This window comes from Berghia stephanieae, chromosome 1 (assembly GCF_034508935.2).
Source record: "Berghia stephanieae isolate SIO BIC M18660-M18661 chromosome 1, UCSD_Bste_1.3, whole genome shotgun sequence".
NCBI classification, from domain to species: domain Eukaryota; kingdom Metazoa; phylum Mollusca; class Gastropoda; order Nudibranchia; family Aeolidiidae; genus Berghia; species Berghia stephanieae.
The window spans coordinates 113,682,663-113,790,162 of NC_088360.1; the positions used below are offsets into that span (position 1 = coordinate 113,682,663).

The window sequence follows — 107,500 nt, forward strand, 5'->3', positions numbered from 1 at the left end:
TTGTTATTTTTCTTCCCCAAGGTGATACGCATGCCTCTAAAAGACGGTCTCATCCAGGAGAAAGAAATCATCGAAGAGTTCTATGACCAGGGTGACCTCGTGTCCGGGTCTTCAGTCGCTGGTGCCTACAAAAACAAACTTCTAATTGGGTCAGTGGTGGACACTCTCGTGATGTGTCATCTGCCAGATCAATCCTAGACAAACCGGCACTGCCAATGCATTTTCGTTATCAGTTGCTTGATTTGTTTGAAGTGGAAAATGTTAACCCTTCACAAATTGTGTGTATGGGTTAAGGCGGTGGCATATGGATTATTTTTTAAAGCATTTTTCCCGCTTTCAAAATATTAATTAAAGATTAACGGCGGTGCTGGTAAGGTCTCCTATCCCCATAATATATGTAATTATGCTACACATATATTATGTCAATTTCTCGTCTTGAATGAGATGGCTTGAGTTTTCTCGAAACTGCCTATTGGCCTTTTCAATGAGGGAGCACTTACTTTTGTTGAGAAGGAAATAGTTTTTCATGGGCTATTTTTGTAGTTGGAATGTGTGTAATGATGATGTTTCTGAAAGACTTTGGGTGATCTCAGACCAGGCACATTGAATATTACTACAGGGATGTATTTGTGGAAACTTACTTTTTCTTACTTTCTAACGCGAATGCGTAATAGCCTACTGATTTATCTCATTTTCTTAAGTTTGTTTATCCATTTTCTCTTCTCTTGGACGATAATATTTCTCACAAAGTATCATAACCACTGGTAAACCTCAACTTTGAATTAACCTTATATAAGCGTAAATTACTTATAATTCTCTTCTTCTTTGCGGATAAGTTGGAAGTAGTTTGTAGTTTCTCATAGTCTTTGATTGTCTCTTCTATACCCCATAGAACGACATGTCTCATTTCATGCAGTATTCTTTTCTAGTGCCAGAATGAGTCGATTTGGTTATAATCGATGACATCCGGATTCATCCCCTGATTGGAGAACAGCTACTAATAAATATTTTTGCTATATCATTTCCATTTTTGTATTAAGCTTCCCTCTGTTTTGTGTCACCCTGTTATTAAGGCATTAACAATGTCTCCGCTTGATTTTTATTTCTAACTGTTCATGTAAAATGAGCTATAAAGCTAGAGCTAAACTTTATGGGAAAAATTAAAAAAAATTGTTGCATTTTAAATTCCGTCACCATGTCTTAGTTTTATTTCACATGTCATATCACACATTTGTATTATTGTATTATCATATTTTATTGTATTATCTATGCTATGTTATATTATGTTATGTTATATCATACTATATTATATCATATAATATTATATTATAACATATTATAATTGATCGTATCATATTACACTATATCAAACATATAACCAAGTCATAGTCATATCATATTAAATTACACGTAAAAGACAAATATTACTACTTTATCATAACACATCATATCATATATATATTTGTGGCAGCTGACCTTTGATAAGCATATGTATTAAGATTTAATCATAACTATAATATTGGAACTTGACTACGTTATCAAGCAGTGTTTTGAATCTGTCAACAGAAGTCGCATTTTTGTTTTATAATCCAAAATGTTCCAAAGTTTTATAATTCAGTGAATAAAAACATTCCCCTTTTGCTTGTTTTGTATTTGTCAATCAATATATTATACCAGGCTCCTCTGGTAATTTTTCTGGGTGGGGTTCCTGATCTCCCATAGTGGGAAGAGAGGTACTTGCCATGTCTTCTATCCCCCTGTCTGTTTTCCAATTGCTTTCTGTCTTTGTCTTGGAATGAGATTACTTGGTTTTGTCCTGGCCCTGGTCGGATACCCTAGCTGGGAGGGGAACAGTCAAATGTACAGCTAGTTTTGGGAGATGATATTTTTTCCTTGTAAATCATCTCTCTGTTATGCACTGTATTATGTTTCTTTATATTATATATGATCTGTTAAACATTTGAGTGTATTCCTCTTAGTGGAAACCGGTACTTGTGACTGGGTGAGACTTTTAGGTGATCTCAAATTTAGTACATTGATAGTGTGCTCTTGGAATCTACTCTGTTCCCTATTTGAACCATTCACCTTTATCTGACTTTTTCCTACAGTCCTTTTAATTGTACATCTAGAACTTTTTACTTTTCAATTTTTATTCTTTTTTTACTGGCGCGGATATGATCTAAATGTGTTGCAAGCGCCGTAAAACCCTTAAAAACAAAACAAAACACCTCTGGTAATTTTTGTACTCAAAACTGAAAAAAAACTCAATCTGAAGTATTCAAATAAATCTCATGGGGGACCAGATTATACAACCAAATGAGGTCTTCCCGAATCTTCCTATATTTAAGACCAAGTAAATACAAATACTTTAACCTATCTCAATATGAAAGGCCTTTCAATCGCAATTAACATTTTCGTCGCCCTTCTTTGGACATTTTCATTGCTAATGGATTGCCTTTTATATATTGGACTCCTAATGCAAAACAGAAAATATTTGGATTTCTCTCCTATCCTGTTCAAGAACACCGAGGAAAGACCACACTATTGGCCTAGTTTAGCTCGGTACCGTCAAATGGGGTGACTTTGCCTCAAGGGTGACCTTACCTCTATAGATTTGGACAAATTAGATTATATTTAGTATTGAGACAGTTATTTCTTTTGATATAAAAGCAAGTCTTCTCACATGGGAAATAACTGCAACAAGCCTGAGAATACTCAAAATGTTCCAAATCGGCACTGGCAAAGTCACCCCTTGAGGCAAAGTAACCCCATCTGACGGTATTGTGTTGTATCGTATTCAACATCGTTTTGATAACTGTTTCGACTATCCAGCAAAGGATGATAATACATAATATGCTGCAATGTTCAAAATTATAATTTTTAACATCTTCTGTTGGCTTTTGAAAGCTAATAGTTTGTAACATGACATCCTCTTTTCGAGTCCGATTATGGACAAAAAAGTTGATTCTTTGTAAAATGGTATTTGCTCACATTTTTTATTGTTGCAATACTCGGGTGTAAAATGGTGACCACTAACAGCGTTTGTGATGTCAAAAACACTGCAGCAGCGGTTATTGACCCCTTTTCCCGACCTATATATCAAGTTTTGGGCCTGTTGTGAAGTGTTTTAGCAAATTGAGTGGATATTGCTCAATATAAAAGCTCATATTTTCTTTCTTTTTCGGATATGAGAGTGAGTGGAATTTACTTGAGAGAGGGGGACATCGACCGCACCCAGGACTTGTGTAATCTTCAATTGTCCACAACCTTGCTATCTAAATACATTACATACATACATTCCCTTTATTCATCCCCAAGGGGAAATTTGTCTTTAGGGTCTATTCCAAGGGAAGACTGGAATAACCCAAGCGTCAGCCGCTGAGCAGCGCCGCAAAGTGAGCTAGGGCGAGGTGACTTGCTCAAGGCCACACAGCGCAGCGGCCGGTGATTGAACTCGGTACCTTTCGGGTACGAAGCAAAGACCGTACCACTGAGCCACGCTGTCCCTTAATCTCTCAATATCATTTATAAATCTAAATGTTTTGAATGTTCTATTATCTCCTTTTCTACTGGCGTTGAATTGAGCAAAAAGTGTCGCAATCGCCTTAAAACCATTAACACAAACAAGCGAGACGAAGCAAACAATTTCATGACCATTTGTCTATAGGAAATCATTGAATATAACCAGGGACGGCTGGTAATAATGGGCAGGGTGGGCAAATACCAGCCTGTTTTTTTTCAAGTTATATGCTGTATTACCAGGTCAGAAATAATCAAATTTAAATTAGATAATTTCAAAAGTTACTACTTAAACTTTATACTTCGTACTGAAATCAATTTGTGTGTATTTTTGATAGATTGAAAATCACCATGCATCCCGTAATGCATAAACCAGGATACGCTCCTGTTCTTTTTTTATCACCCCCCCCCCCCAACCACTCCACTCCGCCCACATCGTCATCTCATCGTCACGTCGCCTGACGGTGAACTAACTCCGATTTTTGCTGTCTGGCCTCTCCAGTACTAGGTCGGGCTAATTCAAATGAGCCCACCTTATTAACCAGTGAAAACTAAATAGAGATTTTGGCAAACGAACTTTTTCTTATTTATTGCCTTACTTGTGCTGGTACCATTGATGTAATGACTTTGGGAATGTTCCAGTATTGAATTAAATTTATTAATTTACTAATTTTATATCAATTTAGTATTAATTTGTGTTGTTTTTATATATTTGTTTATCCATTTAAACTTTTCTTTTTTTCTCGTTTTCTTTAGTGCTTCTCAAAACTCATTTATTTAAACTGTTTTCTTATTTGTTTTTTTGTTGTTGTTGTTGTTTTGGGGTTTTTTTGTTTTGTTTTTTAACAAATTAATTTGTTAGTTCTTTTTTTTTAAATTCTTAAATTAATTACCGCTGTATTTTATTGCCAGACAAAATAATTTTGCAAAACAATGTAATTTTCTATTGTATTCCGTCTAATAAAACAAAACACTTTTATTCAAAAGTCACGACTAAATAAATATATAAAATACAACCACCATTTTGGTTTTCTCAACAATTGAATTAGTATACGAGAAATACTCTTCTGAGAAAGGAGAGAGTTGAATTCTAACTAAGTTATAGAGGAAATACGGAAGGGTGGGCAGATTCCGTACTTGCCCGTCCTGAAGCTACTACATTAGCCACTCCCACGCCTCGTTCTGAAAAAAGTCCGCGAAATTAAAGGGGAGGCAAGAGAAAATCAGCTGATCGTTAAAATAGTAACAGAAAAGTGGAGGTGCTCGGCAATGAATGCAAGAAAGACATTTAAAACGCCGTAAAAATGTTTAAAAATCACTTAATGTTATAATTACCATCCATAACAACCTGTCAAATTCACATATGTAAGATGTCAAGCCAAAATTAATAATAAAATAATAAAGAACACGATTGACCGGTGGTCCGTTGACTACACATGCATACGAGTACCAGAAATATTTTGTAAACAATGTAACACAATATAATGTGTAAGTTTCAAAGCAAATGCAACCACAAATAACATCAAAGAACAATGTGGGACTACTGTTTTAATTTCATAAAACCAAACGTATATTTTCTGCCCCCGATATTGAACGTGTAGTTAGTATGTATCGTACAAACAACATTCGTTTAGACAGGTAGTCGGGATTCTAGCGCCAGTTTTATTTGGGCAACCATGATTGGGATTTCACTCAATGCACTTATTATTATTAATTATTATTATTATTATTATTATTATTATTATTATTATTATTATTATTATTATTATTATTATTATTATATTATTATTCATATAATATATAATAATAATAATAATAATAATAAAATAATAATAATAATAATAATAATAATAATAATAAATAACAATAATAATAATAATAATAAGCAGTTGAAAGGATATAGTCTTTGGTGTATAAGTGCATATGTACAATATTTCTTATAATAAATGCTTCAAAACAAAACAAAACTAAAAAAAATAAATAAAGAATAAATGAATAAAAATATCTATTTGGGCATTTACTTACATTAATAGTCTTGAAAATCACAATCACAATCCATGAAAATTAAATATCCCAAAATCCGAAGAAGACATGAATTTAATCCAAAATCCAACACAGGAATGTATTTTAATAGGAGACAGATATCCTATAAAACCATAGCATTACTTGCAAACAACAATACCCCACTCTGTGTTTAACGGGCTTGTGGCCGTCACATTGTAAATTGTGGCCGCATTAGGGTAATCGGTGTCCTAAAGACTGACATACTGACATACAATCAATGAGAACTATAAAGAATCCATTCTAGAATTCAACTACAAACTGAAAAGCATGATAAATATCACTCTCTCAAATAATTTCCTTTGCTCAGGTTCACTCACACTCTCCTTTATTGCAAAACATTGATAAGTGAGATAAAGTTTGTATTTCAATTATAAACTTAATCACATAACCTAAATGATGGAGAATAAAAACAGCTAATTATAAAAATAATTCACAGATCAAATTATCTATTTGAACTCCGCATATTTAGCTTAATTACTCATTGACCATATATTTTTTTAAATGGCATTGTTTCATTTAAACAAGACCATGACGCTTATGCCTGGACCGGGTATTCACAAATTCTGCTTTTGTGTTCCACTTTTCGAATCGAATATATCTCTATCTTATCCGTTTATTTGCAAATTTTCTGCACTTTATAAATAAGACCATAACGCTTATGTCTGGACCGGTTGTTCGCAAATTCTGCCTTTGTGTTCCACTGTTCGATTAGAATTAATCTCTATTTTTTCCGTTTATTTGCAAAGTTTCTGCACTTTATAAATAAGACCATAGCGCTTATGTCTGGACCGGGCATTCGCAAATTCTGCTTTTGTGTTCCACTTTTCGAATCGAATTAATATCTAGTCTATCCGTTTATTTGCAAAGTTTCTGCATTTTATTAATAAGACCATAACGCTTATGTCTGGACCGGGCATTCGCAAATTCTGCTTTTGTGTTCCACTTTTCGAATCGAATTAATCTCTATTTTATCCGTTTATTTGCAAAGTTTCTAGATTTTATAAATAAGACCATAACGCTTATGTCTGGACCGGTTGTTCGCAGATTCTGCTTTGTGTTCCACTGTTCGATTAGAATTAATCTGTTTTTTCCGTTTATTTGCAAAGTTTCTGCACTTTATAAATAAGACCATAGCGCTTATGTCTGGACCGGGCATTCGCAAATTCTGCTTTTGTGTTCCACTTTTCGAATCGAATTAATCTCTATTTTATCCGTCTATTTGCAAAGATTCTGTACTTTATAAATAGGACTATGACGCTTATGTCTGGACTGGGTATTCGCAAATTTTCCTTTTGTGTTCCACTTTTCGAATCGAAATAACATCTAGTCTATCCGTTTATTTGCAAAGTTTCTGCACTTTATAAATAAGACCATAACGCTTATGTCTGGACGGGCATTCGCAGATTCTGCTTTTGTGTTCCACTTTTCGAATCGAATGAATCTCTATCTTATCCGTTTATTTGCAAAGTTTCTGCACTTTATAAATAAGACCATAGCGCTTATGTCTGGACCGGGCATTCGCAAATTCTGCTTTTGTGTTCCACTTTTCGAATCGAATTAATCTCTATTTTATCCGTCTATTTGCAAAGATTCTGTACTTTATAAATAGGACTATGACGCTTATGTCTGGACTGGGTATTCGCAAATTTTCCTTTTGTGTTCCACTTTTCGAATCGAAATAACATGTAGTCTATCCGTTTATTTGCAAAGTTTCTGCACTTTATAAATAAGACCATAACGCTTATGTCTGGACCGGGCATTCGCAGATTCTGCTTTTGTGTTCCACTTTTCGAATCGAATGAATCTCTATCTTATCCGTTTATTTGCAAAGTTTCTGCACTTTATAAATAAGACCATAGCGCTTATGTCTGGACCGGGCATTCGCAAATTCTGCTTTTGTGTTCCACTTTTCGAATCGAATTAATCTCTATTTTATCCGTCTATTTGCAAAGATTCTGTACTTTATAAATAGGACTATGACGCTTATGTCTGGACTGGGTATTCGCAAATTTTCCTTTTGTGTTCCACTTTTCGAATCGAAATAACATCTATCTATCCGTTTATTTGCAAAGTTTCTGCACTTTATAAATAAGACCATAACGCTTATGTCTGGACCGGGCATTCGCAGATTCTGCTTTTGTGTTCCACTTTTCGAATCGAATGAATCTCTATCTTATCCGTTTATTTGCAAAGTTTCTGCACTTTATAAATAAGACCATAGCGCTTATGTCTGGACCGGGCATTCGCAAATTCTGCTTTTGTGTTCCACTTTTCGAATCGAATGAATCTCTATCTTATCCGTTTATTTGCAAAGTTTCTGCACTTTATAAATAAGACCATAGCGCTTATGTCTGGACCGGGCATTCGCAAATTCTGCTTTTGTGTTCCACTTTTCGAATCGAATGAATCTCTATCTTATCCGTTTATTTGCAAAGTTTCTGCATTTTATAAATAAGACCATAACGCTTATGTCTGGACCGGGCATTCGCAAATTCTGCTTTTGTGTTCCACTTTTCGAATCGAATGAATCTCTATCTTATCCGTTTATTTGCAAAGTTTCTGCACTTTATAAATAAGACCATAACGCTTATGTCTGGACCGGGCATTCGCAAATTCTGCTTTTGTGTTCCACTTTTCGAATCGAATGAATCTCTATCTTGTCCGTTTATTTTCAAAGTTTCTAGATTTTATAAATAAGACCATAACACTTATGTCTGGACCGGGCATTCGCAAATTCTGCTTTTGTGTTCCACTTTTCGAATCGAATTAATCTCTCTTTTATCCGTTTATTTGCAAAGATTCTGCACTTTATAAATAAGACCATGACGCTTATGTCTGGACCGGGTATTCGCAAATTCTCCTTTTGTGTTTCACTTTCGAATCGAATTAATATCTAGTCTATCGGTTTATTTGCAAAGTTTCTGCATTTTATAAATAATAATAATTGTTCAAAATTTTACCTTACACCCGATATTACAAGTACAAGTGAGCCAGGTGAAGAAGATTGTCAAACAGTGTGACAGATGAAATAGGAAGAGAGAGAGAGAGGGAGAGAGAGAGAGAGAGAGAGAGAGAGAGAGAGAGAGAGAGAGAGAGAGAGAGAGGGTGAGAGAGAGAGAGAGAGAGAGAGCAAAGAGAGAGAGAGAGGGTAAGAGAGAGAGAGAGATATTCGTTTTTTGTTCAAAATCTCTCTCTCTCTCTCTATCTCTCATTGCACAAGGTTGTGCTATTTACTACTATTTATCAAGAACAGCCAAGCTGGCAACCCAGTCTCTGTATAAACTAAGCAAGATGGCAACAGGGACCTCGCTCCTTATCCAATGCCGAAGCTTTAGTTTGAGTCAAACGGTTTTGTTAAAAAAACCCACCCAAAATAAGTTCGTGTCGTAAGTGATGGAAGTTGAAGTCGGCTTATTATAAAATCGTTTTTATGGTCTGTTTGGATTACCCTTTTTAAATAGAAAAAGTGAATATATCATAAACTTGAAGAATAGGCAAGCTAAATGAAATTTAAATTGACTGATTAAATGAGTACGCGAGGCTGAGTTGCGAACGACTACTGTGTTCCGACATTCCGATCCCAGTGTCATTCATGTTCACCGTACCGTGTTACTGTCTACACACTACACTGCATTGTTAGTGACTGGTCATGTCTTTTTTGTTTGTATGTTTTACGCAAGCTTAATAAAAATTAAATTGACTGATTAAATGAATACGTGAGGCAGAGTTGCGAACGACTCATGGGTTCCGACATTCCGATCCCAGTGTCAGTCATGTTCACCGTACTGTGTTACTGTCTACACACTACACGGCATTGTTAGTGACTGGTCATGCCTGTTTTGTTTGTATGTTTCTTTTAATATGGGTCAATTTACAAAGAATAATAATAGAAATGTTCAAAACAAAAACTAGATTCACTATTACGTGCCTGTAATGAAGTGCTTTCCACAAACCGTGAGCGAGAATGATGGTGGAGGTAATGGCAACCATGTGGGTTTGTTATTGTTTCCTACCTCCGTCAACCCGCGCATCCGGTTGCGCACCCACGCTGATTCTGACCAATACATAAGAAGTTGTTCGCGATGAAGAGGCGGGAAGCTCGGGGTTGGTTGGGTAAAGAGTAAAGATAACACGGTCGTTATTGTTATAGTCTAACGAATGCATGAGGAGAAATTGGTAACATTATTTTGTCTTAATTGTATTGTATGAAGTATTGGCGAAAGCCTAAGATTAAATAAACTTTGTTTTTGTTTGTCTTATTATGACTATGGAACTGATACTGATACTTGTCATATCAGACCTGCCTACTTGAAATAGGAAAATAAAAATCGTAGTTTTCAGGGCTAATAAAATCGTAGATATTTTAACTACCCTTTAAAAAAATGACCGGAATTTCGTCTGTTTTGATAGATATCAAATTTTTAAAAACGAGAAAAAATGATTGGAAACGTAATAATGATGGTGATGGTGGTAGTGATAGTGGTAGCGGTGGTGGTAGTAGTAATGATGGTGGTGGTAGTAATGATGATGGTAATATTATTATTGTTATTATTATTATTATCATCATATTATTATTATTATTATTATTATTATTATTATTATTATTATTATTATTATATTATTATTATTATTATTATTATTATTATATTATTATTATTATTATTATTATTATTATTATTATTATTATTATTATTATTATTATTATTTTATTATTATTATTATTGTACGTATTGGTGGTATTACTATTGTTGTATTTTTTTGTGGTTATTAATGGTATCAGTTTATTGTTTGGTTCCATTTACCATTTTTTTTCCACTTTCATGTATGTGGTCATCAAATTGTATGATTTATTGTCGAAAGCCTAAGATTGAATAAACTTTGTAATATCGTATGGTAACCATCATTGTCGACGACATCGTCGTTGTCATCATAATCATCATTATCATCATCATCATCATCATCATCATCATCATCTTCTTCTTCATTAACAACAACAACAACAACAACAATATTAACAACAAGTACTACAATAGCAATAAAAACAATATCAACATCATCATAAAATTTCCGTCATCGTCTCCACAACTATCATTCTAACCAACAGCATCACCAAAACCACTACCATAATTACATCCTCCTCCACCACCACCACCACCGCTACCACTATTCCAACCACTACCACCACCGCACAGTCATTCTAATCATCAAGACAGCAGTGAAATGCAATTTGAGCTCTGAATGAAACTCGAGTCATATCGCTGTTGTTGCTTCTCGATTAAAACTTTAAGGTTACTACATACTACTGAAAACCAGTAATGTAACAGAAATATTTATCTCGCCGTTGAGGGATTAAAGCAAATCTTTAATTTTTCGAGTGAACGAAATGGACTTGTATTGTCAAGGTGTTGTCGCATTATGTCTCGTCGCTTTATTTTTTAGTTGTATTCTCTTTCGTGATTCATTTTTGATTACGTTTGGAATAATTAAAATCTACTGGTATTGTCATTTCATTGTAAATGTGATATTTGTGGTTGAAATATTATTTTTTAAAGGTGAAAAAAATAATAATTTAAAAAAAATAATTAAAAAAAAATAAATAAATAAATAACTTTAAAAAATGAAAAGATAAATCAAAAAATAAATAAATAAATAAATAAATAAATAAAAAAAAAAAAAAAATAAAAAAAAATAAAAATATATATAATATATATATATATATATATATATATATATATATATATATATATATATATATATATATATATATATATATATATATATAACCGAAGCATCTTTGCCCCACCAATGTAAATAGGCTAGAACCGCCACTGAATATAACAGTATAAACCATCTTACCAATGTTCTTCGTACACATCTTTTGGCCGCCATGGAAAAGTTTATCCTATTTTAATTTCTCGGCACTTGGTGTTACAAACATGCCCCAAAATAATCTCTAACAACACAGCAAAACAAGATAAAGTCATCAACTGTTACAATCAGTCTCTTTGTCATTCTGTATTCCTACGATATGTCGGGCATCCTCTAAACCATTTCAATAACCCACTCCATTTCCATAGAATGGGCGATCTATTTGTAAATGATATTGGAGTGGCACTAAGCAAATAATATTTCGGCGCTCCTGTATTCTGACAAAACACATATTTTTCATTTTTGAAAAAAAAAGATAGAAATCAAATCCCAAGAACTATTATTTCAAATATCGGCCGATTACAATGGTACTCAACTTTTTTTTAAAATGTTAAGAGAGTCATTTTTATTAATCATCATAATCTGACGTCAAAGTTTTCTGATCAAAGTGAAAAAAGTGTGAGTACTGCAGTTTAACAGATCGCACACGGATTGTTTACCGTGTGCTCATAGCATGCATTGCCTAATACAATAACACCACAGAATCCAGCGACAATCACCAAAAGAAATGTGAAGTGAGTTGTTGGATTCAATATTGCAATCAACAGAAACAAGCATTGCCTTGAACACGGCTAGGAACAACTAACATTTCACTTTCTATTGGTGATCGTCCCCTTTGTTTTTTGACGTAATTTTAAGGGACGTGTCAACCTGTAAGTTAATTTTAACTTGGCTACAAATGACCCAAAGGCCAACGAATAAAAATAACATTAAAAAAAACAACAAAAAACAAAAAACAAATGCCTTATAAGAATATTGATACAATGCTGCTTGAAGTTGTGGACCGTAATTAGAAAAAGAAAAAAAATACCAAACACTCACGTTTCGGGGTCAAAACTCTTCTTCCGTCAATAAAGAGAATCATAAAAACATTAACACACCACTTAAAATCTAGACCGATGGCAGGGAAATATTTTGCACGGCTGTACGGAAGTAAAAGGATCTTGGTTTTAATGTTTTTATTGCTTATGTATGGCCGAAGAGGGGATTTGAGCCGGAAACGTTCCTTGTTTGATATTTTGTTAATAATAATAATAATAATAATAATAATAATAATAATAATAATAATAATAATAATAATAATAATAATAATAATAATAATAATAATAAGAAGAAGAAGAAGAAGAAGAAGAAGAATGCTGGAAACGTATATAGCGCTAACACTCTGAGACATCAGGCTCTAAGCGCTTAAATTTCAAATTGCTTTGGCTGAAACACTCACACACTCACAAACACATAAGCACACACAACACAACACAAACTAGACGCCTATCTTGCTTCTCATATCATTTACTAAAATCGAAAAAAAAGATAAGTTTTAAGCGAACGTTTAAAAATAGACAAAGATTCTTTTTCACGAATGCTCCGTGTTGAGGTGTTCCAAACAGAACGCTCAAAATGAGAACATGTTTTGAATATCTTTCAATTAGTTCCCAGAGGTAGCAAGAGGCAGTACTTTCAAGACAACGAGACACTAAAACGCAAGCTTTGGATTTAATCCTTTTCTCAACAGGCAACTAATGCAGGTCAAGAAGCGGAGGTCTATGGGTGGGGTTCCTGATCTCCCATAGTGAGCAGGGGGGGGGGGGGGGTACATACTGCGTCTTCTATCCCCTTTAATCTGTTTTCCAACATGCTTTCTGACTTTGTCTTGGAATGAGATTACTTGGTTTTGTCCTGGCCCTGGCCGGAGTCCTAGCTGGGAGAGAAACAGTCAAATGCATAATTATTGTTTTGGGAGATGATATCTCTTTCCTTGTAAATCATCTCTCTGTTATGTATTATTATATTTGTTATTTTGAATTTATAATGTAAGCATTTGAGTGTATTCCTCTTTGTCGGATTTTGTGCTTGTGTCCGGATGAGACTTATAGATGGTCTCAAACTAATACTGTGATAGTGTGCCCTTGGAATCTATATCTGATCCCTAATTGTTCCCAGTTCCTTACTTTTTCTTGGATGCTTTATTTGTAATTCTATATATTTTTACTATCCCATTTTCTTCCTTTTTACTGGCGCTGATATAACCTAAATGTGTTGCAAGTGCCGTAAGACCCATAAAAACAAAAACAACGAAGCGGAGGTCTAGCGGAATCACATCTTCGCTTCATGAATACTAGTCTGGCAGCGTGATTCTGGCCACGTCTCAGATTATGTTGCGAAACGCCAAACGACAGAGCATTACAATAATCCAATTTCGATAGCACGAGGGACACAGTGTTTGATCACATCCTCAGATATGAACCGTCATATTAATTATTATTATTATTATTATTATTATTTATATTATTATTATTATATTATTATTATTATTATTATTTTTTATTATTATTATTATTTTATTATATTATTATTATTATTATTATTATTATATTATTATTATTATTATATTATTATTATTAATTATTATTATTATCATTTGGCTTTGCCTTCCTTTTTGAAAAGACTCATATACTACCAAAATGCCTATCTAGATTCAAATTTTCCTGATGACTTTTATTTTTATCAATCGATAAAATGACACACAGCTTGTAAAAATGTCTCAGGCTAATAACTTTGGCAAACTCTGTGTATCTTAGTTTAATCGACGACGCTTCAAGTTAGCGTCTTCTTGCCAATCAAAGAGGACAAACGGAGCTCTTAGAAAAGACATTGGCACGAATTGTAAGAACACATACGATATACTTTGTACTTTTTTTTTTTCTTAAATTCCTTTCATGATAATATTATTAAATTCAGGCATAAAAAGACTATTCGATTTTCATGCCTCAGCACTTATGTGAAGAACCGTCTCTGACTAGAACCATAAATCTCTTTATAATGGGGACAGCATTTTAGTGTAATTTACTATTCTGCCGTAGAGCGATAAAACCCCGTATAATGGCAAAACCCGATTTTACAGGAGAGCCGAAAAACTGTTCATATTTTACTTCAACTTTTTACAATAACTGTGCAGAGAATTGATGCAAATTTGGTATCAATGGAAAGGTCTTTTTTTTTATTTTATCACTTTTGATGTATAAAAAAATAAATATTGACCTGGACTATTCGGAAATATGAATTTACTGTTGTACGGGGTTTTGTCGCTGTACGGCAGTATTAACCAGTTAACTGCCGTTAATATATATATATATATATAATATATATATATATATATATATATATATATATATATAATATATATATATATATATGCTTATTATTTACTGAGTACAGCGTTTACCTTGTTAAATCAATAAAGCTACCTGCAAACTCTAAGAGCATTGAATTTTTAAAAATGTTACAGCAGTTTTATAAAAAGATAAACTGTGACTAACTGCTTCAATCTGGTAATGTGTCGGAATAAACTAGATGAATGAAATTCTGGCATACTCCGATACTCTGAAGCCCCCCCCCCCCCCCACGTAATTTTAATCTTGGTTAGAAAACTTTTTCTTCAATAGATATTGATCGATTAAAATGACTATCATTTTGGCAAAAAGCTCTCAAAATCTGGGACTTACTTGTACAAGTCCCAGGTTTGAGACTCTTTTTTGTTGTTCCCAAAATAAGGGTCATTTTAATCGATTAATATTTGAAGAACGAATTCTCTGGCCAGAATTTTTAAAGTATGCCAGAATAGGCTTCAATAGTCATGATGTCACTTCCCTCGTAATGACGCATAGTAGTGCCGCGCTGAGACCCACGGTCTTTTAGCTGTGAACCGGGGATCGGTCCCATAGTGGAAGACCGGCGGCGGTCCTCACTTCTTATCACCTTTCAACGGTCTCGCGCCATACTACTTAACCAGCGATTCGTTGCCTCGGTTCTTTGCCTATCTTCCACCAATCACCACCCATCCCACTTAATTAATCGCACCCACCCCACTTTGCCATACACTAAACGACACAGACGACCATAGAGGCAGACGACCACGTCCCTCCACTCCGCAAACCGCCCTTTCGTGTGTGAGATGGGGGGAACAGGAGGCGCACGCCTTGGACGATTCCATTATACGGGGTAAATTTCAAAATTTACTACACCATAATGATCGCAATGACAATGATCTATGATGAAGGCATGACCCCTCTTCTCTAATGGGTTATTGTTTGAAATGCATGTGACTACTAAAGATGTGTGTGTTTGTGTTTGTGTGTGTGTGTGTGTGTGTGTCTCGAACCTAGCAAGTAGCAAGTCACCACTCCTTTCTATCGCATTGTTGTCATTTAAAATAATACAATAATATTAAAATTTCGTTTGGTGTTTTAACTAATCAAATAATACGAGTTTCATTAGTTTCTTCCTTCCAAAAAACCCAGTTATAACGTCTGTATTTTTAAAAAGTCCAATAGAATATTTGGGGACCCCGATAGCTCAGTTGATAGAGCACTCTCTTTATACGCAAAGGGCCAGAGATTGATCCCGGGTGCAGTCGAGTTTTTTCTGAATCCCTGTCTACTCAGCAGTGAATGGGTTGCTGGGTTTGTTAGATCTGGCGAAAAGTCACCATCGACCCCACTTATTACTTATTACCGCATCCACCCCCTCTTATTATAACTTCACACGTCTCTCTCTTACTCTTCAATGCTCGCTGCCCTCTAATGTGTGTGTGTGTGGGGGGGGGGGGGGTGGGGAGGGGTGGGGGTAGGAGTTGCGTGTGTGTATCAACGCCACGAACAACTCGATCAACGCTTTGGGCGATTCCATTATCTCCGTTAATGGGGATAAATTTCAAATTTTATTCACGCTAAATTATCGAAGTAACAATGAAGTACGGTGAGCAAATAAAGAAGGCATCACCCCTCTTCTCTAATTAGGTTACAATTTGAAATGAGTGTGACTACTCCGTGTGTTTTACTCCTGTAGACCACGGTTTTCATTAGTGCGGGGCGGTCCCACGGTCCCAAAGGTCAAAACAGTTCGAACTTCCAACAGTCTCTCAGGAATGTTCAATGTCGAAAAGGACCGGACCGGTCCTTGCGGTTTTCATTTCCCAGGGACCGTAGGACCGTGGTCCTTAAGCTTGCCAAGGACCGCCCCGCACTAACGCATAGTAAATAAGTAACTGGTTCTAAACTTTCGGAACAATGGCGGATGCCCTTATGAAATACTTCTCCAGCGAGCATAAAAGTGTATCCAGAGGAGAAAAACATAAACCTGATCATGTTTTGACTTTTATACATTCTGATCACATGATATGTGAAAAAGCATGAAGAATAAAAAGTACCGACTTTCTTTGTTTAGAACCAAGCTGCTCGTTACCTAGCGGACGTGACATCAGACTATTGAATCCAATTAAGGCTAATGTCAAAAGGACAACGATTAGGACATTCATATTTTAGAAAAAAAGGTGTTGAAGCAAATTTTATTCTCCTCGGTGAAGGCATCAAATCATATTTCTATTTAATTTCGTATGCTTTTTATTGGGTTTTAAGCACCAGTACATGAACGCCTTGATATATTACTCTTTTGAGACAATGGGTCACACATGTTTTGAAATATTCTCACCGTAGGAATGGAACAAAATTGACATCACTCAGCTCTTAGTTTTTGAATTTTAGGCAGCGATTAAAAAAAATTCTCACTAAACACCATCAATCAGACTATAAACGTTTGAGGTTACACATAGTTTGGCAGGTATATCTGGCTGACGGATGTGGTGAGTATTTTAGCCAAACGCATAGCACCGATAGGTTATTGTCTTCTGTAAATTGTTTTGTCTATGTTTTTTTCATGAATATCACTCTACTCGAGTGTAAAAGTAACCCGGTAATTTCGCTTTTGATGTCGTTTCTCATCGTCGGCTCTTTGTCATGTTTGGGTCTTTTCTAAAAAAAAATTAATTACCAATATTGGGCGGTTTTAGTCATTCTGTATCGTCATTATAGGTTAAAAAACAACATTTATGGTGAAAATTTTTAATTATCTGTGTTGATACCCATTTTGCGACCTTATGTTGGGGTCTGACATAAAAAATATAACTATCTTGTGGCAAACGTTCCACAAAAACTAATGAAGGAATGACCTCCATATTCTTCCCTCTTGTCAACATTGTACCATAGTGTGTCACCATAGAGATAATTTACGGCTTTAGCTTATGGAATTTTCATTTGAACATTACAAAGTTGAGAATCAAATTGTTATGACAAAATTGATGTTAAAAATTCAGAATTAGGATTATAATTCAAGATTCATATATCTTATCAAAAAAATTTCTCTATGGTGACATAACACATTATCTCTGTGATAACTGTGGAAATTTTCCGACAATTTCATTGAATAAATTCGGAGAAACGTTTGACAAGGTATCCCATACCCTTATAAAAATGACATATTGAGAAAATAGAAAAATAGATTCCCGTTTTTCACACTTTTCTTACTACCTGTACCATTTTCGATTGTGTTTGTCGTGCCTTTATAGTCTACTTTAAGAATTTGGACTTTAATTATATTAATAATTATTATTATTATTATTATTATTTATTATATATTTCTAAGATAATAAAATATCATTTTCCACCGAAATCTCAAAATCAATTTTTCGAAGGATTTTCCTAATAATTAGACCCAAACCAACCCTTGATTTGTTTTGTCTTTAGCACAAAAATTGTGAATGCGCATTTGGGGGCAATCAAAGTCGCAAAGTCCCAGGTTTGAGAGTTTTTGTCAATATGAGGGTCATTTAAATCGATCGATATATTTAAGGACGAGTTTTCTGGCCAAAATTTGAAATACGCGTCTTTCCAGAGTACGTCAGTTACATCGATACACCTTTGTCTAACCTTTCTTGGACGTCTCTAATCAGAAAAAAAATATAGGTCTCTGTTTTGATTTCATTCCGGTAATTGATTTGGTATATACGTTTTCAAGTAAAATTATTCTTCTAAAATCAACATGGTCGATTTTATCTAAATCACATTTAAACGATCTTTTCTTATGACAACTGCAGGGCAAAATAAACTCAAAATCTAAAATAATATATGAATGTCTTTATCCTTTTCTTGTTGTGTATATCTTTGCAAGTGTAGTCACACCTAGGCGTATCTTTGTTAGACCTTTAAATCTCATACACTTTTGTTAGCTTATCATTTTATTTGCTTTATGCATTTGAATGAGAAGTTGTCTACTCTAAAAACGTCAGTATTATGTGTGATCATTCATAGATGGGAATGTCTCAGCAAATTGATTTTATTTGCAAAGCTTTTATCATAACATTTTCAGACAGTAAATTAAACACATGTTGAAGGTCAAAATATAATTACATTCTTATCGTATAGTTGACGAATATAGAACACAGAAGTTGAATCTCTTTTAACGTACAAGAGATAATGCCATCTATAAGCAATATAGCCAAAAAATGGTAAACGAAAGAAATAGTATAGATAGTGTTTTAAAAAAAAATATATTGACACATTTAAGATTTGAATGACTCCAAAGCTTATATAAGATTTCATCAAACTTTTTTTTTGCCATTGGTGCAGAATTTATTTAAGTTTTTATTGATATAAGTTCTAACACTGTGCGCTCTTTTGTAGCTAAGTTATGATGCAATGAGTAGAAAAGGGTACTTTTTAAAAAATAAATCGTAATTTATAGTGTGTTTGTTTTTAATCTTTGACACATTTCAGGATTGAATACCTCAAGGTCAGATGCAACGACATCAATTTGGTTTTCAACATATTAATTCAAATATATAAAAGTTTTATTCTGATATCTTACTTGTGATCGTGTGTTTGCGTAATTGTGTGATCTAAAGCTCCACGTTACCACCACCAAAAAGCAAGCGTCTCTCCAGTTCGTCCCACGTCTTTTGCTGCTCGAGTAATACCGAGTTGGTTACGTTCGTCGAGATGGCCGGACTTAAATTTTAGATCAAGTGATCGGAATCTTGTTTCCATTCTCTCGTCACGATCTAATTCAGAACGAAAATTGAGCCTGCCCTTCACTTTGGAAGATGAAAACGGTTAGGACTTATTGTGACATCCGAGAAGCTGTCGTCGGCTGATGTGTACGCCAGACAAGAAGGAATCGGCGGAGCTTTCATGATGTAACACTTTATAGAGACTCCATACCATAATAAAAATTCTATCCCATGACCGATGGGTGGATATCGTCTTTCCAAAACATACCCTATCCCTCTAGTGTTCAAATTATTTTTGGTGGAGTAGATAATGAGTTCTCTATATGGCCATGTCAATCATAATAATAATAATAATAATAATAATAATAATAATAATAATAATAATAATAATAATAATAATAATAATAATAAATGGCATTTATATAGCGCTTTACCCCGTTGTCACAGGCGCTAAGCGCTTTACAGTGATATAAAACAAAACATATTACAGTGAGACAAGTGTGAAGGAAACGTGATACGAATTCAATTTAACAACAACAAAATATGAAAATAATATTGCAACATTATGACGTAAAAAGATAAAACTTTAAGCGAGATTTGAACGTTGTCAACGAATCCGAGCATCTCACGTGTGATGGGAGAGAGTTCCAAAAATGGGGGGCCGAAAATTGAAAAGATTGTTCACCTATTTTACGCAATGGCTTAGGTTTGACAAGGATTGATTGGTCATTGCTTGACCTCAAGTTTCTATTGGGGACATATATGTTTAGAAGGTCTTTAATATAGGAGGGACTGTTCGTACTCAGGGATTTGTAGACAACAGTACAAATCTTATAGGCAACTCTTTTTTCCACAGGAAGCCAATGTAACTCACGGAGAAGAAGAGTTGCTGACGGGTATTTTTTGTTATTGCGTACAATGAGCCTGGCTGCCTTATTTTGAGCAACCTGAAGTTTGCTAATTTTGTCTTTAGCTAAATTCTCCCAAAGGGAGTTACAATAGTCCAATTTAGATAAAACAAGGGAATTAATTAAAAGTTCTGCTATATGCTTCGGTATTAAATTACGAATTTTGCTTATTTTTTTTCATTTCTATGTACATAGATTGTATGGTGTTATTCACGTGGCTTGTCATGGAAAGATCTTTATCAATGATGACGCCAAGGTTTTTTGCATTATTTGAAAATTCTATTGTACTATTTCCGAGAGTAATAGGTGATTTATTTGCCTGTTTAAGGATACTCGGTCTTCCACACATTAAAATCTCAGTTTTACTATCATTTAATTTTAACTTATTGTGGTACATCCAAGATTTAATCTCATTAAAACAGCTCGTAATTCGTTGTATTAAGAACTGTAAATTACTAAGGGGTGCGTATATATTTGCGTATCATCTGCATAAAGATGATAACAGATTGAATCTGGATATCACACTAGAAAGTGGCTGCATATATACGGTAAAAAGGACAGGGCCAAGAACAGAGCCTTGTGGCACTCCAAAATTTAGTAAAACTTGTTCTGGCTGAACACCATTCACCACGACAGTCTGCCATCGATCCTGTCAATATGGTGTAAACCATTTAAGGGCAATTCCTTTTATGCCGAACGTATTTTCTAGTCTTCTTAACAAAATGTCATGGTCAATGGTGTCAAATGCAGCTGAAAGATCTAAAAGACATAATACATTGATATTGTTAGCATCAGCATTACATAACAAGTCATTAAAGATTTTAAGAAGCGCCGTTTCAGTACTGTGTTGATGTTTGTAGGCTGACTGAAAGGGTTGTTCCAAACTGTTGTTCTTAAGATGAGATGTTAATTGTGTAAGAACTACCTTCTCCAAAAGTTTTGACAAAAAAGGTAAATTTGATACAGGACGGTAATTGTTTAATATATTGTGGTCCAGTGATGGTTTCCTCAGAAGTGGTTTGACGAGGGCACTTTTAAAGCACGATGGAACTTCGCCCGTCAGTATGGATGTATTTATGATTGATGTAATGGATGGTAATAATGTATCGATGGAGCTGGCCAAAAGCTGTGCTGGTAGGGGATCAAGGTCGCAGGATTTAATGGGGGGCTTTTTTACCAACTCGTTTATGAAACTAGGTGAAACTGGTTGGAACTTGTCTAAAGGGGTACCACAGAATGTATTTGTATCTATAAATGGTTCATGCCGATCTAGTTCTGAACGAATGTTATGGATTTTGTCTTTAAAAAAGTTGACAAATGTGTTTGGCAAGTCTCTTTGATTGGTTGTAGATGGTAATGAAGTGCATCTTTCACGTCCAAGTAGATCATTGCAGATGTTAAATAATTGTTTGCAAGATTTAGAAGTTTTGAATTTTGAAAGAAAATACGTGGTCTTTGCCTTTTTTATTGTTGTCTTCCGGGCACGAAATGTGTTCTTGAATAATTCACGATGAATCGTAAGGCCTGATGTTTTCAGCAGTCTTTCTGCTCTCCGACACTTCGTTTTAGCTTCTTTAACGTCCGACGTATACCACGGAGCATACTTGCGGTTAGTGACGGTCCTTGTTTGGAATGGCGCATGTTTGTCAAACGTTTCGATGAGACAACTATTCCACTGGTCTGGAGAAATCATTGAATTTTTAGTAAGTTTTGTTTCTAAATCGCTTCTAAAATTGTCCAAATTAATGCCTTTAATGTTTCTGGTTGATGTGGTGGTGGTTTCTTGGCATGGTTTTGAAACGTCAAGATTGAAAGAAATGAGGGAGTGGTCCTAAAAGGGGAGATAATCGACGATGACGTTGGTTTTTTGGGACTCTGAATTTTCTACAATTACCCAATCTAAAATATGACCAGCAGAGTGGGTTGGCGCTGTTACAATCTGGCACATTTTGTTTTCCGATAAGGACTCGTGTAATTTAGCGGTGTCTGTGACGTTGTCGAAGTGAAAATTAAAGTCGCCGAGTATAATTGAATGGCCAGGACGCGTGTGTTGCAAAGTTAGCATCTCGTTGATTTCCTTCTTAACATCAGGGAATTTTATTTTGTTTTTCTTGTTTGCTGGCGGTCGGTAAATGCAGTTGAAGTTGTATCTTGTATTCTGGAGGGATAATCTAAGATCAATGGCCTCCATTGTTTTGCAGCGCATTTCGAGGATTTCCACATGTTTAGAAAATTTTGTTTTATAAAATACGCCAATGCCATCCCCTCGCTGATCTTTCCTTGGATACAATCTAAATTGGTACCCAGGGGGTGTCATTGCCTTTTCAACTGGGTCGTCTCCAGACTGTGAGAGCCATAATAATAATAATAATAATAATAATAATAATAATAATAATAATAATAATATAATAATAATAATAATAATAATAATAATAATAATAATAATAATAATAATAATAATAATAATACTTTATTGCATCCCAAAAAGGAAATTTTTTTTACAGACGTGTTATAATTTACACAATAAGATAAAAATACAATGGAAATAGGATGTATATATAAAAAAAAGGAGCAGCTCTATAACCAGAGCTGCGCTTTATAATATGAATAATATCAACACTGTAAAATAGTTAAAACTGTCACTATAAATTGAAAATTGAAAAGATTGCAAAACAAATAAATAAATTAATATTTATATTTTTCAAAAGTAAAAATGAGAAATAATTATATAAAATGATTATTGCTTGTTGTTATAAAGCCTAATACTGGACGGCAGAAAAGATTTTCGGTGTCTCTCTGTTTTCGTTGAAATAGAGAAAGGGCGACCACTTCTTTCTGACATAATAATTGATGGTCTTAGTGGATGATACTGGTCATTTAATATTTTAGTTATTTTATTTATACAAAATTTCTCGTATAAAAGATCTACATTGTCAACATCATTTATATAGCGTTTAATGGATTTTTTAATATTTGAATTTATTTTGTTCCTTTCCACTGCTAAGCAATTGCCTCCCCAAGCTGTTATACAAAATGACAAAACACTTTCGATTACTGCTCTATAAAATAATGTGCAGAGGGTTTTATCTATTCTAAACTGAGAGAGTTTTGATAAAAAAATATGTACGTCTGCACATCTTATGCCTAATTAATTTCAAGTGTTCATCCCACTTGAGCCTGTCATCAATCGTTACACCAAGGTATTTGTAGTGAGGAACTCGCTGGACAAATTGGTCCTTTAATTTTAACGGTTCTATCGGTTCCTTCACTCTCCTAAAGTCAATCACTAGCTCCTTTGTCTTGCTTATGTTAAGCTCTAGGTGGTGGGCATCACACCAAGACACAAATCTATCAATTTCTTGCCTATAAGCCACTTCGTTGCCATTTGTTATGAGGCCTTGAAGAGCGGTGTCATCTGCAAACTTTATTAAAGGTACACTCAGGTTTTGACTTCTACAGTCATTCGTGTATATTGTGAATAATACAGGGGACAATACACAACCTTGAGGAGCACCAGTATTTGTAGTTATACAGGAAGATTTGTTTTGTCCTAATTGAACATATTGTGCTCTCTCCGTAAGAAATTCGAGTACCCAAGCAATTATATACTTGTTTAAATTCAGACTAGTCAATTTTTGAACAACCAACTGAGGTTGCATTGTATTGAACGCTGAAGAAAAATCTGCAAAAAGCAATCTGCAATAGCTCCTAGCGTGATCTAGATGCCTGTAGATGTTGTTTGTAAACAGCAAAATGGCATCCTCTACGCCACGTCCTGGTTTGTAAGCAAATTGATGACTATCACTCAATGGCATAAACTGATTCCTAATTTTAACAAGAACAAGTTTTTCTAAAGATTTCATGACTATTGAAGTCAGCGCAACAGGTCTGAGATCGTTCATAGTTTCAAGTTTTTCTTTTTTTGGAACAGGAATAATTTTTGAAGTTTTCCAAATTTCAGGGATCGAAACGCATTGGAGTGACCAGTTAAAAATATGTGTATAAATGGGGGAAAGCTGATGGGCACATTCTTTTAATAGTTTTCCTTTCAATCCATCCGGCCCAGCAGCTTTCCTCTCGTTCAGTTTCGAAAATACCTCAATAGTCATTTCATCTTCCAAAGCCCTGTCTAATTTATGTTTTTCATTTTCAATATCAAATTTGTTTGCTGTGTCGAAACGTGAATAAAATTTATTTAAAGTTTCAATTTCGATATCTTCTGATATAATCGTGGGCTTTGGATTATAGTTAACAGCAGTTTTAAGCCCCCGCCACGTGTCCCGTATATCCCCAGAAGAAAAGCATTTTTCAATTTTATTTTTGTACTTGTCTCTACAACTAGATATTACCCTCTTTATCTCTTTTTGTTTTGTTTTCAGATCTTTTTTGTTTCCACTAGTATAGAGAGTTTTCTTTTGGTTCAATAAAAGTTTTAGATCTTTTGTTATCCAAGGCTTGTTGTTAGGATAATATTTTATTTCTTTTTTACAAGACACTAGCTGTTCACAGAATTTTAAATACTCACTCACACAGTCATTCAGGTCATCCACACTATCACATGATTCGATAAAAACATTCCAGTCAGTGCATTCAAAACAACCACGCAAATCTTCACACACACTTCCGTTCCAGATCTGTACACTTTTCTTTACTGGTTTTACACGTTTAAAAACAGGGCGGTAGGTGGGGAGTAGCAAGAGCATGCAGTGGTCAGATAAACCTAATGGGGCACGGGGTAAACATTTATAACTATTTTTAATATTACACAGGAATAAATCTAATGTTTTTTTGTCCCTTGTCTCGCAGTCCACGTATTGATGAAGTCCCGGGAGAGTAAAATCGTTACATTGGTTAAAATCGACAGTGACGATCAATACGGCATCGGGTGACTTAATTTGAATGTCCTGTATTTCTTTCCTCAAAATATTTTTCGCTGTGGTGTTGTCTGATGATGGTGAAATGTAGACGTTGATGATGATGACATGTGTATATTCCCGGGGTAGATAATATGGTCGTGACGAAACAGTAATAAATTCAATATAGTCGTCACAATACATTTTCTTTATATGACAGTTATTGGGGTGGCACCATTTGTTGTTAATATATGTGCACACCCCACCCCAGTTCGTTTATTTACATTAGTCCGATCTCCTCGAAATAGTGAATATTGTTCAATATTAAAACATGATGATGGTATGTGAGGAGAAAGCCAAGTCTCTGTTAACGATATTATGGAGGCTTGACGATAGTCACTATTAAAACGACACAGTGAAAACAGTTCATCAATTTTATTTTTCAGTGATCTTACCCTCCTTCCGCACTAGGACAAAACTGTCCCGGGACAAATTTGTCCTGTCCCACTGGAGAAAACTTCTATTCAAAAGGGGTTCCGCACTAGGACAGGACTGTCCCAGGACACACCTGCGCGAATGCATTATTTTTTTTTTTACAAGATTCAAAAGTTTATTTGTAGGCAATTGCAACTCTAATAATTCACATTTTATGAATCAACATAAGATACGACATGGCGATAATGATTTTTTACACTGTACAATGGCATTTGTTTACATAAGATTTATATAATCATGAAATATTCTTATAGCAAGAGTAATATTATTGCTACTACTACTACTACTACTACTACTACTACTACTACTACTACTACTACTACTACTACTACTACTACTACTACTACTACTACACTACCACTACCACTAACTACTACTACTACTACTACTACTACTACTACTACTACTACTACTACTACTACTACCACCACTACTACTACTACTACTACTACTACTACTACTACTACTACTACTACTACTACTACTACTACTACTACTACTACTACTACTAGTAATGGATGAAATAGAGGTTGCATATTTCTGTGCTTTACTACGTGGAAAAAAAGACAAATTGAAAGAGAAAACAATATTGGGTGCATCCTTTGATGACCCAAAGATTGCTCAAGGGTCAATTCCGTAGACTCTATGGTGATCTCCGATCTTATCTTATCTTAAAATGACTTTCTTGGAATCACCTCATTTTACCCAGGTGCAAATGAGTACCAGTTCGCTGATGAAAGTAATCTTGACGGACTAGCATCATTCAAGAGGATAATAGAAAGTCAGCATGCTTCGTACCCGAAAGGCATCAGTTGAGTAAGTCACCTCGCCTAGCTCAATTTGCGGCGTTGCACTGCGGTTGACGCCTGGGTTATACCTCGTCCTAGCTAAATTTTCGGCGCTGCATTGCGGCTGACGCCTGGGTTATTCCAGTCTTCCCTTGGAATAGACCCTCGAGAAAAATTTCCCCTATGGGATGAAAAAGGGAATTTTATTTTTTTAAAGTTTAAACTGTTATCTGTCTGCTCAACGCTACAGATACATGGATAAATTCCGGATTTATAAGCTTAGGAGGTAAGATGGCCCATGGTTAGCGCGTTGTACTCTGGACTCAGAGGTTCTGTGTTCGATTCCGACCGAAGCCAATTTGTACTTTCTAGAGCAAGAAAATTTACTCCAATCACTCACTCCATTCAGGTGTAAAAGGGTACCTGTCAAGCTGGGATAGTAATCTGCGATAGACTACAGACTAGCGTCCTGTTCAAAGGTTTTCAAACAAATACGTTAATTGTCCGCTTCACGCTATTGAAACCGGAATAACTCCTGCACCATTGGCTACAAGGCTCTAAAGGACTTAATTTATTTTGCAATGAGTCCAAGTGGCTCAGAAGGACTTACTTAAAAATATTTTCATTGAGAATTCCCGAAATAAATAACGATAAAGATAATTGATCCCACAAGTTACCGAATAGATGTGCGACCGGTTTTAGACACGTTACTGCTGTGTCACAAAGTGTGACACTTCTTAAATTATATTTATAAACATACGTTTTTAAATTGCCGAAAATGTTTATGTTGTTATGCCTTCTGTACGTGGTTTCATCACATAGAATTATTTTTTGAATTGTTCTTGCTTTTTTATTTTCAGAATTGAAATAAATAAATAAATTATAACTGTGAAATTGAATGTAAGCTTCAGTTTAATATACGAAAACAGATAAAATGGACGTTTCGGGTTTCCCCTTCATCAACAACACATGATAAATTAAAAACTACAGACGAATGAGATAATGTGGTAGTGGCGTTGTTAAGATGCATAAACAAAAACATTGATGGGCAGGAAATTGTATGCTACTTTGTGAGGAAGCGCGAATTAAAACAGAGCAATATAAATTTATAAAAGGTGCGTACTTAATTATGTCAAAAGAGGGGAGGCGGGAAGAAACTGTGTAATGCAGTATAGAAAGTGAACTAAAATAAAGTGTGGACTATTGTTGGAAAATAAATACAATGGAATTGGAAAAAATACAAAATATAAGGGATGTAGGTAATAATATATTAGTGGCATTAGCCGCAGCAGAAGCAACAGTAGTAGTAGTAGTGTAGTAGTAGTAGTAGTAGTAGTATAGTAGTAGTATGTAGTAGTAGTAGTAGTAGTAGTAGTAGTAGTAGTAGTAGTAGTAGTAGGGATGCAGAAAATAAAGACAGGCATTTCAATTTTGACACGGCGCCGCCAAGTCTGGGACTTTTTTGTCCTAGTGCGGAAGTCTGCTATATGTTTCTACTATCACAAACGATATGAACACGGGACTGGGACAGTCCTGTCCCGTTGATTTTGTAGCATTTCACAACGGCTTGGGACACAACGGGACGGTTTTGTCCCGTCCCAATAGGTGCGGTAGATTTCTCTAAATTCTATATGTTACAGATTTGGGACAGGACTGTCCCAGGACAGTCCTGTCCTAGTGCGGAAGAGGGTTAAACCCTCTTCCGCACTAGGACAGGACTGTTACATTACCTGTCACTACACAGGGTAAAAATGGACGAAAAGGCCGTCTGTTAAATGTTGTTTTTATTCCTCCTTTTCTCCCCCTCTTTCTTACTTTAATAAACGATGTGTCAATAATGGGTGGTGGGGGTGACACGGGTTGGAGGGATCGGAGAGTCTCTGGAGTATAAGTTATCGATAGGCTTTTGGCAGCAAAATTACAGGCTAAAACACCATTTATGCTTATAAATATACTAATAAATATAAAAATCAGGAACAATATATACTTCACATCCATTTTGAATAAAAATTAGGCGTAAATTCCGACGATTGAATGATAAATGAATAAAAATATGTGTAGAAAATAGGTAAACATTCACAACACGTCTGTTGTCGCCGGAAGCCAGCGCCATGTCTCTACTATAAATAATATGTCGAAGTTCTTCTCCGTTAATAAATCGTTTAATTCTTCGGTTTTGTTACGGCAGGACTGTGCATTTAGAAGACCAATAACAATGTTATTGTTGTCGCTTGTGAAACTGTTTGTGGTCGGTACTGTTACAAGTGTTGGTGGTGGACGGGGGTTTGTGTGGGGGCGGGGTGGACGACGAGTTGTTACCATTGAGATGTTGTGTTGTTTCCGTTTGCCTCCCCGAGGCCTGTTCTTATTAATATTATTGTAAAAAATCGGATCACTAGAGTTAAAAATCACAGCTGGAATGTGACGTGGTTTACGTTTACCGCCTCGAGGCCTGTTGTAAAAATCAGATGTTGAATAAAAGTGTTCACAATTATTAAAATAATGGTGGTGGTAAATCACGGCTAAAAATAAGGTGAACAATGTTTGTATGAGAGCGGCGGCCATTAAGTGACTGTGTAAAAATCTTTTAAAACTTACAGTTTCCATGATAAAATAATGAATTATACAGCAGTCCTTTCTTAGGAATTGATAAATACTATACAATATGAAACATTATGTTTTAACGAGTACAGCGGTAAAAATGTCCAGGTATCAATATGTAGAAATCACAAAACAATTAAAATACACCAGAGCACACAACGACACGTCTTGCCTGTTAGGCGTGTTTACAATATTTAATTAATTAGTTATTAATATTTTCATTATCTTTCAATAATCGGTCAATTAAAGATATACCATTATTTAGGTATCGAAAAATATATGGGGGTCAAAAATCAAAATGAATCGTAACTTCATGTAGACATCCTTTGATGATATAAGTCTACCCTTTGGTGTCTGCAGTAGCGTGTTCGTTTTCTACGGTCACTCATGGCTAAACTCCATCCAGAAATAATTTCATAGGTCCGTTCATCACCATATTTCAAACTTTTGTCTCGTGAGTTCTTAAGTTTTTTGATCCAAGAACGATTGGCTATTGAGAATCTTGACCCTTCAACGATTGGTCGTTCTGACAGCTCAAGTGCCAACTATGCACTGAGTTATCGCTGAAGCTTTAGAAGACGGTCATCGGATTGTTTCGTCACAATCACTACCTTGATGAATATATTAACCAGTCATGGCTGATAGGTAAAAAAGCCTCCTTGAGATCTAAGCAATGATAATCAAGAAAATCAGCCGATAAATAAAAACGTTGCTTAAAAAAAGCTAAAATAAACAAAAGCAATTTTAAAAATCAAATTTATTCGTAAAACAGTTGGTTTTCAACCGATTTTTCTGAAATAAAGACCAATGTTCTTTTTTTCAAGCTGATTTCAGCAATGCGACTTTCAAATTCCTCACAATTATATTTTTTCTTTTAGATTTTAGCTATTAGACTTTGCATAAAGTCACGGAATCCCTTGACGGCTCGTCGCGTCCAACAGTTTGACCGGCCAGGTTAGAATAGACGGTGGACATCTTTTATGAGGTTTATGAGGTATTTAATACACCATTATGCCTAAAATAACGGAGTGGGAGTTTTAATCGACAACACAAGATTATTTTCATGACACTATTATTGTTTCTATGATAAACTATTTTGTTTTGGTCTACCCAATATGGCGGGGAGCTCCACCCACTGGCATCAACTTTGCGACTGAGCGAGCGAAGCAGATTACCTTCCATACATACATTGTTATTCTAAATGTATCGACCCGGCTTTTAAGAATGTAAACAGGCTGATACGTATCGCCGACTTTTAGGGGCAATAAACATTATATTCTATTTTTACTTTTTTTCTTTCCTCGCCAGTATAAAATGGCGTTGCATGCCTGATGGCCCCCAATTATTCGCATTGGTGTTCAGTGTCGCTAAGGTATGTGCAATTATTTACATTTACTGTCCAGAAATATTTGTGAATAGATACATCCTTATCACAGTCTCCGTTTATACAAAGTAAGCGAACAAGTTTAATGATAAATAAATGCATCATCTTGGCAAAAAGTTTCATTCCTCGGACTTTGCAAAGAGGTCATTTATATCGATCGATATTTTGAAGGACAATTTTTCAGGCCAAAATTTTAAACGGACGTGTTTTTTTTCAGAGTACAACTGAACACGTTAACACGTACACAATTTTGACAAGTGAATTCTGCCAGATTTAATGTTGAACCAGCTATCCAATAACTTCATTGTGGACATGGACATTCAATTTAATAGAGGTCTTTTTTGGTTGGGCCTGGCATTCTGTGAATTAAATGGTGATTAAATAGATAGCTTTATAATGCTATATGCGCCGTAGCTAAGTTGTATCCTGTTATCTTCCCCGAGACAATGTTTAAATTGCCCACTTTGTGGCGCTGCACTATCACGGCAGACTCCTGGGTTATCAGTGCATTAACAAAATTGAAATAATTCCTCAACACTAATTTGTTCATTTGGAGTAATAGACGAGTTTTTCTTTATCTGTAAACTTTTGACATATATGCAACTTATATGCATCTTACGCCTAACATCTTTGCAGTCCTTTCTATTAAAATACCGATTTTCTCCCCTCAATTTCCACACGACTTTAAAAGCACACAAGACGATAGAGAATAAAAATTTCGCGTCGGCGATGGGGGCTCGAACCCGCGACCTTACTGGTACGACAACTGGAGGGTTCGAGCCTGGGAGTTGTCGTATCAGTAATGTCAAACGACATTGCATTTTATTGACCTCATACTGGGACAAAGTATTCTGCTGCAAAGTAAAAATGTTTTAAATGTTTTAAATCCGAAGAATGGAATTTTTGACATGTTTGAAAAGTTGAATTAATCGATATATAATATGAAGTTGAAGTTTTTCTGCTCAAATTATGAGAAAGATGTTTTGTCAATGTACTGCAGATCTTTTGATCTTAAGCAGATTTGAAGATTTGGTAGAATTATATTGTAATATTATGTTGCGTAAAAAACAGCGTTAGATCTATACTCGTAGATAAATAGACATATGGATGTTTATATGGATATGGATCGATGGATAGATATATAGGTGGATAGATAGATAGATAGATAGATAGATGGATGCAAAGATTGGTAGATAGATAAAATAAAGATGGGCAGAGAGAGCGTATGCACGTAAATGGATGAGATATATATTAGGTTAATGGTTAGATAACTAGGCGGAGAAAGAGAGAGAGAGAGAGAGAGAGAGAGAGAGAGAGAGAGAGAGAGAGAGAGAGAGAGAGAGAGAGAGAGAGAGAGAGAGGGAACGCTAGATAAAAAAAAGACTGTCGTGTTTTTGCATGGCTTGTCAGGCATAATATTTTTCCTCATGATTAAGAGTCTCGCTCCAACGTTGTGGACTTTTCACATTCCATTTATAAAAGGGGGGAGTTACCAGCATTGCGCCCATCGCCCTTAAGTGAGATGGCTGAATGATAACAGCATTGCATTTACAATTTACTGGACGATCCAGTTTTGGGCCCCGCTGTTGGCTTCTTGATTTTTGCAATCGTTCAATAACATTTTTATTCAACGCGTTCAAAGCATTATTCAACGATTACGTATTTACTAAGAAATGATAAGATTTTTCAATGAGAGGGATGGAAAAATATTAATATTTTCACTATCTTTCAATAATCGGTCAATTAAAGATATACCATTATTTAGGTATCGAAAAATATATGGGGGTCAAAAATCAAAAGGAATCGTAACTTCTAAACAATTCCATATATTGTGAAAAGCCCAGATATTGACCTGCTTTATATGTTAATGAAAAAGAGATCAAAATTTGTTGAATAGTTTTTACATAAGAGCATTTTATCTCCACATGTCTTGCAAAAACCCAATTATGAGAAAATTACAAAAAAAATAAATATAATAATAAAATTTGAAACAGAGAAAATAAGTGAAATTAGGCAGATACTGCGTTAACTTTACAACCTCCCTTCTCCTCTTAACATTTTCTTGCGCAGCATGCTCAGCCCTATCCAACCTCTTTTAAACCCTCCCCCCTAAAACTTCTGAAATGTATGACTGTGCACCCAATCCCATCTAAAATATCCTATTTCCTAACAATCTAATATTACACCCCTCCACACCTAACAAACAAGCTATGGCATATACTTTTTTTTAACCTGACCACAGATGCTTAGGGCACTCGAGCCAAATCATGCTGTGGAGTTACTAATTTGCGTTGACTCACACAAACCAAGAAGGATCTCTCTAACAAGACTTCGAAGCTCTATACAAATGTACAAATGTTGATGAAGAGAGCACTGTTGTTAATGTCGTCGCACGTGAGAGAACGAAGACGCTACCTTCGCAATAATAGCATTGAACCGTTGAAGACTTGCTGATTTTAACCATACCAAATAATATGCCTTGATTTAATAATAATATGATTGAGAACAAGGACGTTGTCAATGCAATTTTCCATCTTTGTTTACGGATCTTTTGATTTGTCTTCTACCCCTGTCCTCATCATCATTTTATCTAGGCATTTTTGAGGCTACAAAGATCAATATCAAGACGGTACATATTAAATCAAATTCATAACTCGAAAAAAAATTGGATGGAAAAATTAATTTTGACCTCATATTTCACTTATTTTTGCCATATCTTTCCCCTAAATGAGCCTCATCTTTGCAAAAACACCCTCAAACCTGGGACTGATATTTGACTCGGGTTTCATTGGACGTCGATTCAATGCTTCTCCTTTTCTATGAATCAGTCAAGTCTTTAAAATGATATAAAGATGACAAGGGATTGAATGATCGACAAATCTTTTGTGTATTTCAGGTCAAGGATTTGAGCTGGGGTTTCTGACATCAGGAAAACATGGATTTTAAATCGTAAGTTGAGACAAATCTGAACATTCTAATCATCATCATCATCATCATCATCATCATCATCATCATCATCATCATCATCATCATCATCATCGTCGTCGTCGTCGTCATCATCATCATCATCATCATCATCAACATCAACATCATCATCATCATCATCATCATCATCATCATCATCATCATCAGCAGCAGCAGCAGCAGCAGCAGTATCATCATCATCATCATCATCGTCATTATCATCATCGTCACCATCATCATCGTCATCATCATCATCATCATCATCATCATCATCATCATCATCATCAGTAGTATCATCATTATCATCATTTTGTATCTGATTTTTTTACGCATCAGATCTCTGAAAATTGTGCTTTACATTAAACAATTCCATTCCACATTCTAGACGCTCCCAAAGAGCCATCGTGATCTCCATCATCCTGGGATGTTTGTTGGTCAGCGTTGCTATCATCTTTGCTGTAGTCTGGATTACCAACGACGACGACGACGACTGTAAATCTCCAAGTAAAGTAATTCATTATAAATCAGGAACAGGCTCGTATAAATATGCAACCGTGGCTTCAGAGGACAAAGTTTGTTCTGATATAGGAAAGTAAGTAAAACTGGCCTCTTTCCCTTTTAATAATACATAAAAGCGAAATATTATTACTTTTAAATGGACTGGTAGTTCAATTGATTATCTGTCTATCTTTCTATTTATATATCAAGCCATTCACATATAGTTCACATCTCTATTTATTTGTCTATCAATTCATTAATAATTATCTATTTTTTATTCTAGTTGATTTATCAACAAATCAAGTATCCACCATATTCATGTTTAAGAAGAAAAGTCATGACATTACACCTTCTACTCTTCCGGTTCCAAAATCATTGGAAGTGTGTATTTAAACCAGTCTTCTGAAGGAGCACTAATAATGAATAGGCTGCATATTGAATCATAATAAGGTGACATAACTCTTTTAGTAGCAGGATGTATAGGCAAAATCTAAGGGTAACGGAACGTAAAAGAGCGAGGATGGATGATCTTAATTGATGACCAGCATATATCTATTTAGACTAGAAAATATGACGCCAACACTTTGAAACCAGAAAATCATTTGCACCAGGTATGTATTCAGTCCTCCTGAAGAGTTCTTTTACATTTCCAATGAGATAGGAACCGGTTTTTTGATACGGCACTTTCGTGTCCTATTTCTACAAATATTACATCATAATACAGCTAAGAAAATCAAACAGAGTTGCACGGAAAACAAGAATCGAGTATCCGTTGTGGTCAGATAAAATGCAATATCTTTTTTTCTATCAATTATCCAAACTCGAAAACAAATTAGAAAAGAAAATATGACTCATGACTAATACACGTATATGCTTTTCAAATTAACTCAATTTTCAAGAAAATGCGACTTATCACGCCCATTCATGGAGCCACAGATATATTTATTTAAACACAAACTATTTTTCAACATTATAATTTCAGTGAGATACTTGCCAGAATGCGTGGAAATGCAGTTGACGCTACAGTGGCAACACTGCTTTGTAATGGTCTCCTACATTCACAGAGCTCTGGTATCGGTGGGGGAGCTTTCTTTGTCATCTATGACAAGTAAGTAAGGAATTTCTAGAGACTTGGTAAAGTGGTGTATAAGACTAAATGTGCGGTCTAGTGGTATGATACTCGCTATCGGATCGGAAGGTCTTGGTTTCGAGCCTCGCTCGGCGCATAGTTGAGTCCATGGAAAAGGCTCTTTACTCACATTCTCTCACCGTACTCAGGTGTAAAATGAGTACCTGGCCGTTAACAGCGTTGTCTCTGTCCGAAAAAATTGTACTTTAGCCTAACAGGCGTCATATCCCGTCCTAAATGTTAAATGTTGTTGTTGGCCAGGGACCTGTAGGAAAGCGCTTTGAGCACGTTTAGTGGATATTGCACTATATAAAAGCTCAATCTTTAATTTTAAAATGGATTAGGGAAGTAGGGTGGGGAGGGGCGGGCTCAACGTTTCCTTTGTACTCAAAAGTTGTGGCATTGAGCAAGTCATCTCCCTTGGCTCACTTTGCATTAGATACTTCAGGTAATCTCAAACTTCCATAATCATTTGTCAGATGAGGATTCAGCAAAAATAATGGAATGTGTATTTTATAAAGATATAAGTACCTTTTTCCATTTAAAAAATGGTATGAATATCGTAATGCCAGACATATTTGAAAATACTTTATTTATAAACAACTCATTTAAAATATCTCTTTTTCAAACCATTCTGACACTCCATCGTACTTTCAGTAAGGTGTGTAAAAAGGCGGGGGTCCCGGTAGCTCAGTTGGTAGAGCACTCGCTTCACACGCAAAGGGACCGAGATCGATCCCGGGTGCAGTCGAGATATTTTTCTGACCCCCTGTCTACATAGCAGTGAATGGGAAGCTGGGTCTGTTTGACCTGGCGGGAAGTACTTGCAATAGCTAGCGTCCTATCAAAAGGATATCAAGCAATTGCTAGTGTACGCTTCACTCTATAGAGTTCGGGATAAACTCCCGCTTCATGGGCCCAATGGCTCTTAAGGACTGAAGGACTACACAAGAAGGCCGTGCAAGTATGGTATGAATTCTAACCGATCTAACAATCTTTTACAGTATAAATACCAATGGTATTTCTTGTTACATTAAATGTAACCGGTGCATGAGTATGACCTTGTGAGATGTAATCGAAGCGACCGCTGCAAAATAAGAAGGAAGAAGAAAACCCAAGCGGAATGAAGATATTATATGGTATTGTTCGGACAAACTATAGGAAAACCTACATATCGGATTATCTCTTTCTCACGATAGAAAGCTCAACTTTGTGCGAGGTATAAATTAGGTTAGGATACTCTTGTTCTCAATCACAATATTGAACATTCTCTTCGAGGTCCTTATGGACGGTAGGATTTCCACAGGCATTGTCGAAACTTAATTTATATGAATGGTAATACTTCTTAAAGTAGTCATTCGGAGGCTCATGAGGCAAACGTTCAACCCGGTTTTCGTAGCGCTAAAGGAATAACAGCATTTGTTAGCTATCCTCTGGACATGCCGCTAGTCTAGTAGGTCGGAGAAAAAAATAAATCCCTACTGTACTTTTGCGTGTGAGGCGAAAGGTCTACCAACTGAGCAATCTGGATCTCCCTCTCTATAATGAATTGAATGAAAACAATTATCTGTATTGTATTTCCAGGAAACAGGGCTGGTTTGCAATAAATGCCAGAGAGACAGCTCCAGCCGGTGCCACCAAAAACATGTTTGCCAAAGAGGAAGACAGAATCAAATCTCAACTAGGTTGGTTAAAAATGTATCATGCATTGATCTCTGACCCATACCTGTTTCTATTGCTCATGTGGTCGTTAACTCGATTTATTCACATGAAAAAGCAATTGTTTCGATCGCTGGTCGATTCAAGAGTTTTCTTGACCCCTTTGTCCACACAGCAGAGAACGTTTAATTCAATGGTTGTCAAACTGGGGCCCGCATGTCGTTTGGGGGGATTGGTCAATGTTACTTCAAAGTTTCAAAGTTTATTCAATCTTAGGCTTTCGCAAATAAATCACACAATTTGATGACAACATACATGAAAGTGGAAAAAAATGGTAAATGGAATCAAAAAATAAACTGATACCATTAATAACCACACAAAAAATACAACAATCGTAATACCACCAATACGTACAATAGTAATAATAATAATAATAATAATAATAATAATAATAATAATAATAATAATAATAATAATAATAATAATTTAAAAAACTAATAACAATAATAACAATAATAATAACAATAATAATAATGATAATAATAATGATAATAATAATAATAATAATAATAAATAATAATAATAATAATAATAATAATAATAATAATAATAATAATAGTAATAATGATAATAATAATAATTAAATAAATAATAATAACAATAACAACAATAATAATATTACCAGCATTATTACTACCACCACCACCACCATTACCATTATCACTACCACCATCACCATCATAATAACGTTTACTATCTGCTTACTACCCGTCTCCAACCCTCCAGTTCCTTTTCCGCCCCAGCTTTTGAAACCATTCAAAAGTACTACGTCATCCTCATACCTCATGTTCTATGGTGCCTCTCGCCGACTATAGATATTCGCCATACCCTGCAATTTCTAAGCTGGCTCTCAGAGTATTAGTAATTTGTTGATTCCGGGATCGTGGATAGCTCTTAGGGTAGAGTCACGCTCTCCCCGGCCAGGCGGAGTTGTCGTACCAGTAGGGTCGCGGGTTCGAGCCCCCATCACCGCCGCGAAATTTTTATTCTCTATTGTCTTCTGGCACTTTCCTACTCACTTCATTTCTTGTTGTTATCAACAATAGTGTCTGCTCCATTCACTTTTCTGAAGTAAAAGAACCGGTCTCATTACCGGATCGAGCTCATGCTTTTTTTTTTACTAACCCGTATCAATCAATTCAGTATGGTTGCTATAGGGAACACTTTTGGAAGATGTTTTAAAGTGCAGGAAGCTGCATTCATGGTATATTTTTTTAAAAATCAGTTATTACATACCGCAATGTTCAATTACTTTTGCATAAATGGCTTTACAAGGGACATCAACACTTAACATGAAGAATAAGATGTAGCACCAGTAAGGCTCTATGAGACAGATTACACCTGAATGCGGCGGAGAATGTGATTAAAGAGCATTCCCAAGGATTCAAAGAAATAATTTATCTTTCTTTACTTTAAGAATCGAATACATAGAGAGGATGTTCACTTTGATGAAGTTCCGCATTCGTATCAGATGAACCACGATAAGACCCATAAAATGTTTCTTTATTTTAATAATAAATCATATTATGGTTTTTGATTGTGATTTAATTATTCTGCCATACCCTGAAAATGTTTGTTTGTTGTTGGTTTTTAAGGGTTTTATTGCGCTTGCAACACATTAAGGTTATATCTGTGCCAGCAAAAAGGAAGAAAGTTTGATAGTAAAAAGTTCTAGAATTACAATTAAAGCACCAAAGAAAAGGAAGATGAAGGGGAATTGATTTAAATAGGGAACAGATGGAGATTCCAAGCGCACATTATCAATGTATTTAGTTTCAGATCACCTAAAAGTCTCGTCCAGACACAAGCATAGGTCCGCACTAATAGGAACACACTCAAATGTTTACAAATCACATATAATATGTAAACAATACATGATAAAGTGCATAACAGAGAGATGATGTACAAGACAAAAAAAAATAATCTCCCAAAACTCTAACTGTACATTCGACTGTTTCCCTCCCAGCTAGGGCATCCGACCAGGGCCAGGACAAAACCAAGTAATCTCATCCCAAGACAAAGACAGAGGGCAATGTTGGAAAATTAATAGGGGGATAAAAGGCACAGTAAGTGCCTCCCTGTCCACTATGGGAGGTCAGGAATTCCACCCAGGACCGTAACATTAATACAAATGAACTGGAACCAAGGAAATGGTTGGCCTGGTATAACTAGCTTGTTTTAATAACGTGAATATTCTATCTAGCTTATTTTACATATTATCTTACTTTTCAAGGTGGTTTGGCCGTAGGAATACCTGGGGAAGTGAAAGGCTTGTATGAAGTCCACAAGAAGTTTGGATCTGTGGATTGGAAGACATTAGTTCAACCGACATATGAGCTTGCCAAAGACGGCTTTCGCCAAAATTACTTCGTTCATGAACAAGTGGTCTTACTGAAAAATAGAACAGGATTTGAGTAAGCTTCTTCTTCTTCTTCTTCTTCTTCTTCTTCTTCTTCTTCTTCTTCTTCTTCTTCTTCTTCTTCTTCTTCTTCTTCTTCTACAACAACAACAACAACAACAACAACAAGAACAACAGCAGCAACGCCTCCTCCGCCTCCCCCTCCTCCTCCTCCTACTACTACTACTACAACTACTACTACTACTATTACTACTACTACTACTACTACTACTACTACTACTACTACTACTACTACTAGTACTACTACTACTACTATTATTATTATTATATAACTACTACTACTTCTTTTCGCTCCTTTTCCTCTACCTCCTCCTCCTTCTCCTCTTCCTCTTTCTCCTCCTCCTGCTCCTCCTCCGCCACCTCCTCTACTCCTTCTCCACCACCTACTCTTCCTCTATTGTACTGAGATCAGTTCATGAAGCATTTTCTCACTGAGCTCCTAACAACCAAATTAATCTCTCATTTCTCCATTTGTGCTTTTGGTTTTTACGTACATCAACCTGGGTTCATATCTTACCAAACTATTTATATCATATTACCGATTTTTTTCTTCATTGTTGTGTTTTGGACAAGTTTGAGCCTTTTACGTGTTTGTTCGTTTTGAAGCAGTCATAATTTTAATACTCACCATTCAATGCTTTTATTGTAAAAATACCAATTAGAATGGAACGGTAATAATCAGAATAGTCAGCAAACACAAAGCAACATGATAGAGGGAGAATCAAGAGAAAACAAAAGCATTTTTGTGTAATTGCTGGTAGATTCAGCAAATCAGAGATCCGGGAAAATAATATAAATGTAATAGCACGATGGACAGATAACAAGGAAAAACAACACGAGCCTGAAAGTAAATATAAGATTAAACAGACTCATCATTCAATCAATATGGTTGTGAGTCATGAACAATTCATGACAGGAAAAGAATCGCCACAGAAGAATAATGCAAATCTCCCACACTTGGCACAGAACAATAGTGAAAACAAGAACTATTTTTTATGCATTTACTGCCTATAATAAACTCTTTTATCAAACGTAGAGAAAAAATTCCCATGGTGTGAGCTTGTTATCCGATATGATGGGTTATAGGACAATAATCCCAAAACATGAACTGCTAAAGAAAGGTGCTAAAGAATGAACAAGCAGCATTTAAAAGAATAATTGTGTCTTGCCTCTCCCGCAAGTCCCTACAACGACAACATAATCACGAGTCTGATTGATTAAATGATTCAATTACTGATTGATGAATTTTGGATATCAATAATATAATACAAGGAAATATATTTGGCTACTGCTCACCGGGACTGAGATCCTGTCTATGCATATCAAATGTGTATTAAAATTTTACACGTTGCTTAAAGTTCAGCCTGCAGTTTACTTTTAGCAACACGAAATGGTAAAAGTTGCATTTAGCAGTGCTGAATATGGCGGTGGCGTAATATTAAAAAGAAACCACTCCTTAAAGTACATCAAAGCTTACGTACTTGAAACATTTCAGATTCTTTCTTGATGACAAAGGCGAACCTCTGCCAGTGGGGAGCCTAATCAAAATCCCCAAACTTGCTAAAACGTTTGAGATTCTCCGAGACGACCCCATGTCTTTTTACACCGGTGATTTGGCTAAGGATATTGCACAGGATATCCAGGATGCAGGTAAGAAATTCGGATTTTGACATTTATGACTCACATTCGTATAACGGTGTAATATCGGGCGAATTTGGATGTTCAAAATTGAATGTTTAGCCAGAGATCGATACGAGATTATGACGAAATCTATCGTGTTATGTAAGAAGAATATACCCATGTTCTTTAAGTGACGGCTATTATTTCTGATGATTTTAACCTTAACCAGTTAACTGCCGTACTCTGGAAAAAACTCGTATTTAAAAATTTGGCCATAAAACTCGGCCTTCAAATATCAGTCGATCTAAATGACTCTCATCTTAGGAAAATCTATAAATCTGGGACTTCGACGAATTTTCTGGCCAAATTTTTAAATACGTGTATTTCTAGAGCACGGTAGTTAACTGGTTAAATTCTGTTTTGGGTATCTGCTGTAACCCGACACGCTCTATGTATTATCATCATCCATAGTGGCTTGTGCTCTTGAGCATGTTGCGGGTCAGCTGTCTCCACCTATCACGATCCTCTGTGGTCTCGTGAAGTCTGCGTTGTTTTTAAAATCACTTTTGGCCATTTTAGGTTATTCAACTATGTCATTCTCTGTCTTCCTCTAGCTCTCTTTCCTTCGATCATCCCAGATGTTACCAACTTTTCTATTCCATCTCTTCTCCACAGTTGTCCCAGCAATTGAAAATGCCTCTTTCTGATGGTCTATCAGTAATCTTCCTTTTCTCACCTTTGCCAGCACTTCCTCGTTCGTATACTTATCTGTCGATGATACCCTCTACTATACATCCATATCTAGGGCATTTTATGTTAAGCGTCCAAGTTTTACAGCCTTATAAAAGGGAACTTATAAAATATGTTTCCATTACTTTCAATCTGGTCTTCAACTTTAGGCGTTGTTTGACACAACTGGACGCAAATACATCTTTTACTGTTGCTATTCTTTGTTTTATATCCTCTATGTCTCGCGTCATGAGTAATGATAGTACCTAAAGATTTAAATTTCTTTACTTGTTTGATGGACTCTCCTTTACTTGACAAGCCAAAGGCCACGTTGTTGTCATTATTTGAGACTACAATGCAGTGGGTTTTCTTAACATTTAGTTTCACGCCCATCTCTTCACTTTTGCTAACCAGTATATCTAAAATTTTCTGCACTTTTTCTGGAGAGTAGGCCATCAGAGTGCCATCGTTTGCGTATCTTATGTTATTCATATTCTGCCCGCCAACGACGGCGCCTTTCATATTGCAGTGGGTGTCTTGATGTAGACAGAAATGGATTCAAGAGATGAATCTTATTCATATTCAGAAGGTGATGAAGCAATAATATGTTTATATGGGTATACAGAAACTATGGATCTTTATATTGGCTCTCTATCGTTGAATTGGCACTCAATTTCACAAAGGCCTCCACACCTCACCTCATTCTCCTGACAGAGGAGGTCGTAGACGAGACAAAAGAGATAATTTTCCAGTAAGAGCCCTTCATCCAGATCTGTATTCAGCTTTCCTCATTAGTGAGCTATCATGGCTACTTATGGTAACATTTTAAACTCAAGTAAAGTGTATTATATGGTATTGTTCCGTCAACATTATTTAACTTTATAGCAGGATGTGCTGACAAGTGAGATGCTACAATTACTGATTATGTCAGTGTTACTAACGACACAGAGACAAACATATTTTCATTATGCCAAGAAATAATTTCCTTAGCATCCAATGGTGAAAAACACGTCCAAATGTGTCCCCTAATCTAGCCGTTTTCTACGTTACTGGCTCAAGCGAATTGTTCGGTCTTCCCATTCGTTTAAGATCAAACTACCAAGCAAGAATTTGGTGAATTAGTCTTCACAAAAATTTGAAGCCTTTCTCCTGATCGCAGATAGGAGTAGTTTACAGAAACTCGGGCTGCTGGGATAAGTGTGTCATATTTAAATATTTTTGCTCCATACAATTCATGAGCGCTATAGCACCATCCCACTTGAGGAGAGAGGATGCAACACAGAAATGGATATCCAGAGCTGAAGAAGATAGTGGAACTCCTCTGCAAACCATATATACAAAATTGCGCCCCCAACATCAAGACTAAAATCTCGTTCACCTTTCTACCTATCAAAGAAAGAAAACTACAACACACAAGAAGCCTGGTGCGAGGAATGGAAAAGGAATAAACCAACAGGAGGGGAACTAATTGAAGATCCCTGTAAAAGTCTCCCAGGTCTACAGGATCAACCAAGAAAATACTGGGTAGCTGCAAATAGACTACGGTCAAAACATACAAGAACAGCTGCCAACATGCACAAATGGGGGCTCCAAGAATCACCAACATGCCCAAAGTGCAACCAAGCACCACAAGATGCAAACCACCTCGTACTAGATTGCCCAGAGACAAAACTTGAAGGGGGATTTGAAACCATCAACAAATGTGATGATGACTTCCGAACCTGGATTGATACTTTGAAGATAGAAGTGTAGCCGAACGATACTACTGCTACTTAAAAATAACATTCAGAAATATTATTACTCCCAAAAGATTCGACCTACTCTTTGGTGTATTCTTACATTCCAATTCTTTCTTTTTAGATAACTTAACTAGGCTATGTAATATTTCACCAATTGCAAAGTTCTTACTTTTTATATCACTATAAACTTCTATTGATTGATTTTTTACATGACTCTAACATTGTTTTCAAGAAGATGAGAGCATGTCCCAAAACTCATAATTCTTAAAATAGCACCACTGAGACCACCACTCTGTGTTTCATATACCTTTACCAATTACTGTTTCCTTGAGTTAAATATTTATATCTCTTTTATGAGTTGAATTTCCGAAAGACAGTTCAAAGGTATTTTTCTCAAAGCACGCATTTTGGACATTGTCGCTTCTCGCACTCAGGCAATTTTTCTTGGAAAATGCGATTCAGTCAACTACGAGCTTACAAAAAAAAGAAACATTTATTCATTTGATATAATATTATTACACTTATAACAGTGATGTAAAATACATTCATTGCTTCTTTGATTTTGAAATGCATCTTTAGGAGGGATCATTACCTTTGATGATCTGAAGAACTACAACCTCACTTGGAAGGAAACCACAAAGATGACACTGCCGGGAGGCTTTACTTTGTATTCCATGCCTCCCCCTGGAAGTGGTGCTATCATCAACTACATACTGTCTATATTATCCGGTAAGATACCATTTGTGAAAATAGAAAGATTTAACCTATTATTAAACACTCTTTCCATATTTCAGGATGTTAAAAAGGCGTCACCTCTGCTTGAAAGCCTGATGTCTAGAAGATTAAATGAGTAAGAGCTTTAAGCCTCCGGGAAATCATGAGAATAAAAGTACCTTTGCGTCTCTACTGTCTTTCATAGTCAAAGAGGCCCACGGAGCAGACGCAATTTCTCTTACAGTAATTGTTTGATACATCTTTGAAAACAAGTTCAGTCTAGAATTATTTGCCAGACTCAACAACTCAATCATTTGTGGTGGACAATTTGGTCAGAAGAAATCTAGACTGATCCTGGAACTGATATCAACCCTTTTGCTTGATAAGCTTGGGCTCTATCATTTGAGCTGATAGTGACGTTCGTCCTTAGCCCCCTGGGTTATGTTTTCAACAGCTAGGTGAAGGATTTGCTAGTAAGAGGCAGAGTCTTATCATCAGTGTCATTATTCATATCCTGATCTTGGCCTAATTATTTATTGTAATACTATCAGGTTACAATTTCAACGCTGACAGTATGAGCACAGATGAGAACAAGATTCTTACGCACCACCGTATCGTGGAGGCAATGAAATTTGCTTATGGAAAAAGATCAGCCCTCGGCGATGAAGACTTTGTCGATGTTGCTGAAGTAAGTTAATTCTTTCCAGTCGCGTGATTATGAGAAAAAAGGAAATCAACTTTTCAATTGCACTATCATTTCATCTGCAAACACATTTTGAGTTTTTGAATTTGATTATGAATATAAATAATTGGTGAAAATATGCATTCAAATCAACTTGACAACTCTGTATGTTTTATTTCTCCTTCACTAATAGTGTCTTCGTCGTTGTCGTCATCATTATCATAAGAAACCATCATCACCACTACCACCACCAGCAACAATGACATGTTCTTTTTTCTCTCAACCTTCTTCCTCCTCCCCTTACACTAATTTTGCCACTATAGAATAACGGGAATTTGATTATTTTTATCTTTATTATTTTTACTACGCTGCTGTCTATTACTGCTACATACTACTACAACTACTATTACAACTACCACCACCACCACCACCACCACTACTACTACTACTACTACTACTACTACTACTACTACTACTACTACTACTACTACTACTACTACTACTACTGCTACTAATATACTACTACTACTACTACTACTACTACTACTACTACTACTACTACTACTACTACTACTACTACTACATACTACTACTACTACTACTACTACTACTACTACTACTAATACTACTACTACTACATACTACTACAACTACTACTGCCACTACTACGACTACTACTACTAATACTACTATCAATATTATTTATGTTACCCCATTTTCTTCACGTTGTTTTTCTTTTCGTCATCACCATCATCGTCATCATCATCATCATCATCATCATCATCATCATCATCATCATCATCATCATCATCATCATCATCATTATCATCATCATCATCACCATCTTCTTCTTCTTCTTCTTCTTCTTCTTCTTCTTCTTCTTCTTCTACTGTTTTATTTTTACTTAAACGTATCAAATTCCTCAGGCCGCTATACATTTTGTCCTAGACAGAACACCTCACCATCTTCCATTTAAAGACAAATGAAATACCACAATCTTTCCGGGGTCGGTAATCGTGTTTTCATCTAATTCCCTCAGCTGGTTGCTAATCTGTCATCAAGGAGTTTCGGCGAGGAGACCAGACAACGCATTACCGATGATAAGACTCAGCCTCTTGACTACTATGACTCATACTTCTACAACCAACAAGACCATGGGACTAATCACCTGTCTGTCATAGATGGAGAGGGAAACGCCGTGGCTGTGACCACCACCATCAATCTTTTGTAAGTTTTCTATTGTCTAATTAATATGATAGAATAAAGATAAAGAAGGCACCTAACGGGATAGCGTGGCACAACGGTATAATATTTGTTCAATAAACCCAAAGGTATCGAGTTCGAATCGTCTCCATGCTGCGTGGCCGTTAGTAAGTAACCGTGCCCTAGCTCGTTTTGTGGCGCTGTTAAGCAGCTGATACCTGAGTTATTCCAGTCTTCTCGCCCAAAACGCTTACTAAAATGCTCCCCTAGGGATAAATGAGTAGAATATCTAACGACTTTTATTATTGAAACAATATGGGTGATTCCTGTAAAATCAGACATCCTGTTTGATGGATTATTTATAATCCTTCATGGTATGCTAAGGCAACGGTTTCTAACGGTGCATTTGCGAAAGGGCGTTTAAAAGAATTATTATTGAAAGAAAAGTAGACTGATTTACATGTAGCCTAATGCAAAGTAACTTAAAGAGAGGTGCGTGAACCTCATTGAGCATGATTTCGTCGAATCGCAAAAAATGTGCTTCTTATGTTAGTATTCCTTAACGAATCAATTTTATTAATAACTAATGCTACAGCGAAAATGATCTGAAGTTCTATTTGCTCAGATAATACTAAATGTTTGTAACAAAATTAGCACATGTATACGTCACATTTACCGCTTATCGTCAGTAGAAAATTATCAGTTTACTGGCTTCTCGAAAAGATCAACAAACATTTCAGTGACATTTCGCTGATTGACTATGCTGGCTGATTTTAACAGCTTATCGAGACACCTTTCACATATAATATAACGTGACCCCAGCCCCGCAAACATATAAAATTTTGTAAGGAATATTTACAACTTGGGCTCAAACTTACATTTGTTGGGACGATGACATAATGGGAGAAATAGACATAGAGTCGACACCTTGTTTTCGCCTGACCGCGTCAAATAAACCAATTTAAGATAATAAAAGACCATCCTGAACGCTAAATGGTATTATTTATGTCTTCTTTCAAAAGATCACAAAGAATTCGTTGACTTGACGAGTTCTGACAAGTGAACATTCTCTGAGATATACAATTAAAATAGAAAGTTTCTTTTATTAAAATGCCACCCCCTCCCCCAAATAAATAGGCCAAATGAAATGACATCTGTCACCAAATTTTGTCACATAACCTGCTAAAACGTAAAGAGCACCACCAACGCTCATTTCCTAATAACGTATTCATATAATTAATTATTTCACAGCTTCGGAAGCACCGTGGTTGGAAAACGTACTGGCATTGTATTCAACAACGAAATGGACGATTTTTCTACTCCTAACCTGACCAACGCCTTCGGATTCCTTCCATCTGCATCCAATTTCATCGTGCCTGGCAAACGACCTCAGTCTTCTATGAGCCCAACAATCGTATGGGACAACAACAAGCAAAAAGTGCGAATGGCAGTTGGAGCAGCAGGCGGATCAGTAATCACTTCTACAACTGCCAAGGTTGGTACATTTTATTAGAGCTTTGATATCGTACAATATCCGAACACATCTTCTCATTTTGGCATAAACTTACATACTTCTCCGACCCCGCGGCTATCTGAATTCTAGCTCTTTTGGTCTTGTGCCAAGTTGAATGTTTTTGTAGTTGTTCAATGTGCTAACTAAACGCATACTACTAATACTTGAAATTGGCTGGATGAATGTGCGTCTGAGATTTTTGCCTAAAAACGCTCACTTTATCAATGCAGCTTCATAAATTTGGTTTTCAACATACTATTAATCGAAATTTATTAAAGCTTTTTTTCTACTTGCAATATCTTACTTGTGATCGTGTGTTTGGGCAATCGCCCGATTTAAAGCTTTACGTGACCACCACGATTTTGAATGAAAAGCCGCAAGCGTCTCTTCAGTTTGCTCCACGTCTTTTGCAGCATAAGTAGACAGGGCGTCAAACTTCAAAATGATATCGTAATCATCAGTACAATCAATGATGACGTCATACACAAAAGAATTTTACAGTGTCAAGGCAATATTTCAAAATGAAATCAATTTTCGAGAATCATGTCGGACAAAACCAAAATAAATTACGATTTGTGTCAAAATTAACTTCTAATAGCTCAGCTACCAAAGGGTGCACAATGCTAAAACTTGCATCAATCAAAAACTTGATTAAATTTTGTACAAATAGCAAAAACCGTTTGATGAAATCTTACATAGCTCTCGAGTTATTTACACCTACAATATGTCAACAAAAAACACACACTGTATATTGAAGATCTTATAAAGTGGGCTAGTAGGGGGAATTAGGTCCAAAAAACCCTTGATTGTGCAAACAAGGTTGAAAGCATGAAAATTACATATGTTGTAGAATATGAAAAACCCTATAATTTATGATATAGAACCACTCTGAGAGATCAGTATTAGTTGAGATACAAGGTTTTTAAGATTAGAAAATTTTGAAATGGACGACAATAATTTCTTTCATTTTTATTGTGTAAACTTTCGAGGCAAGCCGACAAAAGATTGTTTTACGTCATCCTTTGGATTCCCATTGGTGACTATTTTTAGCGTCGAAGCGGATGTTTTCCTTTCCCTTTACTTTCGATTCACGAACCATACAAATTATTTAATCGTAAATATTATTCAATTTCACTTGTTTTAAAGGACGTCTAGCGAGCAATATTCTATAATAATATGGGATTTTTTCTGCATCTGATTTAATAAGTATAATCAATTGCTCTAAAACGGACGGGCAGACGGAAGACGAGCAGAGGGGTAGACATAACAGACTAGCAGAACACAGCTCAATAAATGCCGATAACCGGTGTTGACAAAGGACAGTGCTCCTTCTCCCCTCCTCTTGTTTTCTTTTCTTTCCAAATATACTCTGCTATAATCATTTTACGTGAGTTAAAACCTATTTCAGTCAAACTTGATGACAGTAAAGAGTCAGCATACCACTTACATTGCTATAATTATCATCATTATCATCATCAACCACTATGACGCTGTATTGTGGCAAGTTATTTACTTTACGTTATTTACCTCAAAGGGACAATGGGAGAATGTTCTATTTGTACTGTTGTGTCCTTATGTAAGGCGCTGCACACATTTTGCCTGCTGATGATGTGTCTTTAACAGAAAGAACAAAAGAAAGAGAGAGAGAGAGAGAGAGAGAGAGAGAGAGAAAGAGAGAGAGAGAGAGAGAGAGAGAGAGAGAGAGAGAGGATTATGAAAGAATATTGCATATGCCTAATAAAGGAATGCGTTTGCATGATTTCAGATACACATACAATAGCAAAAAGAACTGCTCCCAGAGACTGGGACAAGTGTTTGATATGCCAACAAGATAACACAGACCGTTTATAATGTCCCTCTAAATGAGATTATTGAAAGTTTAAAACAAAATTATACTAAGTTGCATAAGTATTGTCGTGTAAAATTTAATGCCAACAAAATTAGGCGATTAGAATTAAAGAAATCTAAAAGAATTGCTTTACAAGATTTCCAAACTTCGTCATTTGACTTGGAGGAGTCACCGAATGAATATATTTCGCAACCCACGAGAACAATGAGACAACGTTCAACATTAGAGATTGGCTATAATAAACAAACGTGCTTTTTAAAAAAAAACATGGAATCGGGAGTACTCCATTCTGTAATGACAACAGATATGGAAGAAATTATTCGTGAAATAGCGTTATCTATAAAAGATTCTGATATGTTGTCATTTATTGCCGGAGGAGATTTAGTCGCTCAGGAGGCACACTACCGCCCTATACCATAAAATTTGTTATGCACGATACTTAAAAAAACAAGCTTTAAAAGATGTCACTGCTGATGATAATCATGATGTCACAGTTCTTGAAAGAAGTCGAGCTTTTGCTAACATTATATCTTTTATAGAAGAGAACCCTGCAACAAATGTATCGATCGACATGAACCACTGTGGAGCTTATTTCCAGAATTGTCAAAAGTGTCCCAAAAACTCATCAAGTGTTCATGTAAGAGAGAATTTATCGGCACCCGATGGAAGTGTTTAAGGTCCGGTTTGCCTTGCACAGACTTATGTATATGCGGGGTGTGTGTGTGTGTGTGTGTGTGTGTGAGGGGGGGGGGGTGTTAGGTCAGTACAGTAATGAGTAAAATTCTCTCTCACTCTCTCTCTCTCTCTCTCTCTCTCTCTCTCTCTCTCTCTCTCTCTCTCTCTCTCTCTCCATCGCTCCCACTCACTCCTCTCCCCCTATCCCGATTTTATCTACTGGTTACAACACGAAATAACCATCAGTTAGCTACCGTAAATAGTTACCGGTGTATTTAAAGTTTTAGAACGCACATTGTATTGTCGTGGTTATTTCCTCGGATAAGTAATGCTATATAGGAAAAAATAAAAGTGCGAAACACGCACTGTTAAGATAAATTGCCAGAGTGGTTCTATATCAGGTGTTATTTATACGGGTCATAGCTACCTATATGCCAATTTTCAGGATTAAAACCCCAATGTGCACGGTTTTAGCCGGATTTTCCCTAATACAATGAATATGAAGAAAATATATATTTTTACGCAGTTATTTCCCTTGTTTAATATAGCTGTAATAGGTAAAATCTAAGGCCTTAAACCGATACGTTATGATTGATTGCCAGAGTGGTTCTATATCAGATATTTTTTCTATGGGTCTTAGCAACCTGTATGCAAATTTTCATGCTTTCAACCCGAATTTGCACGGTTTTAGCCTAATTCCCCCTACTAGGCAAAGACGTGCCAAAACAATATATTGAAGATCTTATAAAGTGGGCAAAGACGTGCCAAAACAATATATTGAAGATCTTATAAAGTGGGCAAAGACGTGCCAAAACAATATATTGAAGATCTTATAAAGTGGACAAAGACGTGCCAAAACAATATATTGAAGATCTTATAAAGTGGGCAAAGACGTGCCAAAACAATATATTGAAGATCTTATAAAGTGGGCAAAGACGTGCCAAAACAATATATTGAAGATCTTATAAAGTGGGCAAAGACGTGCCAAAACAATATATTGAAGATCTTATAAAGTGGGCAAAGACGTGCCAAAACAATATATTGAAGATCTTATAAAGTGGGCAAAGACGTGCCAAAACAAGAGAGAAAATTCTGGTCATTAGACCGGGTAGTCAACAGGTCTGAGGTTCGATCTTCAGTCGAGACCGTCTGATTATTTGGGTTAGTTTTGTTCTTATATTTTTCTTTCTGCTTTGTCTGGCAGTGTTTTACACATTTTTAAAGATCTAAATCTTGATTATAATATTATGTGTGTTATTGAGGAGAATGAAGACTTGTTTCTTAAAGTTACAAATATCAAAATTTCAAAATTCTGCTCATTTTAACTTTAAATTTCTTTTTGGTATCTTGCTCACGCTGACAAAATACCATTTTGATTTTAAAATAATTGTATCTAAATAATTTCAGCTAATAATGGATGTGTTATGGTTCAAGATGTCCATGGGAGCGTCTATGGATCTGCCAAGGATTCACCACCAGCTTATGCCTAACAATATCTTTGTGGAACCTGGTTTTCCAGAGGTAAGTCATTATCTCTTATGTGTTCCAAAACGACTTTGAGTACGGGCTTTGTTTAACTTCCTATGTGATTTTCTATAGAATGTGAGTGTGTATATTTGCGTTTGTGTTTTCCAGTAATATATCTCATAATATGATCATAAGCCTAATTATCATTTCAAATCATAAATATTTGCATTAACTCTGCTTCAAGAATTGGACCTTTACACAATGTTAAAAGACCTAATTATCATTTCAAATCATAAATGTTTACTTTAACTTTGTTTCTTGGTCCTTTACACAATGCTAACATCACTTCATTAAAGTCTATAGTTAGATTAATAATGATAATGATGATGATGATGATGATGATGATGATGGTAATAATAATAATAATAATAATAATAAATAATAATAATAATAATATAATAATAAATAATAATAATAATAATAATAATAAATAATAATAATAATTAATATAATAATAATAATAATAATAATAATATATAATAATAATAATAATAATGATAATAATAATAATAATAATAATAATAATAAAATAATAATAATAATAATAATAATAATAATAATAATAATAATAATAATAATAATAATAATAATAATAATAATAACAATAATATATTTACAGGCGATACGAAACGGTTTGGAAGCAAAAGGTCACATGATCAAAGAGCAAGAGAACTTGTCACAGGCTCATGGAATCGACAACAATGACAAGTCTATGGATGCAGCCAGTGACTACAGAAAGGGAGGCAAGCCAGCAGGATACTGATTCCCGATTTCATTTCTATTTTATGTAATACATTCCAATTATAATTTTGTCTCAGCTGCGATCAATATCCACTATGATTATTTCAGTTCAAGAGAATATAACCAAAAGCTTTGCTGACCTCCAAAAAGGTGTATAGATGACCCACTACCTTAAATTGTGCTTCATTTCGGAGTAAAATATATGTCAAATGTCATTTTAAAGTCAATTTAACCAGAAATTTATGGTGAATGTTAGCTTTTTCTTCTTTAAATATTGTCTAAAATAAAACAAAAATTTAACAGAATTCACTGTTTAGCATCTAAGTCACAAAATTCCGTTTAGAAGCGATAGGTCATACAATTTCAACGATTGAAAGTAGATAGTATGTGTATAAAATTATATGATTTTGGTATCAATATGAAAACTTTAAAGTGAAAAGCAGAGAGTTAATAATTGAAATCAATGAACAACGAAAGAAAAAGAGAACCGTGTATTAATTAATAATCACTTCTATTTGATGAGACTGATTTCTATTTGCTTTCAACCATGTATAGCAGGAATGACTCTTCATTTGTCTCGCTACGTAGTCTTGTGTTGTGCCACTCGCCTTCGGATCGGAAGGTCCTGTGTACCGCTCTAAGCGGCGCATAGTTGAGTCCTTAGAACAAGACTATTTGCTCACATTCTCTCACGGTACTTAAGTGTAAAATGAGTTAGCAGTGTTGTCTCTGGTGGGAAAGAATTGTAATAACGCCCAAAATGCTTTCCCGACCTACATTTTAAGTGCTGCTTTCGGCTAGGGAGCCATTGTCAAAGCTCTTTGAGCACGCTTAGATATTGCCCTACATAAATGCTCAAGTTTAATTTTTGCTTATCTATAAATCACTTAATCATACAAAAGCTAACTCTGCAATCCTTATCTTATTTTCTTTGATCCACCCCACCACCATGGCTTTTACAATAGAAATGATATCTACTCATAGTTTGTCATAATTAATCACGAATAGTTTTGTATAGTGACATAAGGGTACTTCAAATCTGTCTCTGTAGATGATAAATTGTTGTGATATATATTTTCATATTATCCACCGTAACCTGATGTTTACAGTTATAGAATTGTGTTAGGAGTAAACTCCACTAGCTGGATTGGTTAACCCTCTTCAACAGTTCAACAGTTGTGACGTCACTTCCCTTGTAATGACGTATAGTAACTTAGTAACTGATTCTAAACTATCGAAACAATGGCAAACACCCTTATGAAATACGAGCATAGAAGTGTATCTGGAGGAGAAAAACATTATAAATTTGATCATGTTTTGACTTTTATACATTCTGATCACATGACGTGTGAAAAAAATTCTAGCCAGCATGAAGAATAACAAGTACCGATTTTCTTTGTTTAGAACCAAGATGCTGGTTGCTGCGCGGACGTGACATCAGACTATTGAAACATATTAGAAACACGTCACAAAACTGATCCATGTGTGAGATTACACTTTAAAATTCACATTTATTCGGGTTTCCCCTTTATCGACAAAACACGATGAATTAACAATTTTAATATACATCTTTCATTCGTCTTTAGTGTTTCATCCATCGTGTTTTGTCGATAAAGGGGAAGCCCGAAACGTCCACAGTATCTGTCTTCGTTTAATAAATTGAAGCTTACTTTTCAATGCTCATCGTTATTTATTTTCCTTCGAGCTTCAAGCAGCAAGATTTTCACATCTATTCACATAAAGTTCCATTTATTTATCCCTGTGAGATTATTTGTCTTGAGATATACTTCAATGGAGGACTGACTTGTCCGAGGCGTCAGCCGCAGTGCAGCTCTGAAATTAACCAGGGGGCGGGGGGTTAGACTAGCTCAAGACCACAAAGTTTAGTGGGTAAGACTCGAACTTATTACCTTTAGTATGTAAAGTGTAGACTATTTCGCTGTCACTGGCTGTGGCACCATACATTTTAAACTCACTTGTGTTGAAATAAATGTGAAGAGTGTTAATCGGAAGGGCGATATTCCGGTCTGGCAGGTATGATTTTAAGGACATTTATGGCAAGGAGATAAGATAAGTGTACAATAACCAAATTCGAAATTAGGAGGTTATTAATCTGATAATATTGCTTTAGGACTATTGGATCCGCCTTAAGAGGTAGTGACAATTTTCTACTTTCTAAATTATCTTAACGTTGATACCAAGTATTCTTACAGTTATTTAAACGTCTATATTTAAAGCTATTCTTTATATTATCTATTACCATTTAAGTTGTAGTTTGCCTGACTCTGATTTTACTCCCCCCCCCCCCCACAGCAAACAATGGTGCCAAGAAGCATATGGTAGTTTTATATATATATATATTGGTTTCGCTGTTAATGTATAGAATATGATACGAGATACTACAATGTATAGATCTGAATTCAACTCCCTTGTCCTTATACACAATATTATGAAAATAAAGTTTCTACCCTAATAAACATCAAAGGCCTCTTTCGTCTTTAAAATTGAGGAAAACCATATTATGTGACTTGGTCATAACCACCCTTAGTGACAAGCTTTCCATCCGCATCGAGTGGCATTCCAGTTTCTGAGTACCAATCAAAATGTTTTGACTCAACAATGCGATGAATTGCACTGTAATGATGAGAAACGTAAAATAATATGTAGAAGTGCCAGATGAAAAGAGAATAAAAATATCGCGGTGTCAGAGCCAAACTGAGATCCAACAGATATGGCACCCTCCGCCTGGTTGGGAGAAAAGAAATCAGCGAGCGGTCGCACTAGCCATTGAGCCAACCAACCACACAAAATGTTGGCTTTCGAATTTTGTTCCAATCTTCTCTAGCAACTACATAAGGGATCAAATCGAGGCTAGCTCACTGACCCCGCGACCTTTCAATAGCGAGCATAATTAATGCTATGTGCTCTTCTTCTCTGAAGGAACAAGATAAAAGTGTAAACAAATAAGACGCACACATCATAGCTCCGATATTGGGTTGAATAATATTCAGAAAAAGTATGGAGCGGACACACCGCAATATTTTTGGTCTCTGTTTTCATCTGGAACATTATTGATACACTTGCCCGCTCCACACTGTTTCTTAATGTCATTCAGAATGATTGTTTTGTCAGTTAACTGCGTTATAGATAGATCGAAGTTGACGTCAATTGGGTCTTTGTTATTGATTTTTTGCCATCCGCGTTTATGAGTAATTCTCACTAAACTGTATTAACCAGACTATAAACGTTTAAGGTTACACATAGTTTTGTGTGTTGGTCCATTATACTTCCGGATGGCAATGTTTTGAGCTTCTTAGCCAAGCGCATACTATCTATAGGGGCCCCAGTAACTCAGTTGGTAGAGCGTTCGCTTCATACGCAAGGGGACCAGATCGATCTCGAGTGAAGTTGACATTATTTTCTGATCCGCTCCCCCCCCCCCCTCCCTCCCCGTCGACCTAGCATCAACTAGGTAGCTGGGTCTGTTAGATCTGACGGAAAGTACTTTGCGATTGACTACCATTATACAGAAGCTCAAATAACAAAGATGGCATCTGATTACAACAGACGGAGATCCATTTTATAAGCCTTATGTGTTGCTTAAGCCCCAAGAGGATAGATAAGTAAAAATTGTCAGAGCTGATTAGCTAAAAGCTCTTGTTTCGTATGAATTGTTTTTCACTGCTTATAACCATGACAGAGGTAGATGTTGACTCATTAAATTTGAGAAACAAACAACATATTGATCATAGAATCGTGCATAATAAAATGTATTCGGGAATTTCTTTGTTATTTGACTATCAATCTGTATTAGAATCGTCAATGACCAATTCAAATTTTCTGTATTTTCTCAGAGAGGGGGGCAGGGTGGAGAATCAGCTTTTTCATTGAAGAAAACTTATGATTTTTCATAACCTGTCAAATATTCTAATAATATATTTTTCCGTTCCTCTTAAAATATTAGTTAACATTAATTATGAAAAAAAACCCCAACAAAACAAACAATTTCTCAGGTGGGGAACTTGTGTGCCATTAGGGTCTGGAGGGCTGAGCCTGCTTAGTTGACTTATGTCCAGGCAGGAAGATCCATGCCGGACAGTTCAAAGATGGAGGAGACCACTAGAAGATGCTGGCTTTAGCCTTCAACGCGGGTGGGGTTGATAAGACTATAATGTGGTCTAGTGGTATGACACTCGCTTTCGGATCGGGAGGTCCTGGGTTCGAGCCTCGTTCAACGCAGAGTTGAGTCCTTGGAGAAGGCTCTTAACTCACATTCTCTCACCGTACTCAGGTGTAAAATGAGTACCTGGCCGTTAACAGCGTTGTCTCTGTCCGAAAGAACTGTAATATCGCCTAACAGGCGCCATGTCCCCAACCCAACCTATCCTTTCTTCGCGTGACTGGAGCTCGTCACCATTGGACTAGGGAGAAGGGCACTGAAAAAAAATACGGTTGGTTGGCAATAGGTCTAGGAGATGGACGCTATGAAATAAAACTACCGCTGCCTTGTTGACAAATCTTGGATGACTAAAGACTAAGGAAGCACATCCTAACAGATAAGCAAGCTGAACTAAAAGGCGCAAATAGTCCGGAAAGGTGTAACTTCTGAACCCGAAATATGCAGCGACATGCACCTACCCTCCTTCAATCACAAAAAATGACTATGTCCTCAAGTCTCCAAAGAAATAATGAAATTGAATGTAAGCCTCAATTTTATTAAAAGAACAGATCAAATAAATGTTTCGGTTTTCCCCTTTATAAAAAAAAAACAGGATGAATGAAACACTACAGATGAATGAGATGTGGTAGTGGCGTTGTTACGATGAATATACAAAACTGCTTCGAGCAGCAACATTTACATTATCAAGTCTCAAAGAAAATCAACGACCCTTTTGACACAGTCCTAATTTGCAAAACATAGAAAAATAAACATCTTAATCGGCGTCCTTATCTAAAGTACCTTGTTTTTCCTCCTTTAATTAACATTGTTTAAACCAGCAGCTAGAGCATGTGACAATATTTTTATTTCATTATCTGTGACGGGCATAATATACCTTCCAAATTATGTAGCTAGAGCTACAGATGTGACCCGAGACGAAATAAACAAATTCAAATTAGAACAACCAGATACAGGACAACATTCGTCCCACAATCTATAATTATAATAAATAAGTCAATGTTATTATAACCATAATGATGATGGTAATAATGGTGATGGTGATGGCGGTGGCTGTGGTGGTGGTTGTGGTGGTGGTTGTGGTGGTGGTGATGGTAATGATGATTGTGGTACCTAATGGTAATTGTTTTTATTGTTGTCGATGTATTGTTATTAGCATTAGTATTGCTACTATTATTATCATTATTATTATTATTATTATTATTATTATTATTATTATTATTATTATTATTATTATTATTATTATTATTATTATTAGTATGGTGATGATGATAATGATGACGATGATGATGATGATGACGATGATGATGATAATTCTGATGATGATTAAAACGTTATAGTAGGGTCTCCGAGACCATTGTTTTTTCGGATTCGTGTAAAAGTTTAACTTTCTTTATAAGCCGAATAAGCAGACAAAAAATAAAATTTTTGTCCGATTGGAACTTGGATCTGACCTTTCGGGGGGTCACATTGAGGTCAAACACGGTGGCATTATGGTTAAATTCAGAACTCCCATAATATCAAGAATTTGATACCTTGCAAACAACCAAAAATCTTTAATAGGATCTAAATATATCACCTAAGAAAAAATAGTTAAATCATTCATCATTTCAAGGAGTTATTGCCCTTTATTTACGTGTCCTTTGCCTTTCTAAAAAGAGCACGATTTTCCAGAGCATCACTTAAACTGTTAAGCAAATTATAATTTGTAAAGAGAACAAAAAATACCACATACAGAGAATAACATTATTCCCAACTCGCAAATAAATCAGATCATGGTTAATGAAGTTATCGCCCATTGAATTATGTGACTAAAAATAGAACTCAAAAGGTAATAGGACATCTATAGCAATCTAAGAACAAAAAAACTTTGATTGTGTCCTTAGGCTCTATACAAAAAATCTTAGCTCTATATCAAAATTCAAATGAGCTATCGTCCTTTTTCACATTGAAAAAACAAAACAAAAACCAAGTGTTTATTTGTGAAACATCTAGAAAATTTTTGTAGCTCCATTGAACTTGAGTGATCTCTGGATGACCTTCAAGTGGTCGAATTGAGATTCCAATCGGCCAACTTATTTTCAAGGATATCAATCTTACCAACTTTGAAGAAAAACATACTTCCACACGAATATGAAACAATTTGAGTTTTTGCACTTTTTAGTGACTCTACCATAATGGGCGATAACTCAATCAAATATTATGCATTTTTCTTTATTTGCTTGTTACTTATATCCATAACAGTTAACTTTATTTAAGTAGTAGAAGATAAAGTATGATTTGCTAGTTATTTTATAAAGAGGAATATCTAAAAATCAAATCAAGGGCAATGAATCGTACAAATCGAAGGGAGTATTAATAAAAGTGTAGGCCTACATATAATTTGTTTAACATATAATAAAGTGTGTATGTTCTTAAAGATGTTGGAAAATATCGATAATTTGCAAGTTATTAAATGTTTATTATAGCTGGCCTTGAACTTGATTAACCTCTGGAAGACCTTCAAGAAGTCGAATTGAAATTTCAATCGGACAAATTTTTTTAGAAGATATCAATCTTACCAAATTTGAAGTAAACTAACACACGTAGCTGAAACAACTCGAGTCTATGCACGATGCAGTGACTCTACTATCATGGGCCATAACTCAATAAAATATTGTTTGCTTTGCTTGTAACTTTATACCCTTGTTGCTGACAGCCAAAAGAGTAAACTTTATGATTTGAGTAGTATAAAGTAAAGTGCGGTTCGCATGTTATTTTAAAAAGAGGAATATTTTTATTAATCTAAAAAATCAAATCAAGGGAAATAACTAGTACATATCGAAGGGAATATTAACAAAAGTGTACATGTGATTTGTTTAACATATAATAAAGTTTTTATATTCTTAAACATATTATAAAATATCGAAAATTTACGAGTAAATAATTGACAAATGTAGTTGACCTCATCTGAACTTTAGTGACCTCTGGTTCATCTTCAAGTGGTCGATTTGGAATTCCAATCAACCAAATATTTTTCACAGGTATCGATTTTACCAACTGTGAAGAAAAATAAACTTTTACACGAATGGGAAACGCCACGAGTTTTTTTTTCACGAGGCGGTTACTCAACTATTATGTTCCCTGTTGTATTAATTTGTAAAGATAGTGACGAAACGATACAAGGTCCAAGCCACATTACACAACCATCCGTCGCTTTCGGTCAATCGTGGTCTTTGAAGTTACACAACATGTACCGCCTGTGATGCCTGAACATAAATCAAGGGATGAGCTGAGACATGTTGACAAGCGAGCTATCAAAAGAGCAATCGTTGATTGGTAAAAAATCTCAGGATCTCATATAAGAACATCAAATCTGGAAAGCGATATCCACCCACCTGTCAGTGGACAGAACTTTAATGATGAAATTAGGGTTCTGTAAAATGATATAACCTGGTAGGCTCCACCCTCTCTTTCTATTCTGGCATAGATGTGGACGGCGATAACATTTCGGATGTCATAATGACAAGTGGGAAGAGTTAAAGCTTCCAAACAATCCCAAACGTCGGCTATCTCTAATCGGCCCGTTCGCGCCCCGTCGCGCAAACTCAGTAATAGCAAGGCATAGCGCAGGATACTGTGTTATGTGAATCAGTTGTTCGAACGAGTGACCACCAAATCATAGTATAGAAAATGCCGATCTGTACTATGTGTAAGTCGCAAACAGGTGACCAAAAGAATAATCATAGCATAGAGAAGGCCGATCTATGAAATGTCAGTTCGATCAAAAAGTGACCATTAAAATCATGGAACAGAAAATGTCGATCTGTCCCATGTGTACGAGTCCCAATCAAGTATGCAAAATTGTGTTATAAAATACTCAATGCAGGCCGGTTGTATTGCCCTCTTGGTGACAAATAAAAAGAGACGAATGTCATAATATCACATCTCCATAAAGGACTGTGATAATAATATTCGGTGCCTTGAAACTTGTTTGGTCAAATCACTATTCAGACACAAAAGGATAGTGATAAGTCGTGTGGGAGAAGAACGTTTGAGAAGCATGATTGTTCCCAATATATTATGCTTTATCTGGGTCGCTGTTCGGTCAATAGTGTAGAAGTACCTATTCTATTGTCTTTACGTGTTACCAGATAGGTACGTTTTATTGTCAAACCTTTTTATTTTATTTTTTGACATTTTCTTATTTTGAAATAAAGTTATAAGATAATTAACCCTCTCCTTAGGAAAATGGTAACATTCATTACGATACAGCGAACAATTTGCTTATTCTGATTTCATTTTGTTATAATTATAGCTATAAAAACTCGACACTGTGTTGCAGTGCTAATTTTTCGAACAAAATATAGAATATTCTCGTTACTATACTGCTTGAAAAAATCTATTTTTGTGTTGGGTGAGTATAAAGTTTCAGGTGAAATTCTGAAAATATCTGGTAAGGAGAGAGTTAAATTAGCAGACTCGTTTAGTAATATAAAGCTATAGATAGAATGCGCTTGGCCAAGGAGTTCACAACATTGCCATCCGGAAGTATAACGGACCAACACACAAACTCTGTGTAACCATGAACTTTTATAGTCTGGTTAATACAGTTTAGTGAGAACAACTCACAAACGCGGATGGCAAAAACAATAACAAAGGCCTGAGTGACGTCATCTGCATACTATCTATACTTTTGTGGGGACCTTTTGTAATATTATTAGTCCGATTGTGGTTGGAAATATATCTTTCTATCTTAATGTCATAAAACTAGTGACAAGGACCAGTAAAGTATATCTTATCTTTTATTATCTTTTTATCATATAGATGGTCTGCGCTTGGCTAATAAACTCACAACATTGCTATCTGGAAATATAACGGACCAACACATGTGTAATCTTGGCTGTTTATAATCTGGTTAATACAGTTTAGTGAGAATTACTTAAAATTAAAAGTCGATGACCAAATACAATAACAAAGACCTGACTGACGTCATCTTCATTCCATCTATAACTTTCAACAAATTTGTAATCTTGACCTAACATTACAAGGTAAATATTTTTTTTATTCAAATGTCGAAAAATAACAAGCCTATAAATTCTTTTAGTCTTGTCAAGAGTTGTCTATCGCTCAGAGACTAAATCATTGTATGTCGAATCAATTCGATTTGCGATTTTGACTTTCAAGCCTCAAGAATAAGACCAATCTTGTTTTTACTAATTGACATCAGTACTCTTTTCAACGCTGTGACCTGAATTGAGAAAAATACGTTTTTAATATAGCCTATTTATAATCGGTCGTTGTCGTAGTGCTCCGACAAAAACAAATGTTAATTGGGAGGAGAAGACGGATGAATATTATCATTTTGGCTTTGCACCAGGTGTTTATAAGATATCTACCTCAACATTGAAGGCAAGCTACTTTTCGATATTTTAACATGTTTAAACTGAAGTCAAGCAATTCTTAGAGCGTAGTTTATCAGATTTTGACTTTTTATAACTTTGGAATATGTCTAGATGTGGTTATGCGGTCTAGAGCTATGACACTCGCCTTCGGATCGGAAGGTCCAGGGCTCGAGTCTCTTTAAAGTTTTTAAAACTTATTTTGTCAAAAGTATTGATTATGCAACAACTGAAAATCTCTCTTTTTCATCAAATTTTATCTCATTGTTAAGAGGGATACCTTGAAACGTGAAATCAGTCGTCTCTGTAATAGATTGCCATTCACCTCCATAAATGTCCTAACAAATGAACTTTAGACTCTTGGCAATTGACCTCGAGGTAGAACTGTAGAATCTTGGCAAATGAGTAGAGGTAGTAGGGCAGTTGTATTGACTTTGCTTTGTATCCAAAAAGTACCGAGTTCCATCCTCTTGTCGTAAGAGCAGTCTACAAAATTATTATTTCTTTTTTCTTTTTGTCTTTCTCGACTGGGGATTAAACCTTAGACCGTATATCAGAAGGTCTGAGGTTCGATTCCTAGTCGAAGAAGACTGATTTTTTTGGGATGATTTATTTTCTTGTAGTTTTCTTTCTTGCTTTGTTTAATACTGTTTCATACACAATCATTCAGATCTTTATCTTTCACAAATTCCTGCTCCCTGAGCTCCCAAAGTCGCATGTTATTAAAATTGATATTCAGCACCTAATCCACATCAACACAATACCGTATCGATATAGCTTGTCACAAATAAATCTGCCGTACTCTGTAAAACATGTTTTTAAAGCTTTAGGTCAGAAAATTTGTTCTTCAAACATCAATCGATTAAAATGACCTTTATCTTTTTAAAAACTCTCCAACCTGTGACTATCTTTAAAATGACCCTCATATTGTCAACGCCCACCCCCTCCAAAAAACAAAAAACAAAACAAAAAACAAACAAAAAACAAAAACAAAGTTTCCAATCTGTGACGTCCATTGAAACAACAGAGTTTTTGACAAGATGAGGGTCATTTTAATCGATTGATATTTGAAGGAGTAGTTTTCTGCTCCCAGTTTTAAAAATATGTACGGCAGAAATGATGTTCTAAGGGAATAGGAATGCACATTTACTCTATATCTCGATATCTAATACGGTTAGTAGAATATCAATTTTGATTTCAATTCAAAGGTTTAATTCTAGGCAATTGCCAATATAACACATGGAAGAATATACTATTTCCAATCAATAAATCAAGTAATTAACATACTATCATTACCACGTGTATCATCATTATTGTAATCTTTAATCAATAGATTTATGGCATTACTATTAATATTAAGGGCATTCAAAGCATCTTATCCTATTTTGCCCTATACCATATGTTATGTTATGTTATGTTATGTTATGTTATGTTATAACATAACATAACATAACATAACATATGGTATAGGGCAAAATAGGATAAGATGCTTTGAATGCCCTTAATATTAATAGTAATGCCATAAATCTATTGATTAAAGATTACAATAATGATGATACACGTGGTAATGATAGTATTTCAACTTAAATGTACTCATGTATATGTGGTGTACAAACATATATCTTTAACCGTGACATGCAAAGCACACACACACACACACACACACACACACACACATACACACGCATATAGAAGATAACCATAATAATATAATAATGCATAATATATACATACACGATTGAAAGCCATGTCAACAGCAGTGGAAACAAGTATTATTCGTCATATATAAATCTCCCATCATATAATTCCCTGTCTACTAACACCTTGAAATAATCCATGGATTTTGCATTCTTTGTTTCAAATTTCAAACTGTTCCATTTCTGAACTATACGAATAGCGAACCAGTTTTGTCTTATGCATCTAGAGACAAAAATCTTAAACTTGTCCCCTCTAGTAAAAGTAATATTAGAATATGATAAAAAATCAAAAAAGTCTATCCTATCCATAGCATGCAATCTATAAACCTGAATTAAATCCCCACGAATTCTTCTATATTTTAAACTGGGTAAGTCAAGAAATTCTAACCTTTCCTTATAAGATAGATACTGTATTGTATAAATCTTTTTGGTAGCTCTCCTCTGTACACTTTCAATACTAATAGATTGTCTTGTATATAATGGGCTCCAGATGCAATTTCCGTATTCTAGAATTGGTCGAACGAGCGATTTATACAAATATAAAAATATGGTTTTATCAAGACTTCTATATATTATTCCCATCATTCTGTTTGCACGGCTTACACAATTATCAATATGTACATCAAAATTCAAAAGTGAATCAAAAGTAACTCCCACATCCTTTTCATAAGGCACAACGGAAAGTAGATTTGACATAGAAGTATCGCTAAAATAATTATGACATGGATTATTTTTTCCTATATGTAATACTTTACATTTCCAAACATTAAAATCCAAATGCCATGTTGTAGACCATTTGAAAAGTGAAAATATATCATTTTGTAGAATGTTATGATGTTCAGTTGTACTATAGATCTTTGTATCGTCTGTAAACAGTTTGCAGGCGGAATTTATGCCACATGGTAAATCATTTATATATAAAAGAAATAAAAGTAAATAAAAATAAAATAAAATAAATATCAATAATGAAGCAAAGCAAACAATAATGATGATGATAATAATAATAATAATGATAATAATAATAATAATAATAATAATAATAATAATAATAATAATAATAATAATAAGTAGTAATAATAATAATAATAATAATAATAATAATAATAATGAATAATAATAATAATAATAATAATAATAATAATAATAATAATAATAATAATAATAATAATAATAATAATAATAATAATAATAATGATGACAATAATAAAAATGATAATAATAATGTAAAATTATCTAAAGATTTAATTAATAGATTTATTGTTAAACTATAGTTATTTTAAACGGATTTTTCAATCCGCATTGATCAATACTGGGCATCAAAGCTGAGTTGAGGTTCAATTTCAGTCAAACCTGGATCAACTAAATGTAAAATAAGATTAAAAAAATCATAATTTAAATAGATCTAGTACAATTTATCCAAAATTCCCAAAGTACTGTTTTCTCAATAATGTGTTCTCAAATTGGAACGTTGGTTTGAATCTCTCTTGCTCGTCAGTAAGGGAAGCGAGCTGCGCCGAGACTTAAAATGACAGTTAACAAATACTCTGGAAAAAAGAAAACAACAACACTTATTTAATAATTTGGCCAGAAAACTCGTCCTTCAATTATCTATCGATTTAAATGATCCCCATCTTTGCAAAACTCTCAAACCTGGGCCCACGAAAAGTTCCAGATTTGTGAGTTTGTATTTTTTTTTCCAAGATGAGAGTCATAAAAATCGAACAAATTTGAAGGATGCGTTTTCTGGCAAAAATTTAAATTCCGTCTCTTTACAGAGTACGGCAGTAAACTGGCCAACTTTTCGCTGAAAATTGCACGGTTGGGTTTTCTTTAAGTTTCATTATGGTTTTATATTCTCTATACATTTATAATATTTCCCCTGAGTGAATTAGTGCGTGAAAGACTGTAACCGTGGATATGCGACTGACCGGTACTGTATCTAATCGTTAAGTTCTTTGAGGTCTACACATATATGGTATATACTCGTATGTTCTATTATTATTATCATTATTATTATTATTATTATTATTATTATTATTATTATTATTATTATTATTATTATTATTATTATTATTATTATTATCATTATTATTATTATTAAACTTACATTTTTGATAGAATATGCTGATACATGTTTTTTTTCGGTCAACAGATATTAATATAGTGTTAACTGGCCTGCTGTTAAATATTTTTTGACCGTGAAAACTGTTGAGTGTAGCCTGAAATTTTACACCCCTTTTCCTGTTTGACTGGTTCCTCATTCCAATGGTTCTCGCGATATTGCTTTGTGTACTACTAAGTAAACTAAATGTGTTTTCCGTATTGTAAAATTATTGTGCGCTGATAATGTTCTCACAATATATTTATATCGGGACATGTTTAACAAACGATTTTTGAGTGCATAACTGTAGGTCATGAATTCTTCTTTGAGTTAAGATAGTCCTAGGGCTAAAGTTGTGGGAATTCAGTAAGTCGTGGCAAACTATGTAGTAGTACTTGTAATAGTAGTAGTAGTAGTAGTAGTAGTAGTAGTAGTAGTAGTAGTAGTAGTAGTAGTAGTAGTAGTAGTAGTCGTCGTCGGAGTAGTAGCAGTAGTCGTCGTCGTCGTAGTAGTAGTAGTAGTAGTAGTAGTAGTAGTAGTAGTAGTAGTTGTAGTAGTAATAGTAATAGTAGTAGTAGTAGTAGTAGTAGTAGTAGTAGTAGTAGTAGTAGTAGTAGTAGTAGTAGTGGTAGTAGTAGTAATAATAATAGCAGTAGTAGTACTTGTAATAGTAGTAGTAGTAGTAGTAGTAGTAGTAGTAGTAGTAGTAGTAGTAGTAGTAGTCGTCGGAGTAGTAGCAGTAGTCGTCGTCGTCGTAGTAGTAGTAGTAGTAGTAGTTGTAGTAGTAATAGTAATAGTAGTAGTAGTAGTAGTAGTAGTAGTAGTAGTAGTAGTTGTAGTAGTAGTAGTAGTGGTAATAGTAGTAATAATAATAGCAGCAAGTAGTAGTAGTTGTAGTAGTAGTAGTAGTAGTAGTAGTAGTAGTAGTAGTAGTAGTAGTAGTAGTAATAGTACTAGTAGTAACAGTAGTAGTAGTAGTGGTAGTAGTAGTAGTAGTAGTAGTAGTAGTAGTAGTAGTAGTAGTAGTAGTAATAGTAGTAGTAGTAGTAGTAGTAGTAGTAGTAGTAGTAGTAGTAGTAGTAGTAGTAGTAATGGTAGTTGCATTAGTAATAAGATTAATAAGTGTTGTAGTAGTAGCAATAGCGGTTTAAAAATGAAATTAATTATATCATAGATTACGGATTTGTTGTCATCCATATTTAAATATTCGTGTGTGTGTGTGTGTGCATGATAATTTTGTAACAAAAAAGTCCGATCAATCACTGTGTAATGACAAAACTCCTCATTTCAAAGTTTAGCAGGAAATTGTTTACTTCATATGTCGAGGATTTTGTATTAACTCCAACTTGTCAAAGAGTCTTACGCCTGAGGAATCAGTGGCATCTTAACTGTAAAACCCGAGTCTGTTTGACAGGGGGGCCAACTAGTCTGAAACTTTCTATAGCTAGAACGAAATTGACATCACTCAGCTCTTAGTTACTGTTTTTAACCAGCCATTTTTACGAGTAGGTCTCACCAAGATGTATTAATCATAAACGTTTAAAGTTACAAATTGTTTTGTGTGATGGTACGTGAAATCCGGTTGGTGGATGTTGTGAGTTTTCTAACTAAATGCATTGCATCACTTTTAGTAAAATTAAAATTTTCAGTCATCCATGGACTTGCGAGTTGAGATGTAAACACCTGTACTTTTATGTTTTAATTTTTAATAGCGACTCACAGTGTTATAGCTCCGCCTAAAGATTAGTGTCGCCCGTGGCTTGGGTCCTCAGGCAAAACGCTTTGAGTACGTTTCGTGGCTATTGCACTTTATAAAAGATCAAGTTTAAAAAAAATTACATTCTGTTTATCAGTCGTGGATGGCTTTAAAAAAGTTAAGTGATACTGCAACAACCTGTAGTTTATTATTTAGAATAGGGTAAATAATGCTTGACTCTCTGGCTGGCAAAAATATCAGCAATCAGTAATGAGACGTCATAGGAGGCAATCTGAATGAATTATCTCCCCCTACCAAAAGTCTTTACCGTTCAAAGCAGAGGCTTTGTGACTCGATACTAAAATAATACCCAATTCAATAAATGTTTTTTTCATGAAATGGTTATACTAAATATCTTAAATTGCATTCATGGCGTATAAAACCTGAGAAGTACACAGGTAAGTTGGATATGCCTCATAATAATGTCGGGTTGAAGCAATTGTTTATTTTCATTTACTTGCTTTGTTGTTCTTTCATGAAATTGTGGAGATTACTGTCACGTTTCTGTAGAACGAGCTTAAGTCTCAGTGGGAAATTAGCTTAAGGCGACCATGCATTGTTATTTTTCAAACCTGTTGTTAGGCTATCTTGTGTTGACAACGCCTCTCAGTCGTCTTATGAATACTACTCACCATGGTTATATAAACCCACGGCAGGCCTCATCCGGCCGGGGCAGGAAAAGAACAAGGCGTAGTGAAGGTTACTGTATTGTGTAAGTCAGTAAACGGGTGACCAAAATCAATACATAGAGAAGGCAAATTTATGCAGTGTCAGTAAGATAAAAAGAGTTACATAAAAATCATAGAATAAAGTATAACACAAAGAAGGCCGAAACTGTGTTATACTGGTCGGTTCGGTAACAAACTAAATATAACACAGAGAAAGGCAAGACTGTGTTATACAAATATTAAATGCTAGTCGGTTCGGTGACAAATAAAAAAAAAAAAAACGACGTATGTCGTAATATCACATCTCCTTCGAAGAGTATGATAATATAAGGTGCCCGCTAAGAACTTGTTCGGTCAAATATCTAGCCAGATATAAAAGGATAGTGCAAAGCTTTGTTGTTGTTCTCAATATTTGTTTGGACTGTGTTCGGTACAGAGTGAAGAAGTATCCACACTGCACATCTTCTTCACAAAAAGTCAGAGCAACGCTGCTGATCCAAGAAAACAGAAGAGTAAACTTGAGACAACACAAGACAAAATTTGATTGTGCGTATCTAATTGTATTGTCTTTACGTGTTACTGAATAGGTACGTTTTGATTGTCAAAATCTTTTCATTTTACTTTTAACATTTTCTTATCTTTAAAAAAAGTTAGAATTTAATTAAATCAGCAGACTTGTTTAATAATTTAAAGCTATACTTTTGTGGGGACCTTTTGTAATATCACTAGTTGGAAATATCATTATATTTTAATGTCATACACTTCTAAGATTTTTGAAAAAGTTCTGTGGCTTTTTCCCTTAGCATTTTCTCACTTTTTCTATTCTTATACCAAGTATTTAGAAATTCTCAAACCTGGGACTTCATGGAAGTTTTTTGCAAGGTGAGGGTCATTTTAATCGACCGATATTCGAAGGACGAATTTTCTAGCTAAAGTTTTCGATACGTGTTTATTCAAAGTACAGCAGAGCTGTCATCCAGCCATAGGGCGGCAGTGCTTTGATCAATAGCAATTTAACCCAAGTTAAGATCCAGTCGCTTACGTACTTAGATTTCTAGATAAACAAGGGGCAGATTTTAGTGCTCTACCTGGAACTTCACATGGAACTCTCCAAGTAGGTTCTTTATTATTCATTGTGTATATAAGCATTGCAACAAGGAAGTCCCATTCCTCATTGAATCTGATTAGTCATAGTTATCCTCGGTTTTGATTTTGGAACCCTGAATACTTAGATTAGATCTCTTTTCGTGGTGTAGATACGCATTCATCTTCAATAAACATTTATGATTTGATTAAATGTTGTCCTTTAGAATCAATTTTATCAATCTCGTGTCATTCAAAGATAATATGCCTTGGACGGAATAGTTTAAAGTATTTATTTTCAAATGCATACAAATAAATTTTTATCAATTCCGAAAAAGACTTCTCTCTTATGTTATATCAAATTCTATTATGCTTAAGGGTGAGTTCAAATTACTGTGGTAACGTTTAATAATGAAGATGTTAGTGTGTAAATGAAAGAAAATTTTTAAAAATTACTCCTTTCCGCGAGGCATTGTTAGATACGTGCTCAGGCTTTTCATGAAGAATATAGAGAATCCATGAAACAAACGTCTGAGGTCAACTGAATCACCAGTGTTGTCCAATGTGAGAAAATTGAGGAATAATAATCCGATGAGAAAATGTGAGTAAAGAGCCTTTTTCAAGGACTCTACCATACACTAAACCGCCCAGAGCGGGTCTCGAACTCATGTCCGTCCGATCCGAAGGCGAGTGTGATACCACTAAACCACATCGCCTCACACATTTAGACTGTATGGGTTGATGAACAATTCAATAGGACGAGTACGAAACAATACTGTCGTACTATGAAAGTACACGCATTAAACATTTTAGCCAGAAAACTATCGATTGATCAAAATGACCCTCATCTTGTCAAAACATCTTAAACCTGGGACTTATTATTATTATTATTATTATTATTATTATTATATTATTATTATTATTATTATTATTATTATTATTATTATTATATTATTATTATTATTATTATTATTATTATATTATTATTATTATTATTATTATTATTATTATTATTATTATTATTATTATTATTATTATTATTATTATTTATTATCATTATTGTTATTATTATTATTATTATTATTATTATTATTATTATTATTATATTATTATTGTTATTATTATTATTACTACTACTACTACTACTATTGTCGTGTTCTTACAAATTCAAAATTAAAGAATGTTGTCGTAATGTTATCAAGGAGCCAGTCACATAGATTTTATACGGACAGTGGAGTAATCAAGGAAATAATACTACGTGTGGCCATTAGGAGAATGCATGGACTATCGTATATAATTGAATTAGATCACCACGTTACCTCTTAAAATTCAAGGATGGATGTGATAGGTATCTTAATCTGTTCCAATATGGTATGCGCATTGTTGTGAAAATCAATTTGAATTTTGGTCGTTGTTACTTATTATTTGAATATGGAACAATTAATTAATGGTAGATATTGGAGTCGTATAGCAATGCAATATTCTGTCTATGACAATATACAGCCCAACAAAGCAGAAAGTAGAATACACAACTACGTAAAACATTCCCCCCAAATGCTAGATTTCTCTATTTAGGAATGGCTTTTTTTTAATCTACGATCCAGCGAATGGAATGGTCCTTTAATTTCTTGTATTTTCAGTCTTTGACAGGGAAACTCATAACAATATTAGACCTGCTTAGTACTACGAAAAATTCGCAGAATTACGATATTTTGGCTCCAAGTTCAGAACTCCACGAGCGTTACTAAGTCATTACAACTTGTTGAAAATGAAAGTTGACGCCGGGTGCATAATTTTAAGGCTTTTGAAGTGTTATTGAATCCTTGTGAGGGAAATTGTTAATATATTAAGTTAACTATAGCAACTGCAATTTTTATCTCCTACATACTACGAATTTTTATTTTTTCAAGTAGGTAGGTCTGCAATATACGTTTACCATTTTAATAACGTTCAAATTAACGGGCACCAATTTTTCGTGACATTATATAATATTATCTGTCATTTAGTATTTAAGCTGGGTTTTTTTTTGTTGGTGAAGACTAAAACATCTTTGTATAAGTAGGCTACTTTTAATTATTTCCACATATTATCTATATCATTAACTTTATAATCGTCTTCTCTTTTATTTCCTTTACATTAGGCTGCGGGTTTATTATCCCAGTATAGATAGTATGCGCTTGGCTAAGAAGTTCACAACATTGTCATCCGGAAGTATAACGAACCAACACATAAAGCTATGTGTAACCTTAAACGTTTATAGTCTGGTGAATACAGTTTAGTGAAACTTACTCATAAACGCGGATCGCAAAAAGCAATAACAACGATCTGAATGATGTCAACGTCATACTATCTATAACAGCAGTTTAAAACCGGTAATTCACTATCCCAGAATAAATCAGCATTTTAAAGGATATAAATTCGTTTTCCCAGAACAAAATCAGTATTTTACCCCATTTAATTCCTTATCCCAGACCAATATCAGTATCTTAAATATGAAGGAAGCCATCTCTGTGCAATGCTACTATTATTTTAAAACGTGAGATTGTTAAAAATCCCGTACCGTAGGCAATCGAAGAGTGCGATGTTTTATCCCAGTACAATCTTAGAATTTTTTTAGATGCAATTATGATTTGTTATCTATTATCTATATTATATATCATTAATATTTCAAAGGGATTAGGTTGTATTCAGCAATTTGTTGATAAAAATTTAAAGTTGGTAATCTATTTCTTATCTTGACAATTATTTAGTTGCTACGATGACAATGACCACAATACTGACATAGCCTAACAGTTGATTACATAACAAAACAGCTATCAAATAATGCCAATAATTTAATGATGACCATATTATGATCTTTCCCAATATTCTTGCTCGATAGCACACAAAAGAAAGCACTTGTTATATACTAAACGGTTACGTTTGTATAGCCATGACTTTTAACAGCAAAAGTGGGATACAGTTATTTATTTCTTATCTAAACACAAGATATTTCTACCTGCATTGACAAACCGTTTGATTCATTTCGACCAAAAAAACTTTATACTTCAATAGGGACAAAAAGTACGACACCACACTTGCCGGGCAACAGTTTTTTCGGTTCCACATTCAACAGAATTTATTTTCCAACAATAGTCTACACGTTTTTATATTTCACTTTCTAAACTGCATTAACAACGCCACTACCACATTATTTCATTCGTCTGTAGTGTTTCATTAATCCTGTTTTGTTAATAAAGGGGAAACCCGAAATGTACATTTTATCTGTTTTCGTATATTAAATTGAAGCTTACATTCAATTTCACATTGTTATTTATCACATTCAACAGAAAGAATCAAACTCTGGTCTTTACTACGAGTACATTTGCTTTAAAAAAAATCAGAATAATCGAATTTTCTTTGCTAAAATGGTTTAATGTTTTACACCATCTGAGTGTCGACCTATTTACAATGGGAAACAATTTTGTTTGCTGTAAGCGTTGTTAGACGGAAGTGGCGTCACGACTTATTATCAATCTTTTAAGATGACCCTCAATTTGATATAAATTGCCAATGTTTAAACTCCAAAGGAATTTCCATATTTGAGACTAATGGTCGAATTAATATTAGTTTTTTGAGGCTGATCAGAGAGATGATCACCGATGTCTGGCACAGACTTGGTACTTGAAGAAGAAGAAGAAGAAGAAGAAGAAGAAGAAGAAGAAGAAGAAGAAGAAGAAGAAGTCGAATTAAAGGTTGGTTTAGCTGTGGTTTTGAAAACAAAGACTTCATTCCAAGCCAAAATATAAAAAGCGTTTTGTAAATGTATAAGTTTTACGAATGATGTCGATGTTTTAACCTGCTTTATTATACATAATGTCTATTATTTAGGTCATACGAGTAGAAACAATGTTATGATGTGTTTATTATACCAGCAAAAGCTTAAAGGTTATCCACCAGAAAATACTTTCTTACATTACTAGAATTCTCTTGATGGTAATCACACCTTAGACCGTTTGACTGTTGCTAGAAATCTTACTCTCTTTTACAAAAAATACACATCTGATCATGATGATGATGATGATGATGATGATGATGGTGGTGGTAAGGTGGTGGTGGAGCTGGTGTTGTTGGTGGTGATTATGATGACGATGATGAGGATGATAGAGTCTAAGAATAAGGGGAAATATATATATATATATATATATATATATATATATATATATATATATATATATATATATAAAGTGTGTACAACACACTTCCTTGTTGAGGCTGTAGTGATTTATTTCAAATCCCTCCTATATTTCTCGGGATTTCAAATAACTCATACATATTTTGCTCACAGCGTCGCCTACATACTTTTATGACTCCAGCACAATTAATTTTCCAAGTCATGGAGATTGTCACGATATCGCCTTCTCTGGACACATGGGAATATGAGCCACAATTCAACGCATAACTAACCATTACTATTGGCCCGGACGCGATGCCGGTATTAAGCTCTATGTCAAGTCATGCAATAGCTGTCAAACAAAATCAAACCGCTCTTATACAATTCATGTACGCCTTGGAGAAACCCCTATAATCGGCACGCCCTTTCAACGTATCAGTATTGACATTGTAGTACCCTTACGTATGTCTCGGAAAAGAAACAGATTCTTACTGACCTTGATCGTTGCGTGCAGTGGATGGGCTGAAGCAAAGCCGCTCAGACGGATCGACACACAACCACAAGCCGACAGCTTGATGGAGATATTTTCTAGGATTAAAAAAAAGACAACAACCGATCAGAAACGCAAAAAGGGAAACTAGACTAAGTATATCAAATTAAGAAATTAAGGAGAAGCACCGGTGTAAGATAGAACTGAACAAGTGTGTATGAAAGGTGCCAGACAAAGCAAGAAAGAAACATACAAGAAAAAATAACCATCCCAAAAAATCAGTCGACTTCCCCAGTCAAGGTTGACTGATTGTTTGGGATAGATTTTTTCTTGTATTTTTCTTTCTTGCTTCGTCTGACACCTTTCATACACACTAGTTCAGTTCTTACTGAGACTAGTATACCGACTAGTATACCGATTTGCACCTACCTAAAATGTGCGCGTCATTATCCCCATATGTATTGTGGTGCTTACAACACTAAATCCATTATTGATTATGCATTATTGATCCCGACATTGGACATGTAAATAAAAAGGATCATAAATGACAAACCTGTTATATTTATCGTTGAACTATATTATTTCTACTTCAGTACTTCTATTTCAGTTGCTCTGTGCTCTCACCTGTTACTAATCACTGGATCGTATAAATAAAATAAAAGGTATGATCATTAAAATGCAACACAACACGGTAGTACAATTACCAACTCTCTTTACTTATTTCCATTTCTATCCTGCTCATCACCGCCGCGAGATATCAGTTTATTGTTGTATTTGAATTCGTTATGATGTTTAGAGATTTAACGCTATTTTTTATAATGTGTACATATGGCCTAAAAATTTACGTGTATTTTACTTTTGACTAAAGAAGCCTCTGGCAGAGAGTCATATTTCTTGATATTATCAACATTAGTGCCTACCCCATTTACTTTTCTCAAGTAATTTTGGTACTTCTCCTTTTGGTCGGCTCGTATTTTAAAACTCTACCCTCTATACTGACATCAGATCCGTAATTCTCACCCAGTAAGTTGTAACTGCGATACATCTATGACTTCATTGAGGCTTAAATCAGTGCTTTTCCTTTTTTGTGTGAAAAAAAGGTTAGTATTTGACCAAAAAAAAAAAAAAACAAACAAAAAAACAAAAACAAACAAAAACAAAAAACAAACAAACAAAAAACAAAAACAAAACAAAAACAAAAAAAAAAAAAAAAAAAAGAAAAGAAAAAGAAAAAAGATCCCGCCATGCCTTTGCTAGATTCAGGATAAGCGATCTAATTATCGATACTTTTTTTTTGGGTATATTTCAGGTTAAGGATTACGACAAGTTGTTGAATAAAAAAAAACATGGAGTTTAAGTCGTAAGTTGAAAAAAATTTGGATAAATCAATAATAATAATAATAATAATAATAATAATAATAATAATAATAATAATAATAATGATAATAATAATAATAATAATAATAATAATAATAATAATCATCATCATCATCATCATCATATCATCATCATCATCATCATCATCATCATCATCATCATCATCATCATCATCATCATCATCATCACTATTTTTAGTTAATTTCTTCACGTATCAGATCTCTGAAAACTTTGCTTTGAATTAAGTACGCCTCCCAATTCAATACCACAGAACATCCCGACGACCTATCTTGATCACCGTTCTACTGGGATGTATGTTGATCAGTGTTGCTATCATCTTTGCTGCTTTCTGGATCACCAAAGATGACGATAAGGATAGCACTAACAGGAAAAAAATACACTATAGATCGGGAACAGGCTCGTACAAATATGCAGCGGTGGCGTCGGAGGATGAACTTTGTTCTGATATTGGAAAGTGAGTGAAACTTGCCTGTATACCGTTTATTTATTTATTTATTTTTTTTTTACATAAAAACGATTTTTAGATACAATCTGGTCTCTTCAATTGGTCATCTACTTAATTGGATTCAATAGTCTGATGTCACGTCGCCCAGCAACGGCGAGCCGCGTGGTTCTAAACAAAGAAAATTAGTACTTTTAATTCTTCATGCTGGCTAGAACTTTACATATGTCATGTGATCATTCTGTATACAAGTCAAAACATGATCATATTTATAATATTTTTCTCCTCTGGATACACGTTTATGCTCGTCGTAGAAATATTTCCTTAGGGCGTCCGCCATTGTTCCGATAGTTTAGAGCCAGTTAGTTACTACGTTACTATGCGAGAATACGAGAGATGTGACGTCATGATTGTTGAAGCCAATTGCAAACGTGTGCTATCGATTTCAATTGTGTGTGCATGTTATGCTCATCAACAATGTTTATTTGGCTAGTAAACTTTGATCTGTTGAAATTTGCCTTTTAATGGTGTTAGCTTCTGGTCTAAAGTGTCCTCAGCATAATTCCACTAGATATATAACTATAATTTATTTTACGCACTTGATGGATAGATTTTTTATACAAGACGATCTATCTATCTATTTATTTATCTATCTATCTATCTATCTATCTATCTATCTATCTATCTATCTATCTATCTATCTATCTATCTATCTATCTAATATATACATACATACACACACACACACACACACACACACACACATATATATATATATATATATATATATATATATATATATATATATCCATCTATGTTATAAAACATTTACCACTTTTTGTTGTACAGTCGTCATAAATGTCTCTAATTTAAAATTACCAAACTTTAGGATTCTGTTTGGAGGGCCTTCTACTGAATGTTGTTGTTTTTGTTAGATCTCTTCCGGTATGCTTATAAATAATTCCATCTATGTGGACAGTTGTATAATTCTTTTTTTAATGTTAATGGTGGTTTTCTGCCGAGTGTTTAATGATGAAATATTTTTCCTACAGGCATAAGATGCATTATTTGTTGAAAGTGTGTATCCTGTTGGTTTTAATATCATTTCCCCTGATATGCTGTGATCAAAATGTGTTTTTCGAATTCTAAATGTGTTCGCTAAATGTGGTGGTTGTCCTGTTGCTGGAATTTCAGAAAGTTGAATGTAGTTTTGACAATTTTCTCTGAAAGTCCTATGTATTATTCCTGCTTGTATATATAATATCATTCTACAACTGTGACTTGGTGTACAATTATTAACTATATATCTCTATATACCTTTGCATCTATGTTCATCTATTACTTATCTATCGATTTATTTATCTATGCTCAAATGTATCTATCAATAAATCTCGTATCCTACCCATATTTACATTTGCCCACCAACATTGTAATTTCAGTGATGTACTTACTCGAAAGCACGGAAATGCATTTGACGCCACAGTGGCAACCCTGTTGTGTAATGGTCTCCTACATATGCAGAGCTCTGGGGTCGGTGGGGGCGCTTTCTTTGTCGTCCGTGACAAGTAAGTTGGAAATAGGATTCAATAGTCTGATCTCACGTCCGCCCAGCAACGAGCAGCTTGGTTCTAAACAAAGAAAATGATACTTTTTATTCTTCATGCTAGCTAGAACTTTTTTACATGTCATGTGATCAGAATGTATATAAGTCAAAACATGATCAGATTTATAATGTTTTTCTCCTCTAGATACACTTTTATGCTCGTCCGAGAATTATTTCATAAGGGCGTCCGCCATTCTTCCGACAGTTTAGAGCCAGTTACTAAGTTACCATACGTCATTACGAGGGAAGTGACGTTACGACTGTTGAAGCGTATTTGTAAAGATATCAGTGCCTGTTGGAAGAAAATCGGCATGCTAGACATGGTTCTCACACTACTATGTTATGACGATCGACCCAATCAGCAAAGTCCGGTCCGCATTCGTGCACCGTCGCAAACCCGCCTGGTAGCATCGTCACAACACACCGTTCGACTCGATGCTCTGTCGTTTCGGGTTCTTGCCAACATCGGGTACATGTGGGACAGGTGGAAAGTCCCCACTGATGAAGCGCACTTGCTGTTAGGCAGTTCCTCGACCGAAGCAGATTCGCAGCCACCCAGTGTCTTCTCTTACTGGTATCAGAGCCTGGCAACTTTTCACCAAGCTTAGAGGAGTGTACGTCCCCGCCCCCACGAGGAATTAAATTCGTCTAAACCGACTTCCATCTCGTAAATGCATTTCTGTCCGTAGTCAGGGAATCTGCGTACAAGGGTTGCCGGGACTAATTTCTGCTCGAAACGGGGGCACCGTCAATTATGCGCTTCAGAGGGGCATCCCCATTCCCTCTCTCTCGGATCTTACTCAGCCAGTTTACCGTAATCGTCTCCCTCCGGACATGACACTATGTGCATCGACTTGCAATGTCGAGGGCGAATCGCGCGAGACAACGGTCAAATCCGCTGTCGCTCTGGGCCGATTCGGGTTATCAAGCAATGCCCCATTTCTTGCCGGCAAACCCCTTTCACTTGCTATCGTCGTGGTCGGATGATTAACATTTCCGGTATTCGTGGCTCATTGTGGGAGACATTCCTTCACATAAAAAGTGTTTTTTTTCTTCTCTCGACTATATCACAAAAAGTAATTGCAGATTCGTAATCAGCGACCTCAAATTAGTGTTATTCCATTCATACTACTTAACATTCACTTCACGGTCCAAATGTTTTAAACAAATTAATATCCATACGCATTGTCAAATCTACGCGTACACATCCCATTTTAATCCTTGGCTTAATATATATACATATATATGTTGGTTTTACAATTCAATTCGAATAAAGTCAATAATGTCAATTCGCTATGGCACATAATATCTCACATAATAGTATAGCAGATTAAAGAAACACGCACATACTACTACTGCTGCTGCTACAACCACTACTATTACTACAACTTCTACTACTACTACTACTACTACTACTACTACTACTACTACTACTACTACTACTACTACTACTACTACTACTACAACTACTATTACTACTACTACTACTACTACTACTACTACTACTACTACTACTACTACTACTACTACAACTACAACTACTACTGTATTAATAATAATAATAATAATAATAATAATAATAATAATAATAATAATAATAATAATAATAATAATAATAATAATGATAACAATAATAATAATGATGGTGATGATAATGATGATAATGCTGATAATGGTGATGATGATGATGATGATAATAATGATGATGATGATGATGATGATGATGATGATGATGATGATGATGATGATGATGATGATGGAATAATGACGGTGGTGGTGGCTGTGGTGGTGGTGGTGGTGGTGATGATGATATAAATTATAAAAACAAAAACCACGGAATGTTGTAAAACATTCAAAGTTTAATTTTCATAGAAATAACATTTACGCACCTGATTGGTTTATATTGATTCTTTAATTTTAAAACCACCTGTGTAGAAGTTTTCTTTTATCTATATTTTATAAATATTATTTTTGTGTGGGTGTACAATGGTCGTTTTTGTAACCAATATTTAGTCCAAACTGTCCTTTTTTGCTGTGTCTTTCGCTTTTCTCGAAGAGCAAGAACACATACACCAAGCACATCATCTAAAACAACATCAGTCGTCTTTACTGTCGTGGAAGTGCAGGAAATGATCGTCCTATCGGCGGTTTTTCCTTGCCGGTCCAATCTCCACGGGCAAACCCTCACGCTTTGTCCCTGGGTGTAAATTGTAAATGGCCGATAATACTAGTGGAAGTAAGATGATACCCCCCCCCCCCACCCCCCACCCCAAGAAAAACAAAACAAAACAAAACAAAACAAACAAAAAAAAAACACACCCAAAACTGTAACGGTGTATGGGTATGACCTTGTGCGGTATGAACGAAGCGACCTCTATAAAGTAAGGAGGAAGAAGAAATTCCAAAGGAATGAAGATATATGATAATGTTCAAACATGATATAAGACCTACACAATTTATTATATAATATTATGCTTACATTTTTGGAGTGACTTTACTTTACGATAAGAGTGTTAGGTAGAAATCGGGCCAGGTTACTTTAATTCATTTCACACTACTTAACATTCTCTTCACGGTCCAAATGTTTAAAAAAAATAATTTCCACAGGCATTGCCGTAAAAAATAACAATGTAAAATTGAATGTAAGCTTCAATTTAATTACAAAAAAAGATAAAATGGACGTTTCGGGTTTCCACTTTATCAACAAAACAGGATGAATGAAACACTACAGATGAATGAGATAATGTGGTAGTGGCGGTTACATTACAGGCATTACCGGAACTTATTTGATATAAATGGCAGTACGTAGTCCTTAAAGTCGTTCTTCGGAGTCATACTGTCCATGGACACAGAGCTAATCCTGGATTATTTAGCATTAAAGGAATAATGGACATTGAAAGCTACATTTTGATAGGACGCTAGTCTACCGAAAAGTACTTTCCGCCAGATCTAGCAGACCTAGATATATATTCACTGCTAGTTGGACAGAAAAAAACTATCCCGACAGCACCAGGGATCCATAACATTCCCATAGCGTGTGAAACGAGTTCTCTACCATCTGAACCAACGCCCCCAACACTCTCCATTGTGACATTGAACGAAAGCAATCAACTATTTTGTTTTTCCAGGAAACAGGGCTGGTTTGCAATAAATGCCAGAGAGACAGCTCCAGCCGGTGCCACCAAAAACATGTTTGCCAAAGAGGAAGACAGAATCAAATCTCGACTAGGTTGGTTGAAAATACAAATTACAGATATCGAGCACAATATGCACAGAGACTGGAAGAAAATGGAAGAAAAAAAATTGGTTGGCCTGATCCTTTATATATATATATATATATATATATATATATATATATATATATATATATATATATATATATATATATATATATATATATATATATACTTGTGATCAAAAGAAAGTATACACTTGTTTTATCTACAGAATTAGTATGAAATATTGTTCTGGTTTATTAAAAACCTATGTGTTATCATAGTACTATTATTTATCTTTCATTTTGTTATAATTTATAACGTTTATGGTTGATCTTGTATGCAACATAGACTTTTAAAAACATGATCTTCAAAAAGGGAAGTAACAAGTCAAAACATACACTATAATTTTGACAAACAATGGCATTTTAATAACATTACTTGTGTTCAATTCACTTGAAGTGAAGGTGAATCTAATTCAATCAGTAACGAGTATGTCACCCGTTCGCTCCAATCACAGCATTGCATCTCTTACGCATGGAATTTGTCAATCAGGCCAGCTGGTATTAAGGAATGTTATCCCAATCTGTTCTTATGGCATGTAACAGTTGTTGTTCATTTTTCGGGTCTAATGAACCAACTTGGGGGCCGATTATGTTCCACATATGTTCTATCAGATTTAGATTGGGGGATATTGCAGGCCACAGGCTGATAACGTTCACATTATTTGCTGCTATAAAATCCCTTATTACAATAGTTCGGTGGGATGGTGCATTGTCGTGTCGAAGTTAAAATTTAGGATGTTCATGAAAAAATGGAATAACATAGGGTTGTAAAACGTGCTGGATGTACCTTGCGCCGGTCAGGGATACATTTACATGGACTAGAGGTGTCCTATACTCTCTGCTTATTCCACCCCACATCATGACATGTCCATATCCTCTGTTTGGGGATTCCATGACACAAGAACCGTAAAATCTTCGGTAACAACATAATCTACTGTCATTTCTTCCAATCACAAAGCGTGATTCATCTGAGAAGAGAACAAATGACTACGCATGCGTTGTCAGCGCAGATGAGCACGGGCCCACTGAAGACGGGCCAACCGCTGATGTGCTCTAAGAAGTTGTCGCATCAACGGACGTCTTGCGATAATGTCATGCTCTCTAAGTCTGCGTCGAACAGTGTGTAGACTAATTCGTGCACCTGGGAACTCTAGCGCAGTTTCAGTCGCCGTCCTAAAACAATCCTGTAGATGCGTATAAAACGGTCCTCACCTTGTGTTGTTACTCGCGGTCTGCCAGTTCGATTTCGGTCCCTTACCGTTTGTGTTATTTCAAATCGATCCACTAAGGAATATACAGGTCTCCTTGTGATATTAAACATTCTTACCACATTGGTCACAGACTGTCCAGCTTGAAGATGACCAACGGCACGTGCACGTTGTTCTAAACTAAGTCGTGGCATCGCGTAGATTAATGGATGGTATTTTGTATTGTGTTTTCCTACCTTGAAAATAGTTCAAGAAGACACGGATGACAACAAAATTAATCTACACACTTCCTGTCCATTGTAATGGGCTAAAAGGTTATTTTAGCACGTGCGCGACGTGGTGAGCGAATTTCAGGTCAAAAACAAAAACATCGACTATCGGTACACAAAAAGGCTAATGGTTAACAACTCAGTGGAAAATCATTAGCCTACGTCAACGGATAAAAAAGTAACGACGATTTTAAATGTGTATACTTTCTTTTGATCGCAAGTCTATAATATAGTATGTATATATTGTGTCAATAAAGGCATGCGATATAAAAAAAAGAAGATAAATTTGTCTACTTTTTTAAAGATATATACAACGTACCAATATTATGTTTTCTCTTATGTGAGATGATAGCAAATTCAAATTTTCTAGTTTCTATTGTAAATTACACACACACACACACACACACACACACACACACATATATATATATATATATATATATATATATATATGTGTGTGTATGTGTGTGTGTGTGTGTGTAATTTACAAAAGAAACTAGACAGTTTGAATTTGCTATCATCTCACATAAGGGAAAACATAATATTGGCACGTGGTATATATCTTGAAAAGGTAGACAAATTTATCTTTTTTTATATCGCATGCCTTTATTGACACAAGTGAGGAGCAGATGCGGATCGCCAACCAGGTCGGTACAAAAGTTACATATTATAAATGCGCACCAGAAAAATTTCAGATATTTATTTCATATAAGCGTTACTACGCAGCAGTTAGTTGTCGCACTAAAAGTTAACGCTCAAAGAGCGTGGTTTAAAATGTTCACAAACCCGTAATTCGACAACTTTGCACAATGTTGCTCGGCTGAGATGGGCAGATGAACTCCAGGACTGAGATTAGTCAGAATAATATTATTATGTTGGACAGCATTTTGTTTACAGACGCATCGGTTTTTTAAAGGTAATTAATTCCCTAGACAAAAAAAGTTCGTGTCATCGACGTCGAGGTGAAGGTTTCAATGACCAATAAATCATACACTAAGAGAAAACTAGCTTATCTATATTTATATATGCATATTGCGCGCGCGCGCGCGCGCGTGTGTGTGTGTGTGTGTGTGAGAGAGAGAGAGAGAGAGAGAGAGAGAGAGAGAGAGAGAGAGAGAGAGAGAGAGAGAGAGAGCTTTTAAAATGTATTTATAAATTTTCTCTAGTTAATTTCATATAATAACCTACTCATTATCCTCATATTATCATATTATAAAGGTGGTTTGGCCGCAGGGATACCTGGAGAATTGAAAGGCTTGTACGAAATCCACAAGAAGTTTGGATATGTGGATTGGAAGACATTAGTCCAACCGACATATGAGCTTGCCAAAAACGGCTTTTTTCTGAATGAACACGTTCATAAGCAAGTAGTCAAACTAAAAAGTAAAAAAGGATTTGAGTAAGTCTCATCTTTTTCTTTTATCCTTCTCCTCACCCCCTCCAGCTCTAATGCTTCTTCTTCTCCTCCTCGTCTATATATTATGTATATATTGTTATATATATTAATCGTTTGGTTAATGAGATATCACTTTAAAATGCTATTTTATAAATAAAGATATAACCAATAAACTTATTTGGATGAAATGTTTACATATATACATGTATATATAAATATAAAATAACATTTTTGAAGTGATATCTCATTAACCAAACGATAGAATTCCTCAGATGATAAGAGAGACGCATGCGCAATGCTATGTTGACGATCTCTCTAGGAAGGACATGTAAGGGTGTACGTGTGCAAACTGCGGGTGTACAATATTTTGGGAAAATAAAGAAAAATAAGGGACACCCTGTGATCTTGTTTTTTGGTGTGCTATGTTTAAAACCTTGCCGCTCGTTTCGTTTTCAAAAAGGTCCACTGATCTTTTCTCTCAGTCTTAATTCAATATATTATAGTTTGTCTCACCAAAATGATAAATCATGACATAAAATGAGTTTTTCATAAGTATGTATGACTTCTTCTTCTTCCTTTTCTTCTTCTTCTTCTTTTTGTTCTCTCTCTCTCTCTCTCTCTCTCTCTCTCTCTCTCACACACACAGACACGCATTCACACACACGCACTCGCTTTACGCAACGGGTGATCGATCCCGGGTGCATTCGAGATTTTTTGGACGCCCCTGTCCACCCAGCAATGATTAGGTAGCTGGGTCTCTTAGATCTGGCGGAAAGTACTTTGTGATATATTAATGTCTTATCTAAAGGATAGCAAGTCATTGCTATTGTCCCTTTCACATTATAAAAACCAGGATAAACTCCGGTTCCATGGGCCGATTGGGGGATGGTGGGGTATAGAGAGGGGGAGGGGAAAGGGAAGAGTGAGAAAGGGAACGTATAAGCGGAAAGGAGAGGGGGGGGGGGGGGGGGGGGGGGGGGGGGGGGGGGGGGGTTGAATAATGTCGGAGACGGTTTATTTTGTGCTATTAGTTTGAATTTATTTGAGTGTCTGCACATTGTCATAAGTTCGGATATCTTTTGTTTAGGATGTTACGTTTGTGTGTAAAAGTACTTCCAATTTTTCAGTGAGGCAAAGGTTGCACTTTCTTGTTCCAAATCGATAGGGACTACATTTTGACAATCTCCCATCTTACTGTTGGCGTTATGTTTGCATTTATTTGGTCCCAGTAGTGCATTGATAATGTTGTACTCTTGGTTCTGCTTTTGTTTCTCATTGTCGTTTTGTGATTGTTATAACTGATTTTGAATGGCCATTGTATCTTGCAAATATATTGTGCTGTAGTGTTGTTGGTGATTATGTTAGCCTTATAAATAAAGGGCTTTTGTAATAATATTCCTTGTACGGGGCAACCGTTCTTTGCCCTGCAGTGCAAATGGTTGTTATGCTGTTTTCATTGGAGTAGCTTCCATTTTATATGTCAGCTTGTGGTCGTGGCCTCTGTGTTTAAGTGCCGTCTCGTATATGAAGAGAGGGAAGTCAATCGCTGCTCAATCATTTCTGGAATTCGTTTTAATATTGTAGAACATTTCAGGCCACACAAAAACACAATAGAAAACGGAACATAATATGGTTCAACTCACCATTCACCAAATCAGTCACAACAGGTATTGGCAAACAATTTCTCTCTCTCATTGATAAGCACTTCCCCCAGAATCATCGGCTCCATAAAATAATAAACAGGAACAATGTAAAAATAAGTACAGTTGCCTAGATAACATGAAGCAGACAACTACAATCCACAACATGCAAATTCCTTCCGCATATAAGTCCCCTTTCCCACCCTTCCCTTTCCCCTCCCCCCCACCCCCCACCCCCCATTTCCCTCTTTCCTTATATTATGTATATATATATATATATATATATATATATATATATATATATATATATATATATATAGTTTGATTAAAATGACGCATTAAATACAATCAAATTTTGATTGATTATGACACAGCTTTTAACAAACAAACAAATGATCAGTTATACTACCACTCCTTCAAAAATGACATCAGATTCTTTCTGGATGACAAAGGCGAACCTTGGCCAGTGGGAACCTTCATCAAAGTCCCCAAACTTGCTAAAACGTTTGAGATTATCCGAGACGACCCCATGTCTTTTTACAACGGAGATTTGGCTAAGGATATTGCACAGGATATCCAGGATGCAGGTAAGAAATTCGGATTTGACCATTGTGACCATCAGCTTTCAAACGGGGATATATCGGGTTGATTTAGATGATATATATTATATTATAATTGGCAAATAGGATTTTTTGTAGCACTAAGGCTCCAAACCACCGGACCAATAGTCACCAAATCTTGCATGGCGTTTACAATTGCAATGAAGATGGTTTGCGTGTATTATGAGATTGATAAGACATCGTGATGATTTTATCAAAAAATCAAATTTGTTTCGTCAAATCCAATCGAAAAAGAAACCATCATTTTTTTAGAAGGAATGTGTATCAACCTTCCGGTTAGCTAGTGTGGCAATGATGTGGGCGTACTGTGGGGCTACGATCAATTTCTTAAAATTTATACGAACCATTTTCCGTTCTTAACATTGGGAAAGAATTCTATGATAAGTGAGCGAAATATATAAAATGTTAAATGCAGAACACATCTATCCATGTCCAATTAAAAAGCTCTGTGGAGTTCTCTTACGAAGTCGAAAACTGTATTGCCTATTATTGAGTTAAAAATTATATTCAACACTTAAGTCATAGGTGTTGTGTTGATCGACTTGTCATAACGTTCAATGAACAAACAGCAATGCGTTTATATATATTCATATCTATAGCAAACATAAATACCATTCCATTGGTTTCCATTCGTGTGCCTCACAGCAATGACCTGTCTTTTTTCCATTGATCGTTTTAATCATGTGATTTAATCGGTAACATGTCCAATCAAGTACAAACTAACGTACCCGCGTTAACAGATTTATGAATTAATATCATTCCTTCATAGATATTTAACACAAAAAAGGTAGCCTACAGGGTGGTTGCCATGTATTTGGACGATACAAGTTTTGTCCCATAGCCTACTTTTGATTTATGTGAGAATATTTTCTCTATACAAACCTAAAATAGTGTTTACTATAAAAAATCTTTTAAAATACAGGACAAGGATTTCGAAATTGTAATTTTAAGTAATTTTGATAACATGCAAGCTGTTAGTTGCACCTACGTTGTCCTTATTAGGCTCTGTAAATAAGAATCCAGAAAAGCTTTAAACAATGAATTGCTATTCGTTGATGATACTTGAAAATTTGGATATATTTTGTGTGTGTTAATTCTCTAAAATTCATTTGCTTTTAAATTGTGATAGTTCTGCACGGTCATCGATTTACATTTTTGCTAGATGCTTTCCCAAATCCAAGTAAATACGAGTTTATAATGCATCCCTCCTCCCTTTTTTGTTTGTTCACTCGATACATTACAGTGATGTAAAATACATTTACTGCTTCTTTGATTTTCAAATGCATCCATAGGAGGGATCATTACCGTTGATGATCTGAAGAACTACAGCCTCACTTGGAAGGAAACCACAAAGATGACACTTCCGGGAGGTTTTACATTGCATTCCATGCCTCCCCCTGGAAGTGGCGTTATCATCAACTACATACTGTCTATATTATCCGGTAAGAATATACCATTTGTGAAACCAGAAGGGTTTAAACAATTTCTTAACACTCTTTCCATGGTAAAGTATGTTTAAAAAGGCGGCGTCTCTGTTTGAAAGTCTGGTATTTTTTAGGTTTAGATTAGACTTTTTGGGCCGGGAAAGTCATGAGAATAAAAATACAAGAGTCTCTCCATTGTCTTTCAGTGTCAAAGACCCACGGTACAGAAGAATTTTCTTTCACAATAATTATTTTCTAACCTTTGAAAACACGTTTATTCTAGTATTCTAGGCAAGACGTAACTTGTCAATAATTGCTGAGTAAACAATTAGGTCAGAAACATGTCCTTGGTCAGAACAATTCTAGACTATTTCTGGTACTGATATCGGCCCATTTGTGCTCTATCAGTTGAGCTAATAGGATAAAGATAGTAAACTCTCACAGTGGAGTTCGTCCTTAAGTAGTAAGTTTTAAAAAATTCATAACTAGACTGGGTGGGGGTAGAGGGGGAGTGAACGAGTTTCTAGTAATGGCGTCTTTTCCTAATGAAAACAAATATGGCTTGCTGTTTGATATCATTATTCCTATTCTGATTTTGACTTAATCCTAATTATATTATTAATAATAGGTTACAATTTCAACGCTGACAGCATGAGAACAGATGAGAACAAGATTCTTACGTACCACCGTATCGTGGAGGCAATGAAATTTGCTTATGGAAAAAGATCAGCCCTCGGCGATGAAGACTTTGTTGATGTTGCTGAAGTAAGTTAATTCTTTCCAGTCGCGTGTTTTAATCATTTAGCTGTAAAAGTAAATCGCAAGTTTTTCTTCTTCTTTTTCTTTTCTTCTAATTCTCCAAATCATGTTAACAATCATCGTCCTCATCATTGTCGTGGTCGTCGTCATAATAATAATAATAATAATAATAATAATAATAATAATAATAATAATAATAATAATAATAATAATAATAATAATAATAATAATAGATAATAATAATAATAATAATAATAATAATAATAATAATAATAATAATAACAATAATAATAATAATGATAATTATAATAATAGACTGTTATAGAGCGCATGGTATCCTCAACAATGAGGCTCTAGGCGCTTTATATTACAACACAAAGCAATATAGAATGTACATGACATCAAAAAAAGAAATGTTTTCAAGGATTACTTGAAAATATACAATCATTTGGAATCTCGGATGCTCTGTGGAATGGTGTTCCATATGGACGGACCAAAATGAGAAAATGACCTTGTTAACGCCTTTGTACGAATGCGTGGGATAGTCAAACGGGTGGTGTCATTGGAGGAACGCAAAGGTCGGGTTGTCGAATATTTCTTTAGGAGCTCTGTGTGGTAGGGAGGGGCAGTGTTTTCAAGATAACGATAAACTAGGGCACATGCTTTGAATGTGACCCTTTTCTCAACAGACAGCCAATGTAATCCTCAAAAGAGAGTTGTGGCAGTCAAACCTCCGCCTTCGAAAGATCAATCTGGCAGCATTATTTTGGACCATCTGCAGCTGCCTGAGCTTATTTTCCGAGACACCAACAACAGAGCATTGCAGTAATCCAGCTTTGGAAATAAAAGAGAAACGACAAGTTTCTTGGTAACATACTCAGAAAGGAACTGTCGAATAGATCTAATTGTTTTCAATTGACACATCAATGATTGGATCATTGTCTTAATTTGATGGTCCATCGACAGTTCTGAATCTAAGAATGCTCCAGGATTTTTGACCATGTCATTACTATCTGGATGCCTTCCATCGCACACAGCTAAGAAGGGTACTGGACATCAAATACCCCAAAAAGATCTCAAATGAATCACTCTATAAGATCACAAAAGAAAGACCAATCTCCCTTGACATTTTACAACAACGATGGCAACTTTTCGGTCACGCAGGGACCAAAACATACCAGCTAACCAAGCCATGTCGGGATACTTTCTAAAACACGGGAACCTTTTCAGAGGAAGACCGATCACAACACTCCCTGTGATCCTAAACAAAAACCTCACAACACTTGGACAAAGCATTAGTCTCATAACGGCAGGGGACATTGAAAATCTGAGAACCCTAGCAGAGGACCGGCAATATTGGAGACACCTCACACAGGGAATACTGGAAACAGCCAAGGCGACCCGATCTTTCGGTCGAGACGCGAAAGGCATCTAAGTCAAGTCAAGTCATTACTATCTATTGACACCTCTCCCACTTTCAATTTCTTCTCGTTTCAAAATCTTCTGTTTCCTACATACATTACCTCCGTTTTCTCATCATCCAACCTTGGTCTGTTCCTACCCATCCAATCGCTAACACCCAGTACGCATTTTTCACATGTGCTAATGACATTTTGTAAGTTTTTAGTACATTCAGATCCAAATAACTGGGTGTCATCAGCATGTTGGTGGTACGACAGGCCAAAGCCACTGATAAATTTTGAAAGTGGATGTATGTAGAGAACAAAAAGCACAGGTCCAAGAACTGACACCTGTGGGAAACCACATTCTAAAGGAATTTGATCGGACTTTAAAATATTTACAACTACAATTTTTCACCAATCTAATAAATAAGATTTAAACCAACTGAATGCCGTACCAGAAATGCCGAAAGTTATTTCTAAACGTTTTAACAATAGGTCGTGATCGATAGTGTCAAACGCTGATGATAAATCAAGAAGGTTAAGAAGTATGCAGGAACCATTATCGATGATTTGAAGAAGATGATTTACAACCCGGACAAGAGTCGTTTCGGTCGAGTGGTTTGGTCTGTAGGCAGACTGAAATTTTTTCCATGGAATTTATTTTAAGGTGATCTAGAAGTTCTTTTAGGACTAGCTTTTCAAGAATTTTTGATAGAGAAGGAAGGTGGGAGACATGTTGATAGTTATTTGGGTTTTCTTTGTCAAGATTAGTTTTTTTTCAATAAGGGTTTAACATACGCAATGTTGTAGATATCAGGCACGGCACCCAGTTTAAGTGATATATTTATGATGAGAGTGATGGATGGTATTAATTCGTTTATGAATAGTTTTAAAATATCGGGTTCTTCTGTTTTCCAGCTAACCCTTCAAAACTTCAAAACACTGTCATCTTCACAGAATCCAAATCGGTTCTCCAAGCTCTCGATTTAGATAAACTCTCCTCAACGTTCAATAGTTTAAGATCTCAACTAGATGAATTCCTTACAACACACAGAGTAGACTTATCTCTCCAGTGGATACGGGACATTCAAATATACCAGGAAATGACAATGCAGGCAGACTAGCCAGACTCGGATCAACACTTTTACAACCATCAATTCCAGTATCCTTAGACACAGCGAAACAAATAATCAAAACAAATAAGAGAGAGGAATGGATGAACAGTTGGGCAATGAGCACCACGGGTAGATGTATGTTTTCCCATATGACCACTCCTGTAAAGACTGATTGCCTAAATAAGCTCAGAAACACCAGCAAAGCATCATCTTTCAACTAAGAACACAACACATACCGCTCAACAACCATTTAAGCAAAATTACAAAAGACACATCCCCTTCCTGCCCCCTATGTCAACACCCCAATGAAACAGTAACACACCACTTGCTTGAATGTCAACCTCTTGAAGACCTGAGATGCACATTCCTCCCACCAAATCCAAGCATCAGTAACACACTTTATAGTCACCTGGAACAACTACAAAAGACATCTAACTTCTACGTCATGGCACAAGACCGAAGGGCTAGAGCTCAGGTGGTCGCTGGTTCGGATAAGTAAGTAAGTAAGTAAAATATCGGGTTTAATCGGATCTAACTCACAGCTTTTCGAAGCAGCTGAGAGAATACAGTATATGACTTCTCTCGCTGACGTCAACAAACTGTGAAGGACCGTCACCCGAAAAAAGTTCAAACTTTGTATCAAAAGGATAAGTTTCTAATTCATTTCTGATCAATTTATTTTTTTCTTTAAAAATTGGAAATTTTAGTTGGAAAGGTTCTTGATTTTCTTTACCTAGTAGTTCATTTGAAATTCGAAAAAGGTCCTTAGATGATGTCACAGTCGAAAATTCCTTATCATAATAGCCTGGTTTAGTCAATGTATTTATATGATTGAATTATTTTTATCTATTAAATATTTTTCTCTATCAGCTGGTAGTTGTGATTTTCTTTCATATAATCTCCTTTGTTGTTTTGCTTTCTTCATGTCTGTGTTATACCATGGGAGTTGAGTTCGTATTTTCACCGTCCCATTCTTTCAGGAGCATCTCATAATCATCATCATCATCATCATCATCATCATCATCATCATCATCATCATCATCATCATCATCATCATCATCATCATCATCTTCTTCTTCTTCTTCTTCTTCTTCTCCTCCTCCTCCTTCTCCTACTCCTCCTTCATTTTCTTCTTCTTCTTGTTCTTCTTCTTGTTCTTCTTCTTCTTCTTCTTCTTCTTCTTCTTCTTCTTCTTCTTCTTCTTCTTCTTCTTCTTCTTCTTTTCTTGTTCTTTTCTCTCTTCTTCTTCTTCTCTTCTTCTTCTTCTTCTTCTTCTTCTTCTTCTTCTTCTTCTTCTTCTTCTTCTTCTTCTTCTTCTTCTTCTTCTTCTTCTTCTTCTTCTTCTTCTTCTTCTTCTTCTCCTCCTTCTTCTTCTTTATACGTGCTCCATCTGAGACATACAAATCAATCACATTCATACCAACCTTTGTATAACGTCAAATAAAATACCTTAATCTTTTCAATGTTTTCATCTAATTCCCTCAGCTAGTTGCTAATCTGTCATCAAGGAGTTTCGGGGAGGAGACCAGACAACGCATTACCGATGATAAGACTCAGCCCCTTGACTACTACGACTCATACTTTTACAACCAACAAGACCATGGGACTAATCACCTGTCTGTTATAGATGGAGCGGGCAACGCCGTTGCTGTGACCACCACTGTCAATCTGTAGTAAGTCTAGTTTCAATTGCGAAATTAATAGAATAGAATGAAAATAAAGAAGGCCCTTTAAGAGGAGCGTAGCAAAAGGGTATAGTCTTTGCTTAATATCCTAAGGATACCAAGTTTGAAACATCATAGTGTTGTGCTAACTTAAGCAAGTCACTTCATTCTAGCTTACTCTGCGGCACTGTACCGCGCAAGTTCCTTGGGTTATTCATTGTGGTATGACACTCGCTCTCGAACTGGAAATCCAGGGTTCACGTCCCGCTCTGAGCGCTGCATAGTTGCGTCTTGGAAAATGTTCATCACTCACGGTGTCTCAGCGTAATCAGGTGTACAATGACAGCGTTGTCTCTGTCGGAAAATGTTATATCTTCAAACAAATGTTGACATGTCTCTACCTAGATTCCAAAGGTTGGAAGTAAAAATTGTTCCGTACAGCCAATGTATGCCAATGAACACAGAATTACTGGCAAATCTATAAATTATAAAACTATTTGTCACAGCATTATATATACAAGAAACCCGCAAATCATTTCTAAATTAAATGTAATTTTGTCGTTGACTCAAATGAGCATTTATGAAATTTTCTAGGAAAAATGAATTTGTCCACAGACTTAATTACGGGACCTTAAAATGTAATAATTTTTTTAGCTTAAGCGACATAACTTTAGGCTTGTTAAATATTTCCATACGGATATTTGAAATTTATGGAATAAATCAGTATGGGTGAACTTAATTTATTTTGGTTGTCTAATCAAAAGAATACGTTTGTCAACCGCAAAAAAAAATATGATTTAAGTAATAGTTAAACTCATTTTATTTTATTTGTCCAATCGGAAGAATAAGATTGTCAACAGGCTTTACTATTGGAAATATGTTGACTTCAGATGGCTCGAAAGTTTTGTTTTGGTCTAAATCAATTTCCTGGATAGCATAACAATTAAAATAAATAAGTGCCAGTGTCTAATCTTTCTAATGTTGTAATTTTTTCATGTCTAAATGCATTCCATGTTTTAAAAAAATGTTTTCAAGTTACATTTACAGTGAAGATGTTTTGCCAGATTCATTGGCGCGCACCATCAAACTTTATTACCGGACCAATTTTGATCGTTGGTGGCTCAAAGGATTTGTCTTGATCTATGTTTATTTCCACGATAGTAATATAAAAATAGATAAGTGCTTGTCTGTAAAAGCCTTTATTCCATCCCCCATATATATATATATATATATATATATATATATATATATATATATATATATATATATATGTATGTATATATTGCGGTTTCCCCACCAGTTGCAATAAAAAACCCATTTTAATCGTTTATAAAAAATACAACATTAACAAAATTTGTTAATTTAACATTTAATGTTATACCATTGTCATCAACCCCACCCCCTCCCATTCGTAAACTTTACATCGGAATATTTTCAACCTGCGGTCAAAATTACTTTCTGTTGAAAAGATGACATGTCGGGAGAAATAAAGAGATCCCTGAAATGAGTCAACACTATCAATTACCAACAATAAAAAACATATTTTATACCATGAATTTAGTCTTTTACCATCTGGGACAAGGTTTTGTTAGATTTAATGTAGAACTAACAAGTATAAATCAACGTTCGTTCCATCAGCAATAACAATTTTGAATATTTCATATGGTACAGAAAAACCAAGGATTGATTCGTTGACTGATTAACTGATTAATTTATTCAATGTAAGATTAACTGACCAATTGATAATGATGATAATTTTTGGTGTCGAATTGCCACAATCGTAACAAATTGAAAACGAAATGAATATGTTTATGTTGTGTATATCGCACGTGTGAAAGAAAGAGAGGAAGAGAGAGAGAGAGAGAGAGAGAGAGAGAGAGAAGAGAGAGAGAGAGAGAGAGAGAGAGAGAGAGAGAGAGAGAAAATAAGTAGGAGTGAAATATCTGTTCAATGTTACAGTTATCGTTTAACGTTATAACAAGTGTAACTAAATGACAAATTGCCATATTTATGGACAATAAAGATCTATTATTATTATTATTATTATTATTATTATTATTATTATTATTATTATTATTATTATTATTATTATTATTATTATTATGTTTTCGTCTGACCGCGCCAGGTCAAACAATTTAAGACAATAAAAGAAGCAATTTGAGTTCTAATCTAGTGTTATTTATGAAAAAAAGTCTTATCTCGAAAGTCACACTTCAAATGCAAATTGTCTTTTTCTAAGGAGGAAGAGTAAAACACACAAAAAAGCAAAAGGAAATTTCACTTGATATCAAATTTTATCACTTGTAAAAAGTAAAAAGTATCTCCCAAAACTCGTTCTTTCTATGAATTCATATTCCCTATCGTTGTGTTTCACAGCTTTGGTAGCAAGGTTGTCGGAAAACGCACTGGCATTGTATTCAACAACGAAATGGATGATTTTTCTACTCCTAAACTGACCAACGCCTTCGGATTCCTCCCATCTGCATCCAATTTCATCGTGCCTGGCAAACGACCTCAGTCTTCTATGAGCCCAACCCTCGTATGGGACAGCAAAAGGCAAGAAGTGCGAATGGCAGTTGGGGCTGCTGGTGGATCAAGAATCACTTCTACAACTGCAATGGTTGGTACATCTTATTGGAGCTTTGACATCGTACATTATACAACCACATCTCTCCATTTTAGCATGACCTTAGTTACTTACTTACTTATCCGAACCAGCGACTAGCTAGCTCTTTGGTCTTCTGCCAAGTTGGATGTCTTTGTAGTTGTCCAAAGGGACTACACAGTGTGCTACATATACTTGAATTTGGTTGGAGGAATATGTGTATGGGATTTTGGCTTGAAAACACTAACTTTATCCATGGGTAAATTAAGATACCAAAATATGTCAAAATAATATCGAACCCAAAATTAACAAGAATCCATAATATAATTATACCAACAAATGATTTCTTTGGTCAAGATGGAACAACGCATTATGAAATTGCACATAGACACAGAATTTTAGATCTCTACAGTTTATTCTATCTTTAATTTCCTATTCTTTTCCCTTCCAATACCAATCTTCTCTTTCATTTCCACAACGGGATGGTCTCCGCTCCTTTTTCTCCTCATTTTCAGTCTTACCCCCTCCGCCTTTGCTCTTCTTAACTAAGATAAAATTATTTGACAGCATGACAACTCATGATTTAAAGAATCATCCAACGCTTTCGTCACCTAAGCTGTGATTATTTATGCATTGTTGCTCAGAGCTCAACATTTATAAGCAAACCTTATGAATGAATAAATAAATATAATTTTCTTTATTCATTTTAAACAGTAGATTTTCAAGGATTTATTCCAACAGCTGTATGGAAACAACCAGGGATCGACCGCCATACAACACCGAAAAGTGAGTTTAGGGTTGGCTCAAGGCCGCACAACGTGGTAGTCAATTGAACTCGGTATCTTTTCAGTACAAAGTAAAGACCATACCGATGTACCAGGCTGTCTTGAATGGAAGAACTTACTGATCAAGCTTATAAATTACTGCAGACTAGTATGACTCAGACATCAAAGAGTTTAATTGTATCTCAATAATTTCAGCTAATAATGGATGTGTTATGGTTCAAGATGTCCATGGGAGCGGCTATGGATGAGCCAAGAATTCACCACCAGCTTATGCCTAACAATATCTTTGTGGAACCCCATTTTCCTATGGTAAGTTATTATCTCTAATGTGGGCCAAATCCACTTTGAGTACGGGCTTTGTTAAGCTTCCTATAATAGAAGTTTATATAAATATAAATATATTATATATATATATATATATATATATATATATATATATATATATAATATGATAAAACTATGTACAAGTTATTTCATTATATCTATATGAGTCACGTCTAAAAAAGGTATTTTTGTTGGAGTGATATTGATGCTTAAAACATTTTACAGTAAAAATAAGAACTGAGACTTCAGATACGTTTATTTGTTTTGTTAGGGAGATTGAGTATATTTTCATAGAATTTATAAATCCAAGATTTCAATTTTACTTACCTTTAGACTTTTATTTGTCATTTGCTTTATCCAGATATAATACGTTTGACACGACGGGATTCATGCGCGGGCATGTTTGATGTTTTTGTATGTGTGTGCAAATGCCTGTAGATTTGAGTTTGACTCAATATGCATGTATTTTAATATATATATATATATATATATATATATATATATATAATATATATATATATATATATATATATATATATATATATGTATATCCTTTCTTAAAAAAATATAGCATTGTGGAGAACATTGTGCTTATTTGAGTCAATAAAAAAATTATACGGCGCACAACTCTAATGAACGATTTGAAAATCAAAAATGTATTTTTTACAGATAGATAAACAGATAACTTGATTTCCTTTTATAATTTAAAGTCAGTTTGAGAGTTCGTTGAGTCACACAGATATCATAAAATACGTACCGACGACACTAACATCTCAAAATCAACCAATTTCGTCACTGTAAAAAGTTGTCAGTTTGCGTCATCTATTTATGACATCAAGTATTATTATTACTTCCGTTGTGTTGTTCATTTAGCGGTGATCAGTGTTGTTATGTAGTAGTATTTTCTAATTGCGTGTATGTTTTTGTGTCTGCGTGTGTGTGTGTGTGTGTGTGTGTGTGTATACATGTTTGTGTGTGTGTGTGTGTGTGTGTTGGCATTTCTCGACAAATGGTGGCATTCATAGTTATATTATTCACTTGATCACATGAAGGTATTTCAGTCGCCATTTTGATTCTTTTTCTACTATTAGGGTTAGCTCGAGATCGAAGGATTTTTTATCTATTAGGGTTAGTCATAAGTCTTTGTAAAGGTGCTAGGATGTTAATTTTTCCATAAGTTAAGTAAAGGGGAGACATTCCGAAAGCTCCTACATCCCCAGTATTCTTTAAATTTGTATTTTCACCGCTGATCTTTTGTCAGGCGTTTATTTATTCAATTTGTCATCATTTTTTCTATTTTGCTTAGCTCGAGATCGAAGGATTTTTTTTTCTATTAGGGTTAGTCATAAGTCTTAGTAAAGGTGCTAGGATGTTTGTTTTTCCATAAGTTAAGTAAATGGGAGACATCCCGAAAGCTCCTACATCCCCAGTATAATGTATCCACTTAATGTAAATGTTGCTGCTCGAAGCTCGAAGAAATAAATAATAATGTGAAATTGAATGTAAGCTTCAATTTATTTACAAAAACAGATCAAATGAACGTTTCGGGTTTCCCATTTATCAATAAAACAGGATGAATGAAACACCACAGATGAATGAGATAATGTGGTAGTGGCGTAGTTAAGATGAATAAAACAAAACATTGGTTGGCAGGAAATTAGTATGCTCCTTTGTAAGGAAGCACGAATTAAAATAGAATGCTAGATATTTCTAAAAGGTGCGCAATTAATTAAGTGAAAAGAGGGGAGACGGGGAGGAAGTGTGTACTGCAGTTTAGAAGAAATATAAAAACGTGAAGACTGTTGTTGGAAGATAAATACAATGGAATTGAAAATCCTTTCTTTAAAAAATATAGTCTAGCCTTGTGGAGAACATTGTGCCATTTGAGTCAATAAAAAAATTATACGGCGCACAACTCTACTGAAAGATTTGAAAATTAGAAATGTGTTTTTTACAGATAGATAAACAGATAATTTGATTTCCTTTTATAATTTAAATTCAGTTTGAAAGTTCGTTCTGTCAAATCGATATCATGAAATATGTACCGACGACACGAACACTCTCAAAAACAACCAATTTCGACACTGTAAAAAGTTGTCAGTTTGGTGTTTTTACGCAAATCGTCGCATTCGACATAATGTATTCACTTAATTACTTTAAGGATTTGAGATCTACACTAAGTTTTCAAAAGCTTTCATCTATTTATGACATCAATATTATTATTGCCCCTTTTATGCTTTGAATGTGATGGTTTCGGGTGGATAAAACCCAGGTTTAACTTCTTTGGTAATGAATTAAAAAATAATAATAATCTAAAAAATCGAAATTTAAAACAAGAAAATATAAGAAGCATTGAAGGTAAAATAAGGTTTTAGAAAGACCTTATTAAATGTAATGAATAGTCAGGTGGATCCGTATCGCAGTGGATAAGCTGTCAGACTCTAACCTTGAAAGTACTGGGTTCAATCCCATTTTGGACAATTAAAAAAAAAAGTTTACTTTATTGAGAAAGACATCATTTTCGTTGTTATAGTTACTGGACATATATTTAAAACCTTAAACTAATCTATTATCATTATTATTTATTATATTTTTTAAAAAAAACAACATCGGTACCATTCCATGTGTTATCGACGTGCATTTATATGTTAACGTCGATTGTTATCATTTTATAATATTTTATCATTATCATCAGTGTATTCGTTTACCGCGTCTTTGTCATTTTATTGGGGTTTTATTTCCTTTTTTTAAAATTTTTTTTTGGTTTGTTTTTGTTGTTTTTCAAAAACTTCCTGTCCCATCATTGTTTATGTCTATTTACCTTATCTAATCTACGCCATTCACACTACACATCTCTCATTCGTTCTTAGTGTCTCATTCGTCGTGTTTTGTTGATAAAGGGGAAATCAGAAACGTCTTCAGTATGTCTTCGTCTATTAAATTAAGGCTTACAATTCAACATTTATCGTTATTTTTTTCCTTCGAGCTTCAAGCAGCAACATTTTCATTAATCAACCAGCAGCGCCAACGGAGGTGCATAAAAATGGTGTGTTTTTGTACACCTCCAGTGGAGGTGCATAAAAACGGTGCCAAACGCCACCAAACATGATCACCAGAGTACTGTACTGTAAGGTAAGTTCTCGATCCCAGGATCGTCTTTCAACTCTGCTCACGTCTGCTACTTCAGGTTTATTTTCGCCGTTGATTTTCTTACCACAACCTGTTTTCACACACGGACAACAATATGTTGCTGTGTCACGGGTCAGAGGCTATAGCGGCTTACACTCCATGTTGGACCACACAGAAAAATCAACAGAGGATGGACCAAGCAATAGACAACGTTGTTTACCAATCTGCCCTCATTAAATGATGGTGGGTGTAATATCGAATGAAAATGGTTCCTTCCCCGCGAAATTGCCGGCTTTTAACTAGTATATATATATATATATATATATATATATATATATATATAATATATATTATATTTATATATATATATATACATACATACCACGTGATAATTTACTTTAATTCCATTCCACCCACATTATACATATTTGCAATAACTTTGTTACCAAGTTTATTGTTTAACAACGATAAAAACAAACCACTCCATCAAAGTCGATAAATAAATTTATATTTACAGGAAATACGAAAAGGGTTGGAGGCAAAAGGTCACGTGGTCAAGGAGAAGGAATACATATCAATCGCTCATGGGATCGACAATAACTACCTTTCTGTTGATGCAGCCAGTGACTACAGAAAGGGAGGCCAGCCTGCAGGATTTTGATACTCCATTTCACTAGGAAAGAAAAGTCGTGAAATCAAAACCTCTACTATTTTGGTTCCTAAATCCTTGGGAATGTGTATGTAACCAGACCTTCAGAGCATTAATAATGAATATGTTACATAAAGGTGGCATGACTATTTCAGTAGCAGGATGTATAGGCAGATTCTTAGGATTACGGGATTACGTGAAAGAACGAGGTTGGATGAGCTCTATTGACGATCAGAATATATTTAGACTAGAAAGTAAGATGCCATCACTCTGACACCAGAGATGAATTACACAATATGTATCGGAAGAGTGGTTTTACACTTCCAATGAAATAGGAACCCCGTTTTTTGACATCGCACTTTTCTTATTCCCTTTTCACAATTCATTTAACGCATTCCGATTTTGTCTCATCTGAGATCTATATCCACTAAGATTGTTTCTGATAAAGGGCATAGAACCAAACGTTTTGTTGACATCCAACCAGGTGACCTACCATCTTAATCCGGGTTTTATTTCAGTGTGAAATAAAGATAACTATGCAAAATAAATGTAACTATGCAAAATAAATGTAACTATGCAAAATAAATGTAACTTTGCAAAATAAATGTAACTATGCAAAATAAATGTAACTATGCAAAATAAATGTAACTATGCAATTCTTAGTCACGTAAGCCAGAAATTTATGTTTTTGAACCTTTATCTATAGTCCAAATAAAATGTTTAAAATCAACGAAAGTGTGATACCTATATAAATTCAATTTTTAGAATCTAACGCACAGAGAAATAATTCCGTTTAGATGCGACGGGTCACATATTTCCTACGATTGAAAGTATTTAGTATGCGTATAAAATTCCATTCGAGAATGGAATGCATTAACACCAAAAATGCCAAAAAATTGAAAATATTAAACAAAAAAACTTTTAAAAAAATCAATAAAGCACTTTACACGACTCGGGGAGTGGACATAATAATAGGTTTGTTTCTAGACGAATTTGTGAATTTTGCGGTGATGCGTCCATGAGGACTTTTGCAAAAATATAACATTAAGATCAGAAGAAGACCGTAAAATTATATGATTTTAACATTGTGATATAAATATTAAAAATATAGAGCACGGATATAATAATTGAAATAGACGGAAAACGGAAAAAAGGGATCCATTAATTAATGTATACTCAATTCTATTGCGTGACACCTATTTTGATCGGTTAGCGCCCACCCCTTCATTTTTGTTTAAAAAATAAGTCACTTCATCTAAAATAGTTAAATCTGTGGTCCACAGTATTTTTTTTGACCCCACATCACCACCATGGCTTATACACAAAAAAACATGTCTAAATATAATTCATCATAATTAACCACGTATCGTTTTGTAAAGTGAGGGTAGGTGTCTCTCTAATGCTATACACAATATTTATAATTGTCGGTGGTTTGTCTGGCTCTCATTTTAGTCATTTGGTTCCCCTCCCCCCAGCAAACAATGATATATATATATATATATATATATATATATATATATATATATATATATATATATATATATATTGTTATGCCCTGGAACTTATCAACGAGTTCCCTCTTTCTATCCTCCTAGTCTTTTCCTTTTCTTTTCTTTTATTGACGTTTCGGGCTATCTGGCTCTCCCAATCATCCGGGAGCGGCCAGAATCGTCACAATATATATATGGACATTTTGATATATATATATATATATATATATATATATATATATATATATATATATATATATATATATATATATATATATAAATATATATATAATATATATATATATATATATATATATATATATATATATATATATATATTATATTATATATATATATCAACATGTCTCATAGTAGCACAATAGCAAACCATGAGGAATGATGGGCCATTACAAGTAGAATTTGGGTCTAAGATCGCCTCGAACTAATCTGTATTGGTTTAGCTGATAATGTCTGGATTATGATGTTTGTTACTATGATTTATATATCTGAATTGGACTTCAGCTTTCTTGTTCTTATACATAATATTATTTTTAAAAAGTTGCTACCTGAATAAATATCAAAGCCCTCCTCCGTATTCATTTGTCTCTTGTTTTAAATCGAGGAAATACACATAGAGGACGTCCAACTCTAATTGTGTAAATACGAAAGAAGTGATTTTTAGAGAAAAAACCTCAACAACATTGCGGCTTCTGCAACAACACTTAACACGTGTGTTCAGGTCACATGACTATTCCCGATCAATAATGAGATTGTATTTAGTATATGTTGGTCACAAGGTGTATAGAGGGATTGGGCTTTGATATACGTTTAAGAAGACTAATCTTTTCGTACAAAGCGCTTGCAAGGTTAATGTCAGACGCCCTAAATGTGTGACTTGGTCAGTGCATACATCAGCCGGATCGAGCGGCCGTTCAGTTTCTGAGCACTAATCACAATGATTTCACAAAGCAATGCGTGGAATTCAACAGTACAATATTTTTACAAAGCAATGCGTGGGATTGCACTTTACAATGTTTTTACACAGCAATTCATGGAATTGCACTGTAACACTTTACAAATGTCTTTTACAGCAATAATCTGCCCTCTAATACTGTATAATGTTTTTACACAGCAATGCGTGGATTTGTACATTACAATGTTTTGACACAGTAGTGCGTGGAATTACACTGTAACACTGTGCAATGTTTTTACACAGCAATGTGTGGAATTACACTGAAAGGCTGAAAGGTAATACTGTACAATGTTTTACACAGCAATAGTACATTGTCAACAATCTTTAACTCACTTGTGTCAATAATTTTTGCAAAGTGTTCAGAATCTTGAGCCAACAATGTTGGATGGCCGGTATGTATTCAGAAAAAACAATGGACTTGAATGATTTAGTCCTCTGGCTGAATAATGATTACAAAGATTGACGCTTAACCAAACATATTATTTTTTCAGCGTAATGGCTTGTAGCTCCATACTCTGACAGAACGCCTTTCTAATCTCTTTAACCTCGAAAGTACTGGGTTCGATTCCCATTGTAAACATATATTTTTTAAAAAGTTTACTTTATTGAGAAAGACATCTTTTTTTTGTTTTTTTTTTCAAAAACTTTTTATCGTGTTTAAAAAAAAAATTCGATTTTAATTTTCTAGAATTCTTTATTTATTTGAGATCAGTATTTGTGTGCCATATGTCTCTTTTTACCTTTGATTTTTTTAAAAAATCACTAAGCAGCGTCCTAAACTACAATCTAAAATTATTTAAACCTCATGGTCGTATGCAGTAACATTTTCATTAATTAACCATCACCGCCAACGGAGGTGAATAAAAACGGTGCGTTAAGATGTAGTAGTATGAACAGTAGTAGTAGTAGTAGTAGCAGTAGTAGCAGTAGTATTAGTAGTAGTAGTAATGATAGTAGTGATAGTAGTAGTGGTGGTGGTAGTAGTAGTAGTAGTAGTAGTAGTAGTAGTAGTAGTAGTAGTAGTAGTAGTAGTAGTAGTAGAAGTAGAAGTAGTAGTAGTAGTAGTAGTAGTAGTAGTAGTAGTAGTAGTAGTAGTAGTAGTAGTAGTAGTCGTAGTAGTAGTAGTAGTAGTAGTAGTAGTAGTAGTAGTAGTAGTAGTAGTAGTAGTAGTAGTAGTAGTCGCTGTAGTGGCAGTTGTTGCAAGTGGAGGTTAGTGGTGGTCAATCCTAGTGTTGAGTCCGCGTGGAGTAAGCGTTCCCAACGACTTGATCAGGTGAGTTTCCCTACGGTTCATATAAACCGCTTGCGTGTCAAAACGACACGTAAAAATAGTACTGTCACGTGATTATTTTTCTCCACGAATCAGCGTGAGACGGTAGACATGGAGGAACCTCCCTGACCCATTTTTAAACCTGCCTGTTCCCAAACTGGTGCAAAAAAAAAAACAAAAAAACTCGCCCCCCGCCCCCCCCCCCCCCCCAAAGCAACTTGTCTAAGCTCTCAAACCCAAGTATTCTTTTCAAAGACAAAAGCAAAATCAAAAACAAAATTTTCAAAACATCAGAACTTGAGAGACTTGATATTGCTTAATATCCACTAAAAGTGCTCAAATTACTTTACAAGCGGTCTCTAGCCAACTGCAACACTTAACGAGACATGGCGCCTGTTATACTGTTTTACACATTTTTTCCCCGTTAGGGACAACCTTGTGAACGGTCAGTTATTCATTTTAAACATGATTATGGTGAGAGAATGTGACTAAAGAGCCTTTACCAGGAATTCAACTCGGCGCGCTCTAAGCGGGACTCGAACCCAGGACCTTCTTGTCCGAAGGCGAGTGTCATACCACAAGACCACATAATGATGATGATGATAATAATAATAATAATAATAATAATAATAATAATAAAATAATAATAATAATGATAATAATAATAATAATAATAATAATAATAATAATAATAATAATAATAATAATAATAATAATAATAATAATAATAATAATAATAATAGTAATAAGAATAATAAGCATATTTATAAAGCCCCTTTCGTCGAAACCTCAAAGCGCTTTAAAAAAATACAATTCAACCAAAGTATCAAAACAATTAAGAACATAAAAGGGCATGAATACATGATCAATATAAATGTCACATACAATACATTTAAAATTCAATTAAGTAAATATTTTCTGAAAAGATATGTTTTCAGGGCTTTTTTGAAAATGTCTATTGAGCTCGAGAATCTCACAGATTGAGGGAGATCATTCCTAATCGTGGGTCCGAATTTCATAAGAGACCTATCACCAAAATACTTAAGTTTAGTTTTAGGAGATGCTAACAATTTTGAATCGTGGGATCTAAGATTTCTCAGAGGTACGTATGGTTGGAGTAAGTGTTGAACGTAGAGAGTGACAGAAGACTCAAATACACCAGAGCAGATAAGGGATATTTTATATTCAATTCTAGCCCGGACTGGCAGCCAGTGGAGGATTCGAAGCATGTCCTTTGTATCATCGTAATGAGATTTTCCTAGGACTAACATAGCCGCACAATTCTGTACTCTCTGGAGCTTGTTTATTTTGTTATTAGGGAGACCAGCGAGCAGTGACTTGCAGTAGTCAAGACGTGACAAGACCAATGCAGAGACAATTATCTTCAATGTGTTGAAAGGTAAAAACGACATCATCTGTGATATTCTACGGAGCTCAAAGTACATAATTTTCACATTATTGTTTATATGCTGATCCATAGACAAAGAACTGTCCAGAATGACACCTAAATTTTTAGCCTTTTCAGAAATAGAAATATCAGAATCAGATATAGTTAGAGTAGGATTTGAAAATTGGAAAGACTTTAATTTTTGCTGAGTTCCTATCAAAACAACTTCAGTTTTGTCTTCATTCAACATAGCTTATTTGCAAGCATCCAACTTTTGATGGAGTCACAACAATTTTCTAAATGACAGACAAGAGAGGAGAGATCATGAGGAGAAGCAGATTTATATAGCTGCGTGACCAGCATATATGTCGTACTTAACAGAATGGGAGCGTATTACACTGCCTAATGGTAAAGTATAAAGGGTATAAAGGATAGGACCTAAAACCGAACCTTGCGGGACGCCATATTCTATATAGACATTTTTAGAAACTTTGCCTTTTACACTCACTGCCTGTGACCTATTCGTGAGATATGATTTAAACCACGAAAGAGTAGTACCAGAGATGCCAAAATCAGAATAAAGCCTATCACATAGGCTTAAGTGATCTATTGTGTAGAATGCCGCAGATAGATCTAACAGCGTAAGGATATATATATATTACCATTATCACTTGCTATCAGCAGGTCATTCACGATCTTCAAAAGGGCGGTTTCTGTGCTATGATGCTCACAGTAAGCTGATTGAAAAGGCTCGATAAGATTGTTTGAATCTAGATGATTCTTTAGCTGCTTTAGTACTACTCTTTCCAGGATTTTTGAAAGAAAGGGCAAGTTAGAAACAGGGCGGTAATTTTTCAAATTTTCAGGGTCTAAATTATGCTTTTTTAAACGAGGAGTGACAATTGCTTTTTTTGTAGCAATTTGGTACAGCCCCAGACTGCAATGAGTTACTTATGATTGCAGTAATAGGTTCTAAAAAAAACAAACAAAAAAAAACATAGCGCACTTAAGTCTTGTCCTGAAGGCCTCTTAGTCTTACCATGCTAGGGTTCATTATAATCGATCGCTATAAAAAGTGAAAGTACTTTGGGCCAAAGTGAATTTATTTTGTCAGTTAACTACGTTATTAGGGAACCTGATTGCTCAGTTGATAGGGCACTAGCTTCACACGCAAAGGGACCGAGATAAACCTCCGGAGAAGCCGTCATTTTTTTCTGACCACCCACACCCTGTCCACCCATCGCTGATTAGGTAGCTGGGTCTGTTACATCTGGTGGAAAGTACTTTGCGATAGAGAAGTGTCCATTATACAGAAGCTCAAATAACAGAGATGGCATCTGATTGCAATAGATGGGGATCCATTGTATTGGCCGTTTGTTTGTTTTTATATTTTTTAAGGGTATTACGGCGCTTGCAACACATTTAGGTCACCGCCAGTAAAAAGGAAGAAAATTGGATAGTAAAAACATTCTAGACGTTGATTGTAAAGCGGTTTGAGTACATTTAGTGGATATTGCGCTATATAAAAACTCAATTTTTACAATTAAAAGGACTTGAGAAAAAATAAGACATAGAGGAATGGTTCAAATAGGGAACAGCTGTAGATTCCAAGAGCACACTATCAGTGTACTTAGTTTGAGATCACCTAAGTGTCTCACCCAGACACCAGCACAAGATCCCACTAAGAGAAATACCCTCAAATGTTTACAAATCATATTATGTTACAGATGAAAAATAACAGTATATAAATCACAGAGAGATGATTTACAATGAAAAAAAATAGCATCTTCTAAAACTACAACCATACATTCGACTGTGTCCCTCCCAGCCAAGGACTCCGGCCAGGGTCAGGACAAAACTAAGTAATCTCATTCCAAGACAAAGACAGAAAGCTATTGGAAAACAAATGCGAGGAGATAACAGACACAGCAAGTACCTCCTGCCCACTGTGCGAGGTCAGGAACCCAGCCCAGGTTTTGGCCGTTGTATTGGTTTATGTGTTGCTTAAGTCCCAAAGAGGATAAATTAAATAAGGAAATGTACAGAGCTAATTGGCTCAAAGCTCTTTCTTCGTATCACTTATTTATCACTGTTCTATGACAGAGATAAATGTTGACTCTTCAAATTTGACTAATAAACAACACATTGATTATAGAATCGTGCAACCTAAAATATACGCAGGAATTTTGTATCATTTTACTATCGTTCCTGTATAAGACTCCTTTATATTCCAATTTAAAGTTTCTTTTTTCTTTTCTTGAGAAAGGGTTAGGGTGGAGAATGGGAGCGATCTATATTCAGGTTTTCGTCAAATCGAGCCATCACTCTTGCTTGCTGTCCACCTATTGGATATTTCTTAAAATATTTAAACAGACTGCTTTGTGACAAAATGACCGATTAATTGAGCTTTTACACAGAGCAATATAAACGGGCTCAAAGCGCTTAAAAAGGGATCCCTGGCCAAAAGCAACATTTAAGATGAGAGAATTCAGATTGAAATGGTTCGGATATGTTAAGAAACGAGAGAGGGAGTACGTGGGAAGGAAAGTATTGGATATACAATTAGCGGTAAAGAGGAACAGAGACGCCCAAAGACTAGATGATTGGATAGAGTAAAGGACAATATGAAATAATTGGATTCAGTAGTCTGATGTCACGAAGCCCGGCAACGGCGGCCATCTTGGTTCTAAACAAAGAAAACCATTACTTTTTATTCTTCAAGCTGGCTAGAACTTTTCATGTGTCTCGTGACCAGAATGTGTAAAAGTCTAAACATGATCAAATTTATGTTTTTTTCCCTCTGGATACGCTTGTATGCTCGCCGGAGAAATATTTCATACGGGCGTCCGCCATTGTATCGATAGTTTAGAGCCAGTGTTGCTAAGTTACCATGCGTCATTAGGAAGGAAGTGACGTTACGACTATTGAATCCTATTGGGCCTAGAGGAAGATGATGCTATGAACCGAGACACGTGGAGATAAGTATTCATTATGGCAACCCTGTAAAATGCGGGAAAGCTGGAAGAAGAAGAAGATTGTGTTGTGTGTTTGGTACGTTAA

General features: G+C 35.1%; 3 protein-coding genes across 17 annotated transcripts in view; all 3 read left to right on the top strand.

The window, feature by feature from the left end:
* The window catches only part of LOC144962783 (serum paraoxonase/arylesterase 2-like), a 31,398-nt gene extending 29,757 nt beyond the window's left edge, over positions 1 to 1,641 (top strand). The window contains exon 4 of the mRNA XM_078896024.1: positions 22 to 1,641. Within this exon, the coding sequence (XP_078752150.1) occupies positions 22 to 198 (177 nt within the window). The 3' untranslated portion in view covers positions 199 to 1,641. The remainder of the gene's footprint in view (positions 1 to 21) is intronic.
* A 28,568-nt stretch (positions 1,642 to 30,209) lies between these two features.
* LOC144962785 (glutathione hydrolase 1 proenzyme-like) lies at positions 30,210 to 54,585 on the top strand. 3 transcript variants are annotated; one of them, XM_078896038.1, is made up of 13 exons: positions 30,210 to 30,368; positions 33,277 to 33,329; positions 33,730 to 33,936; positions 34,825 to 34,950; positions 36,556 to 36,656; positions 38,924 to 39,104; positions 40,605 to 40,759; positions 43,777 to 43,926; positions 44,463 to 44,599; positions 45,633 to 45,820; positions 47,048 to 47,291; positions 51,241 to 51,354; positions 51,980 to 54,585. In XM_078896038.1, exons 2-13 carry the CDS (start codon positions 33,316 to 33,318, stop codon positions 52,121 to 52,123), a joined length of 1,761 nt encoding a protein of 586 aa, XP_078752164.1. In that variant the 5' UTR covers positions 30,210 to 30,368; positions 33,277 to 33,315; the 3' UTR covers positions 52,124 to 54,585. The 3 variants fall into 3 exon arrangements, with proteins under 3 accessions (XP_078752164.1, XP_078752165.1, XP_078752166.1); XM_078896039.1 differs by lacking the exon at positions 30,210 to 30,368 and adding an exon at positions 30,396 to 30,448; XM_078896040.1 differs by lacking the exon at positions 30,210 to 30,368 and adding an exon at positions 30,734 to 30,753 and having other exon boundaries at positions 51,980 to 52,264.
* A 6,495-nt stretch (positions 54,586 to 61,080) lies between these two features.
* On the top strand, positions 61,081 to 100,050 carry LOC144962784 (glutathione hydrolase 1 proenzyme-like). 13 transcript variants are annotated; one of them, XM_078896031.1, is made up of 14 exons: positions 68,318 to 68,427; positions 74,215 to 74,269; positions 74,917 to 74,967; positions 75,256 to 75,459; positions 76,887 to 77,012; positions 80,179 to 80,279; positions 83,026 to 83,206; positions 85,276 to 85,430; positions 86,756 to 86,905; positions 87,516 to 87,652; positions 91,650 to 91,837; positions 94,205 to 94,448; positions 95,414 to 95,527; positions 99,189 to 100,050. In XM_078896031.1, exons 3-14 carry the CDS (start codon positions 74,954 to 74,956, stop codon positions 99,330 to 99,332), a joined length of 1,758 nt encoding a protein of 585 aa, XP_078752157.1. In that variant the 5' UTR covers positions 68,318 to 68,427; positions 74,215 to 74,269; positions 74,917 to 74,953; the 3' UTR covers positions 99,333 to 100,050. The 13 variants fall into 13 exon arrangements, with proteins under 13 accessions (XP_078752151.1, XP_078752152.1, XP_078752154.1 ...); XM_078896027.1 differs by lacking the exon at positions 68,318 to 68,427 and adding an exon at positions 72,458 to 72,698; XM_078896029.1 differs by lacking the exon at positions 68,318 to 68,427 and adding an exon at positions 72,653 to 72,698 and having other exon boundaries at positions 74,201 to 74,269.
* The last annotated feature ends 7,450 nt before the right edge of the window (positions 100,051 to 107,500 follow it).

Coding starts and splice junctions, on each gene's coding strand:
- LOC144962785 (XM_078896038.1), top strand. Junction 43,927..44,462: donor CATACTGTCTATATTATCCG/GTAAGATACCAT, acceptor TAATACTATCAG/GTTACAATTTCAACGCTGAC. Junction 45,821..47,047: donor ACCACCACCATCAATCTTTT/GTAAGTTTTCTA, acceptor ATTATTTCACAG/CTTCGGAAGCACCGTGGTTG.
- LOC144962784 (XM_078896025.1), top strand. Junction 77,013..80,178: donor TTCTTTGTCGTCCGTGACAA/GTAAGTTGGAAA, acceptor TTGTTTTTCCAG/GAAACAGGGCTGGTTTGCAA. Junction 80,280..83,025: donor CAGAATCAAATCTCGACTAG/GTTGGTTGAAAA, acceptor CATATTATAAAG/GTGGTTTGGCCGCAGGGATA.